Raw genomic sequence first — 127,400 nt, forward strand, 5'->3', positions numbered from 1 at the left:
CAAATAAATAATAAAGTTTCTGTTCATCACATGTCTACCAAAGCATCTTTGGATTTATGCCAACAATTAAACAAAATTATCAGTTACAAAGAAATGAAACCAATTTTGACTTTATCGAAAAAGTAACAAATGTAAAGCTAGTAATTATTATTAGTCCCCCTACCCGGTTTAACCGGGAAAAAGGGACTTTTAGGTTTAACCTCTGTCCGTCCTGTCTGTCTGTCGTCACCGTCTGTCTGTCAGTTCGTCAGTCCACAAAACTGGGATCCCGTGATAACGGTAAAAAGTACTGAAAAAATTTTTATGAAACTTGATAAAATATGGATAGATGGGCACGTATGGAAAATTATGCATGTTTCTTTTTTTTTTTTTCTTTCCTATGTTTGAAAAATCTGGTTGCTCAATGGAAAAAATAGTATTGAAAATATGGCAAATTTAACACAATAAACTGGATGCCAGTTGATAACTCAAAAAGAACTGGAAAATATTTTATGAAACTTGAAATATGGGTAGAAGGAGTCTGGAGATTATGCAAACTTTTTCTTTTCTTCTATGTATGAAAAATTCCTGGTTTGCTATGGCAAAATAGCCTGAATTTTCAAGATTTCTGATTTAAATTTTTCAGCTTTTTTCACTAATAATCTTTCCCTTTATTTTTAAAAGGCTGTTTTACTTCATAAACGTTTAAATAATAAGTTTCTGGTCATCAACCACATCATATTGTGATAAGGGTTTTTTAACTCTAGACAAAAAATATCAGGTATTACCTCCTTGAACTTAGAATTTTTTAGGGGAAAAATGTTGTCTTTTTTAAAATAACTTCTTTATATCCTAATGTATCTATTTCAACTTCATATATATGTTTTCTTATTAATCACTCGACATTTTTTGAAGAAGGGGTTAAATATCATCAGCAAGACTATTTTCCCCGAATTTATGTCCCCCTTGGAAAAACTTAGATTTTTTTTCGAAAACTGGGGTATTTTCACTCCCAACGTTCTTCATTTCCTATAGGATTTACTTTAAATCCCACATGTAATAAATACTGTCAAGGTTGGGTATAAACATAATTTCCTTACTAGGCAGGGAAAACTTAACACATTACTGTGATATGACAAACTGTTTAGAACTCGAAAAGGTTTTTAAGTTTAAATTCATGTCATTCATTCACTGGTAAAAATTGAATGGCAAATGGCCATCAGAATGTTGCTGGGGTTCTAACCGGTAGGGGGACTTATGGATTGCTTGCAATACTAATGATAATTGGCTTGGTTGTTTACATGTTTTAACCTATTTTGATATTTACATTATGTTCTAACCCAAATTCATATTTTTGCATTAAATAAAAAAGAATGTTTTATTTTTGTTCGTTGCTTTCAATTCCAAATAATTTTGAAATTATTTTTTTGTATTTCTTCAATCATGTTAATGTTAGGCGTTTATGAGAACAGTAAGTTGTTAACACAGCGCATGTACAATTGAAGAAGAGGATGTCCCTAATGAATTTGTGACCTTTCATGACAAAGTTTTTTGCCTGGAGCACAGTGTTTTCAAATATAAGATTTATTGCTTCAAATTTGTTTTGCTATTAATGCTAAAAACTGTAAAAACAAAAAAAAAATATTTACATAAATTGGGTTGGTTTAAAATATTTCATCAGGCGACTTATCCGACTCTCAGAGTTTTAGTTGTTTTTAATCAGTGCATGCAGGAAAGAATTGAACACAGGTACAAAAATGTCATTAACCACGCTGCCTTCTGTATAAACAAGAGATTACTAAATTGAACTGTTCCCGTTTAGGGTGTTTCGTTTGAAACCCCAAAACCTCGGGCTTGACCCGTTTTAAAATTCTCAAATGCACTTTATTTTAACCCCTCATAAAAACACCGCGTGCATTTTTTTTTAACCCCTTTGGAAAAATTTCCCAAAAGGATGCGTTTGGGAAAATTTACCTTTTTTGTTTAATCAATTTTGGTCACCGCGTAGACCAGAGGGTTTTTTGCCCCGCCTACAAAGGGACAGTAGGCCCCCGGACGGAAAAATTATCCCCCATTAAAGCGGTTTTAAAACCAATTCCCGACTGAAAACCGGGACGTTTGGGTTTGCGTCCGATAGCGAGAATTTTATATTGAAAGGTTTTTCGCTAATTTTAAATACGCGGCATATCCCCCTTTTGCAAAAATTTTAATTTTTATTAAAATTTTGGGAAACAATAAAAATATTGTTCACGCTTTTTACAATGGGTCGGGGTTTGCTCACACTTTTCGTATGGAAGATTGGACTGCCGGTAATTGTAATTTTTTGCAGCGGTAAGTAGGAATTGAAAATCGTTTTGAAGTAATATTTAGCAGGTGGCTAATTTAGTTTACCGGTATTGTTCATTTTCAACACCTTAGTAAAAATTATTGGGAAACATCCGCCAAATTAAAAAACATAACAATGTTTTTGCTCAAAATTTTAGGCAACTGTATTTATAAAACCTACAATATTCTCAGCACATTTGAATCGATGTACCCTTAGTGTTAACGTCGCCGTGTTCGAACCCTATATTACATTAAATTTTTAGTGTATGTGCTCCTTAATAAGCATTTTTATCATGGCTCAAAAAAAGCCTGTTTGACTTAGGATTTGCTGGTACAAAAACGTACTCGTGAAAGTGATGTTGAGAGTTTTTGAGTGTCACACCAACTAAGCGTGCCAAAAATGACAATAACCCAGAAACACCAAAGTCTAAAACAAAAAGAAAGTTCAGAGAAAATTGGTTAGAAGAATTCAAATGGTTGGAAATGAAAGTTGTAGATGGACAATGTAGATTGTTTTGTACATGGTTGCCGTGATGCAAAAAAAGAACAACCCTTATGCAAATGGTGGTAGCACAAATTTACAACATAGTGCAATTGACAGACATCAAAACAAAAATCCTGATCACTTAGAGTTAGCAAATGGTAGACTGCTAATCAAGTCTAAAAAAAACAACAAAAGATGCTTTGTTGATTCAAGAAGCTAAACAAACAGCACAAAGCTCAGCCTCAAGGTCTGTGTTGAATATGTATTAATTTATAAACAAAACAACAAAATAATATTATGACAGATATTTGCATATTAATTTTTTATAGCACTGATAAATTTTAGCAGCTTGTATTGATGTTGCTACATATTTTTTCATCAATTCCCAACTGATGATACTGACTTCTGTCCAAAAGTAAACTATAATGCCAGTAATTTATATTATGAAATTACCAATTTTATAAATTTAATTTTCCAGGAAGCACAGTTGAGAACAGCATTCTTTGTTGCGAGAAACAATCTACCACTACGCACTCACAACAAGCTGATTGACCTTCAAAGAGAAAATGGTTGTGAAGTCTTACAAGACAAGTCAACAATCTACACCAGTAATGAAGCCCATGATCAGATGATTGACGCCATTAATGAACATATCAGTGACCTTGTCAAAGCTGACATATTATCTAGTGACTTTGTAGGAGTGATAGTAGATGAGACCACTGATATTAGCATTCACAAGAAATTGAACATTTACTTCAAGTGTTTTAAGGCCAATACAACAGAGACGGTGATACATTTTATTGACTGTGTGAGTGTAAGAGATGGAAAAGCAGAGACTCTTGTGAACGCCATTCTTGAACAATGCTCTAAATTAGGACTTGACATGTTGAAACTTGTTTCTATGGCAAGTGATGGTGCCAAAGTTATGACTGGACATAAAGGTGGTGTTGGTGCCTTACTTAGGAAGAGTAACCCTAGACTTGTTCAAGTGCATTGTGTTGCCCATAGACTAGCTCTGTGTGCTGGCCAGGCATGTAAAGAAACAAAACAATTTGCCGAATACCATAAACACTGTGAAGAATGTGTATCGCTACTTCCACAACTCAGCTGTTCGTTACAATACCCTCAGAGAAATGGAGAATGTTTTAAATGATGAGAATGGGGACACACATACAACACTAAAGAACCAGCAAGCTTCAGATGGTTGTCATTAGAGGCAGCAGTGAAGGCAATTTACAAAGTATACCCAGCACTTGTATTAGCTCTTGAAGCAGAGGCAGCAACTGGCAGTGCAGATGCTAAGGGTATCCTGAAAAGTGTAAAAAGTGCCGCTTTCATTCTTAGAACTGGATTTTTAATTGATGTCTTAGAATGTGTGAATAAACTGTGTAAATTGTTCCAAAAAGATGATTTAAATGTTGACACTGTAATGACACAGGTTTCCAGTACCAAAGACACTGTTGAAAGTTTCAAGATTAAAAATGGTGTGGTCCTCAGTAAAGTTTATGATTCTCTCAAAGATGGGAAGTATCTAGATGTTAAATTAAATGACACACCACTTATCCGTATGGGATTTCAGTCAAGTGCAGCTGAATACATAAACAATCTTGTTGACAATCTAAATGCCAGATTTGAAGAAGAATCCATGGACAAACTGTCAGTAGCTAATAAAATCCTAAACCCAAATATGCTTCCTGAGACTACCCACTTCCATCATTATGTATGGGGAAGAAGATATTGAATCTGTGACCAAGTGGCTAGGCCCAATCAATGACCATCCAGGCTTAGTTGACACAGAAAAAGAATGAAACAGGACCATACACAATTTAAGATGACTTTAAAAAAACATGAGGGGAAAAACTTTATCAAATGTGTGTGAAATCATCATTAATGACTTCAGTGACAGTTATCCAGACTATGCAGTTCTGGCCAAGTACATGTTAACCGCCCCACTTACAAGTGTAGCATGTGAAAGGGGTTTCTTTTCCACCAAAAATAGACTAAAGACAAAAGCTAGGTCCCGTACAAGCCATGAGAAAGTTGCTAAAACTGATCAGAATAATTGAAGAAGGTGATATTATCAAAGACTTCCCAGCAGCTGCTATTGTGCAGAGATTCAATGATAAGGTTAAGAGGCGTAAATGAACACATGATTATGAACTAGTAGGAGATAAATGTGGTCTGTGCAACTGGGTCTATGTAATGATCTGTAAATGATTGACTGAAAAAAAAATGTTTTTCTGTTTTAAAGAAATCACATTGTATGCTACATAACATTGTATCCAAAATGTCAGTGCATTGATTAATTTCTATATTAATTGATATTAAAATGAAATTGATACAATTGATAAATGAAGGATATTATGTAATACCTCTGCATGATTTACTGAAATAGTATTACTGTATTAAAATGTTGCTGAAAATACACTACTGTCAATGTTTTTTGATGTACTAGGGCTTTGTAAATTGATAGATACATTTATTTATTTATTTTTATGGATGTGTAAATATGAAGCATATTATGGACTTGATAAACTGATAATGCTACTTCACTCCAATGTCATTATGTTTGCTTACTAGAGTATTGTCTGTTTATTCTTATCATAAGTTATTGTTGACATTAGCATAATTATTCAGAATCTTTGCATTAAAGGCCCATTATGTCTCAGAAATGCTTTTATGTTAATCTCTCAAAAAGCATGTAACATCTTCTAAAACTCATATAATTGTTTCTGAGGCAAAAATGTGCCTTTAAGTTTAGTAATTTATCAATTGCATACTTTTAAGTTTGCTTATGAAATATGTTTTATGCGGTTGCTATAATTTGATAAATAAATTGTTGAATACATGCATTGTTTTTATTTCAACCTGTTGGTTTGATTGGACTGTAATAATGGAAATAAGATTATGATACTCAAATGATACTCAAATTATGCTGACCCTTGAAGATTGGAGTTTGACCCTTAAAATTTTTGAGTGATAAATCCTTGACCCTTGAGTTTCAGAGTCTACCGAACACCCTGGTTCACATATTTCTAAATTGATTGACTTAAATCCTTGTAGACGAGATGAACTGTATACAGAGAACACAGATATATGCAGATATTCATGAAATGTGTTTGGAAATGGTGGAAACATCCTTGTAGAACCCACTTTCACAAGTTTCACAACGCCTAGTTAAAGCCTTTCATACATATATAGTTACAAATGGCAATTGACATTTAAAACGCTCAACACCAGAACGATTTTACCGCGTTTTCGACTTCAACTTTATATATATGCTTGATAGCAATGGAATAATTTGTGAATAACAATGCCATTAAAACTCTTATACGATCAACATTTTTATGAACCTATCTACAATGGGCCCCATGTTTTTTAAATCAAAACATTGATATATTATCCTGGATTCCGTTTATTTTTTTAAAATAGTAGAAATAAGATGTAAATCTGTGTTTAATGAACTGTCATTAAGTAATACATATAATGTTCTACGTTTGAGGAAATTGTTTTCCCTTGTTTATAAGGTAGAAACCACTAGGTGGCAGTTAGTATATAAAGATATTTTGTGCAAGAGATTTCATGTTTAAATTTGGCGAATGAAGGTAGTCAATTTGTAATGGACTTTGAGTGTTACACATTTGTAACTTTTATGAAAATAAAGAAGATTTTTCTCTTTAAATTGTAATATATATATTATGATTTTGCTTTTCAACCAAAGAAAATTATATTTTAAAACATTTTATTTGCTTAAATTATATTGAAGGGAAATTATATTTTCACCTTATTACCTCCTTTTTATATGAATAAAATGAAAATTTTCAATCTTGTATATAAAATCAAATAAGTAAAAACTGTGAAAAGAAGTGTGGTGGATGGTCTCTAAATTGCTTATATTTGAATTAAATGAAGTTTTTTTTAACTTCTACCTAGCTGCAAATCAGTGCCCCCATTACAAAACGCTACCTTAAGTCAGTCAGCTTTGGGGAGTCGTACTGTTTGGTTCGATATATTTTAAGTAAATAGATAGATTATGTAATGATATTACATAAAAAGCCATGTTGAGTGTTATATTAACGCTACAGGTTTAATTGCATCATTATTTGTACAACAATTAAATTGCGCTTTTATGCTCCCCGGAAAATTTCCGAGGAGCATATAGTCGTTGGGTTGTCCATCCGTATGTACGTACATCCCGAATTCGTGTCCGGCCCATAACTTTGTTATTTGAAGTTGGATTTTAAAACTATTTCACAGAAATGATCACCATATTGAGACGATGTGTCGCGCGTAACATTTGACTCGCTACCTTTAAGGTCAAGGTCACAGCATGACCTTGCAGCAAAATAGTGTCCAGCCCATAACTTTGTTATTTGAAGTTGAATTGAAAAATATTTCACAGAAATGATCACCATATTGACTAGATGTGTCGTGTGCAACATTTGGGTTGCTACCTTAAAGGTCAAGGTCATGGCATGACCTTGCAGCAAATTTGTGTCCGGCCCATAACTTTATTTGAAGTCAGATTTTAAAACTTTTTCACAGAAATGATCACCATATTGAGCTGACATCTCGCGCCAACATTTGGGTCATTTCCTTGAAGGTCAAGGTCACAGCATGACCTTGCAGCAAAATCGCGTCCAGCCCATAACTTTGTTATTTGAAGTCGGATTTAAAAATATTTCACAGAAATTATCAACATATTGAGATGATGTATCGGCGCAACATTGGGTCGCTTACTTGAAGGTCACAGTCACAGCATGATCTTGCAGCAGAATCGTGTCCGGCCCATTACTTCGTTATTTGAAGTTGGATTTTAAAAATATTTCACAAAAATGATTTCCATATTGAGACGACGTGTCAAGCGCATTATTTGGGTAGCTTTCTTGAACGTCAAGGTCACGGCATCACCTTGCAGCAAAATCGTGTCTGGCCCATAACTTCGTTATTTGAAATCAGATTTTTAAAATATTTCACAGAAATGATCATCATATTGAGATGACGTGTTGCGAGCAACATTTGGCTCGCTTCCTTGAAGGTCACGGTCATAGCATGACCATGCAGCAAAATCGTGTCCGGTCCATAACTTCGTTATTTGAAGTCAGATTTTAAAACTATTTCACAGAAATGATCACCATATTGAGATGACGTGTCACTTGCCACATTTGGGTTGCTACCTTGAAGGTCAAGGTCACAGCATAATCATGCAGCAAAAATGGTGTCCAGCACATAACTTCATTATTTGAAGTCAAATTTTACAACTATTTCACAGATATGAGCCCATAATGGCAATGTGTGCCGCAATTTTGGGGACTACCTTGAAGGTCAAAGGGATGGCAAATCTTGGCCCAATCGTGTCCAGCCATGACTTGGGTTTTCTTTTAAATCGGATTTAAACTATTTCAAGAGATATACCATATTAAATTGACGTGCATGCGCATTTTGGTTTTCTACCTTTTAAGGCAAGGTCACGATTCCTTGCAAAAAAAAAATCTGTTTCCCCCCATAATTTCGTTTTTTAAGTTGGGTTTTACAAAATATTTAAAAATGATCACCATATTTTGGACAAAGTTTGGGTTTCCCAAACATTTGGGTTTATTTTTACACTTTGAATATTGTCTGTGACATAACTCTGACACTACAAGAGGTATACCTTCCTGTGTCCAAAACCTATTCGGGGAGCATCACCCGGTTTGGGCGGCTCTTGTTTATATAGTATAGTTATGGTATTGTAGATGTATTGGATGTTATAATGTATTGGATGGAATAATGTATTGGATGTTATTATTATTGACTTGTTCCCCCAAGTTCTTTCTTACGGATTACCAAAATAGAAATATTGAATTTATATTTTTGTTTGTTATTCTTAAGGATTTCGTAATAGTTAATAGGGAAATTCTAATATAAACACGTTTCCCATAGTGATGACTTAGTACTTGTGTACAGTGGTTCTCGAAACTATTGTTAAACACTACACTAGTCACCTGAAGGAATAGAAAGTGCTTATTACTCAGATATTTTTTATAAAAACATTGGCAATATATCAAAGGGTGCTCGAGAAGTTTTCAGTAGTATATAATTACCTGTCCTCTTATGGAGGGGTCGGAACTCATATATTTATATATAAACTGGTGTCCTTAAGGATTGGTATGACCTTACATATATATACTGGTCCCCTTAAGGATTGGTCTGAACTTACATATATATACTGGTCGCCTTAAGGATTGGTCTGAACTTACATATATATATATTGGTCTCCTTAAGGATTGGTCTGTACTTACAAAACATTAAGGGGACCAATTTTTAAGTATATTTTTACTGGATGTTTAAATGAAAAAAATAAACGTCATACAGACTTTCATTATTCTGTAAATATTCAAATCATATTTTCTTCTTTGAAAAAAGTTAAATTTACAATATATACAAATTGTCCACTTTATGCCTAGATTAAAGGATGGTCCACCTAATGTGGAAAAAAGTTTTATATATATATATATATATATATATATATATATATTGTTTTAAACGAATAATGCAAGTACTGTCAATATTCCACTCATACAGTAACCTTGTTTTCATTTACATAATCAGTACGATGTCCTCGTGCTTGAACGCATTGTCAGCAGTCACGTGGGAAGATATTTTAAAGCCTATAATTGGTGAAAAAGTTACAGAAAGAGCAAAAACTTGGATTATTAAACTTTTAGGTAATTATATATACATGTATATGATAACTTGACTAGTTTTCTATAATAAACTGTCTGTTGAAATCATTTGTGCAATTGTAATCATACAAGTTATATATCCTTAATCTAAATGTCCTGAAATGTGTATGTGTGTGTGTGCGTTCGTGTAGGCGTGTATGTGGGGGCGTTTTTGGTTGTGAGAACCAACTTAATTGTTTAAAAAATCTTATATTTTAATTGCATTTTTGGCGTATTTATATTGATTGACACGGACCATATTTTGTGTCTACTTACATTTTTATAGGAGGTAATATAAATTCATTGATAACAAGATTATTTTTTAAATTTATTTCAAGTTTTAATAAATATATACAGTCTTAATTTTTCATGTTTCAGCTTTGACATTAGGAAGAAATTAAATAAAAGCCGATAAAAATTCTTGAAAAACGTTGGAAAAAAATCGGAAATGCGTCATATTCATTGATCAATCGTTGAATATTTTTATATTGATTTTGTTTGTTTTTATTATTGTTATAGCTTGTTTATTTCATGCATTAACCACATGTATTGATTAAAGCGGCTTTTAGCCTTTAGAAATAAGATGGGAAATGATTTTGCCGACAATAAAATACATAAACACCACATACTTATATATAAAAACAGTTGCTGTGTATGGTGCGGCCGGAGTCGGGTTTGCATTTATGGCGAAAAATCTCGGTGGTACAGTTTTACAGGTAGATTATATTGATAAGTTCATCCACATTAAATATATATATATATTTACAAATATTTCACATGACCATACGGCATATTAATTGTTTTTAAATTATTCACATCACCTTCTTAATGAACTTTCATTATATGACCTCGCTTGGTTTAAACACTTCTTCTGCATTACGAACTGACACCTCATTTATTTACTAGTGAAATTAAATTACCAGGTTTGTATTATTCGCTTTTTTTGCCCTTTAGCTCTATATATATTCAAATATGACAGGTTTTTTTCAATATTCAATTGGACCAAAATATGTAAAAAAAAATATTTATTTATTTATTTCAGGCTTCATTAAGTTTCACTGGCGCAGCTTCAGGGCCTCTACTTGGAATATTTCTACTAGGGGGCGTGTTTCCCTGGGCGAACGCGGCGGTAAATAACATTTTCTATCCATATTTGTCGATGTATTTAATTTTTTACCTATTTTAAAATTCTTGCAAATTTAGATGAAAGAATTAATGAATGTGGAATAAATATGGTGGCAATCATATCTACATTCAAGAAATAACTAAAGTAGATCTGATTTATTCAGATTGTATATTACGTACGGGTGTATATTTTGGCCATTTAAGTTTAACTTTGTAAACAAAATACTTATACTGTTCATATATATATGGTTTTGTTTCTTATTTTACTAGTGCTATGTGTGATAGCAAGTGTTGTTTTTTTTATTATTATAGGGTTGTGTTATTGGCGGGTTCCTTGGTCTAGTACTACCATTATGGATAAGTATAGGGGCGTACAACCTGCCATCTAGTGGTTACAGTCTCGAATTTCCAACAGATAACTGTACTAGTGATGGTATAGGACAAAACATCACCATGACAACTAATACGTCAGAAGTTGCAGCAGCAGCAGCAGAACTGTAATTATTTTACTCTCTAATCACACATTTAATATGACATAACACGGCAGTAGAAGTGTAAGATTCATTTTTAAAAGATAAAAAGTACGGTTCATTAATTCTTTAACGTATTTGAATTAATGCAATCAAAACCGAATATCAACGAAATAGATTGATATACCAAGAGTCAAACTTGATTCAAATTGTTAACCATTCACAAGAATTAATGGATTCTAACAAAGGGGAATAAAAAAACCACGCTATCTTAAGAGCTTAAGAAATTAAATAAGTATGCCATGAATGCAATATGCAAACTTTCATTATAACTGATTATTTTTATTGACACCAAACTTTTTGAAGTGATGATATGTAATTATGGTCCTTAGGGATCAAAAACAACAACAACAGCTTTGAGTTACTGTACAAAGTGTTTTACTGTAATATCTGATATATTTACAGATGTGGTGTTGAGTTTCTGAACAAAGTGTATTATTATAATATCTTATATATCTTCAGATCTGGCGTTGAGTTACTGTACACGGTGTTTAGTTATTGTACATGTTTTACTATAATATCTGTTATATTTTCAGATCTGGCGTTGAGTTATTGTACACGGTGTTTAGTTATTGTACAAGTTTTACTATAATATCTGTTATATTTTCAGATCTGGCGTTGAGTTACTGTACACGGTGTTTAGTTATTGTACATGTTTTACTATAATATCTGTTATATTTTCAGATCTGGCGTTGAGTTACTGTACACGGTGTTTAGTTATTGTACATGTTTTACTATAATATCTGTTATATTTTCAGATCTGGCGTTGAGTTATTGTACACGGTGTTTAGTTATTGTACAAGTTTTACTATAATATCTGTTATATTTTCAGATCTGGCGTTGAGTTACTGTACACGGTGTTTAGTTATTGTACAAGTTTTACTATAATATCTGTGTTATATTTTCAGATCTGGCGTTGAGTTACTGTACACGGTGTTATAGGTGTTTTACTATAAAATCTGATTTTCAGATCTGGCGTTGATATACTGTACACGGTGTCATATTTGTGGTATCCATCTATAGGTGTGGCCACAGTGGTTATAGTTGGTCTTGTTGTTAGTTTTGCAACTGGTAATTTCTTGATCTTAAAAGTTTCCCATCTTTAAACTTCGTCTGTTTTTTTAAGAAATTGAAACAATGCGTTTATGATACAAAGGTTCAGTATCTAGATATTTATCAAATGAAAATAAAACGACGACCATTTAAAAAGATGAAAAATATGACCTGTTTTCTGAACTGTTTATCAAATTTCAAGTATCAGTTTAAATTATACTAAAAAGAATAACAGTGATATTCTTATAATATGTTGTTTTCTTTTATGTGGTTACAGCGCCGTATTTCCCACAAGAAGAAGTTGACCCCAAATACCTGATCCCATTTTTTGACAGATTGTTTTGTTGCCTACCAGAAAGTTGGAGACAACCATGTAGGTGTGGATACAAATTCCAAAGACCAGAGGTACCTTGTGCTAATATACTGTGTATAAAATAGCTTGGATTTGGGTTACATATAACAGTATTAAGGTCATTTATCCATGAAAGGTCACTAGATATATAGAAAATATCAATGCTATTAGTATGGAATTTAGTATGGAATATGTGCAGAATCTGTTAGTTAAGTAATCGTGTAGTTTTAAGTACCAGTTGAAACGTCAGCGCTGGGTAGCTTTACCAAACAAAACAATCGTCAGCAATAAGAGGACAACTGGACAAAAACCATCCTGACCGATTGTTTTGTCTCTGGCGGGACTCGAACCCACAATGACAATGGGTGTGAATGAGCATGACCCTGAACACAAGGCGAAAAAGTGACTTATTTGTAAACACGTGTTTAATACAGTCGGGGTACGTCTCCGAATACTGGCAGTTTATATTATCCGATATTAACCTTTCATTTTAAATAATATTCGGGACTGTGTCTTTATTTATCAACAGTCCTGATTCAAAAGCGTGTCTATAAGCTTATAGCTTTCTTCACAATCTAACTAATTTAATATAAATTACATCTTAACAGACAACCGAGATTAATTCTGTAATATCCAAGACATGTGTTACATTTCAATTAACGTATTCAACAGATTTTGTAAAGAAGTTAAAAGAATAAACTTTATACTTTTATGTGAACTTGCTTTCTTGAAGGACATTATGCATGAACGTGATCAGGAAATCGTTGTCCAAAATGGCGAGATTGTAGACCGGATGTCCGAGAAGAAACCTTTACCGGAACAGGAAGTGCAAGGAAATGTCTCCTGCCTAGCATACAAAAAATCGGACACTTCACAATTTGTCTATATAAATGACTTATCTCCTACAGGTCATGCATTTGTTCCGTACAATGCATACGACAGGGCACCGGATGTTGGTGAAATCCCTCCAAAATATGACAATATCAATATGTAATGAACAGTCTTAACTTGTAAACATTGCAACTTCATACGCAATTATCCTTGGATTCTGATATATTATTTTTACTAATCCCAGAGACATAAATAGACAGACATATTTAAAGAATGTGTCTTGTTATTTGGTAACTGATTGCCCTCTTTGTACCATTTGATTGACAGGTCTAATCAGCCAACCAAGCGCCTTGTTATAAGTACACTTTTTGCTATGGTGGGCGTGGCCAATAAGCATCAGAAAAATGTCAGTTCTGTGCATTATGCTACTTACTAGCTTAGAGACTTAGATTTACCGCCCCTCCCACTTTCAATGCTATATTGTATATGCGTGTATAAATATATAACACAATTAAATTTTGCATTAAATGTGTGTTTCTTTTTAACTGAATATGTGTCCGTACTATATAAGGACGTATTAAAACAAATTTGATATCAAACGAAACAAAATCAATTTTATTACTCTTATCATAATTCACACATTTCAATACTGTACATATTGAAACATCAATGCTGGGAATACTTTCACATATACATAAAGAGTAATTAGAATCTACTTAAATACCTGTAAGTATGTAACGTCTATTTTCATTGGACACAATTTTAATGTGAAATTTGTATCACTTGCTATATTACAAGAATGCATCAAATATTCTTTATTTTCCAAATTAAATAAGAGGAAACAAATTGAAAGTCTTATAAATTATTGTAAAGATATGTACGAGGGTTGTTAAAAAAGAAATAGGACTGCATCTCTACTGTTCACATTTACGTACATAATTTTACAAGAAACAAATATCGGAACATGTTTTCTATATACAGTGAAAAAATCAATACAAAATGTTTTCAAATAAAAAATTCTGTGAAATTTTCTAATGACAAGGGGTACGAAACCCGGCGCACGGTGATGATACAATGAACGACGTTCATGGCGTCGTTAACTAAATACACAATATAACAATTATCATCCATCCTGAAAGTATTCTCCCTAGTGCTCTAGGTGTCTGAATCATGTGACCATGATCAGGTCTCATATGTGAAGATAAGAGAGAAAGAAAGGATCACAATTTCTTTCATCTCTCAAAAAATTGCCCGATAGCCGGCCATTCTCCACTTTTCTCGAATATTTTGAGTAAACTGGGAACACAACAAGCATGGACTTATAATGCTAATGCAAAAGTGATTTATATTATTATTTTCACATGTATGTCATCGTACATTTTTTAAACATTAAATTATATAAAGTAAAATAACCATATTTATCAATTAATAAGTATCATTTATTAAAACGTAATTGGGGGAAATTACTACTAATCATTACCGTTAATCAGTTTTATATTGATTTAATAAAACCAAGTATATATAATGAGATAAATGAAATTGTGTTTGATAGAAACATCTTATATAAAATCATTTGATGAGAACTAAATAAGTAGACCCGCAGCAGACAAAACAGTGTCGGACAGTCAGCGTACGTTCCAATAGTCCCTGGGTTTGTATGAGCTCATTGCACGTAATTGTTATTTCATGTACAGTCGGTCGGTTTATTGATTAATATTACAAATAAAGAATGATCAATTATCTCTTCGTCTTCGTATTTATTTATCTTAAAAAATAAGATAAAATTGAGTTAATTAATCTAAAAAAATACAAAATATGTTCACTTTGTTAACATAAATCTTAAATAAAGCGTTTGATTTTGTTTTACGGGGAATGTGTGTCAACTTCAAAGCCGTTAAGGAAAACTTGTAAAGATACAACTGATAACACAAAATTGATATTTTCATTTTAGCTTATTGTTTTAACATAACGCTCATTTGGACCAGTTTCTACAATTACTTTAAAAGTTGCTTTTGAAATTGTAAAGACATATAAGTATAATTGTATTTTCCTCTTCGAAACCATACAAAACAATAGTGAGAAAAATGCGATTTTCATTTGTCAACTTTACACCAGACTGTGCATACTTGTTTTCATTTTATAAACATGTTAAAACGTGATAATACGCGTTACGATGGATGCAGAATTCATAAACGTTTTATTTTTGATCCTATAGAAATTATTATAGAAATTATCAAAAATATACATATTTGCATTGGTATTTTGGCATTGTGTTCGTGTTACTTTTTATCTATTATATAAACTTTATAACATATTACTAAATATAATTAGATTAAATGACTTTTGAAAAGTATTGTTAAAATAACCCAAACGTTGATTGTTTTGGTCGCTCAAACATGTTATTTCAATGTGAACTATATGTGACAAGGCCTATATTGTTTTAATGGTATAAACTATAATGAACTTAAAAACTTTGCATTTTATTCTAATGCAACGGTCTTAAAGTTAACGACATATTTTTTTCTAGAAGCGCATATATAACTTTGCAATGCGAAGTGATTTTAAGGATTCAATATTTGACTTCAGTACTACTTTTTGGTGTTCATTTATTGAGTTTATGATCAATGTTAATAAACGCCGCATGTGTCATTCACAATCACTGTCAAATGAACGTTTAAATAAGAAAAGTTGTGTACTAAGATAACACAATGTTTAAAACTTATAAGACGTATGAATACGTTGAGGAATGAAAATCAGTTTATTTGATCATCTACACACATAACATTTATAATTCACCGATACTTCAACAATTTATATAACATGTCTATGGTTTACATAAGCATATGTGTTTTATAGCACAAAAACATTTAGAATATATCTATTTATAATTTAGCGACATTTACTTACTAAAGTGGAAATGAATCCAAATGAAAATAAACGTTGTACATGTGATAAATGTGCGTAAAGGCTTTAAATTGAAAGACGGTTTAGCGACGTTTAAAATCGATTTTGATTAAGATAGGCTATAAAAGCTTGAGGAATATCTGTTTTCTATACGAATCGCTTAGTGTGTGTGAATTTGTTAACCTGTTTTGTTTGTTGTATCTATAGGATCAGGTAAGACTTTTCTACATGAATAAAATAACATATGATAAACAAGATCAACAAGGAAAGGCTGCGTTCAAAGAACGCAACCCCCACACGACCCAGCAACAAGAACCAGTGGCAAGGAGCCCAGACGGACCCCAAACAAAAACAGGACAGGGCACAAGATAGAGCTCGGACAGGTCAATCACTAAATGATAAATAAATTGAAACTGATTAGGAATTCAAAGAAACCAAATAAATGATTGAATAGTAGGCCCACAAGGTCGAAGTGCACAGGGGAAGGGGACAGGAGACCGAGGGAAGGGGATAATCAAATGATTAAAAACTAGGGGTAAGGGGGGGAAGATACTTTCCGTAGACGAGAAAACAGCAAGGGACACAAGCAAAAGTGTCACCGAAACAGTAAGAACAACATAGACATACATCTGAGGAACACAGAGGGCGCCGCCTTGGAACGGTCAGCAGCATAATAATGACTGCTGGGGTGTTTAAACCGGTTAATGGGGCATTAAACCTAGCTCTTATACCCACCATGTTCCTATAAACGAGACAGTGTAAATAACATGAATCCCCGCAAAGTGAAATTCTAACAGTTGTCATGGTTACAAAAGGTTAAATAAGTAAAACACCAAAATGATCATGTAGAAACATATAAAAGTAAACCCAATGACCATAACAAAAGTACTCAATGTCCTAAAGGAAGACAGAGCAACATGAAAATCACCAACAAAGTCCCGACGAAGCCTTGTCTTCAGTTCTTAACATAGCAAAGTAATCGAAAGAATCTATATGATATTGCATTCATGCTGTATTGATTGAAAACTAAAATTAATTATCGTTGTTAACTGTGTTTTTTTTTGTTTATATATATGAGTGATGAACGATGGTTTAAAATAGGTATTTACTATTAACGTGAATATATTGTAGTTAATCAATCAGGAAGTTTAATAGAAGTTATAATAAACTGCAAATATTTTAATCAATACTATACTCTACATTAAAAACTTTATTGATCACATACACCTTCAAAATATAACAACCATTTACTGATAATTAAGCAATATGCAATAATAAGATTTACATTATGTGTAAGTTTATCAGACGTTTTTTCATAACACAAACTAATCAGTTTAGGATAAGAACAGTAGACGAAAGTACACTGCCTTCAAAGTGTTTTTCTCTTTTCAAATAAACTGTGTGTATCGTTTGAAAACGAAAGAAAGTTTAGCCTAGTTTAAAATCTATTTTTATAAACATTCGCTGTAAAAGCTTAAAGTATATCAGTGATATTCACCCAGCGTATAAAGTAGATGTATATTTGTTAACACAGACAACTCGTTGTACAAAACAGGTATTTAAAACTTATAAAGCGACAGGTAAGAACTTTTATATGGATTTAAATTAGTGTTTGCTTTATGTTTTTCATAAGCTCTGTAACGATTTTTCCTGCATAGTAGTCTTTGTTTCAATATGCTATTGTATGTATGTTTATATAGTGAGAAATTGTTGAGGTAAATTTTGTTATTGTTTTACCTGTTAATTTTTTCGATTCGCAGACATATGATCATGTTCATATCTAAGAGAATCAGTTACCAAATTGCTTATGCTATTTTGTTTCTGTTCAATACAGTTTAACATTCTATACTTCTAAGTTCTTACAGTTTTGATTTTAAACGTTTTCATAGATGCACATATATAAAGAGTATAAACGTGACTATATGATAGATTATAAACCCGGAAGTTTTATGAAAAAGGGTTTAAACCACACACCTTTTTAATCAATAAAATAGCTTATAATAATACACCGGGTCGTTTTGTTTTACCACTGGTTCAACACCACTAATATTTAACTACATTATTTAATATATAAGTCCTTGAGACACCTAATTTATTTGAAGAAAAAAAAAAAACTCTAATACTTCGTCGCATATATATTTAAACACATACATTTATCTGTTCAATTAAACACATACATTTATCTGTTCAATTATCAGCATTTATTTTTAACCGTATTTATGCAAACAGCGTGCACGTTTTAAATAATCAAAAGATAACGCAAGTCTAGTTTCATGGCATATTTTTGATATGACACACATACAAAGTATTATAAGTTTCAAGCGTGATAACCGATAAACTTAATAATTGTCTTTATTAAATTTTATAAGGAAATGCATAGTTTATTAACGAAATTGACTTTATTAATAAATAAGACGATATTTAATGCTATATGTTAATAAATAAGTGATTTGATATTGGCCCTGTTATTTGTCCGAGGGCAGTTGTATTGGCCCAAGCCCTGTGGCCGAGGGCCACTACGACTGACCCGAGGACAAATAACAGGGCCAATATCAAATCATTTATTTATTGAAAATTTTATTAAATAACTACATGTACTTTTAATATTTCATATTTAATCCTCGGATATTTCTTCTTATTTTAATTCTAACATATTTTAATTATAACAAAGAACAACTGTAAAAATAACTACATTTTATCAGTTTGTATGGAAAACCTACATTTTGTAACTTATATTGTACATGTTCAACAAAATGTCAGACTGTGAATGTTTAGAAACTGAGAATATTTTGTTTCATTTATGCAACCTGTCGGCGTCTACACATAGACCGAGTTAAAACAAAATGGCTGCCATTTCCCAGTTTCTTGCAGAAATCTATATCATTTTTGGCCCTGCTTTATTAGCCAATCAAATTACTTCAAATGCGGGCTTTATATCTATATCACTTTTCGGCCCGGGGCCGAAAAAGTGATATAGATATTGGCCCTGTTTTAAGGCAGGCCATCGTGTTATTGAACGTGGCAGGTGCTTTTTTATAGGACTTATAACGTATAGTTATTTAATAATGTTTTTTAATCATTGCATTATTATTCTGGCAGTGCATACTTTCATACAAAATATCAACTGTGAATATAACTTATTAAGATATATTCTATTCAGTCATTTTGTCTACACATGTATTAGTTTTTGCTTTTAATAATGAATGGTTAACAGATTTTGTGACAAGTAAGGCAATATATATGTTTAATATATATCCGATTTCGAAACGCAAAGTGAAACGAATCATACGATACTCTTTTTCGCTCAGTTATTATAGATTTTAACGACATTTAAACCACCTAACATATATGGTTTAACAATATATGTCATTCTAGATTACTGTCATTATGTAGACTTCATCATAAGTTAACGTTGAAATACGAAAGTTTTGCATTCAGATCAAACAAATATCACTTTTACAAGACAGAAAAACATATTTAAGAAAGAAGTAAGTCATTTTACGTAGATATCAATAAATAAATAAATACTTCATAAACGTCTATTGATTTTATACCGCATAAAGATAAAATGATGTTTTGAGTGGGAGAAAAATGCATACAAATAATGTTCTGTACATGTATAATATTAATGGTATATATTGTTTATTTTGCAATTAAAGATATTACGGATATCGTGTACGGGAAACTAACTAATTAAGGGTGGTTTCATTCAACTTTACGATGACTGGCCGTTTTAAATGGTTGTGTAGAATATATTTGATAATATTATGATCTAAATATATCTGCAATCTTATTGGTCCAAAACAGTAGTGATCATAACATTTTTTAGTGCTCGCCAATTTTTTAAGCCAATAACCGACGAGGATTTTTAAATTTTCAGGTTTCAAATCTTATTAGAACATATTTTATATAAACTGGACGTTTTATATTATAAAACACAAGCAGGCGGAGCTAAGTTTCAAAGAGCGCTAAAGTGCAAAATACGCATGTGCAGAGATCTTGAAGTTTACTCCTCCTACTAATCAATTTACGCATCACGTTTTTTTCCGTACACGCACATGTATATCGTCACTACGGCATTGAGGTTCATTGAAATGAAAACAGGCAAAATAACAGTAAAAATGTTTGATTACGTTGAAACTGAAACTGAAGATGCAAATCTTACATCATTGGCATGGTCACGTGCTGAATAAAATATAAAGACAACTAAACGAAAGAAACACGAACTTATAAATTTATAAATTTCATGCAAATGGAACAAGTCAAATTCGCGATAAATACATAATCATATTCAATAATCTTCAGGTAATTATGAGGGAACCGCTTTGCAAAATTGATAAAATCTAAATAAAAGCAGAAGACATTTCTAGCAGACGATAAATTTCCCAGCATGCAAAAGGTTTAATTTCAATATTTTAGATTTTGACAAAAATATTTACTGGTCTGAGGCTTAGGTTTCTCGTCTATTACCAACTGCTGGCTAGGAATTTGCATTAGTTGCGTAAATGTCAAAGAATTGTTCTCATATTCGAAATGTTCATTGAAGAATTGAAGCAGTTCTTGGTCGAGGAGATCGAAATCATTGCGCCTCCATAGAATGCGGGAATTAGCTATGCAAAACACGTGACCCGAAAATGTGTACCGCTACCGTTTTTCAAATATGGTTATACACATTTAGCTACTATGTGACGTCACGCAATGTGTTGGGTGGGAACAAAATGGGCGGAGCACTAAGCCGGTTAGAGTGCATACTGGATGTTCTTCGTAAATAAGAAAGCTACAGTCGCTTCGCAAGCTCCGCTCCTTTTTAGCTTTCTTATTTACGAAGAACACCCAATATGCACTCTAACCTATACATAAAATAATATTCACTGGGTGTAATATCATAATCACTAGCAGAATTGGAATTTCCAAAATTTAACCTTAAATTAGAAAGGGACTCGTATGTAATTATCATACAGCGTAAATTGAGCGTGCACATACACTAATAATATTAATGTTTTGTTTTTATGGAACATATCTTGAATAAAATATTATAATTAAAGTAACAAAGCAAAGATGAGTATCAAATCAATTGCGTTGGTTTGCACAGCTTTCGGGAGGTTGTTGTACGTCTCAAGTCATATTATTTACGTGCGTCTTTTTTCCGCGTTCCAATGAAAACATGATAATTCTGTGTTTGGTTTTCTTTAAAACGCTTTACTTTGTTTGTTCTTTTTTTAACTTAGCCTTTTCATATCATAAAACAATGCCGACAAGCGAGCAACGGTCAATATGTCAAATTCCGGTGAATATTGCATCAAAAAAATGCAATGGCACACTAGTCAATAAAGTAGTTAATTAAGATTGCTTCATGTGAGCATTTAATCATAAACTTACAGTATCAGTGGCTTACAAAAGAGATATTCCTTAAGTCTCTTCCATTGATAAAGTATTGACAGCATGGTTATTTATTAATTTTACACTACTTTTATGACAGTATCAAAGAATGTTAACAATAAACATGAAATATAAGTGATGTGTTATCATAAAGGTATGTTTGTATATACAGATAACAATTGATCTACAAAGGATACACTATATGCCAAGATGATTTAAGATGTAAGTTATTTATGAATGCTACTTTATACTTATAAGACTTACAGGTAGAGTGTTGTTACAAAATAATGGAAGTTCCTGGTAAAAGAGTGACGAAAGACACAAATGCCAAACTGTGTAGTTTGTGTGAAGATTATGATATAACAAATTATGCCGATGGATTCTGCGTAGAATGTGAAGTTAACATTTGCAATTCATGTTTTGTGAAGCACAAAGGACGTAAAATTAATAGAAATCATTCCTTAGTAACAGTAGATGAGTCGAATCCAATGAAAGTAACGGTTGGTGATACGTATGAAACATGTCAAGAGCACAATGGAGAAATTGTGAAATATTATTGCCCAAAGCATGACCAAGTTGGCTGCGGAGAATGCATAATTGTATGTCATAATGGATGCAAGTTAGAACTTATTCGTAACAAAGCTGCTGATTATGATAATAGTCAGGAATTTAGAAATCTAAGAGAGGAGATGAATAAATACATGAAAGAGGCCGAAGATAGTTTATCATTGGTAGCGATCAACCGGCAACAGCTTTCCAAGTCCTATGAGCAATTCGTTCGCGACGTGGAGGCATTCACAAACCAGGTAATTGAGCGTATACACATAATGAGGCAGAACGTTCTGAGTCAGGCTAAAAACGTTATGTTGAATGACAAGAGGAAAATAGACGATTTACAGAAAGATACTGATGACTTGATAGCTGATTTGACACGCCAAAACAACCTACTTGAGTCGAAATGCGATACACCCAACAAGCTCTTTGTATCTTGTCTACTAATGAAACCAGAATTAAAAAGAACCCAGCACAATTTGGATTGTTTAAGAAAGAAAAATGTTGTGACTCAGTATATGTTTATGCAAGACAAAATTCTAGCTGAATCTATTACAGAAAACAAGGTGATTGGGATGCTCATTGAACAGTTGTCGGAAAGAAGTATGTATTTTTGATTTTTGTTGTTTTGGTTTTTACCTCACCTGTCACAAAGTGACAGGGTGAGCTTTTGTGATCGCTTTTCGTCCGGCGTCCGTCCGTCCGTCGTCCGTCCGTCCGTAAACTTTTGCTTTAAATGACATCTCCTCATAAACCACTGAGCCAATTTCATCCAAACTTCACAGGAATGTTCCTTTGGTGGTCATCTTTAAAAATTGTTCAAAGAATTTAATTCCATGCAGAACTCTGGTTGCCATGGCAACCGAAAGAAAAATCTTTAAATATCTTCTTTTAAACAACCCTAAGAGCTAGAGCTTAGATATTTGGCATGAAAAATCTTCTAATGAGTGTCTACCAAGTTTGTTCAAATAAAAGCCCTGGGGTCAAAATTGGCCCCGCCCCAGGGGGTCATTGATTTCCCTATATGCATATAGTAAAAACTTAAAAAATCTTCTTTTAAAGAACCGTAAGAGCTAGAGCTAAGATATTTGGCATGAAACATCTTCTAGTGAGTGTCTACCAAGTTTGTTCAAATAATAGCCCTGGGGTCAAAATTGGCCCCGCCCTGGGGGGTCATTGATTTTCCCTATATGCATATAGTAAAAACTTAAAAAATCTTCTTTTAAAGAACCGTAAGAGCTATGGCTAAGATATTTGGCATGAAACATCTTCTAGTTAGTGTCTACCAAGTTTGTTCAAATAAAAGCCCTGGGGTCAAAATTGGCCCCGCCCCGGGGGGTCATTGATTTTCCCTATATGCATATAGTAAAAACTTAAAAAAATTTCTTATAAAGAACTGTCAGAGCTAGAGCTTAGATATTTGGCATGAAACATCTTCTAGGGAATGTCTACCAAGTTTGTTCAAATAAAAGCCCTGGGGTCTAAATTGGCCCCGCCCCAGGGGGTCATTGATTTTCCCTATATGCATATAGTAAAAACTTAAAAAAATTTCTTTTAAAGAACGCAAAGAGCTAGAGCTAAGATATTTAGCATGAGACATGTTCTAATGGGTGTCTACCAAGTATGTTCAAATAAAAGCCCTGGGGTCAAAACTGGCCCCGCCCCGTGGGTCATTGATTTTCCTTATATGTGTATAGCAAAAACTTAAAAATCTTCTTTGAAAAAACCCAAATAGCTAGAGTTTAGATATTAAGCATGACACATCTTTAAGTAAATATCTACAAAGTTTGTTCAAATAAAAGCTTGGGGGGTCAAAACTGGCCCTGCCCGAGGGGTGTCATTGTTTTTAACTATATGTGTATAGTAAAAACTTAAAAAATCTTCTTTTAAAAAACCCAATGAGCTAGAACTTAGATGTTTTGCATGAAACATCTTCTTATGGGTGTCTACCAAGTTTGTTCAAATAAACAAATAAAAGCCCTTGGGTAAAAATTGGCCCGGGGGGTGGGTGGTGGGGCTATATACAGGTGAGCGACCTCAGGGCCATCATGGCCCTCTTGTTTGTACTTTTGTTCACTTAAAATGAAATGTCTTTTTATGATATATGTCATATTATTAAGAATATGAAAAGCGTACAAAAATAATGTGTATCATTTAAACATATTTAAGTAACCGTTTAACGATCATCTGATACATATAACGATTATATTTTATTTGAACATGAACAAATGACATTTTTTTATATTTGATGTTGCTCGATATTCAGCTATCTCTATTTGAGATATATAGTTAACCATCGTATTTGAGTGTAATACTTATGCATTTTAGGTAAACAGCATCAACATGAATTCAAGCAAATTGATTCTGCTGGTGAAGGGCAAGTTCGTAATCCTTCACCTCAGGCAAGTCACTTTTCCTTTTAATATCTCCTTACGATCATTTGACATTTTCAAAGGGGTGGCATATGAAGTGTTTAGAACTACAATCAGAACACAAGAAAGATACGATGAACATAGAATAACAAATTGTGAGCTTATGGAATGTCATTGAAGCAAATATACCTTTAACACGGAAACATATAAAACAGCTTATTGACTTATTGACCTTATTGCAAAATAACAACACACAAAAGATCAAAATATGCATACATAGAAACGTAAAATATGGAAACATGCAGAGTCTTACAAGTGACACTTCGCTTCAGATTTGAATAATTTCATTTCTGTCCGTAGAAAAGGCTGTGTTTTATAGTGTAGAAATTATGGATTAAATCCGAAAGGAATGTTATCACCTGAGTAAAATAGCACTTAAATTATCAGGAGAATTATCTGTAAACAAAATTGTATGTATCGACATATCTGAAATTACACCGATAATACAAATCCCGATGACCTTTAAGTCACTGTGTGTATAGGGTACAGCAATTGGGAACGCACCTTTTAAGGCTAAATTGGCCTGTAATGCACAACCTGACTAGTATGTTAGGGCTATAAACATTGATAAGAAAATAACTAAAAAAATTGCTTTAGTTTTTTAATCATTTATCGATTTATTTATTTGTAATAATTTATTTTTTCTATTTATTTATTCATTCATCTTATATACTTATTAACTTACTTAATTTTTATGTAATATCACAATTATTGTAAATGATGTGATTCATATCAAGGAATGAAATCATTATATTTGATATCACAATAACACGTTCTTTTGTTGTTCTCCAAAATATTTAAAATTGTATTATTTTTTTTAAATACAATCACTTCTAAGAAACAAGATGATGAGTATGGATATGTTTTAATTTACATAACATATTATTCATTCATGCAGCATGTGCATAGTCAGATGAGATACAAGCAGATTGGTAAGTTATATCTCTTAATTAAATTTAATATTTTTAGTAAATACTTATTTTTTGAGATGATTGGTTGGCATTTTACAATTTACCGCATAAACGGAAATTAGGGCAATGTCTTTATCTTTCCTTTATTACTAAGTTTTTTTATTCATGTTAAACACGCATGAGGTATACTATTCAATTTAGTGAAATTTTGTATCGGATTTATTCAATTTAAATTACTTACATTAATGTTTCTGAACTTTTCCCAATGTAAGCTATCAAGATTATACTGTTTACATATGTCTAAAACTAGTTTTATCTTATCTTGAAACGTATATCGTAATAGAAAAAGAAGTGGCGGAGAAATGTACAAGAGAAGATACGATGAAGGCAGAGGCGCTCCAAAAGCTTCAAGTGAGTTAATTATATTTATAAATGTTAAAGTGTCATCTAAAAATAGTTCGTTATGATTGCAGTAAATTTTCATTTCTTTAAAAATCAAATAATTACAGAGTCAACCTTTTTGTGATAAATAAAGGAAATAATTTGCAATGGTTGTTTCTTTATTACATTTTGTCGACGATATTGGCATCAAATACAAAACGTACAGTAAGCCTCCCTACTAACAAGTTACCAATCGTAAAAGCAGTTTGTTTTGCCACATTAAATGATAATAATTGTAGGAATTTCAGATAAAACAATGATCATAGATTGCAAATGTACCATTAAGATAAAGTGACAGTTAAAGTCAGCTCAAATGAAACTTAGGTATATAACGGGAATGTAATTCCAATCCAAAGTGTATATCCGATATACATATTGTATGGCAAATGAACAAAATATTAGCAATCATGTTAAAAAGAAAAGGTATACCGTATCACTTGAGTGGAACATTATATACTTATACCAGATTTCTAAGAATATCTAGACCTAAAAGTTATTGAATGTAAACAACAACCAGACATGTAATTAATATTTATCTGAAATGTGCGAGGGTATTTTAGAATGCCAGTCACTGTCTGTGTTAAAAAAGTCATGTATTGTCGTAGCAACCTGTTAATGATGTATTTCTGCAAACAAGTTTTCATACAAAGAGCGAAGGTTATTTCTGCGTATATAACCGCATCGAATTTGCACGGCTCTAGGGTCCGATAGACACAAAAAGTTGCGGATGAAGGTAACGTGAGTGTTTAATTCAAATCAATGTACGTTTTATTCAAATTGTGCTTGTTTAAGATACGCTAAAATCGAGGGTTCTTATAATTAAATAATGCCACGTAATGTATCCTTTTGCTTGTAAATGTTTCAAATATTGACCACTTCTTCATTAAATTTATCTCAACCAATTGATTGTGTCTTTCATTTACAGCCATTACTTGACAACAAACTAGTTTGCAAAAATCTAATCATAGATGGCGAATGTCTCAAGTACGTATATAAGTTAAATGTTGATTATTACTTTTTCCTAAAAGCAATTCCATATACTTTACAATGTACTATTGTGCAAATAAAAATAACGATTGAATAACGATTAACATAAATAATTTTCAAAATCTGACACATGTTCGATTTATATCTTATACATGGTTGTGCAAAATGTATATATCAATTCTGATTTAAAAGTGATATAAACAGTATATATATATATATAATACGTTTGCTAACTATAAACTCCGAAAATATATTAGGGAATAACCTGTACATTTTACATAGTTATCTTATTTGAAAATGTATATGTATTATATTTGTTATTGCTACAAAAATAGTTTAAAATACCAAAAAAATATGTTTTTATTAATAAAGTTAAATCAACGTAACTTATAACAAGATATCCATCAGTACTTTAAGTTAACTTTTAAAATAGCTAACTTAGAAATTTATAAAAATACTAAAAAGTAACGATATTTGATATACCAGCGAATATGCATCGAATGACACACAATGAAAACAAAAATGCAATCGTGATTTTAAACAGTTTTTCATAATCTTTCTTTATGCATTATGATTTTCAACAAATGTATGCGAGTAATATATGAGCCGCGCCATGACAAAACCAACATAATGGGTTTGCGACCAGCATGGATCCAGACCAGCCTGCGCATCCATGCAGTCTGATCAGGATCAATGCAATTCGCTTACAAACCCTTTAACAAGTAGAGAAACTGATAGCGAACAGCATGGATCCTGCTGCTGCGCGGATGATCAGGCTGCTCTGGATCCATGCTGGTCGCAAACCCATTATGTTGGCTTTGTCGTGACGCGGCTCATATATATTTGTTTGTCACATTTTTTTTACAGTTATACTACGATTGAACAAAATGGTATTGGATTGTATGTGTTCAAGGAGATTGCACGTGGTGGAACATCTATTGAATTTGAGATATTAAGAATGGGTACAAGCGGGTCTTTAGGTATCACTTATTGTATAAATATGCGAACGGTTTATAAAGTCAGTTCGGTACAATAAAAAATAATTTCATAATTGCTTCGTATTAATGCAAATAAACCTGACCACCCATTTTGGCTAAGACACGTTCATTGTTATAGTTGTATGTTATATCATTAGTATACCATTTACATAATTCGTACCATAACGATTTTTCTGTCAACAGTGTGTGTGTATAGTCCTTTTTTCATTTAAATTCAAATAGTGTTAAATGAGTTTATTTGTAATAAATAAGAATGTCACTCACCCATGCTCATCTCAAATGAATTTTAAAAAACGTGCTCAATTTTAAGGTTGATAACTCGATGTGTTGTTATATTTTCCAACACATACTACATAGGTTTAAAGAAAATAAAAATAGAATCGTAGGCGATAGTATATATTTATATTTCTAAGCCTCATTGGCTGTACGTGCCTGAGCGTAACTATCGCTGACAATCTCTCTACCGGGCGTCAGGCCAATATTCCAGGGGATACCATTCAGACGGCAAGTATGTATCGACAACTATTTTGTCTTAATATGTATTATTTTGTTCTGTCTTTAAGTTACTGATGTTTGTATAATTGAAAGAAAATAGTAGTATGACTTTATATACATCATTAAATTTGTAAAAAAGGTTATTAAAAATAAAAATAAAACTCTTTTCTTTTCATTTTTATCATAATATTATAATATACACGTATAAAGATGCAATATATGGATAATATCAACATTATTCAGCAAATTATAATTAAAACCTTAGTTTGAAAGATTGTCATTTGCTTGGTACTTGACCAGATGTTAAAGTATAAGGTGTCAATTTTGTTTAAGCATTAGCTTTTAGTAGACTAAGATTTAAATGTGTCACATGAGATGTATCTTAGTTACATACACTAGTTTCTCTACATGTAAAACAAAACTATTCTTCCCATCATTTGGTAATTTTCCTCAAATGTGAATATGCATTGAGTGCTTGTATTCAATAATTCATTCATTAAATGTATTAGCAGATTCAAAACAGTTATTGATGTATGATTTAGAATGAAACCTTTCTGCTGACAATAATAACAATTTAAATTATATTTTCTATAAATACCATGTCCGGAGTCTCCCGGTTTACGTAACTAACGACGTTTTTGCAAAATGTTAAGTAAACTGAGAGTTTTCGTTTCCAAGAAATTTTACAACCATATTCTTATTAAATGTATGTTAGGAATGTTTAACTTAGTCTCTTTTATTATTTTAATTAATGTTTGAGTATTTACACTATTGGGACAATATTTCTGTAGTATAAGCATTTTTTTCTGTATTATTTTATTCGAATTTTGTTCTACAATTTCAGTTTAGTTAACACATACTTTTAAACAGTAAGGTTTCCATCTGCATCAAATACTTAATCTTGAAATATTTTCTGTAATTTATGACCTTCCGATGCATTCTTTTTCAAATTTAGGAAGTACATGTCCACCCATCTTAAACATGATAAACACAGTTAAGGTTTAAATGAATGTGTAATTAATTGGCATTAGTACCGTAAACAGTTGTCTTTTGTCTTCAAGTCTTGAACCTAACAAATTCATTCTGAAAAAAGTCAAACTAGATCAGCGATTTCATATCGTACGAGAGATGATCAATAATAATGCTGAGCTTTTGCTGTGAGATGATAATATGGGTTCAAAGCATATCGTAAATAAAAATAATATCATCATAAATTGTTATGACGGCGTCAAAGCAAATTCGTGTGAGCGAGAGAGATATTTGAAAAAATAACATGAGAAAGTACATTTTACAATTAAAAGTATTGGGCTCAATGTTGCTAGCCGGAACAACGTTTCGTTCGGCTCATTTCATAACGTATTGTGTGGGTGTAGTGTTGAAGGTGCGTCCGTGTTTGAGATGAAAGGCGAGCGTGAACCAGACTAATATCTGTTCAATGTTTGTGTTTAAATGTTTTTGTCTTACTTTCATTTCAATGAATATTTTGTTGGGAAATTACTGTAAACCATTGCTGGTCATACAATGCGACACCCTTAACTTGACATAAATTCTAAAGGGATCAGAGAGCGTGGCATACTGCATTGATTTTCTGTTTCTTCCCATGGATGTGAACATATTGCAGAAGATAGAAGCGAGAGAGGATACACGAGCGTGAATGAGAATGATAGTGTGTGAGTGCGTAGGCATTGCTTTTATAGATAGTGTGAAAAGTGTGTTCATTTAAAGCGTTTGAAAACAACTTAAAAATTCATTTAAAGAACAATGAATGTTTCCAACACTCTGTACACTAATTATGAAGGTTTGCTATAATAATTAAATATTATGGTATTGGAGACATAAAACAAGATAGAGATATGTCAGTATTATATCAAAATACACGAGGTTTTCATATTGCTTAATGGTATTCGTTCTGTTGCATGGCCGCTTCAACGCTAGTCAGGTTTCTGATTGGCGTCAAATCCAAATGGCAGGGCGTGAGATCGAAAATATTTACCACAACTTTGACGTTCATATTATGCGGTGTGTCTACACGAGCCGTAAGTGCCCTCCGGCTGCCGCTTGTTGATAAAAACCCATCGGTTAGTTTATTTGTTCTCCGGATATTCACATTTGGCTCTATCAATCATCTTTAGCGTGTGTTGTGATATTATATATTTCACAGTTCGAAACACTGGTAACACCGCACTATGAAACTAATTTCTATTAAATCTCATCTGTCATATTTGTAATATTGGTATAATATCATCAGTATATCAAACTTATGTGGCCACAAATTGTGCCTTTTTAATTTTCTTTGGATTGTGAAGTATGTTTCTTAACAAGTTTTGCAAAATCTGTATGTGTCGCATATGTGTTTCTATTGTAATAGAATCGTACGGCGCGCTTGCAATTTGTACTCAATATTTTATATTATATTCTATTTATCATTTTTTACTCATTATTTGAATGCTCTGTTGTTTTTATTTTAATGTTTACACAATTTAGACCGCCCGTGTGTAGTCCAAAAGTTTACGTTATTTTGGATTATCCCTCGTTTACCCTATGGTGAAATGACATTCAATATTTTTAAAATTTTAACTAAAAAAATCATATGTTTATTAAGTTATCAATAGAAATAAAAATAACAATTTGTCTTTTAACTAAATACACATTTTCTAGTTTGATACATTATAAAGAGTTTTAACATACGAACGTACTGGGTCAGGAGAAACAACTGGGCAATACTTCTCTTAAAAGTCAAGCACATTTAAAACAAAATCAGAAAGGATTTAGTCCGGGTTTTAGTTATTTCATGTAAAAAGTAAATCTTATGTCCTTTGGTTAAATAGTAATTCCATGACGTGAATTCTTTATAAACATTATAAATATAGAAGCTTTATTATTATATCTTAAACATTTTATATCGTAAATTGTGAGCTGACATAAAACAGGGTAAGTGTCTAGTATGCTCATATAAAAGAACATTCAACTTTGATTGTAATTTAGTCATTGATACGAGTATTACTTTTTTATAAGTATACTGTCAAATATCAGTACGATATATATAAAAATAATTGATTGCATTATACTTCTAAATAAAAATGCAAAATTAACAGACACATTGAACATGTGTTATGAAACAATTAATTAATAAAATAGCGCATTTCTATCTTAAAAGAAATCTCCACTAATACTACAGTTTCCAAAGTGATAATGTTCCCTGAAGGCAAAATGCTAAGTTTACGTGAAACTGGCATCGGTATTTAAAACATGTTATGTAACATCTAAATTTCAGCTAAGCATGTCTATTTTGTAAAATGAAGTGCTATATTGATAAATGGAACTGCGTATTTAATGGAAATGTTACTTCGTGTCCGTTATTGAATATGAACATGATTTTGATTGTGCATTTTGTTGTTTGATAATAAACCCGAAAGAAGTGCAAAGCTTCTAACTCAAATCGGGCTTAAAATACCTATCAAAACAGGTTTCCAATTTATTTCTGAGAATATTCCTATTTTTTTAATTTTTTTTGCATACCTTTCTATAAGTGTTCAAACTGACCTATGCAAGGAATTAAAATATAAATAATTTTAGGACCTCAATTAAAGTCCTGTATTATGAGTAAAAATAACGATTGCATACACGTACGTATTATGTTACAATCCAAAGATGGTAAAAATATTCACATGTTATATTATATCACACCAGGCGCATGTATTGTGTATGTTTGTTGCACATTCAGTAGGTGTCGAATGATGTTAATTTCTTCAATTAAGGATGTGTTTTTCTTTATATATATATATATATATATATATATATATATATATATATAATATTATATATATATATATATTGTATTTTATGGTCACACCATGACTATGGTGTCAAACTGGTGTATTTATAAAGAAAAAAAACACACAAAAAACCCCAAAAAACATATAATCATGTCACGGCGTCTGTACTTCATCTGACATGCATATAATATTTATCCAATTAATTTTGTATGTAATTGATCAAGAACGAATGACATGTTTGGTTACATTTTTGCTGAGCATCCAATCAAAAGCCAATACAACTGTATACAACTCGAAACTAATGTACAATCAATATCAAAGTATGAACACAATCTGATTGTAGTTTTGTCACAATTCATTCACTGTGAATAAAGTGAATGCGTTTCATTTACTAAAAAATCTTTGTTATTTCGTGTTTTATTTTCTTGGCACACAACATAATGAGCTTAATTGGCTAATAATATTACAGTGAACTAAGCACTAACAACAATTTATTTTAATGCAGTATCAATATAAAAGAGTGTCGACAAAAACTTTCCTCTTATAACAAAACTTGCTTAGAGATAAGAGCCTTTTACTTGACATAGTTGTATTCTCATGTCTACGAAATTGATTCAAAGAACTATGAGCAAATACCATATTCGCTTATTTAAACAGGTTATCTATTATATATTTTAAGGATGTTTACAGGAAGCAAATCCGGTATAAAATCTGGAGAAACGTGGAAAGTCGGCGATCGAATCAAAGCTGAAATGTAAGTTTTATGTATTTTAAGCTTGTCCGTTTGTCATGTTTTGATTGATAAAGATTTACACAGACGATTCATGTTGTAAATATTACATAAAAACAATGCCGTCAAAGGTTTAATATGAAAACTTAGACATTTAAATAATGTATGAAATGTTATTTTTGATGTCATAATTTATCCAGTATACCCTTGTCAAATACGGATAAACCATCAATCAACACCCCTATGGTTAAATCAATTATATATTTAACAATTTATCAATATAACACCTTTTTTAAATGTAAAGGAAATTCAACATTTATAAAAACGTAAGAATGACATTTTATTTTTCCCAGAAGTTAAATACATGTGATATTGAAATGACACATTATTCAATGTTTACCGTACTGTATTGAATGACTTTAAACATGCAACAACATGTTTCAAACTTTGCAAAACCTGTTTTCAGATTACTGAAGTATTTTCATCACATTGAAATAAGTTCTTTATTTGACCGTGTGAGTTCTGTTCGTCCCATTAGGAGCTAAGTAACAGAACTTTGTTGATTTTTTTATTAAAATAAACTTGCTTTTTCTGCTATATTATATTTATCACAGACTATTTGTCTTGGCTGGATTCAGAAGAAAATAGCATGGCAAGACACCGTTGAAAATACGAAACATATGGTTCACTGCAATAAATTTGTATTTGTTTTTATGTTAAAATACGGAAAACAAAAATACGCGCATTTTAGTCCATCAATATTTTAGTTAAAATATTAAATAATTATTCTATCTACTTTCGTAAATATCGGATTCATAGATGTTTTCAAAGTGCAACTTTGCTGGGTGGGTATTTAAAGTCCGATGGTTTTTGCAGTTGTTATGTGACGGGTGAAATTGCTATTCTTGCATACAAATAGAACTCTGGTTCTGAAAATACGCATTTAGCCACTTGTTTTAGTATACAAAAACTAACACACTTTTCACGTGCGAGTACCATGTTAATTGATACTTTCAATGTGATTATGAATCATTATTTTTCCCACATTTGTAATCACTGTGCCTCGTAACGCACCTAAAAAAACAAAGACAAAAACATCAGTGAGTGTTTTAGTAATTAAATGCGAAGATGCATTTCCTTTTCTCCGTTTTTTTTCTATACCTTTCTTAACTGACCGACGTCTCTCACGCTAACTAGCACATATTTAGTTGCCACAACCTTAATAAACAAGTAGTGTCGCTCGTAACATTTTGCCACATTAATAACAAAATAATATATCTAGATGATCAGGGCAACAATGCTAACAGGAATTAAATCTAAGGAAAAAGATCAGTAGAAACGTGCTATAAATTACCTTAATTGGTTTGCTATAATATGATATATTACACTACTGGAACGTTTTCAAGCAAATAAAATACATGCATTATTTATACATGTTATGATGCGCTAAATAAATTACCGCATTGACGGTGGCAGATTGAACATTTATACGTTGTCTAGACAAATTAAATATACTTCCCTTATGCTATGATCGGTGTGTTTCAAGTAAAGCCATCAATGGAGTTCGATGACTATTGATACAATTCTTTATTTTGTCTATTTTCAGTGTCCGGAGGTATGTATAATGTCAAACTTTATTAAAATTAAATAATCGACATGTTATAATTTACTTAAATTAACTACATGCATCAAAATGATGACTATTAAATGACTTGGTGTATAATCACACATTTAAATGAGATAATATACATGACAACTGATCAAGATAATGGTATTGTGTTTTGTTTGGAATAAAGTAATACTATACAGCATAATTGATATATTTTAAAAATGCCCAAGTGTGATGCAATTATAACTACCGAAATGCATCATTAACTTATGTTATATTTAGATAAAATGTATATCAGTCTTCATGTCATTTTATTGGAAGATGAAGGATACGATTCTTAACACTCAACATAAGAGCTAACAATCATTAGCACTTTTAAATGACATAATATACATGACAACTGATCGTGATATTTTAAAGGTATTGTGTTTTGTGTGATAAAAAGTAATACTATACAGCATAATTGATATATTTTAAAAATGCCCAAATGTGATGTCTTTTAAATGCAATTATAATTACCGACATGCACCATTAAGTTATGTTATATTAAGATAAAATGTATATCAGTTTTCATGTCGTTTTATTGGAAGATGAAGGATACGATTCTTAACACTCAACATAAGAGCTAATATTTACAATCAATAGCAGATATATATCGTGATATGAGTTTTTTTTTAATGTATCGTAACTAAGTCACAATCTAAAACGATATTGCACGTTATGTTTAACATTTTAATGATATGCTGGAACATTTACAATTTATACTTGTCTATCAAAAAGTTTCGTTTTATCAATAACACCAACACTTGAAAGAAGGCATATGGATCAAATGATTTCAACTATAATTAACTGCGGATAATCTGATAATTGTGTGCAATTCAAACACATTTAAGTCATCTTTGATTGCGTTACCACATTCTATCTATTGACTTATTGTGTTTGTTACAAAATGTTGTCAGATATAGTGATCAATATATCTGATTATTGCTCGGCTGACACTAAAAAAAAACACACTCTTTATCATTTCTTTATCTTTATCTTAATTATAAATCTTATAAAATCTAACGCCAATTTATTTGGAATTGTGATACTATTAAATGTTACGTTCACTTCAACTATGAAATAATTAACAGTTTGCAAACAAATTAAGGCCGGTGAAATAGGAGATACGATTTCTAAGTTGATAATTGCATATTGTCGTGATACATTCATCAAGAGATTATTTGAGACAATGCTTTATTAGTAATGTGTTTTTCACTGAAATTATAACCATATTTTGTAGTGAGTCTAGTAAACTTATTTGCATTTACGTACATATTGTGGATGGACTTAATGAAAAAAATCGCTGATGATGATCCATTTGTAGACCAGCGTTACATGTTTAAACCACAACGATCGAAAGACTCATAATTTAACTCGGAAAAAAGATTTATTAAAAAAGTAGTCACTATTGACTGTGTTTTCATGTCCCAAATAGAAATATGTCTTTAATTCAACATAAACCGACTCCATGTATTTATCCGAAATACTACTTCTTTTAGAAATGTCATTGTGCATTTGTTTTGGTCTTTAGTACGTAAGTAACCATAGAACAGGTTTTCATTTTATTAAACAAATGGCTGGTGTGATTAATTAAGTTTTAGTTTTCAATAACTAAACAAAATAACGGAAAATTCGTCCGGAAATAACTTGATTGGATTACGAAAGACATGAATAATAGGTCTGATTTCCCCCTAAAAGAATGTTGAAAAAAACTTAAAATCAAATCAGGAGGTTCTTTTTAGATATCGAATGGGAGACATTTATTTTTCACATTCTCATCTCAAAAAGGGGCAATGTTATGAATTATTTCTTTGTCGGACAATTTCTTCTTGAAAGCAGGTTCTTGTTAGATATGAACGAGTAAATTCAATTTTAAAACCATTTGAATAAGTTCCTTAAAAAATTGATTGACTATTTAAAAGAAGTAAAAAGTGCCGTTTAACCCAAACATATATGCAAAACTTGAAAAAGCAGACATGTTCATGAATTTATTCTAAGCATCTAGTCGTCTGGCCTAATTTTACTTTTTTTATTATTTAAATATAAGAGTATTATATTCATCATGTTTTTGAAGATATGTCATTTCCGAGATCGTTGAGTGTTGCTATGCTGACAATAATGTCCGGCAATGTTATGTTTTCCCAGACGTGTGTTTTATAAACAAAAATACTTTTTTAATACTTAAAATAATGATATAATTCCGTAAGAATTGTTTGTACTAACTGCTTTATCATTGAATATAAAAATAGCATTATGCTTGTGATAAACTTTAAAGCTGCGTGCCTCCAGATGAGCATGATATAAGGAAAAAAACGATTACAGATTCAAGTACTATGTGACTTTTCTGCAAATAATGAGTACTATAGTAGTATTTATCACCATATTTCTTCTGCGTCAGGAAAACAGTAACGTGGATTGTAATTATCGTGTGCAACGTGTAAATAACTTTTTTGATCACTTCACAATATTTTACTTTTAAATGTTTTTTTCAAAATGTTCATGAAAATTAGCATGTATTTGTAGGCATGCTGCTTTAAGTAAAAAACTTATTTTCCAACAAAGGTTTTGACTGTCCTACTGATACTATTTATGCCACTGTCGCTATCTTCTTTTTACAAATAACTTTGTCATTAAAGTTGTGATAGAACAAAGGAATAATAAACCCATAAGTTTCAATGTTGCTATGCTGCCATATTAATGTTCAATCAATTTATCAAGTGGCAAATTTGAGAACGTTTCAAGAAAAACAAAAGTTGAATGTTTATGGCAATGTTTGATATTGTACATATTATAAATGAATTGTATTAAAACTTGTATATTGATAAATAATCGTCATAAAACAAGGTGTGTTTTTTTGTCATAAAAAATGAGGCTCTTAATCAAATCCTATGGTTATATTGAAAATAAACCTTTTAAGATAACATACGCAAATTATAGTCAATTGATCTGAAGAATGTCAAAAAAACAGACAGACAATGATTGAAAAAGGTCAATTTTATTATCGCCTTCACTGGCCACTTTAAAGCATTTGATCTCTAAAAAAAATTATTTAAATAATAAAAATGTCATCATTAAAAACGACTACAACAACGTCTTTATAGTGCTCATAAAATAAGAATATCTCAATGTGAGATGTCGACACCGCACTGAAAATAGTATTCCTAGTCTACGGAAAAGGAATGTCCATGTATTCTAGGACGCAATTAACAACTTCCTTTATTATTTAAACGCATCAATGTTAGATCCTTGAAAAATGTCCAAGCTCGGCATACTTCCTTACGCTTGTTGATACTTTTATCTTTTAAATCAAGAACGCCATCAAAGCCTAAAGTGTCACACAAAAAAGAATAAATCCTTGACATTGGATACTACAATGACAGTGTAAGGCAAATGTAAATCACACAATATAACATTTTACTTTATGTTGGAAGCAAATATTTTAATGCAATGTCGAATGAATACTGCAACACCAGCAAATTGTAGTATCATTCATTTAGGCGGTGTTGTCAATTCTAAGGAGAATTAGTTAAACGAGATAAAAGCTTTAACACCAAACATAATATAAAAGCTGAGAAGTGTGCCACTATTTCTAGAAAACAAAATTAAATCGCATTGCAATATATTTAATAGAAATTATGAAGTATTGGTATAACAATATGCAACAATTATGTAAACATTATAACAAATAACACAATAGACATCACATCTTAATAACTTATGTAACAATCAATCAATATATTGTATCAAAGACATTGAAAGTATTTAAGTAAAGATGGTTCTACATTTTATAATAAACAGAAATTGTAATTTTATTTTTCCGAAGTTGTTTTGATGACCTCTGCTATACAAACGTATAAGTAATATACATCACCCGTAAATGTCTATGACATTAGAAAAAACAAAATCAACTCAGGACAAAATGATTTACTTTTACTTATACAAATATCGTTTTATCATTGGGTTTACTTATCAAAAACATATATTGTGATGATTTAACAGGTTGTCATTCGTGTTTCTTTTGAAATAACAATAAGTACTGTTGTTATCATCATTTCTTTAATTATCATTAATAATCACTGTTTATATTTGATGATTATTTTTAATCCCCTGTAGATACCGCACCTTTTTAATTTAACTCATATGAATGTAAACGTACACTTTATGTGATAAATGACGTTCATCTAATTAACTACATCTGACTTCCTGCATTCGCATACTGTCTTTGTATCTTTTTGATAGAACATTAATAGTCTATTATCCTGTTTCATGTTTGATTTTTATCATTTATCACGTGTTGTTAATTACTGCACTACATTTAGAATGATTGAAAATACTTAAACTAGACTGACACAGTATCATACTATAACATGTATAAGATAGTAAAACAACAAGCTACTGAATGAATGTGTATAAAACTCATGATCTCGTGTCAGCCTTTACACCAAAATGACTATTATCTCTGCCTGTTAGTCATCCTGGTGCATTGTTCCACTTTAAATATTTCTAAGTAAATTGAATATGTTTCTGAGCTAATTACTGGTTAAATATTGTTTAACAATCTCCCAAGCATGCATGATTATATATAAAATACAAATATTTATAAGAAAATGACATTAAACACAAAAACACCTAAGTATTTATATAAATGAGCTTTATAACATTCAAACATGCGCTTCAGTATCAGTACGTGCCCATCACCTAATATAATTGGTGTCATAAAAGTTACAAATTGTAAACAACATATTATAATGTATAAAAGCTGCTCGCCTCAGGATGAGCAAAAATATTTCGATAAAATCAAACCTGAGAAAAATGTACTAAGATTATAGGAAAGGTTTTGAAGATTAAACATCTAGTAAACATTTACATGTTATATTCGATTAATAACCGAATTGCTCATTTCTACTGCGTTACAAGCGCAGTAAAGACTATTTTTGCATATTTTGACCTCTTTATAGTAATTTACATAGGTTGTAAGTGCCATTGATAATGTGGCAATTACATTCTTTTGGATGTTTAAAAACAACATAACTATTGAGGTGTGCTGCTTTAAGCCAATCTTTTAAACTTTTTCTTGATATGCCGAAATCGAAAATTTTTAAGAAATAAGTGTTCACAATTGTGATAATAGTGTACTACATGTGCTTATTAAAATAATATTCGTATCATGAATTGTTGATCTTTAGTTGCTGTTTTTCATGTGCAATAAGTACGGAACGGGATATTCTATTAATTTGTAACCTGAAATTGTTTATTATTAGGTCAAACTAATCAAAATGTATCATGCAGAATGAATACACATAGATTTGATATTAGAAATTGTGACGTAAATCCAGTTTCACATGTTGCGATCCATTTCGGATCAAAAGATAATAAGTGTTCATTGTCAGATTTTTTTTATTTTTGCCTAAATAAAATATAGATAACAAAATGGTCCGGTTTTGAAAAGTATCGTTTTGGATCCATAAATTAAATACTATGATTCCAAATGGACTAAATAATAAAGTATTGCTTGATTTTTAATGTGTTACATGAATATTTATATGTTTGTCTATTATCATATTTTCATTTACACTGTCTGATAGACATCTGTATCACTATTGATCCATTTTAATTCATGTACCAGCTTTATTTATTACATTAATATTTGTTTCTACCTTTTTTATATTTTTGCCGCTGAACGCCAGAACGTTTTTTTGCGCGTAAACGCGTGTTCCGCTATGACGTCGCTTCCGGTAATTTTATTCTGTTTTGCACTGATGAAGTCATATAGCCGAAACGTATGCAATAAACATTAATTACTTAATGTTCGTGTTTGTGTGGATTGTCTGTTTATAGTCAAACATAAAAACACGTTCCCTGTTGTCACAATATGAAATCCCGGGAAAAAGTAACCAATGAACGAGCATCTGAATATGATATTTCTGTCGCTTTCCCTTTCTCTTCCGTCACAATATGTAAACCCCTGCAAACATGAGCCAATCAATGGGCATGCTCTGGAGTGCGGGTAACTAATACCTGCACTCCAGTTAACGCGCTGTGCATGTATATCTATACGATTTAAATGTGACACATTTTCAACAGAAAGGTCCCCAAACTATGATACAACTGATTTTATGAACATATTTATACCGAACATTAAAGCCACTGAACTCCAGATGGTAAAATGAAAAAAAATAATGAAATATAATTTCAAGTAAACAGTAAACACTGATCTAGTTAGGTTTATTTCACGGCGTCTCAACGCCGTGATATTGTGATGGGTAGTTTTCGGTAGCATGGGCAAGAGTCACGTGACAAAATGCCTTTCGATTTCTATAGCCGACATTTTATTGTTTTTACGCAATCATTGTACAGCCCATTTCCGTGAAAAGTTACATAGAAACAGTTTTTTTTTCAAAACCATATAGAATCTAAACAGTATTTTTATCAACACACGAAATATCAGCGTTTTATATTAACACATTTCCGAACATCCTTTCGACATGCTTGAGAAATTCGCCTTGAATGGATTATGTATGGTGGCTGATTTACGCCATCCGTATATTTTCGCGTCTTCGTCTCAAAATGCGAAAACACGAAGGGACGACATATTTTGACTAATGTGTTCCCATGTCGGATCTATGTCTCTCTCGGAGTGAATCTTTTCACGTGTAAAATGTCTTTGAACATTACATTCCTAAGTTTCTATATTTGCAATAAAGAACTTAAATTGTCTTTTTTTTTTGTTGAATAATTTCATTTTTCTTGCGCAATTCTCTAAAATGAGACTTGTTTTTTCTATATGCGTTTCACAATAAACATTCACCATACCAGGTTGTAAAATAACTTAATTTGGTCCTTAAATCAGTTTTTACCACAACATCAAACTTCATTCAGAATTCATGTCTCGTTATTGTGAGCAAAATTCTGAGTTTCCTTTAGATATGAGCAAGAAAATGTTTTATTACCCCCCGCCGAAAAGACGGTGGGGGATATAGAATTAGTCTCCATCCGTCCGTCTGTCCTTCCGTCCGTCCCTCTACATTTTTGTCCGGAGCATATATCAAAAAGTATCAATTTGAAACTTCATAGGTGGAGGTATCAACTTGAAACTTCATTGGTGGATAAATCATATTTAGGAAAAGTGCAGTGCACACGAATGATAACCCTACGCTGCATATTTTTTCATTATTACCCTTTGTTATTCTTCAAACTCAATTTTTGTCCACAGCATAACTCAAAAAGCCTTTGAGATATCAACATGAAACTTCATAGGTGGATAGATCTCACTCAGGAGGTGTGCAATGCACAAGAGTGATAACTCTACCATTCCTAAATTTTGAGTTATTTCCCTTTCCTAAATTTTGAGTTATTTCCCTTTGTTATTTTTCATACTTAATTTTTCACCTGAGTGGAGCATAAATTAACTAAAAAAACAAACTTTGAGATGTCAATGTAATCTTCATAGGTAGATAGATCTTTTTGAGGATGAATGTTGTGCGAAAGAATGATATCTCTACCCTTTATAATTTTTGAGTTATTGTCATTTGTTATTTTCATACTTTTTGTCCGGAGAATATCTAAAAAAGTGTTAGAGGTAACAACTTGAAACTTCATAGGTGGATAGCTCTTTTTGATGAGAAGTGCAGCACACTAGAATGATAACTAACCGTGCATTATTTTTCAGTTATTGCCCTTTGTTATTTTTCATACTTAATTTTGTCCAGGGTATAACTACAAAAGCCTTTGAGATATCTACATGAACCTTCAAAGGTGGATAGATCTCACTCAGGAGGTATGCAGTGCAAAAGAGTGATAACTCTACCCTTCATAATTTTTGAGTTATTGCCCTTTGTTATTTTCCATACTAAATTTTTCACCTGAGTGGAGCATATCTCTGAAAAAGTCTTTGAAATGTCAACTTGAAACTTTATAGGTGGATAGATCTTATTGGGGAGGAATGTTGTGCGCAAGAATGATACCCTTTATATTTTGTTAGTTATTGCCATTTGTTATTTTTCATACTTTTTGTCCGGAGCTTATCTCAAAAAGGTGTTAGAGGTATCAACTTGAAACTTATTAGGTGGATAGATCTCATTGAGGAGGAGTGCAGCACACAAGACATTTAACCTACCGTGCATTATTTTTCAGTTATTGCCCTTTGTTATTTTTCATACTTTGTCCAGAGCATAACTACAAAAGCCTTTGAGATATCAACATGAACCTTCGTAGGTGGATAAATCTCACTCAAGAGGTATGCAGTACACAAGAATGATAATTATTCTGCTCTACTACATAAACACGGCTCTTGTAACAAGTTACATTATGATATTTTAAAACCTTCTGAACAAGTTAACATGTCAATTCAACACAATGCTATTTGGAGATACCTTATCAATATATTTAACTGTTTTTTGTTGTTGTTTTTTTTGTGTGGGTTTTTTTTTTTGTTTTTCGCCGTGACAATCATATTGCTGCATTTCCCAGCAATTTTTTACTTGTTGTATAAATCCATCATTACTGACACCTTGATTCATGAAAGAATGTTGACAAAAGCGTTAATATATAAGGTTTTTCTTTTCCATAATCTACTATGTTACTAACGCAGTAGCCAATATAAATAGGAAAAGATAATTCATTTAAAAATCTGGAAACAAAGTGATCCCTCGGAAGCATTAATCACAACAAAATTACAAGTGAATTGCAGACCCGATTTGATTGAGTCTGTACATGAGGGATAATGAATACGTGCAACATCCCTCACGGCCCCTAGCACCGACTTGAGCGGTACTCTATGCTCAACACTTAATAGTGCTTGCATCAATGATCCCGAAGGACCAGAAAAATATAACAACACTGAAGTGAAGTACGGGGCAACTTTTTACAGCTGCCACACAGCACTTGACATCTGCTGTTGTGAAATATAAAAACACGGTCACGTGTCACAACAGGGATTTAACTCAATACTTGATTGGAGCAGTACCTCTAGACGCTTGCAGAAATCATGATCACAAAAAAGACAAATATCGTTTTTTTTTATCGCCGATTTTTACATTTTTCATTGATTACCATACATAAATCTGTGTATAAAGATGAATAAGACCTGTTTATTCCGTTTGGAAAAAAGGCAATATTTAATCATTCAAGCGCATTGTCCGGTATTCACCGGAATACGGTATTTAGTGTGGTGCTCTTATAAATCCTTTTTTAGTCTCATTCCACAGCAGTGGTCCGGAAAATCCCGGTATCCGGTATGCCCGGGATCGTTTATCAATTTTCGTCATTTAGTAGGCCCCTATCACATTTCAAGCTAAAGGTTAAATCGATAAATTGGTCATCATATATATAAAATAATTAATCAATTATAATTTTAGTGCCATGAATTACTACAAATATAAAAACAAAAGCAGTTATTCGTTTACTTATATGTTTGATAAAATCCCGGATTCCGTGCGTTCCGGAGCACATGTAGCGATATTGTCCTTAACGACCACGTGATACTAGAAAAAAAAACCCGGATGAAAAGATTCCTTGGTATGATAAAGGAAGGTATTTCCCGATAGTGGAAAAGCGAACTGTTTGTTTTCAGAGCAATAATGTTAAAATATGTACATTTTAAAGTGTCATTTTGACTTTAAAATGTTTTTAAGGGGGGGGGGGGCTTTTGAAATATTAGCAAGAAGGCAGTTTTTCCGCTATCTTCTGGAGTTCAGCTGCTTTAAATGCTAGCAAAATCACAAAATAAAATCAGTTATATATCATTATTCCTCTGCTATATATCATTCATTAACACATTATGATGAGTCCTATACAACAATGGTTTTAATCTTATCTTAACAGTATAAATTACGTGACATTTCCGTAATTTATTATGTCTAAAGCATATGACATAAACATGCAAGTCTATCATAATAGACAACGCAAAACAAAATACGTTTTTCAGTTATTTGCACAGGGGCGGATACAGAACATGGTTTCCTGGGGGGCTGACATATGGGTGGAAGATTTTGATAAAAATAACACAACAGTCGAAAATTGTGCATGTTTGAAGATTGGGCAAGCATCTTATTCATGTGACAAAAATTGTAATTGATGTGTTTTATAGCTCAACTTATGAGTGGCAATGTACTTTTGCTTTTATATATGTGTATACTAATGCTTTTTAAAAATATTTAGATGATGTGGAATTAAGAAAAATATATGTAAACTAATTGGGTGGGCGTGGGAGGGGTGTCCCCTGCCATAGACTGAGAAAATTTTGAAATATGAGGTTGAAAATGGTCTTATTTCCTTGACTTTCTAGTGCTGTTTATGGTACATTTTAAATGGTTTTACATCAAACTATATTTTGTAGAGGTTAGTGTTTGCAAGGTCTTTCATATAGAATTCCCCTGGTATTAAGTAGTAAGCATTTACAAAATAACAGCACGCTTACCAATGTATGCTCAACCGTTGATAAAAATAGTTTTAAACACTTGGTCAATTTACTCGTCTGAATTATAGACGATTTTCCTAAATAAAGTGTTATTAAAATACTGCCTTTCTATTGTGCAAAAACATAATTTCAAACACTAAAATTCAATATGATTTTTTTTCCATCAATGAATCCAGAGGTCAGTACAATTTAAACATTACTTAAAAAATATAACTGTCATAAAAAGTTATAAAAAGCAAATGACCAATCATTTCATCTTGATAAAAATCTTAGTAAAACTAGTTATTAAAATGTAATTCCTTTAATATTGTCTTCATAAACTTCGCCATCATTTTAATTTACAAATTGATAAATTATAGGGCCTTGGCAAAGAAAATGGAAAAACAAAGATAGTAAAATATGGTGTACAATTAACACATCTATTTGCCACTATCTGTGACTAATAATTTCATTATAATTGGAAAGTAATAAACCAATCAATTATGCAGTTTAAACATTGAAGTCATTCAAGCATGTTAATAGATAAATATCTCTGCCAAGCCCCCAGACAGGAGATTAACAACTGGATGACAGCAATAAATGTTTTGATAAGGGAGTACACTACAGCCAAGAAAGTTTCAAACTGACATATTATTTTTTATCCGCGTGCGTCCAAAGATAAGTAAGATATTGACAGTGCTTTTTTCAATGTTTTAAGAATAGTAATTGGGATATCGTTACCATTTTTCTTTCATATTTTGTATTTTGTCGCTTGTTCTTTTAACTGTCTCATATATGAAGTAAAGGTATGTCAAAATGTTTCGGACTTAATGATTGATGTTCAAAAAATACTTAAACCATTTAGTGACCGTCTGACTCCTTTCATCATAACATTTGCATGCAGGACAATATAATCACTAACAAAGATAGTTATTGGTATAAGCAAATGAAAGAATCGCTTTAAAACTTTAATAGTTTACTTTGTCAGTAATTGGCAAGGTAGCGTATATCTGCTATTTCCTGATTTAAATATGTACTTCAAAATATCTGCTTAGCAATTTTTTTTACCGTATATATCTATTTAATGCATTACATTTGCTGTGCCTAATGTAATGTAACATGTCTGTTTCAAAATAAAAAGAAAGGAAGATCCCTGAAGAGACATGATAAGGCAAGAAACAATTTTACGACGCAGACCGGTTAATTTCGCGATATATTGTACTCTTAAATCACGTACTGTAATGAAGGGCTTTTAAAACTTACAACGAAATAATCGCGCATTATCATCTATCTGCAGAAAATGCGTTTAAATATAGGGAGTTAATATTGCAGTTGTTATAACACAAACAAATGTGCACTAGCATAATTGTAGTATAAAAGGATGCTTCTTATTCTGTTTTATTCCGAACAATTATACTAATATGAAGCTGGTGTTTTGTTTAGACAAACCGAACAATCAAACAGTGTTGCTCATTACGTCAAGTTATAGCGATAACGATACAGTATATCATGATAATCATTTTTTATAATAATATTGCTGATTAATTATTATGATAATTAGTGAATGTGTAACTATGCTGATTTCATCATATTCCAATCTTATAAAAGGCTAATAAACTTACAGTATACATTTTCTATCAAAACGAATGGTTATTATTTTTTTGCCATTCATGACGTGTTTAATTAATTGACTATCTGAAATTAAATAAAATAGTTTCTTTTTCAAATATACGTAAACGCATTTTAAAATGATGAACCAAAGTGTTGCAGTTAACTGCTATAAATGAAATTTTCTGCTTAAAGATATTTAGCGACGAATAGCCTTCATACTGATGGAAATATCAGTCAAGTGTTGGTTAAAATTCTGTCGATGCATTAATAATGTATCTAGTATTACACTGTTATGCATATGTTGATTGTATTACTTGAATTCATAATTTATTATTTCATTACTTATACATTTAAGTTTTTATATTGTTTTATATTATTTATCACCGATTACTTTACAATTCATTTCTAACCCATATATAATAGAAGATAATCATCATGAAGATAAATTCAGTGGTACTTACTTAAACTTCTTATCATTCTTATTTATATGTTTCAGCGTCATGAGGTGAGTGCATTATCTTATTATATATTTATAACATTGTTTAATTAAGTTAAAAAAGATAAATATTCCTTTTTAATTCTATACTCTAAAATATCTACGGGATTTATAAATGTATATGAATAGTTTCCTTCAACATATTTTTTTTTTTATTATTTATTTTGATCGTAAGTTCAACATGAAACAAATGGATGAGGTTTGTTCCAGTATTGTTTGTTATTCAACATTATGTTTTGAGATCGACTTAAACGTTTTAAAATATGTCCCATTGTGATGTCCTTAAAATATGATTAACGATATAGATAGACAGATAGAAATATTTATTTCGGGATAGGAAGCATATTCATAGTTGACAACATAACATAGGATAAAATAATGAGCATTATTAAATACTATATCACATACGAGAAAACTATGATAATTATGCTCACAAACACCACGGAAAACACAAAAATGGCAAAACAACTCTTATTTTCATTGTGGTCCTTTGTATTGTCGGCATGACATAGAGAGGCAGACCTAAATATAATCATGTTTAAAAATACTGATAATTCATAAAAATGTATATCACAGTCAAATCTTGAGTTAATGACACTCCTGTTTACAGCTAGGATTTTCAACACATTACTAAAATTGTAAAAAGATAATTGGCTGACAATTTAAAATCCTTAGCCGAAATATGTAAAAACATAGTAAAAATATTAAATACTGTTCATAATATTACTTTTGATGGCCACCTTAAAACTTTGTAACCTGTTGACCTCCGTTAATTCTACAGGTAAATCATTTTATAATTCAATTCAAGAAAAAGCAAAGGATTTAGAACCCTGACTTTTGACCTTAGGTAGACCATATCCACCCTTTTGACTTAGTCTTGTACTATAATTATGTACGGAATCTTGCGAAATAAAGTGTTCAGACATGTAATCCGGAGACAGGCCATTTTTTTTTTAAAAACATGGCACAACATTATCTGTTCAACTTTTCTGTTGACCGCTAACCAGCTAAGGGACTTAAAGTTGGATGGGTCAATATGGGCTCTGGAATCCAAGTCAAGAACACATCTCATTATTTCATTTTGACAAGTTTGTAACTTTTTTTAAAGACTGAGTCGAGCTATTATATCAAACAGAGCATGCGTAATCATACTGACATTGAATAAGAGACATAACCAGAAGTTTCTTGGTATGCTTAGTAAGAAACTCTTATTGCGGTAAAGAAATTCTAACCGACATATAGCATTTTGTGTTGCTATACAAGTTATCAGATATAATTTCTTATCGTGATATCTTTTTTATTCTACCATTATACTTACAATCATTTATTCTACCATTATATTTACAGTCAAGGGCAGACACCATTCTTAAGCGTGTTGGAACAACACGATCCAACTAAGTAGCTTTCTTTTAATTTTGTTAGTTTATGTACTGTTTCACATAGAAATAATGTGCTTGAAAAGAAAAGCAATGCTACCAACGCGTGAAAGAAATATAACTAACAACGGATTACAACTGTAATCACGTGCTGATATTATGTGTAATATCCATAATTCTGAACTGATTGTATACATGTTACTTTACCTGAATAACTACGTCATGAGCGGTATAAAATTTATAAAACATTGTTTGATTGTATAACCACACCGTATCAATTGACTTTGTGCTATTGTTACAAAATTGTATCAGATACAACGACTAATATACAAATATGGCTATTGGTTGGCTCGTGCTGGAAAGAAACATGATTTACCAGCTTTGTTGTTGTTTAATATTTCAACCAGTTGTGACCGGAAATCAAAAATAAATGTGATTTTATCACAAGGCATGTATATGTGTCTTAAGACGGTGACGTCTGTTTTGAGACTGTTTATCCAAAACTTGATTTCTTGGTATAACATTGAAAGTCTTGTCAAATAAATCGTGTTTTTACGAGAATCATCTAGTTTACATAGTCAATTATTATGTTCATCTATACCTCATTGACAATTTAAGAATTATGTGATAAGCAATTCAACATAAATACTGACATTTCACTTTCTGTTCAAAGTTACCTTATTCGATAAAGGTATAAAAGTGCAACTTTAGCAGATTGGGTATTTCGTCATGAATTTCGAATTAATCATATATATTTTTATTGTTCAAATAAATGACGCAAAAGGTCTAGAGCGAGATACATGAATTATTTATTGTATAACTTTTTGACAATATGCAAATATGATGAAAATGCACATTGGTTGGTCCATGTGCCAAGGATGATTGATAACAGTTCTACTTTCTCCAAGTACGTACATGTATATCAATTATGATTAAATGTATATTCACTATGGTGACATAATTATCATCTAAAAAGCGTGACATATCAGTTGGCCAGAGGGTTTATATAAGCGGGCTTCAGTTAGATTTAAGTAGGTAATTAATTATGTAACAACACAACAAATCACCGTTTATTCTACCACTTTACCACAAATTAACGTTCTCTTTAACATTTAGTTTTAAGGCTGGATATGTCCTTATAATTTAAAATTAAACCTCCAATCGTTTTGTAACGGTTTTGTATGTTTATTTATTTTTATGCATTGCCAGTTATACAAATGGAACTTATGCAAATTTCAATATGGATATACTGAAGAACATTTTTTTTCAATTACATATAGCTTTTACTATAGCAATTTATAATATAACATGACGTCGTTTTATTTGTGAAATGTATTGAAAACATTACCAAGCCTTCCGTGTTGATGTTGTTTTGTAATCATAACACTTTTTCAACTACTTTAAAAGGGTAGTGTGAGATATCGTAGAAAAATATATTTAAAACGCGCTAAGAATATAATAATATTTCATGTATTTGTTTTTATATTCTTCATATATATCATATATACACGTATTTGTTTCAACAATAAACTCACAATGCAAATACTCTTTGTTCAAAGTTTGTTACCTTGAAAGAGGTTATGCTCTATGAAATTTAGAACGAATTTGTTTTACTAAATTTGGTTTTATTCATTTATCAGGAAACAAAAAATGTTATTACGTTTAGCAGGCAGCATAGAATTTCCAGTTTCCAGCAACATGTTTGTCTAAAGGTATAGGCCTAAACACATATGCATTTTAGGTTCGCCCACTTTTAAATGCACGTTTTCCATGTCTGATGACCGTGTCTCAGAGTTTATTGTTTTCCAATTTTCAGTTTATTGTGAATTTGTCACTTGCATATTTTAAGAAAAAACAAATATCAATTTTGTTTTGCTTGTTTTAGAATAATGCAGGAAATGCGTATGAATATAATCTCAAAGCCTGTTAGGCCTAATAATTATAGTGCAAAGAACGATAAAACATAAATAAATTTACTACACTGCACACATAATGAATATCTGTTACCAATCTAACATGCTTATAACAAAGAAAAATGATTAAATATGTTAAACTAAAGAAAAATAAAATAAATTTGAATACGTATGTAATTGATTTTAGAGACTGCGCCCGCATGGTATCACTATTTTATTATAATATTACAAAGTCTGACAATCGAAGATAGTCAGATTTAATGCTGATATACTTAATACCATTCATTAGTAACTTTTTAGACATGTTATGTTAAAGGAGTTACTAATGAATGGTCATCGCAGTGATTACATAATTATATACTTTAAACGCAAAATAAAAATACATATCATTCCTTATTCATCAATAATTGTCATTGCTTATAATTACCTTTTCTTGTCTGGAATAAACAGCAATCATCTGATGGCGTATACAGCAGTCATATTGGCAATAAACAACATAAATATTGTTAGCATATAACACTGTCATATCTTCAAAAACAACAGTTATGTACGAAATAGGCAACTATCCTATAACAACAATCATATCTGCAATAAACAACAATAATATAAAAAAAATCATATAATATTAAAATAACAGTCGTTTTTGCAGTGAAGAACAGTCATATCTGAATTGAATTGCAGTCATATCTGCAATGCACAGCATATGCATATGCCATAAAAACAGACAACTACTATTTGTGTTTAAAAATAAAAATGAACCCAACTGAATTGTATAATTTGACAATTATATTAAACACATCTTGTGCATACCTAAATGTACTTAACTTGTCATGCTAAGTCATTAGATATAGAAATAAAAAAAAATAACAAAAAACAAAATTTACTTTGTATTTTAACGTATCATTATAACAGTAATAATAGAATGAATCTAAATTTCTGTGAAATTTTGATCTGAGATCTCGAATATATTTAGGTGATAAACTATTCAATGTTTTATATTCTTCAATATCGAATTGAAAAAAAGGCATTTCTTCTTTAAAGGCAATAGTGTATAAATCTGCAGATGATCGAAAATACCCTTTACAGAGATAATGTTTATCTAATTTATATCAATTGAATTATCAAATTAGCAGTTGTTTATCATTGCCCTTGATTGAGCGCATATTCTTTACAATATTTGCATCATTTGATTCATTTACTTCTTCAAATTGACATTTGTACATCAGGACCTCCTTTTTCTGTTTTGTAATGAAAAGAAAAAAACAACTGATTGATTTATTTTGATGCCCGCTGACCAATAGTTTTATGACATTTATGTTCTTGTCATTTGTCTCCTTATTCATCTGTACTGAAAAAGATCAACAATCATATTTGAAAAAGAACAACATTCAAATAATAATAAAATAACTGTCGTTTCTGCATTGAACAACAGTCATATCTACAATGAATTGCAGTCATATCTGCAATGCACAACATTTGCATATGCCATAAAAACAGTCATACTAAAACAAAAAAAAAATATTGTTTTGTAAGAATTAAATTGAAGCCAACTGAATTATATAACGTATTTGACAATTATAATAAACATGTGCAATACTTAAATTTACAGAAAAAATATATCTTGCAACTATTTTTATCAGTGACCATTAACTAACCATTCTTAGTCATTAGATATGGAAATAAAAAAAAACAACAAAAAACAAAACAACAAAAAACAAAAACAACAACAACAACAAAAAACACATGGCATATTGTATCTGAAAGTGTCATTATAATAATAATAATAAAAATAATAGAATGACTCTAAATGTCTGCGAAATTTTCATCTGAGAACTTAAATATATTTAGGTGATATACTATTCAATGTTTAATATTCTTCAATATCAAATTGAAAACGGTATTTTTTCTTAAAAGGCAATAGTGTACAAATCTTCAGATGATCGAACATACCGTTTACAGTGCCAATAATGTTTATCTAATCTATATCAATTGAATCATTTGAATTATTATAAGTTTATCATTTCCCTTGATTTAGCGCATATTCTTAACAATGTTTGCATGATTTAATTTACTTTATTCTTCAAATTGACATTTGTTACATCAGGACCTCCTTTTTTCTGTTTTGTAATAAACAAATAAAAATCAACAACTTATTGATTTATGTTGATGCCCGCTGACATAAAATGAGATAGGCAAATTTTGTTATTGTGAACTGTGTGCAAGTTACTTCCCTAGAAACATTACATTCAAAATGGGTATATCTTTCTTAAATGATATTTTATGTTGTTCAAAAATGTTTAACTTCAAGTTTTTGACAACAACTATGTTTTAGCTTCAGGTTGTGTTTATGATTTTACACTACATTTATTTTTTGTTTTACATATGACTTTTGTAATGGTGTTTTAATCGTTTCTTTTTTTCATTTTTGATCGGTAACTGTAATATTTTTAAAATTGCATTCTTATTCGTTACCTGTTGACTGAATTATATGCTTTAAAGTTGTACAACTTTTTCAATTTGAAATCAAAAACATTGTTAATTATTTTGTATCGCGTCAATCTTGTAATCAAAACTAAGATAAAGCCACCAATACTACAACACATACGTGGTCAGCAACACTAGTCACCCACTATTGTAAATTGAAGACATTTCATATAAGTCTTCACTGCTAATTTTGGAAAACTTTCCATGTAAGTTATATAACTCGTCAAACTTTGTATGCATGCTATACTTAGAACAAGGCTGGTGAGAAATGAATGACAACTAGTAATATGTTTGTATATATTGTGTTCAATATTTCAATTGGTTGAAGTACATTATTATTTAATACAAAAATAAAATACTCAAAATGCTACCGGTTTGCGGACTTCACAGCAATGTACTTAAGCAAGCATCTAAAACTATATGTCTTCGTCTTTTGAATCTTTTTGACGGTTTCTGTTAAGGTAATGAGGGCATTCCTATTTACATATCAATATATAAGATATAATAACTCAAAATAATGAATGAATATTAATTGAATATTGAATTCAAAATTAAAACTATTAGTTAAATAATTGTACATTTAATTAATGTGTTCTGTTCAGTGCCTTTATTTCACTTTCTTCATTAAAACCCACATTTTGATTCGCTGCACAAATATCTATCGTCTCTCGTATACGGCTTTTGACACCCTGTTCTTGTCAGTTGTCTGGATCCAGGAACAGGAACAGGATCCATTTGTAAATTTTGTTTACCCTACTTACTTTTTAATATTTTTTTTCTTGTATGCGATTATAGCTGTTGCTTTCAATGAGTGATGTAATAAAAATCATGCATTGTTACGTTGACTATAAACATAACAGCAGTTAGTTCATTTTATAGCATACCTGTAATAGCAGATACTTGTACAAGCAATGTGTTATTTGCAATTATGTATAATGGTTATATATATAAACGCAACGAAGAACAGCATTATTATAATGCTTCCTTGTTATACAAGAGGGAACATAACCATTCGGGAAAGCAAATGCTGATACATTTTATTTTCAAATTATAACAGTAGAATTGTGTCATTTAGTGAGCCAAAGTATTTGCTTCATTACAAATACCATCAACTAATTTACCCACGTCATATTTATTAAACAATATTAATTACTCGGTAGACGTAACTTTTAATCCTATTGTAGATACCAAGAAACATTTATGTTTTAAAGTTATAATTTAAATCAGTTAATACCCTATATAAATTGAAGGTAAAGACTATACGATAGGACATGACAATATAACACTTATGTCATTCATTTTGACATATTAACATTAGTGAAAACTTCATATTTCCAGAGCACCATACAAACATCAAGAGAAAACATGGAAATACATAAAACAAACAAATTACTAATTCAGCACATAATTATTAACATAATGGCCAGTCTAATGTATTGTTTAAACTACAAATCTGTCTCATGACTTTATCATTTCGTATTTGTCCCAATAAGTACACGTATACAGACTAAAACATGTATACTTAAACATAAAATTGAGTAAAAATGAATGTGATAAACTTGCTAAAATTACAAGATGCTGTCTTTCACGAATGTAGGACAAAACCCTTAAAATTTAGTGGTGGGGTTTTCTCCACTCTATAAAATTTATAGGTGGGGTTTTGTCCTCTCTATAAAATTTTGAGGTGTGGGGTTTCAACTGGTGGAGCTTTGTCCGTCTTCCGTTTTTCACATTTATATGGGATTTTTAAGATGGCCTTTATATAGGTTGTTCAGGGTTGCTATAATTTGTCACTGATTTTCATAAATATTTTAAAAAAGATGTTTTTTCCGTGTTTTGTCTTCCCAAATATAAAAACATATTTAAGGTATCTGAAGCGAAATAGCAAATCTGTAAATACTTTAAAAAATAGTATAGTCATTAATGTGAGTTTGACAATACTGCATTATTGTTTCCGTGTATATGTTTTCTATCATTTTTCATTTGATGTTTGAACTTCCCATCATGTAGTTACATTATGCAAATTCAGTTATTATTTACAAATCATATTCAATGTGTGAGCAATGCATAATTTGGTTATGACTGGATTTGAACATTAGGTTACTTATTAAAATATTATAATTATTATTTAAATTAGTTAAAATTGTATTAAATTGGAAAGATATTTCTTACTGCATTGAACAAAACTATTTCATATAATTATATTGTTTTTACATGTATGAATGGTCAATGATATTTTAGTTTTAAAAATAGCAAATTAATATCATAGGCGAATGATTTGTTGAAACTACGAGAATAATGGAGAATTAATAATTAACTTACCCATTTAAGTAGTATTTGATATGCGACGTGTTTATTTACTGTCTTTGATAATCTACTTAGACGTTACATTGATACCATTTAAAGAAACTCTCTGCTACATATGTCATTTTTAACATTTTTTTAATGTGATTTGCCTAAGCTACACGTTTACGATATTTTGTTAAGACTATAATCTGACTAAATTTTACTACTTACCGGGTAAAACTAAATGATGATGAAAACAACAAAGCCACATCTCAACATTACTCAGATATGTTTTTGCATATCGACAAAATTGCTTATTTGTGTACCTAACAATTAATCGGAGACAGTTAACCAATGTAACAAAATACAAGCTGCTTATCAAATACTTTCATGTTTTCGCTTTCTCCATAGTACTTTTTACTTTTTTTGTAATACATTTGCCGTTATACAAATTTCAGTAGGACAGAAATAATTCAGATGTAGTGATAAGAAATCTAATGTTTCAAGTACCACTCTGAATCAATTGTATACTGGACGCCTAATACAATATTAGAAATAACTGTGTATGTATACACGGAGGTAAATACATTCATGATTATATTTGTATGTAAGTACCAGTTAATTGAAGAAAGATACAATATTGACCTATAAATTAAAGTGATTTAAATGTTCTAAATATATACAGTGCAATATTAATTCTGGAACTTCTAAAATCCGTAAACTTCTGAAATCCGAACATTTTTCAGGGTCCTGAAATTTCTCCTTCTGTTTTTTTTTCATGTAATAGATACGTCTGAATTCCTGAACTTCTAAATTCTGAATTCCGAACGGTTTTCCGGTAAAATATAGTTGATATTACAAATATATTTAATATTTGAAAGTACAAAATATCTACTTTTACCTATATATAACCGCCTATTTAACGTAATTCTCGATACAGGGATAATTCCTAATTCTTGGCTGGAGGGTACAATTATCCCGATATTTAAAAATAAAGGTAATCCTAACGAATGTGGAAATTACAGACCTATTACAATTCTATCATGCCTGGGAAAACTATTTACAGCAATATTAAACTATAGATTAACAAGCTATTTAGAAGAATTTAACTTACTTAATGAAAATCAAGCCGGCTTTCGAAGCGGTTATTCTTGCTCTGATCATATCTTCACTTTACATGCACTTATTGAGATTCTTAAAAAACGTAAACAAAAACTTTTTTGTGCTTTTATAGATTTTTCACAGTGTTTTGACAAAATTTGGAGACATGGTTTATGGCACAAATTACTTCAAACCTCTGTAAATGGTAAATTTTTCCAAGTGATTTTCAATATGTACCAAAATATTAAGTCTTGTGTTTTGCATAATGGAGAACAGTCTCCGTTCTTTTTATCTGAGATTGGGGTTCGTCAAGGGGAAAATTTAAGCCCTGTTCTTTTTTCACTTTACCTTAATGATTTACAGACATACCTCGAAACAAATGGTGCCACCGGAGTATTGCTAAATGACCCTATTACTGATGAAACCTGGCTTAAACTGTTGCTTTTGCTATATGCAGACGATACGGTCATCGTCTCGAATAACCAAGTTGAGTTTCAAAGGAATCTAAACTACTTTCATGATTATTGTAATACATGGAAATTAGAGGTAAATAAAAATAAAACTAAAATTATTGTCTTTGGTGCTAGAAATATTTCAAATTATCACTTCACTTTTGGTAATGAACCAATAGAAATAACGGATAATTACCATTACTTGGGAGTAACATTCGCCAGCAATGGACCTTTTTTGAAAGCCAGAAAGCATGTAGCCCAACAGGCTAGTAAAGCCATGCACCTCCTCTTTACTAAATCTCAAAATGCAGACTTACCTGTTGACCTGACAATTAAACTTTATCAACATACTGTTCTCCCTATTTTAACTTATGGATCCGAAATTTTCGGCTATGAAAATTTGAACATACTTGAAAAAATAAACAATGATTTTCTAAGAAGAATAACCAATGCGCGTAAGAGCACTCCACTTTACATGCTTTACGGTGAAACAGGCACACTTCCCGTATCAATAATTGTTAAAACTAATATGATCTCGTTTTGGACTAGATTGTTACTGGGAAAAGAGCACAAAATTTCTCTATTACTTTACAATTACATGTCAAGTTTAAACGAATATAATTTTAAATGGATCTCAAAAATTAAAGAAATTCTAAATTCGGTGGGAAGACCAGATATATGGCTATCCCAGCAACTCGCTGTTAATAAAAGTACCCATAAAGTAATTAAACTGACGTTAATAGATCAATTCAAACAAACCTGGCACGACCAAATGCAGCTTTTAAACAAAGGTATGTTATACAATAGCTTTAAACACAATGTGGAATATGAAAAATACTTTAACGTGCTGACTAGAACAGACTATTTAACTTTTTTTAAATTCCGAACAAGTAACCATCGACTTCCAGTCGAAACAGGCCGTTACGACGGAACACGGTATGAAGATCGCACGTGCCCTCTATGTAATTCAAATTCTGTCGGTAACGAACAACATTATCTGTTGTACTGCGAGTATTTTAGCGACAAAAGAAATACCTATCTAGGAAATTACTATTTTAGATATAATGAGCACTCTTTTATTAACTTTATGCAGACAACAGATGAAGAAAAATTATCGAATCTATGCAAATTTATAAGAGCTATATTTAGTAAATTCCAAATATAAAAAAGCCATGCCGCCTTATTTGCAAATAAGTTAAGTACTATTTCTTACCTTAACATGGTAACATCCATCTGTACACAATTTTTGACCTATAACACATTTTTTCATGCCATCTTTAGCTGTAACTTTGCTGTCTATGTTTAGAATTGAAAACACACTTTCTCCTTTTTTTTCGTGCTGTTTTTTTATAATTGACCGAACTACATAAATCATTAATATTCCGCGAAAGAAATAGATTTGGTAAATCATATGATTTATACCTTTTTATTTTATTTTATTATGTCTTTTTAAATACAAGAATAAGCAGTTTATTTCCTACCAGCATTTCACATTACCAACAACTACGTCTATAATTCAAGATATGATTCGAATTCTTTTTTTCAATATTATAAACATGTACATGAATTTATGTCAATTTCATTTTGACAGGTGATCTGCTCCAATGTCTAAATTTATTTATTTATAAATTTATGACATGTGAAATTGACGCTTTACACTGTTTATTTACTATTTCAGTACATATGTACTTATTGTAATGTAAACATGCGGGTATGAAGTTCTATTATGTATTTATGGAGTGAATTCCCCCATGATATATGATATATGATATATGATACTGAATGCATAAATAATTGTTTTTCTATTTTATTTTTTCCCCCCTTTTTTTTATTGCTGATCTCTACCGGAACCATATATTGCTTAATTTGTGTTATTTGCATACATCCTCATGTTGTATTTGTAATACCTTGAGTGAAAATAAAGTTTTCTGTCTGTCTGTCTGTCTATTAATTCAAATTTACTTCCAAAATCCGGAAATTGAAAAAGGTGTGAGAAATATATAAATTATTTGGCAAAACCTTCAAAATGTTATAATCAGAAGAAACCATTTATTTTGACACCTTTAACAATCACAACTTGTTAAGCATGTCAAACAAAACACTTGGATAAAGTGTGAAAAATAAAAAAAAAATAAAAGTAAATTGTGATAAAAACAAACAAAGAAAAAACACAGTTTATTAATAGCTGGTACAACATGAAATTATACGTTTGTATCAATACATTCAGTAATAGGTGATAATGAAATTTAATATGCATCGTAGGTTTAACTTTTAATAGTCATATAGATTTGTCATTTTATGAATTTAATAAGCTTCCTTTATTTTTTATCATGTACATGTATTTAGCAATTGATGTTCGATGTTTACCTGTTCTTCTGATAATTCTGAACTTCTGAATTCCGGAAACTTCCTAATTCCGAGTTTTTTTGCTAGTCCCACAGGTGTTCGGTTTGTTGAAGTACATACACTGTACATATTTCTACCCAAATACAATTGTTTGCCTGAATTCAAAGCCTCTTGGTGCAAATATGGTCTGTGATTTACGTTAGATATACACATATGAGCCAAAGGTATTGTGAAAACGGAAAAAATAAAAAACATCATGTATTTCACTTAATATATATTATCAAATTATCGGGATGTACCTCGACAGTCCATTTATGGCTACTAAGCTGTTGCATGCAAGTTGTAGGCGGGACGATATGACAGGCAACATACATATATCCTCGTAAAATAAATTAAATCATACTCGCGAGGGCGACCAGAAATTGAAAAACAATGTTCCTTTATACTCTCAATTAAAATAAGCGTGACAACGTAGGCCATAAAATTGAGGAATTGTGGCAAAATGTACATTTACGCCAAGCGCATAATGACATAAACGTTGTGTATATAAAACCTCAATATTTTGCATTTTTTGTCGTAATTTAGGTATACAAAAGGAACATAGAAATATGTCTAGGGCTTAAAGATGATTTTTTAGAAAGTAACTTTAATATGCCATCGCTTTTCATAAATTATTTCGGTTTAAAGCTTCTTTGACGTGATTTAATTTCTCTACATAAATACACACATAAATCCTAGAAGTATTGACATGTTATAACTAAAATTACATTTCTGTTACATTTTCTGCAGTACATTATTTGGCGTTTACACTTATATATACATCGTCCCAACTTACAGTGTTTGTGTGGTAAACATTTGTATCTATAACATTGTTTTAAACCAAACCATGTCGCTTTATTGAATTAGCACTTTGCATTTAAAATAGTACACTATATTTGCCTTCCATTCAAAACACCGTAATTACATCAAATGTTTATAACAAAATACTATAGGAGATCCCTCAAGAGTAATATTCATAATTGTAAATATAAAAGACCCGGTATATTATCAATAAATAAGTACTTATAATCAAAACGTGTACACTAAAAATTTATCATCTACAAAGTGGACATTGTCTTCCATTTGCAGTATCAGCATTATTCAGATACAAATGTACAGATCACATGACCACTAGCAAAAATTGTTTAGAAAAATGACGCATGATAGTCTGTCAATCAATGTTCAAATAGTCGAGCAGTTCTGGAAAAGCTACGAAATAAACAACAGTTAGTTAGCCTGTACCTTAAAACAAACTAACATATCAAACTATCAATTGTATTCTTATTCGTTAAAAGGAACAGACAGAAATAAACTATACCATTAAAATATAATTTACATTGATTTATACATTATTATTTCTACATATTTAAGTAGAAAAAACAGCGGAATATTAAGACAATGTATCTTCAAGAAATTTATTCTTTTAACTTTTGAGAATAATGTAAGTGTAATTGTGTAGAATAAAACAGTACATTTAAGCTACGTGTTTTGATTATGCATATGCTGTGAAATACTTGACAGTCTGTGTTGCTGTATTGTGGTTGCATGCTTTTATAGACAAAATATTAATTTTTAAAAGCCAGAAAACACGAAATCTGATTCAGTATTTTAACATATTTTAAAACATATATATTTTCAGATCTTGACTGAATCCATTATGTGCTTTCAAAGTTGAAACAACAATAAACTGATTAATGCTACAATATAAATAAGTTAAATTATGCCAGTTTAAATGGACCAAAACAAAACGTTTATAAACAACTCAAATTAAATGCCCTTAAATGCTTGGGTCTAGTGTATCCCAGACAATATCAATACAATTTACTATTATAATCAATAGAGTCATATTGAGATTTACACTGGCAGAATAGTTTTCAAAAATCGATAACCCTATTTTAAACACAATGTTTTGAGATTTTACATATATTTCATTATTTTTCTTATGTCATCATTCACATATAGGATGTTACATGTACTATATCATCATTCGCACAATGGTTATAGTATTGATTTTATGTCGTTCGGGCTTTTTTAACCTTATTATAATTATCTGTTTACTTGCTGGTTACTGTGTAATACTAGTAGTACTTCAAGGTATCATGACTGGTGAAATAATAATACAACTTTATATTGGTACAATGAGCATACAGGTTTTATTTGTCAATTGAAATAAAGGGTAGTAAGTATTTTACTATTTGCATACGAATAGAAACAGAAAAGAAATAAAACCAGAAATAACATTCAAATAATCTACACCTACGTCTCATATTTATACTAGAACTTTGTTACTTACTTTTGTTTTATTTTATCTTTCAGATGGGTCTCATTTGAACACAACGGGAAAGAGGTAAGCACTAGTAATAATCAAAAACATTGTTAAACTGAAATAGGTTCTCCATGTTTCACTTCAAGTAATAACAATTATAACCATATACGTATTTTTTCGCATAACGAAGGACTTTTAAACGTGTTAATCACCCTTTTTCCATAATAAATAATACAAATATAATGTATGATTATACAATATAAAAATTGACATTTTGCAGAAACATGTTTACTTAATGTAACTTGAATACAACATGTTTGTTCCTTTGAAAATCAAATCTTAATTTTGATGACAGTGAACTGTCAAAATAATAATCTGAAAATCAATCTTGATATTTGAGAGATATAAAGGTATGTTAAATAAATATCAATGCTTAACATGTTTTTCAATCCAATTGTACTGATTTGCCTACATCATAAGTTAGATATATGATATTTTAAGTACATGTAATATATATTCAAGATGATCTATCTGAATTGTATGTTATTGCTCAAGCTTTCGGAATAAGGAAAATAAATGCTTTAATTAATATGAACATAATCACGCGACGTACTCAGTTAGTGTAATAAAGTTTTACAGACCATGACAATACGAGTTATATCAATTAAATAACGTAATATTATTTCAATAATGATATCCTAAAGTATGACGTCACTCGCACTTGCAGCTCTTCTATTTATAATAAAACATATGCGAATACCAGCTAATACGGAACAGAACATCTAGTCTGAGATGATGATTGTACGACTCATTTCTTAAAAATACCACACATTTATTTCTTGAAAGAACATACATGCATTTATCGTAATTAAGCTTTACGCACATCGACTTATCTGTGGCAATCACTCAATAGTAGTGATACGATCAATTTTAAGCAATTATATTCAAGATATTAAGCAGATACATATTAACATACTCAAATAAGTAGCACAAAATATATGTTGACAGTCAACACATTTATTCTTATTAAATTATGTATAAGTATTTATAAGTAATTGATTGGTATCCTTTGTTACGTGAATGGATAAGATTGTTTTAAATATGAAATAAAGCTAAGACTTAGTATAAAGATAACATTATAATGTAATGACACCGTAAAAGAAGGTGGTGCTGTTGTTAATAAAAAATGACACATTAAGTGTCAGTAGAATATTAAAATAAGTGTTCATTCTTGTCGAAACAATTATGAAAATATTATAATTAAGTTTTAAGAAATGAATAAAAATAAATGCAGTTTGTTTACAATGCAAAGTTAAGAAGCATGTTTGTAATATTTTTGAAAAGTATTCACTTCTCGTGTCAAACAAATATTTGATAGGGTCATAAATTTCGTGCTTAATTATTTGCTTTGATGAGGCATCAACGGTCGCATGGCGAGTTATCATATTAACTGGTGTACGAAGTCCTTAGGTGCTCCACTGTAAATTTCTACGGCACGTATTTAGAACCACCGGCCTAAGTAAACTTGCAGAATAGCTTCATCACAATAACAAATCTAAAGTCCCTGACAGGATTGGAACCTACAACAGTAAGGTGCAAGAGGATTGAAGACTCGACAGACGGGCCCTGTTGTGACAGATAATTTAAAAAATATATAAATAGATAAGTTACATACATTTTATTTAAATATCTACAACAGAAAACTCAGTCATAATTTTTCACCTCAAAGCTTATGTCGGAAGATATCAACAAAAACATGCATACAATCTGATATGTTTAAATAATGTTTTCTTCTTTCATTTACTTGTGGAAGCTTGGAAGATGGTTGGAAAAGCATCAGTCTTTAATATTCTTCTGAAACTTTCCTCACAACCAATTGATCTAAAATGTTTTTGAACTGTGTGTAACACAGACGGCTATTTTAATTTGGAGAACACACCTTGAATTTATTGACACAGCTATCACGGCCGATTACATTGCTACGAACTTTTCGGAGTTGTTTTGTCTTTTTGTAAGCGAAAACAGTATAGTTCACTGGGGAGTGAATTAAAGTCAAATGTGTCACACAAAACCATAGTTAATTTGTATCTACATAATTATCAAAAGAACAATATATATATACATTGTAGTTAAAGTAGGCTTCATTGAGATGAATCTGCATACATTGACACTAATAGAAAAAAGTCATACAATTGGAAATAGCTAATTGAACTTACTGAACAGATTAATCACACTTAGTCTAATATAAAATTGTACATGCTCAAACTCAAAATTAAGTGTCCACATTGTCTTTTGTGTGAATTTGAACTGACAATACAAAATAAAAAAAGCAACTTTTACACATCAGACATGAACATGTGATGTTAAATTAATATTAATAATTTGATTCTATAAATTTAATTTTATCGATTATTACATATAATCATAAGTTGAAGTTAATCAATTATTAAATCTAAACTGACAGAATAGTTTGGTGTTGTTCAAATTCATATTTGCTTGTAATTTGACATAAAAAGCTGTTATAAAATTTGCGCATAAGTGATATATTCAGAAACGTTAATGATAAAAAGCATGAATCATTTTGATCTTATCACAGGTCATAATAATAACATGAGTTGATTATTTTCACAACAATAATAATATTTAAAAGAATGTGCAATTTAACATGGCTCTCTTGAAACAGTAGTAAACGATTGTTGTTCAACAAGGCCATTCTTAGTATGCAAATGAGAGCTACATAAATAAATAAAGAGAGAAACATTTCTGTTCACTGTGAACAAATATATTTATTTACATCATATCTAGTTCTGTTTTATGAGCACACACAGATATGGAGACAACACTATCATTTTTATCATTCTAATTTAACATTATTTATTGTAACACTTGTCTTTGTAAAAAAAGAACATATTTGAAAATGTTAAGGTATAGGGAATTATGAAGAAATCAAGTTTACTTGAAAGCAAAACGTACCACTTTATACCATGCGAACAAATTATTTTTTATCTTCTATATTTTCACTAAAAAGGCAATAATGATTGTCTTATATTGAGCTTAAATCTCAAGTTTATTTATTGTTTTGTTGTCTTTATGCTTTTTTCAGGTTGATGGTAGTATTTTAAATCTAACTACGAAGTATCATTTTGCTGTAGGAATGACGTCTCCTAGTGATCGAATTAAGGTTGTTGCAATTCCTGCAAAGTAGACAAACACACATCTTTGACTTACTGTAATCAGACAATAGAAGTTTATTGTCTTTCAAACTATGCTTTTATAAAGTGTATGTGTAAATATATATAATCACTCAATTATACTTTAAGATTTTAATATCTGTTATATTGTTGTTTTCATAGACTTGTGTTGAAGTCGTATATCGTTAATGATCCACGACCACCCCCACCCCCAAAAAATGTAACTTGTATAGACATCAATGTATAGCTAAGGCTGAGTTATTAACTCAAATGTTGAAACCTTCTACATGCAACAGCGATGATCTTTTATGTAATTTAAATTGATTTACTAGTAAGAAAGATAAAACTGCCTGCCAGTATTTATATAGACATTTTCATTTAAGACCGGGTTCAAGTTGTCATTGGGGGACGGTGGACATTGCCGATACGATTAAATACATATAGGAATATAAATATCTTAATCCTTACTCTTGTTAGATTGGCATGTTAAAATTGCCAATATATTGTGTAATTGAGTAAGATATCACATAAAAAATGATAGTCAAATGATTAAAATATTTACCATAATAAGTAAGGTTAACAATTTGTTTCAATACTTGATCATGGCTGGGTATCTGACCACGGTTACCATTTTCGTTTGAATCTAAATGATGAAAATAGTCTCAACGCGTTTTACAAAGCAGTTAAATCGTACCTACTTGCTAATATACATAATCCTACAGCTTTTTTTTTTAGTTTCAAAAATGTAAGTTTTCTGTAGTTTAAACAAAAAAAGCTGCGTAATAATTTATTGCAAGACACTGGTTGATTAAATATTACTTTCAGATAAGCAAACTGAAATAATACAATAAGATAAATCTACAATAAGATAAATCGATCATGTTATTTCCAAAAATAAAAGGTATTAAAGCATAAAAGTAACAATACTTTTGAAGGTACATGCATATTATTTGTGTCGGCAAAAACAACACTCTTAAAATCGAACATAATGGAAATTAAAAACACTACATATTTTATGAAAGCTGGAAATTTTTAAACTTGGTATTTTTTGTCATTGATATTTTGTCTATCAAATATCTAAATAAGAGAAAATATGGAAACAAAGTGATCCCCTGGAAGCATTAAACACAACTTTTACAACTGACACGCAGCACTTCACACCTGTTGTTGTGAAGTACACAAATCTTGAAACAAAGTGATCCCTCGGAAGCATAAATCACAACAAAATTACGTGAAAATTGCAGACTCGGTTTGATTGAGTCTGTACATGAGATATATTGAATAAGTGCAACATCCCTCACGACCCCCTAGCATCGGCTTGAACGGTACTCAATTCTCAACACTAAATAGTGCTGGCATCAATGATCCCGAAGGACCACAGCATTCAATAAAACAACACTGAAGTGAAGTACGGGTCAACAAAGATCACGAAATAAAAAACAATTGGTGAAAAACGTACTCATAAATTCGTTATTTACTGAAATGGACAAGTTGATCAAAACCAACACAAATTTAGATATCAATACATGTTTTGCTTTGATGTCATGCTGACCATTTATGAAGCGGTACTCAATTCTCACACTTAATAGTGCTGAATAATAACAAACTTAATCATTAACTGAATTGTTTTACATAATTGACTACATATACTGAATTAATACCAGTTGGTAGTCATTTTAGAGTTAGAAATCAGTAAGGCATGGTATGACAAATAAAGTCCTAGGATGTTCCGATAATAAATATTTTGACAACTAACAAAAGTGCCATAATCTGATGTATTGTTATAACGTTAAAAAATGCACCCTGGTATTTCTTTTATTACAACCAAGTGCCGCTTGTACACTGCTTATTTATACCCAGAGGCGCATATACGAATACAGGTACAATTTTTTTTGTTTATGAAATAAGTTAATGGGAAAAGCTCTTTTAATTACATAATTATAAGAATAGATTTGTAGTAACTATCAAATTATCTTATTATCGTCTGTTGCGAATCTTAGATTATAGAAGTCACTGCCAAATGTTTTTAGTTCTTTCAGGAATGTTTATAAAATTATATTCTTCACTGGTTCTGAACTTTTTTTTATAAGACATAATGAAAAAGAATCAATAAGTCTGGACGGAATGCTTTCTGCTACTGTTATACAGCTTGAAAAAAAATCAATAAAGAAAAAAACAACATTGGCATTTTTATTTTCATGTCTGTAACAAAAACGTCGAGATTTTATAATGAAGGGAAAAGCACACAAATAGTCGAAATTTACCATATAATCTATATAAAGTAATTTCAGTGTGTATGGGTGTTTACAAAGTATGAAAATTTGATTTAGTTACTAGCTTTTTAATATGACATTAATTAGAGAAATTTTAATATAGATTAACTTTAAACTTCCGCTAGTTTCCCCGTAGCAAGAATAAATCTTATTTTATTTCTGTTTTTGTATTTATTTTTATATTGTCTTCGTATGGAATTTATGTATGCATAAGTCAAATTGTTCATGTTATAATCATAATTTAACGATCAGTATTTACGCATTTAACTTTCAATAAGCGGTCTGTATACTATAATGCCCCATCTACGTCACATCCGGTATGGGAAGTAACTCTTCACCGACACTTATCGCTGAAATGAAAGTAGCTATAATCTATCATTTTGATCATACAAATATAACTTATATTTTAAAATATACTTTTGTTGTTTACACGTTATCAGATGTCAAACACTATCCTCTTTATTTATTGTTGTATTCCAAAAATGTGATGGTCTTATATGCAAAATCCGATGCTTAATGAAAATTATTTGATATCATCAGTAATAAAAAAGCATGACTTAAGATTTGACCGAATGTTCACGTAGATGAAGGGAGATAATTAGAAATTAATGTCTGATAATGTTTTTTTGTAAAGATTCAATATGTGTATGTATTATAATAAAACATTTTGAAATGTTTAAAAAAAAACCCACATTGTATAAATGTAACCAGTTACTGGATGTTTGAAAATCATGTCGAAAGGAATCTGATATACAGGTCAGTAATTTCAGTACAACAGTGCTACGTGCACTGTATTAACCTTTTACCCCATGAGCATATTGCGAAAAATGGCCGTTTTCATTGAAAAGCCTCCTGTAACAAGTTCAAACTGCTATGAAACTATGAAAACTGCTTCAATACTGATGAAATTTGGCACAAATGTTGACTTGACCATAGCTTCTGTAACAGCATGCTCAATCGTAAATTTCCTGTTACTATGGCAACGGGGTGACGTCTCAAAATTGCCAAACATCACTATTTTGCATGTTTTTTTCCCATCAAAACTGATTTCAAAGTGCTGCAACTTCTCAATGAATTGAGATAGAGTATAAGGCTTTTCAGCATCGGTTACCAGTTACCCTAAGATCGACCTGAGGCTATTTTTAGCCTCTCACATGTCCAAAATTTTCTTACATAAGGGAAAAGGTTTAACAACATCAATTTCAACAGACATGACTTTTATTGTTTGAGTAAAAATCTAACAAAAAAGCAATAATTGTATTATTATGTTTTATGGCATTTTAAATCTGATCTCATCATCTTACCAATATATCGTTTTAAGTTTTAGTGTGATCATATTTATAGTGCATACACGTGTGAACAGACAATCCAAATTTAGTACATAGTTTATTGCAGATATGTTAAGAATAAATAAATTATTGCATAAAACACAATACTCATAAAAACACGTTTTTAATGTTCAATATGAAATGATTGTCAGAAATTTATAACCAAGTTAAATCCTTAATTAAACTTGCTCATGAATTGACATCCTAAACAATACCCCGAATGACAGGCACTTTTATCCCACCGCCTCTGAATTTGTACCGATTGGAAACTTATGGAAGGCACTTTTCTTAAAAAAATCTCCAGGACAAGCATTTTCAAACACCTCCTGCACAAGTACCCTTTTGACAACGTATGGAAGTCTCTTTCCCTGAATATACCTCTAGGACAAGCATTTGCAGCCCCCTTACCCCGTACATGTACCCCTTTGGTATTCTTCCTCAATATGCATGCCTCTTTACAAGCAAGTCTAAACTACACATGAAAACATTGACTATATCTAAAATAAAGGACTCTTAAGAGTGGTGACATTGATCAAAATCTGGAGCAAAGTGATCAATCGGAAGCATTAATCACTACACAATTACATAATAATTGCAGACTCGGATTGATTAAGTCTATACATGAGGGATAATGAATAAGTGCAACATCTATCAAGCCTCCTAGCATTGGCTTGATGGGTACTCAATCATCAACACTTAATAGTGCTGGCATCAATGTTCCCGAAGAACCAGAAAAATATAGCAACACTGAAGTGATACAGAACTTCAGCGGAACCGATATAGTAACCTGAAAATTTCTATAATTATGAATACTTAGTGTAAAGTTTTATTTGACTTCATTATTATTCACTTTCGATGCTCTATGAAAAAATAGAAAGCGACTATAAACGGACTTTGATAAAGTATTGCATTTTGTTCTTTTATGAAAATTAACAAACATAAGTTTTAAGAATTACAGCGTTTTAATTGGATGACAAATAAAGCTTGACAATAAATAATATAAATTTACATCCACATTTATCTAACCTGCAGATTATCGTATAAATCACACACATTTGACATTGCAAAAATATTCAATATTCTTTTAACCCTTTCCCTCATGAGCATATTGTGAAAAATGGCCGTTTTCACCGAATAGCCTCCTGTTACAAGTTCAAACTGCTATGAAACTATGAAAAATACTTCAATACTAATCAAACTTGGCACAAATGTTGACTGGACCATTGCCTTTGTAACGACATGCTCAGTCTTAAAATTCCTGTTACTATGGCAACGAGGGGACATCTCAAAATTGCCAAAAAATCACTATTTTGCCTCGATTTTTTCCATCAAAATTTATTTCAAAGTGCTGCCACTTCTCAAGGGATTGAGATAGAGTCAAAGGCTTTTCAGCGTTGGTAACACGATACCTTATGATCGACCTCATTTTTAGCCTCTCACAAGTCCAAAATTTTCTTGGCGATGAGAGGGACTCCGCCCCCCTTCAAATCCCCCAAACAGAAGGGGGGCACAAACAGTTGTGTAAAATCATACAGAATCTAATTATTTTATTCATAAATTTTATATGATAGTTCACGAATATAGATTTAATATATGAGGATTGTTTTTATATGAAAACATGTGATAATCATGTGTTTAACACATGCGCTTCTAAATATGTTTTTCATATAGTCCTATTTTAACAGAAGTTGTATTACATATGACAAAAGTTCTTAAAACTCGACAATGAAATAACAATACATGGACAACAGTTATATCCCCTTTATTGAATATTCAATATGTGTTTTCTTTATATCGTAAAAAGTAAGCATATATTTATCAAGACCAAACTAAAAGTAATTTTCTTTTGAATCCGCTCCTGTACTAGGTCAACCTTTGTTAAACAACACCCTTAAAGTTCTATTCTAGAAGGTAGATGCTAAACGTATCTGATATTGTGAAGATATTATTGATAAGTTGATCATGTGTCGATACAAATTATAAAATCTGCATGTAGAAGAATTCTAGGGACCTTGATAATTTAAGAACAAATATTTCAATCACAACCTCATTTATCAAGTTTTAGGTTTGTTTATACAAGTAACTAAATTACCACATGTATATCATGTACATCCGTATTTATAGAACAATAAAAAAATGTATAGACAACACGAATAATGTGAACATGACAAATTTGTGTAGAGTTAACAGTTGACCAATTTCCAATCACATTGTGGTAACTAATTTTAGATGAAAATCGTTCAATTAACAAATAGTGAGACGATCTAGAAATTATGCCACAACTGTCGAACTGTTTTCATAAAAAAAATCACAGGTCTCTGACCCGCATAAAGTCTAAATGAGCTTTCTGTGAAGAACTTGAAATCATTTGATTTAAATTTTAGTACAATTAAAATAAACCTTTAAATTGCCTTAAGTAGCTTGCTTACTTTATAATGCTTCAATTCAATTTAAGAGTATCTCATAATATAGTATGTATTATTCATGATTTATAAAAATCAAAATTTTATACACATTGTCATTTTGTTAGTAATGTAAATGGGCATTTCTGCTCGTAATCAAGAAAACTGCAACATAGCTTTTGTTAATGTATACCTACTCTTATACATTTTGTCAAGGTGGTTAATATAGCTATTGCTCATCAAACAAGATCTATGTCTATATCGTATATACTTAGCATGTCAGCTCAGTATGATCTGTAATCATATGCAATCTTGAAGGCAGTTTTTATGAGTAAAACCATCAAACTATAGATATTAAAATTAATATTCAATGGATATATTCATTCAAGAAATATGAAAGACTTTCAAGAATTGTTTAAGAAAAAAGAAACAATTTATGAAAGATATATTACGATTAGTTTTAAACGTACATTTGGAGCGAATATTCATACCCATAGTTATAAACACCTTCTCTTGTACATATATTGTATATGGTATATAGGCTGGGTTAAACTGAATTAAATTGTGAATTCATTGTGTAAATATGTTATGTTTTTTTTACTGTTTTTCCCATCCTATTATATTTGCCAATTTTGTTGAATCGTCATTTATGAATTTAATAAATGACATAAACACCAAACAATTGTTGTTGTTTCTTTCCTTAATGGTGTTTGTATTATTATACAAAATGGCATCATTTCAGGTGTGTCAATGGTTGTGTGTATAAATATCGTACACGTCGTGACATTCTATTGTCTGTATTTTATATATTAAGCAACGTGCGTAAATATACACCAATATAATAGAGATCCAAAATAGATAAATGAAGTCTATACTGTGAAAAACGAGTTATGTAATGTATTATATTTATGTTCAGCTGCACTTTAACAGAATGAAACTTAGGTGTTGTTGACTTTTCGGCGTCCGCCTTTTGGCAACATATTGTACAATAGTCGCATAGTTCTTGTATTATCTTAAAGCACGTATCAAGATATCTACACAGTTTGTGGCCGGATTATAAGCGCAAATATAAAAAATAAGCACATGCAAGATTCACAATATTAGTTATAAGCGACCATATTTTAATCATCTTTTAAATCATAATGTAAAATATTACATAAGTTAAAAGGTTTATGTCGTACATTTATATGTAAACTATGTTGCAACATATTTAAAAAGTAAATCAAACTTCTAGTAAGACAGTGTCGAAAGGAAGACAAAGAAAAAATAAATAAAAATAATATAAATAAATAAAGTTAAACTGACGATTATGCCACAACTGTAGGACGATTTGTAGAATGCATTAATTTGTTACCTTGTAAAATACTTGTTTCGTATTTCATTAAATGCAATATGTACATAGTGTCAATAACCTGACTAACACGCTAATATAAGACGTTTAAGTTAAGAAATTGATAACAACGGGTATTTCCTATTTTATGTAACATTTGCTCAAGCTTCTTAACTTCTTTACATTTTTTTGAAGAATAAAAAAACAGTCAAGATTCAAACAAATGATATAAGTGCAATACGAGTACATACACTACTGGTTGTAGCAGTTTGAACTTTATTGTTTAATTATTACCTAATAATTCATAATTAACTTTTATATAAAGCAGGTCATATAATTTAAAACAATTTACACTTAGTCGTACTATTTATTATGCAGTTTAATTAAGAACAGACCATTGGAACCGTTTGTGTGCAAAAATATCCAAGAATTATAGTTATTGCAATGAAAAGCTTAATATTTTATGTTTACACAAATTTAAAGTAGATATCTAAAATCATTGTACTTTTTGAAAAACTCAAGATTGCCGCTTGTACATTTATGGCCGAACAATACTTGAAAAATAGCACAGACGCATTTAATCTAATAAAATAAGATCTTATTTGTCTTTTTTTGTTAGTTTAGTTGATGGAAGAACTTCAAATCTGTTTGAACAGTATAAAAACGAGGCATTTTCTAATAGATAATATTTACTTTCAATAAAAGTATATTATCTATGAGTCAATGCATGGAAAATGTTACAATACATTACAGTGGTCTGAACAACACCCATACTTTTTATGTGTAAGAACATACTATTCATATTTAAAGCGAATAGGGTAAACGAAAGTTGCGTCTCATTTATTAGTGACTTGATATGGTACGGTTATTGAGACGAAGCATAACCAAAATGTAGTACGTAGTAAAATTTACTTTTATTCATAATTAACTTTAGAACGTAGATTTTCATTCTTTAAACATATTTTAATAGTGTCCTTGCAATGGAAACTTAGTGGTAAAACAAAAGCACGTAAAATGACCGGAATGTAAGGCGCTTTCAATTTTAACGATTTCAAGCATCTTTAAAATCAAATGTTTATGCATTACATAATTCAAAGCTATTTACATTTACACGCAAAATGCTTTAATAAAAAAAGACATTTTTGCATATCATGCTATCAGCAAAATATGAAAAAAATGCAAATTATAATAACGAAATATACTCATTGTTTAATAATAAATCAATTTTGTTTAGCCCGGGTTGAGTAAACGGCATTGCAACTGTCCTCATTTATTGCACAATTTGTACATTAGAATAACTGTCATATGAAAATGAAGTGACACTTCCTGATCTATATCATATGTACATATATTTAAAGTTCATTCATGTGAAAACAACTCAGTGAAGTCTCTTTAATATAATTCTGAACAATCAAGTATTAAACATGTAAACATTATATTGTATTGTTGTATAATTCAGTGTGTGTTTATCTTGAAGTGTTCTACTTACAAAATGTATTATGTTGATGAAGTGCAGATGAAGCAATGTGAAAATACCAGCATTTGTTGCAAAAATATATACCCATTTTATGACGACGACTCTTCTTTGTGAACAAGAGTAGAACTGCCCCTATATTTTAAATGTTTATATAAGAACATTAAACCAAAACGTTCAGCTCAATGTGTATATCTTAACCTATTAAATGTATATGCAATGTGAAATTCAGTGTTTTATGGTTATCATATTATTGTTTATATTGATTGCACTCATTTTCTTTTTAAGGACATAAATGTATTCATCTATATTAATAAAACTTATTGTCTATCTGTCTTAACTATCTATAAGCACAAATAAAAAGCAACATTTTTTGTGGATAGATAACAAGCGCAGTGACAAAATAAGCGCATAAATCATTCTCGATATCAAATATAAGCGCTTCAATTGCATTCAGAATGATTTTAAGAAGCGTATATCATCAAGAAAAAGACAGGTAATGTTATCTTAAATAAATGTTTTAGATCAAGATCTTATGTCAAACATTGATGACATGTAAACTATATTACTTACATGCGTTTTCTATCAGAAAAGTTTAACGTTTGAACGTTTTAACAGACATTATCTTAAACAAAAATAAATCCGACAAATATAGGTTTAATTTTAATTGTTATATGATAAGTAAAATATGTTAGAAACTAACTGAAACTTCTGATGTAAAAGCGTCGAAAACACAAATCAAGCTTTTGAACTGAGGATTATGCCACAACTGTAGGACATTTTATAGAATTCATTAGCAGTGCTTGTTTCGTATTGCGTCAATTATGTTCACATTGTCCTAATAACCTACCTACTATAAGGATCACAAGTTTATAACAATTTAACACGATCGCTTAAATAAATCAAAAGGACTAAATAGTTATATAATATTTTCATTAAAGTAGATAATGACATCGACCTAAGATTTAAAGTTTTATGAAGGTATTTGATAAATTATGATATATTGATACTGGTCGATGTACACAGTCACATTATCAGTTAATGATTGTTTAAACATATCCGAAACAGCAACCGCCAGAATAGGTTTATACAGGTAAGACAATTGAAAATAAATATACTTACTTAGCATTTATGTTATTTATTTTAGTTAATTTAATTATGTTTCGCATTTATTGGATCATAAGTGTTCATAAATCAAACGCTGCATGATTGCTTGTTACCAAAACGCTATTTCCATAGAACGCAATAACATTTCTGATGTATACTTTCAAATGCGTAAAGGGGACAGAGTAAATAGAAACATATCTATTTATATCTCGTCGATATTGTTTTTAGTCCTAAAAACGAGACTTCTCAACACTCACTATAGAATTATCCTGATCGATGTGTTGTTTTAATTTTGGCAGAGGATATTTGAAAAACGTGGGTTAAACGGGTATCAATGTAGTTAACACATTCATCGTAGGGCATTACATGTGATTTTGTAAAACATGTAGTTTCAACATCTTTTTTTTCATTATATCATCTTAAAAAGCCAGTTTTGTTTACATTTTGCGACAAAACCGAAAGTGCAGTACTGTAACTGACGACTTTTGGCCATCTTCCACATATTATTACAATTAATATCAACCTGTGTCAGATGCCGAATGATTCCGATCATTGTCTCGTGGGTTTAAATCCCTTACAGTATTTGAATTATGTTTTGTGAGGAAGCAATCCAGCTAGCATACTGGACATCAATTGTTCTATTCAGCCTACAAAATGAACTGAGGTTTCATCTACCACTTAATCTGGTAAATCACAAAATGACCTTGGTGCTTTGTAAAACGTGACAAAAAATACAACACATTTGTGTATTTATTATATTTACGGTATTTGTGTACTAACTAAGGTAGGTAATATAACTATACACGTATTAAAATAAGTTTATTGTAATTACTTTCTATATAATTAGAAAAGTCAGGGGTAAAATATTTCATGTTTCCTTTATATTTCATTTTAAAGAAAAAAGTGTATTTGATTCACTAAAACTATTGATTTTAATATTATCTTTAACACTGAATCATATAGCTGTGATAAATGTCAAAATACAAATCTAATCATAACAGAAATAATATTCTTTTAGGTAGCAAGTTATTCTCATTTGCTCATGTTCATAAAACAAATGCGTAACTTTAAGGTCTCGTAGCAATAGTTAAATCTTATGTATCTGTCATTTTTCATGGTTTAATCTTATGTCAATTATTTTATTTATTTTTGTTTCTTCCATGAACACAAAAAAGTATAACATGTACTATATTACGATTTTGCTTTATGACAAAGGAATCAAAGAAATAACTGTGTACCACTACCATCTTACATCCTAAATATTGTTTTACAATAATATAACTTAAATTTAAGCTTTCTATTCGGTATCCGAGCTTAATGACACATAATACTTTACTTTGTCTTATAAATGTGTCAAATTATTTTCATATTTAACATTTATACCATGTCATGTATATAATTGTTTGTTTTTAATTGTAATTTATAGTTTTAAACGGGATAACTCAGTTTTATTATACTTAACCAGGACATTTTTAATTTAAAAAGGTTACCACTAGCTTTGATATTTTAACTGTGTAAAAATCTTTTCTGCTTGATTTTAAAAAACGCTTAAAAAAAAAAAAAAAAATAGTAGTTTTTTGTAGGTTTATAAAAGAAAAGTTCCTAAGTACAGAATAAATATTAAAGGGGAAAAAAAAAAATACAATAGGATAAAAATATTTGACTCTAAAATAGCATAATGCGAGTGAGAACAACTATATTAACATCAACTATATGACAACTTAATAGTAAGATAATGTTTGCTGCATATATTGTGAAATAAGATATATAATCTTACTTCAAAACACCGTTTTCCATGTATATAATTTGAGGCTTCGACTTTCGTAATATTTAAAGATTAGAGCAAGCTATCTGATTATACATACATATACATGTATTAAAATGCATCAACTATATATTATTCAGCGTTTTATAAGATCTTTTATATTGATTGAACTGTTTGTTTTGAATTTCATGAATTTTGGAGGTATATTGCTTTACATAAGGTCACTTTTGGGTGAATCGCTTCAGTAAGCAATATTAATAATTGCACTGACTATCACAATTTGAAGATGCTGGAAATAATAAAATCGTAATCTCTCTAAACGTGTACGTAATCACGTTATCATTTTTAATGATACAAAATTAACCAAACAAGTAAACAATTGCGCATGCATTAATGCCAGAAATCGTTTACGTTGTTTTTTATCAGCTTTACTTCTTAAAAATATTCTTAACACTTGTCAAAATATTTTTTATAGAAGCCGAATTGTGTGTGCATGTTGGTAATGTAAGAATACATAGTGTCAATAACACACGCTGTGCTTAATTCGAGATTCAAAATATTTAGTCATGTCCAATTCCTCTAAATATAAAACATTGTAAGTTACACTTAAATTCCTAAATTTCTTTCACCTGTTGCTGTGCAAAACCGACTTATAATCGACATATCTTACATCAGATATATTATTTTCTAGAATACGCTGATACTCTCTTCATTTAACTCAATACAAGATACCTTAACTTGCTCAAATCCGACAGGAAACCTTTAAAAATGGCATTGGATTTAATAAATCTGAACCGTTGCATTAACTCTATCCAGGAAACATCCTTTGCAAATACTTAGACTGCAGGGAATATTAAGAATGTAAATGAATGAATCGCAATCTTACACTTTTACTAAAAGAATAATGAACTATTTGGTATATCTCCCCCACCTTCTGCAGTTGAAACATCACGGAATAATCTTCGGAATTCTAACGATATAAACGGCACAAGCACAGGAACAAATCCCTATTATGATGCTTGTCTACCTTCATGTCTAAGAAACTGGAACGACCTTACCGCAGAACTGCATCTTCTTTATTTGCCTTCAAATGTGTTCTGAATAGTACCAAGTGAATACAGACATTAGAAAGGGCATGTATTATATGCACGTCTACGACTGAGTGCTGGGTTTAACGTGGTCACCGATTTAGACAAAACATAACAAACACACCACTATGTCACTGCGGACTTCCATAAACAAACCACCATTTGTTCTATTAAAAAATGCTATCCAATATAGTCTCTTTCACATTCTATTAGCTAACTGAAATGTAACGATACTTAATCTACTCAAGGATGAAACAAATTAAAAGGCACATCATGTCTTCGACATCAATTTATATCTTGTTTTCCTTCTTGAGAAACGTCAAACATTTGTTTAATAATGTTGATAAAATGCATTTAGAGCATACTATATGTTAATCAAATGAAAAAAAAAATCTACTTAACGGCATGTGTCTTTAAGGTAGCAGAATGTTAACAAATTAGTTAGACAGTTGATATCCATGCAAAGTACTTAATCATTATAAATATACCAATAACAAACGAGATATGAAGAACAAAAGATAGTTTATTTATCTAGTTTGCCAATTAGAAATTTGTTGGTTACTGTAACATACATACCAAAATAAAAAAAGATAAGTACAGTAGGGTGAACGTGTCAGTTTACACGCAAAACGCACGTTATGGAAAAACGCACGCACGTTACACGCTATACGAACGCACGGTATACGCATGCAAAACGAAACGAAATACGCAGACGCACGCAAAACGATATACGCTAAACGAAATACTCTAAACAATATACGCACGCTTAAACGCACGCAAAATGAAAACGTTTCTAAACCTTTATTAAAATATTGTTATCATATTAAGTTTTTAACAACTTTAGCTACATGGAGATCGTTTAGCGATAAATTTTGATTATATATAGTAGCTAGAAATGTTATAATAATTTTAAATAGAGGATATTGAATGAGTGTAAGTTCAATACTGAATTTATTGCACGAGTTGAATAAAATAATATTATGCGAGCCTCTGGCGAGCATAATATTATTTTATTCAACGAGTGCAATAAATTCAGTAATGAACTTACACGAATTTAGTATTCAATTGATCACATACCCAAAATATAGACCATTTAAAGTGAAATAAGAGTCATTTTTCATTGACGCGCCTATAGTATAACGCTAACATTTAGCGCGTCTTCTCACTATGTTTGTATAACGCTAATGACGTCACGTCAAAATATATGCACGGCCGTGCAATACCTTATTTAAGGAGTCGCAAAATCGGCACGGGTGTGTGATAAACGAGTTTATATAAGAACTGAAATGCACTCAACCTAGCACCGAAATTAATTTTTGTCACAGCCTCAACAAATATTTTTTAGAAATAATTATAAGCTATCATGCGCTAATATCGAAAGTAAAATAGTAAGGGTAACGTGTTCCTTTTTTATGCGCAATCGGATAAAAAACTATCCCTTGCATTCACTACGAAATCTCTACGTAATAGTCCAACATGGCCGACATTGAAAAATACATTGCAAATTTTCATAAATATACAGTGCTAACAATTAAATTCAGATGGATTTATGAGGCAAATCTATATATTAAGTGAGGCTGCATCATGAACAATTGAACTATGTAATCTTGAGTGTAAAATAAAGGAATAAACTATTTTGACAGAAGTCACGAAAACAGATTAAAAACACAGGATTCTACCACGTATAACATTAAGGAAAATGGATAACATTAAGGGAAAAGCTTCCAGAATCAGGAATAATTAAATTGCTGGCACAATACGTAGATTTAAGTTGATGTCCTGTATGTTTCATAGGACACCGCATGATTTACTGTGTTGTCGCCAGTAAAAGCTTCTCAAAACGAAAGTGAAAATAGAAATAAACAATACAGTACTGAAATCCATTGAAATCACAAAAAGGTAACATTTCTAGGGCTTTTTGATATATGAGTATATATTAATAGTAAATATTAAGAACGCAATTTTATTTTAGGTCTGAAACTGTAGTCGAGAGGAAAAAAATGAGGAAAATAAGGAAACTGGTTGTGATGTAAAGTAATTGGATTTACAAAGACGTACAGCGCAACAGAAAATGTTTTTTATATTACTTAAAATTGAAATTTATTGACATGCACTTAATATGTATTAAATAGAGAATATTGAATGAGTGCAAGTTCAATATTGAATTTATTGCACGAGTTGAATAAAATTATATTATGCGTGCCTCTGGTGAGCATAATATTACTTCATTCAACGAGTGCAAAATTTCAGTAATGAACTTACACGAATTTAATATTCAATTTATCACATACCAAAAATATATAAGAAATAATATACCTAAACTGTGATTTTATTGCTCACTAACATCACTGTTTGGAGTTCGGATGCGGGGGAAATAGATCACGGGGGCGTACCCCCAAAATAAATAAAATTTTGCCCCAACCCGGGAAACAAAAAACAGTGAATGTTTAAAAAGCAAAAAAAATAAACCCGGATTTGGATATATTTTTTCCCAAAATTCTAACACAAACATGAACAAATAAATGGGGCCGTACTGAAAATTCCCGTATTTTAATTGTAAAAAGGGGTAAACATTTTTAGGGGTTTTAACGTCACGTGAAATAATGATTCCCTTTCCATTTTAAATATAAAAACGTAAAATAGTGTTTTTTATAGCATAATAACACACCACTTTTGGGGTTCTTCAAATGTTAAAATAGGGAAAAATGCGGGTCGTTTTAAAAAATAGCCCTTTTAAAAGGGGAAATGAAAAGTAATTTTTTTTTTGGGGCGCGCCTATATTTTTACCCCTTAATTTGGGCACGTCTTTACACTATGTTTGTATAACGGTAATGACGTCACGTCAAAATATATGCACGGCCGTGCAATACCATATTTACGGAGTCGCGAAATCGGCACGGGTGTGTGATAATATGCTTTATCACACACCGGTGCCGATTTTGCCACTCCATAAATATTGTATTGCACATCTGTGCATATAATTGACATGACGTCATTAGTGTTATACAAACATTGTGTAAAGACGCGCTTTAAATATGCAGCCTGAATGGGACTTGAGCCAGGGACCCCTTGAATACAGTTTCGAAGCTGACTACCGGCTAAGCTATCAGTCCGCTTGCACATCTCATCCCCTCAATAGTGAACAGTTCTGAGCTGTAGAAATGAAAAAAATCAGTTTGAATACAGTATCTTTTTTGTGATTCCATATACCATGCCAGTAATGGTCCCCTGACGGGGAAGGGAACACTTCCTTACTGATAGTGGATCTGAACACCTCTGTCTGCATTATAAGACATTTGCCATACCTTTTATTTTACTTTTCAATGAAATTTGGTGGATTTTCTTCCATATCAATCAAACAGATGTAATTGTTACTCAATATTATAGTAATATGTTGCCTTACTAACTTGGTTTCATTTCCTAGGAGGTTATAATAAGGTAAAATTACCACAATTTTTAAAGATGTAATGTTTTTGCTTGAACAAATAGGCATCATAGAAAATTTACCCTATCTTCTTCATTGTCAATATAATACAATGGGGTTTTCTTATTTTAGTCAATTAGATGTAGTTGTACTTGATAGTAAAACATTATTTGGCTTTACGTACTTTGTTTCAGTGACCAGAAGGTTATAACTATGTACACTTTCCCAAATTTACAATGATTTAGTGTGGTAAAGTTATTAATAAGGCATTATAAAAAAATTCGCCATTATTTCTAATTTTCAATGAAATTTGCTGGGATTTTTTTTATCAGTCAATTTGGTGTAGGTATTACTTAATATAATAATACTATGTTGCTTAACTAACACTGATTCATTTACCATGAGGTTATAATCAGGTAATATTACTCCCATTTTTAATGAATTAGTGTGTAAGCTTGTATAGTTATACATCATAGGAAATAAGCCATAATTTTCTGAATATTCAATGTAATTTATTGAGATATTCTTATTTTAATCAATAAGATACGCTTGTTAATTAATATAATAGAATTATGATGCACTAATAATTCTGTTTCATTTCCTAGCCTGTTATAATAAGGTAAAAATCCCCATTTTGTAGTGTATAAGTGTTCTATCTTAAGACAGTAAGGTATCTCAGGAAGTTTGCAATAACTCTTACATTTTGTAATGAAATTTTGTGGGACTTCCTTACTTTAGTCAATTAGATACGTTTGTTAATTAATATATTAGATTAATGTTCATCTTATAGCTTTGTTTAAATTCCAAGGCTCTTATAAATAGGTAAAATTTTCATATTTTGTAGTGATTTAGTGCATTATCTTGGACATTTAGGTATCTTAGGAGATTTGCCATAATTATCATATTTTGTAATGAAATTTGTTAGGACTACCTTATTTTAGTCAATTAAATATGTTTGTTTATTAATATTATAGATTTATGTTATATAAAAAAATCTGTATCATTTCCTAAGAGGTTAAATTAAGGTAAACTTACCTGGTGTATCAACATTTTATATGGCACTGCTTTCTTTAATAGTTGGGGTCCACATGGAATTTACTATAACATTTACATTTTCATGGACAATTATTGAAATTTTCTTTTTTAAGTCATCTAATTAAAGCTTTTAATTAATAAAGTTTATTTGGATTGAGTTATCAATTACATTACTTTTCATAAGGATCTTGTATTAAGCTCTTTTAAATGAACTGACCTACCTTTGAAGCATAAAATTGATATTGTAGGAAAATTGAAATTATAATCAATTGAAATTGTACAGGTCCCAAAAGATATAAGTATGCAAAATGGGTTTTGTAAATTTATATAAATACATAGGTGATATTTAAGTATATTACAGTTAGAATTTTATCAGTTATGAGGTTATAACTTACTTGAGGAAAGTTAAACAAGTGACTTGGGACTACAGCATACCTAGCTGAGAAAAATCTCCAAAAAAATATATGGTTATATATGGATAGGTTATACTTTTAAGTTAGCAAAGGGCGACATAGGCTCATCTCGGTTATCTCAAAGGGGTATTATGTTAAGTAATGATTACGGATTAATAAACCTTAAAAGTGATTTTAGATAATATACAGAATAAAAATCAAGAAAGCTATATATGTTTATCAAAATGGGTTATAATATGGACCTCATATAAGATTTAGATATATTTGAGCCGTGTCACGATAAAACCAACATAATGGGTTTTCGACCAGCATGGATCCAGACTAGCCTGCGCATCTGTTCGCTAACAGTGTCTCTACTTGTTATAAGGTTAGTAAGTGAACAGCATGGATCCTGATCAGACTGCGCGGATATGCAGGCTGGTCTGGATCCATGCTGGTCGCCATACCACTATGTTGGTTTTGTCGTGACGCGGCTCATTTAACTTTTAACATGTAAACACAGAACTGGATCGGGAAAAAAGGATTGACAATTTTATTAAGATTGCTAAAATAAAAATTGTAATGTTTTTTATTGTACATAATAGGAATATTGCTAAATCATTGTATTCTCTTTGTTTGATTGGACTGGTTGAAATTCATAGAAATCCAGCAGGGGTGAACATAATATAAAATAAGAATAATATGTGTTAACGCATGGAAAAAATATGCTGGATTTATATTAATATTTTGACCGAACTGCATACCAAAAAGGCAGGCAGTATTAATAGAACAATAAAAATGACAATCTCAATACTGTGGATTATTACACATTTAATAGAAACACAGAATTGTATAGGGAATACCTAATCAATGTTTATCAAATAATACAAGTAATAACACAACATCAATATGACTATCAGACAGATCTTGAAACAAAATAAAGGTCTTTCAAAGCCCAGGCCACATACAAAAATAGAAGTCTATGCCTTGATTATGAGCTGACAGATAGGGGAATTTTGTAAAGGGTGGCTTAGCCTGTCTGTTGTGATTACATGTCTAAAAAGTACATCATGGTATATTTTAGCCACCATAGAATTTTCTTATCTAGAAAAAAATCTAGCTATTTTTATTTGTACAAAAATATAGAAATAGTACAATGTATAATTAGTAAAATGTTCACTATACATGTACAAATAATGAAACTATTAACAAATGTCGGTATAGCCGCGGTACGGTATTAAGAGGGGCACGGGTACGAGTCCATGTCAGGATACACTTTTTTCTCACCCTGTGACTGACATACATTTGTATGGCCCAGCTAGAAATTAAATCACAATGCTTAGTAACCCTGGGAAATTCGAAGAAATATTTGCATACACAGTAGTTTTATAACTATTCAGTATTTTAACAAGTAAAACGTGTAAGCGGCCGAATAGCTCAGAGGAACTCAAGAGCCGCGGAATGGTATTCCGAGTGTCAGGGGTTCGAGTCCCTGCAAGCCTGTTACATATCAATATAAATCTGTCAAGAAAAATAGGAAGGAACTGTCTAAAATAATTATCACCCTAAATAGGATTCGGATAGGGTTCGGACAGTCTTTAATGAAAAGTCAGAAGATTAACTTGTGAAGGGGGTGGGGGTGCTAGTCTGATTACCATCATTTGATGTCTGACGAACCTCATATCTAATATATATTGGTACGCATATAAACACCTGTTTGCTGAAATGAATATCAAAAATGTTGCAATTAATTAGTAATTAAATCTTATGAGTATGTAAACTAGGATTAAAACTAATTCATCTTCGGCGTAAAGCATGTAGAAATCTGACCAGTATTCACCGCGAGGTCAAAAACTTTAAAACTTTAATGTAAATATCACAATAATACTTCTTTATATAATATTTTTCTTTGACAGGGACACAGAACATCTCTTACATGTTTAAGAAACAAGAACTTTACATAATATATCTATCTAAGATATTCTTTTACTTCTCAATAGTAACAGACGCAAAACACGGTACTTAAGCGCTTAGACGAACGCAGACGCACGCTAAATAAGAAACGCACGCTTTCAGACGTACGATAAACGAAAAACGATACACGGAAAACGATAAACGTTAAACGCTTGTAAACGATGCACGCTTGAGAGAGAGCGTTTCAGCAAACGCACGTTGCACGCTATACGCACGCACGTTACACAAAAAACGGACGCACGAAAAACTCTATTTTTGACAACTGAAACGTTCACCCTACTGTAATTATATGATAGTATTTTGTAGGATCAGTTGGCCATTAAGTGATTATATTAGCACCATTATGTTCCAGGCGGTTCGAATATGCTTCAATTTGAAGAGTTATTAGTGCATTTTCGTAACGAAAAGTTCCTTAATAACCTTATAATTGTATGTATAATATCTAGTTGAATATATCTATTATTATATTTGATTATATTAATTCTACAAAAATAGCTTCAAGGTTTTGAAATAAGTACATTAAGCTGGTTTAATTTATAAAAAATGCAACTGAAAGCTTTGGTTTCAGATAATGACGGTTTCTTAGTCGTCTGCATTCATTTTCTAAACAAATATATCGCCTTGTGTTTAAAAAGAGGTTTGAAGATTATGTGTCAGGAAACCAATATTTAATGTTGCAATTATACCAGATAACTATACACACTTGTACATTTGTTAAGCCTATTTAGCCCCCGAAATATTTTTTTTTCTCAAAGACCTTATGTATGGTATGTTGTAACAGTTTCCAGAAACCTTACTTAATGGCCATCTTTGATAAACTATCGTTTTGTATAATAATCTTCTTTTGGTTTAGTATTGTTTATGGAATCCAAATACAACGTTGTTAAGAGCTACGGTTGTTCAAGATTAACATGCTGTAAATATATTATTAAACATAATTTAACAAGTACAATTTTAAAAAGAATCAAAAGATGGTAACTTATATTTGGTAACTTTTTTTTTATCTGCTATTTCTGTTTGAACGATAAACTCACACAAATAAACATTTGAAATGTAAATATATAATTTATTGTGTTTTATCAGTCCAAAAGTGTTGTGAAAATATTCCAAATATCATAAAATGTATACTCATCAAACGCATAAGAAAATAAATAGAATACATGTATAAACAAATAATATAAATCAGATCTGTTAAATGTTGTTGTTTTTTAAATAAGTACATTATGTTACATACATTCAAGCAATAACAAGATAATTTGATTATAAACTTGATTATAAAGATTTCTCGTCTGTCATTTGCAACAGAAATGTATCCGTTTGTGTTTGAATAAGGAAAAATAACAGGAAAGGTAATATTTATATTGGAGATATATCAGCTAGCTAAATGCAACAGTAAATCTAACAATTCTTACCATAGTGTATTTGTCGTCATTTACTTGATATTTAAATATCTCTTCTACAATCAATACTATGCTCCAACGATATGTGTCGTTGCAAATTATTGTTATTATGTAGACGTCCTTCATAGCTTAATGAAGAAATACAAATACGAGGAGCTGTGTTATCAAATTATGTAGACGTCCTTCGTAGCTTAATGTAGAGATACAAATACGAGAAGCTGTCGACTCAATAGGGAGCGCGTGAAACGGAATTACAGGTATTTTTATATTGGGGATTCACTCACTGTTACACCTATCGTGAATGAAGAACGCGACAAAAACAAATCTAAATGACACTTAAATGATCGCAAAATCAACAGATTTTATTATATTTTTCAGGACAGCTTAAATGTCAGCATTCTTCATTTAGCGAATTTCTGTTAACATGTAACTAGCTTTGTCGCGACGCAGTATGCTATATGCGACAGTATGCTATATGCGGCAGTATGATATATGCGACAGTATGCTATGTTTTTTCCAGTATGGCTTAGTGCTAATGGATGTATGCGTCAATATATTTTTTTCGCTTAAAATACTGCCGCTGTCCATCGATACGTATCGACGGAATGCGGCAGTTTGTAAAAACCTCTTATTTCACTTTAACTGTCTCTTGTTTCGAAATCAAACAGTGGTCAATACTTATTAGACGGGCAAATATTTTGAAGCAGTCAAAAACGTTTGAGAAAATAATAGTCATTTTGTACCTTAACATCAATAAATGTATTTAAGACATTTTACACGAAGTCAATGATGTTACGGGTAGGAAAGTCAATGTATAAGAACAGAGAAAAAACATTTAAATTGTGTATATTCATGATAAATATTGTGTATTTAGCGGAATATCGTATACATATTACTGGTTTCATTCATCTTAACAATGAGTGATCACATTGAATATATTGAATACTAATATATGTTTGAATTGTTGATATTCTTGTAATTCAGTACAAAGTGCAATACGAATGTACGAATAACGCCTATTTTCTAATTCAGTTACAATTTGGTATATGTTTTCGTTTCAACATAAATACCAATAGAAATCAATATCAAAGTGTTCTTGACGCAGAATACCAGCTTTAAGGTGTTGACACATATAAGATAAACCACTTTAAATATGTACTTCTTTTAATGGAGACGATCATTTGAAATAATTCATTTTCAAATATTTAAGAAACATTGCCTCTGATGCATTACATAAATTTCAGCGCATGCATCCGAAAACATTACACTGAAATTTGTCAATCCATTTTAATTGATTAATGACATTCATAGTCATGTTTGATATTTTTCAAAATTGATGTAGACTATTTGATTGACGAAGTCAATTACAAAATAAAACTTTATCCTGTCACTATACACATGAGATGCTTTTTGTGTAAACTCTCAATTATTTCATTGTGTCAGCATTTTTTTCTCCACCAGTATAGCTAGGAAATCGTCATATCTAATTGTAATTCAAATTTTAATGCTTCGTTTAACAATGATCATGAAAGTATTTTCTGAAAGCTAGCAAATGCATTGTCTTCATTATTTCTCGAATATGGAAAGACATTCGGACTTTCTCTCTCACACGTATACCGTTATGCATTAAAGCAATAACTGCAATAGCAGTTTCATAAAATAAAGATGTGAGGTGTACCTACTGTTATCAATACAAAACACTTAATATATATGATTTCAGTTACAGGTAAATTAATGTACAATATTGGGTATATCTGAATTCAAAATCGGTTAAAGCTAGCGTTTTTGCAAGGTTTGCTTTTCGTTGCTTTTGTACATAGCATTTATAATCCAGTGTTATTCTCAAAGTGTTCTACTTACCTAATGTTTTATGTTGATAAAGTGCAGATGAAGCAATGCATAATTACAAGTCATTTCAAAAAATATATAAAATATGTTCTCAATGTCAAAAGCAAAAAGAAAAAAAGCAAATGTGTACAGCTATGAAAATAAATAAAATTAGAGAAAAAAAACAACAAAATCCTGACATTCCAAAGATTTGAATAACACGTTGACTGTATACCCATGTTATACCGACGACTCTTTACTTGGTGAAAGAGAGTAAGAATCCTGCTTTATATTAAGTGTTAATATAAGAATATAAAACCTTAAAGGTCACAATAAGCTATAAAGTTTAACCTTTTTAACCTTTTAAATGTATATGCAATGCATATTTCAGAGTTTATGGTTATCATTATTTTATATTGATAGTACTAATTTTCTATCTATCCCAATTTACTTTTCACACACATAAAAAACAACGTAATTTGCGGCCCATAAACTATTCGTGATATCAGATATAAGCAAATCAATTGCATTAAAAAGATTTTAAGAAACGCAGATTATCTAGAAAAAAATCATATCGTTTATACAATTTAAGGTCAAGAGTTTTTTCAAACATTGTAAACTATATTATCAATATGTGTTTTTATCATAATGTTTAACGTTTGAACAGACAGCAGCAAAAAAAAAACAAAGTAGATCAGATCAGACAAATAAATGATTATTTCTTAATTGTAATATTATAAGTAACATCTTTTGGAAACTAACTTAAACTTCCGGCATAAAAGTGCCGAAAGCACAAAAAAAACTTTTGAACCTAAGATTATGCCACAACTTTTGTACTGTTTATAATATACATGGGTAGAGCTAGTTTCGTACTGCGTCATATGCGCTTCAATAAGGGTCTCAAATTTATAACAATTTAACTTGATCGCTTTAAAATGCTAATGGACTTAATACTTTAATAATATTGTCATTGAACTAGATATTAAAATCGACATATAATGAAAAGTTTAATGAGAGTACATTATAAATTATTATCTATAGATACTGTTCGATGTACACAGTCACATTATCAGTTAATCTTTGTTAAAACCTACCCGAACAGCTACATAAAGGATACGAATAAACAGGTAAGACAAATTAAATTACACTAAGCATTTATGTTAATTACGTTTAGTTATTTTAATTAAGTTTTAACATTATTTCCTCTATGATACCATCTTCAAATGATATCAACATTTTGCTACAAAACCAGGATGTAGACATTGACGACTTTTGTTTACCTTCCTCATATAATAACAATTAGTATCATATGCTTTTATCAAGGGACGTCACCAGCCGTCAAAAGCAGAATTATTCCGATCTTTGTATTTCAACCACCAGTCCCTGATTACTATCAGTTCAAAACTCCTTGGGGTCTTTGAATTGTTTATTGTGATTAAGCAATACAGCTAGCATATCGGACATCGGGATTTGACTTGACAAAAAATCATAATGTCATACATGTTTTCACTTAGGTACACTAAACTAAGATACTAAAACTCTTAAATTATCAGATATCAGAAGTTTATGTAAACATAAAGAGTCAGGGTTATACTTGTTCACGTTTCCTTTATAAAAATGGAGAAACAAATAGCTCACTAGGTGTAATGATTTGAATATTCTCTGTAACCAGATAGCTGTGACATATGTCAAAATACAAATTAAAGCACAACAAAGATATGATAATTCAACTTTAAGGACAACCTTCTTTTAGGTCGCAAATTATTTTCATTTTCTCGTGTTAATAAAACAAGTGCGTAACTTTAATTTCTCGTTGCAATAGTTTAATCTCTGCGTATCTGTCAATTTCATGGTCTCATCTTATGCCAATAATTTTATCTATTTTTGTTTCTCTCTTGAATACAAAACAATACTACAAATGCTATACTACCCTTTTTCTTAAAGACAATGGAATTGCTTTGATTTTCGTTAACAAAGAAATAACTTTGAATCACTATAATCTTATATCTGAATAGTTGTTATACAGACACGCTTATATTACTTATAAATAAATTTAATATTTCTATTCGGTATCCTAGATTAATTGCAGGAGCTTAATTGTCTTATATATGTGTCAAATTAGTTTGAAATTTAACATTTATACCATGTCATGTATATATTTGTTTGTTTTAAAGATGTCAATTTATTGTTCAAACTGATAACTCAGATATAGTTAACTAGGACAGTTAGATAACGAAGTAACTATTAGTTTGATACTATAAAATGTGTACAATCTGTCTAGCATATAGACCGCAAATAAAAAAAAAAGAATTATTAAAACTTCAATTTTGTAGTTAAAGTTGGTTGTCCAGTTTGATCAAAACGAAAGTCGATCTAACTTTACAGTAAATATATGTAATTATGTAATTGATGGAAATATATCAGTTAAGTAGAATGATATACAAATATATACATTTGTTATCGTTTACCGACCGCTTTGTAAAATGGCCTTATTAGATTACGTCACTTGAACATAACTTTTTTCCATTTATCAATCTTCTTAAACAGCATAATGCGAGTTAGTATAACTCTATATAATATATGACAAATACATAGCACTATTGAGTTCGCTGCGTATATTGGAAAATAAAATATATAGTCATACTTCAAAGCACCGTTCTACATCTATATAAGTGCTCTACTTTCGCAATATAATAAGTTTAAAGATTAGAACAAGGTACCCCATTATACATACATGTATTGAATACATAAACTATATATTGTTCAGCGTTTTAATACGATATTTTATATTGATTGAACTTTCGTTTTGAATTTTGATTGACATAAGGTTACTTTTGGGTATATCGCTTAAAATAGCAATGTAAATAATTGTAATGTTGAAGATGCTTTAATCGTTTACACTCTACACAAGTTTATGTACGAAGTCACGTTGACTTTCATCTTTTTTTTGACCATTCAAAACTATCTAAATTAACTACTAATCGCGCATGCATCAACATGCAAGAAACCTTTAACACTGGTTTTTATCAGAATTGGTTGTTAAAACATTCTTAGCAATTGTCGAAATTAAATTTCCTAAGTAGCCGGATTATGTGTGATGGCAAGTAAAATCACTATGAAAAACAAATAGTGTCACTCATACAAGCGGTCGTTAATAAGTGTCTTGATTACGAGAAGCAAACGTCTTGTCATGTCCAATATAAAACAATACCAGTTATACGTACAATTATAGACCTTTTTTCCACTTGTTTTGCAAACCTAACTTTTTCTCGATATGTCTTACATCAGACTTTTATCATTCTAGAATACGCCGATGCTGTTTTATTAGTAGTCAATACAAGGCAAATAAACTTGTTAATATCCGAGAGAGACCAAGCCTTTATAAATGGCTTTGGTTGTAGTAAATTGTACAGTTGCATTAACGGTATGTTATCAAGGGGCAATCCTTTGCGAATATTTAGACTGCACATTTTGACTCAGGCATCAATACATATCTTGTTATTTCTTCTTTAGAAACGTCAAACATTTTGTTTTATATTGTTCATATAATGAATTTAAGGCATATTATATACCATACAGATGATAAAAGTTATATTTTAATTTAACTCTGTGTGCCTAAAAGGTAGCAGCATGTCAATAATTAAGAAATTGACTTTCATTCACAATACATAATCATTATTATGAAACCATTAGACAAAGGAAATATAAAACGCACAATATATTTAATTTATCTAGTTGGCAAATGAGTAACGTTTTAATGATATATCTGTATAGAAAATGAATGACGACGATTCCTTGTCTTAAATCATTGTAATCTGAAACTAAACATTTAATAGATTAAAGCATCATAATGTATTAGTGTCATTTCAAAACCTTCAAGCTATTTTTCTTGATTATATGATTAAACATTACTAATAGATATATCAAAATGCATATAATACAGCTATAAAGTTATTAGGAACTTATAATAATTTACAAGACGTAATCGGTAAGTTATTGTAGTGAATATAAGTTGACTTTAGAAATTGAAGCATAATCGAACCGCATGGAACAAAAGGGTACTAATATAATCACTTAAAGGTCATTGAGCCTACACAATATTATCATTTTAATTACTAAATATTTGTTGTTTTATATATTATTTGTTAATTTTGGTATTATGTTATCTTTCTATAAATTATATTATCTATAAATAGCTTTTATATGGGATATCAATCTTCCATTGGATCCGGTGGAAATCGACATTTTCAGCTTGTATACTTTTTCCATTTTTTTGCTCTGATATTTTAATGAGCGCATTTGCATGCTAAGTTCGAAATATTCTCATGAAATGTAATTATACCGGTAACTAAAATAGACTAATTTTCCATAAAATCTATTTTAAAGATGGAAACGGTGAATATTAAGATTTATCAATTTTGTAAGTTCAAAAAAGCATTATTAATAAAGATATTATCAAATTTAGCATTTCATGTAAATAAAGGGAGGTAATAAAAATATTTTCTATTAAGTCTAAGTCAAATATTTCAATAAGAAATGAATGCATATATTCAATTGATTACATATAATATATACAAATATTTGCAGTACTAATTTTACATATTTTTCGATGTTTGAAAATTGTTTTATAAGCATAATTATATGTATACATGTATATAATTTCACTTAAGTGTGGTATAAAACCTCACCATAAAGGATCTTTAAAACTCTTTATTTTTTTTATTTTTTTAATATCAGCCTTTTCATATACTAAAACAATTTTTGACTAATGAGCCACGGTCAATATGTTAAATTACGGTGAATATCGCATAAAATGAATTCAATGGAGCATTAGTTAATACCACAAACTGTAGTATGAAAAACGGCTTATTATACATCCAATTACAAATTGATACATGTGTTCATATGTGTTTAACAATGAATATCAAATATAAATATCAAAGTGTTCTTTAAGTCTGGTACCAACTTTTTTGGTTTTCGCCATACATTGGACATAGGTCCTTCAATACGAGACTTCAAATTTCAAGATAGCTCAAAACTGTTCATTTCATCCCCTTTGAAGTGTTCCTCGTGGCTAGAAATTTAAAGTTTCAGTCGATGTTCCCACTTCTTGAAGGCTTCACGGTACGCTGATTTTGGTACAGTAATAAGGTACTGATGAATGGCAGATCCAAGTGCATGTCGGTACTTCTATTTCCGCCCAGCAAGGAAGGATTTCAATTTCGGAAACAAAAAAAAATTACATGGGGCAAGGTCTGGAGAATACAGGGGGTAGGCAAAACAGCTACTTTTTCTTTTTTCAAAAACGCCTAAACTATTGCGGAAGTATGAGCGGGGGCATTGTCATATAGAAGACGGATATGCTTAAAACCAGTGACAGGGCGTCGTTTCTTATAATACGTTTTCAGTTTCTTAAGTACTACGTCTTTGTAGTACTTCCCAGTGATACTTTTGCCCTTTTTAAACGGCAGTTTTATTGCGACTCCTTCACCAGATTAGAAAATTGCATACAAAACCTTCTTTGCACTCAAAGACCGCTTGGCATTTATTGGGCGTTTGTTGTGTTTAGTGGCCCAGATTTTGTTGCTAACTTTTCTGACGGGCTCAAAATAATGGACCAAAGTTTCATCACCTGTGACGACATTGGCAAACTATCTGATAATGATATGCCTACCTTTCGCGCAATATCACGAACTGTAAATCTGGCATCTCCTTTTAAATGGCAAATTGTATGTCTTACACTTAGTCTAACATGTACATTTATAGATCGTTGTGTAGGTATTGAAGTACCCTATACAGGTATGTATTGGTTTTTATCGTGTCCGACGTAGATCACGAGACAGAGGACAGTTAGCAATTCTTTTAGAACAATCCTCGTATGTAATTCCTTTTTATTAGGATTTAATTCCAGTATTTTCAGTAGAATTTGTGAATCGTTGAGTCAAAAAGATTTCAGCACAGAGATCAGAACATACGCTTTTTTAATAAGTGTGAGTCTTATCCACTATTATTCTTTAATTATCATCCATATACTTGTATAACATTTTACAATTGGTGTGGATATTAAGATTGATGAAGTCAATTACATAATATAAAATAGTCATTTGACTTCACAAATGAACACTATGTGTCGAAATGTTATATGCAGAACGTCGTTTGTTCTCCTCAAGTGCCCTCTGTGCCTGCAATAATGCACAAGGGTGTTTCAGGTACTCCGTTAACAGTAAAGCTTGAACATATACTGAGTTTTTGCGACGTACCCCTCCCCCCTAAGCAATGTTCAGTTTTATATAAAATGCTTATGCAGTAGGTACAATTTTTGATATATGTTGATCATAGAAGTATTATAAATTAAACTATCATATACATTGTTTCCACTATTTTATTACCAATGGACAGACACTCGGTTCCTCCCTTACATTAATTCATTTACGTGTTGAACGTAGAAAGCAGTTTCATGAGATAAAGACTTGAAGTATTTGTTTTAACCAGTACAAGCCATTCAATATATCAAAATAACTTTATTTCTTTTATTTTATGTGTTTTAGAATGAATGTGTCATTTTTTGAATTAATGTTTTTCGTGTATGGAATATATTAGATTTCAGAATTAGTACAAATGAATAACTTCGCACTTTTGTTATACTTTTATTTTGCATTTGACAGAAACAAAATACAGAATGAATATTTCAAGGAATACCTTTACCTTTACTAGCTTTACTAGCATATAACAGTGTTCCATATGATGGCAATACTGTATATTCAAATACACGACTACTTACATTTTCCACATATCTATTGTGTTTTACTTAATATAAACCCCCCAAAAAGCTTTATACCATATGTATACTGGTGTGTCCAAGCTATATAATCAAAACATGTTTTAATATATATTTATGATGTTTTTTTCTTTCTCAGATATCATAACACATAGATATAATTTGAATATATGCACAGTTAATAAAATATCAAAGAATTGTATAGTGCTAAGTAAGTTTCTTCTTAACGTCATAATAACCGGTTTAAGGTAACCTATTCGTCAAAATATCTGGTGTTGAGTATTTTCACAAAGTATAACTGAGTTTAAAATCGATTTTTATAAACATACGGTCTAAAGGCTTCAGGAATATCAGTGTATTTGGCGGATGTATACTTAACGCACACAAATTGTTATAAACAATATCTTTTCAAAACTGATTAAGCGACAGGTATATAATTTCATTTTGATTATATTTGTTTTTTCTTTATGTTTAAAATTTATTTAAGCTCTACGTCAATATTACCGGCGTAAATATCTTAATTTGAATATGTTTTACGTATGTTTATATACTGATGGTTATATTTTCAACTGACAGACATATTATTCTGTTTTTATTGATCAAATTGTGTTTATATCCACTAAACTGTTTACATTTACTTCCAAGTTATAAAATGTGTCTTTCAAAAATAACATGATATATGCACAGTTATAAACAATATAAACGTTAATATAAAATGGGTTATCAACCCGAAAACATAGTATCAACAATCATTGCAATACTTTAAACAATAGCCACCGCCAGGCGGGGGCAACGCTCGACTTTTTACTTTCTCTAAAAGCAAACAAAGAAATGTTTGAACAAAATCTTAACGTTTCCTTTCCATAAAATTAATCGGTCTGTCTTGTCACATTAGTTTTGTCTATATATTTTGTATATATAAATATACTAAATTATATATATAAATAGAAACTCGCAATTCTATAAATGGAAAATTCTATAAATAGAAACATACAATTTTATAAACAGAAACACGCAATTCTATAAATACAAAATTCAATAAAAAGATACACGTGGTAGAGTCACGTGGTGGACTGACGTGGTGGTGACACGTGGTAGAGTCACGAAGTGGTGTCACGTGGTAGAGTCACGTGATGGAGTCACGTAGTGGAGTCACGTAGTGAAGTCACGTGATGGAATCACATGGTGAAGGCACATGGTAAAGTCAGGTGGTAAAGTCACGTGGTAAAGTCATGTGGTGAAGTCACGTGGTTGAGTCACGTGGTGGAATCACGTGGTGTAGTCACGTGGTGAAGTCATGTGGTGGAGTCACGTGGTGGAATCATGTGGTGGTGTCACGTGGTGATGTCATGTGAAGTCACGTGGTAAAGTCACGTAGTGAAGTCACAACAAGGTCTTGTCCTTAAGTATGTTATGTTATAATATAAAGTTGATCCCTTCAATAATAGCAAAGTTACAGCCAGTTACAGCCAAAACAATGAAAATTTAAATAATTTGAACTTTAAAGTCAAGGTCATTAATGAGTGAAAGTCAAGGTCTGTCTGGTTATTTTTAAGGGTTATCCTTGAAGATTATTATGTTCAAGTTTGAAGACAATCCATTTAAAAATAACAAAGTTACAGCCAATAATAGCCAAAAAATAAAAATTTCAATAATTTGACCTTCAAAGTCAAGGTCATTTATGAGTGAAGGTCAAGGTCTGTCTGGTAATTTTAAGGGATATCCTTGAAGATTATTATGTTTAATTTTGAAGACAATCCATTCAAAACTAACAAAGTTACAGCCAAAAACAGCATGAACAAGCAAAATTTGGACTTTCAACCTTCAAGGTCAATGTCATTTATGGATGAAGGTCAAGGTAAGTGTAGTCTACTGAAAGGTCTTGTCCCAAGGGTTGTTGTGGCCAAGTATGAAGACAATACACCAAGAAATAAAAAAAAGTTATGATCCAGGTAAAAGTTTGCGGACGGCAACGGCAACGCCGGCGCGACTATAACAATACCTCTACTTTTTTTTTCAAAAAAAAAAAGTCAAGCTAATAACACACAAGATTATTTTATCATTTATACTTTAACAACATCGTTTAAATAAATTTGATATTTCATTGTAGAATAAAGTTATTTATAAACTGTTCAATTACCAATATCATGATTTAACCGTGATTATGTTTATATCGGTCATTTATATGAACGCAAATTGTCGTATGACAATTAAGTTACCCGCAATTTGTTTTTGTTACGAAACAATAATACTTTAATGTTCAAGCGTTGGAAAATCAAGGATATGCATATTTATCTTATCAGTTTTGCACTAAGAAAAGTATGTTGCTTTATTTTATCAAAATTGACAACTTATATGATTGTTTTCAGGTAAAGATTGTTTCGGGGGAACAGAAGTACCGTCAGTTATTTTTAAACGAATAAATCACCTTGTGTTTGAACGAGGTTTGAGGGATATGTGGCAGGAAACTTAAATTCAATTTTGCAGTTATATCAGATATCTATACACATTTGTATCTTTGTTAATTAAATATAACTTTAAATTTTGTTTACTCGCAATTAGATAGTTAAGTGTTAAGATGACAAAAGAGATACACATTTATACACACTCTGAACGATATATATAATTGTTTATCAACCCGGAAGTTTAATGCGAAATAGTTTAAACCTCAAAAAATAACTTCACATTGAAAGCGAAGCGAAAAAAATCAACACATTTTACTAAATTCATAAATCAGAAGATATTATCATTACATGGTTATTCTGCATACATTTAATAAATATATATAATAACTGTAAAGATAACTTTTTTTATTGAGAAATATTCTCGTCAGTCAATTTGTATCGGTTTTGTTTGAATAATGAATTGTTTCCGGATTCCGGATTCCATGGCAGGTAAGGCAATATATATATTTTACATATACTCGTATCATATCTTGAATTGCAACAGTATAACGAATCATGCAATACTGTTTATACGCTCATTTTCTTGAGATTTAAACCACACTAAAACCATCAAAAGGTATGGTTTAACACTACAAATGTACTTGTCATTAACAATACTGTCCTTATGTAGACTTCATAACTAAACGTTGAAATACTTGGCGTTGTGTATTCAAATATCAATATTTATATTACCGACATATACTTGGAAGAAAAAAAAACAACATGTGTTAGAAAGAAGTGAGTCATTTTACATAGATATCAATAAACGAATATCTCATTAACGTATATTGATTTTATACCAAATACAGATACAATGATGTTTCGAGTATGAAAATCAATTAATAAGAATAAAGAAAAATAAAAGATAATAATATGTATTATTATAATCATCGGTGTTGTTTATTTTGCAATTAAAAGAAAAGATTACGGATATCGAGTATTTTATATTTGCTTGCACATACAAATAATGTTTATGTAATGTTTTATGGCATATATCTCGAAGAAAATATCATAGTTAAAAGTAACACCGCTATGACTAATATAAAATTAATTGCCTTGGTTTGCACAGTTTTCGGGAGGTTGTTGTATGTCTGACACTATTTTGTTTAAGTGAGTCTTTTTCACGGGCTACAATAAAAACAATTGTGTTTTGTTTTGCCTTAAAATGCTTTACTTTTGTGGTTTTTTTTAAACTTAGCATTTTCATATAATAAAACAATGTTTGACAATGAGCCACGTTCCATATGTGAAATTCAGGTGAATATTGCATCATAAAAATTCAATAGCTGGTAGCCTATGCAGGCAAGACAAACAAATTATGAAATGCAATGTCCTCTTTATTTCATTAGTTATTTTAGAAGTCTGCCTTTGAGCATATAATCATTAACTTACAGAGAGATATTCATCAACTTCCTTCCATAAAATTAATTCAGTTACAGCATGGCTGTAGATCAATTTAGCACGTATTTTATGACAGTATCAAAGATTGCTAAAAATAAACATACACAATTGGTGATATGTTAATAAATATCATAAAAGGTATATTTGTATATACAGATAACAAATGATATACAAAGGATACAGTTTTTGTCAAGTAGATTTAAGATGAACTATTTATGAATGCTACTTTAAAATTTATGACTTACAGGTACGGTGTTGTTAAAACATTATGGAAGTTCCTGGTCAAAAAGTGTCGAAGGAAAAAGATGCCAAACTGTGTTGTTTATGTGAAGATTTTGACATAACAACATATGCGGATGGGTTTTGCGTAGAATGTGAAGTTTACTTTTGCAACTCATGTTTCGTGAAACACAAAGGACGTAAGATTAGTAGAAATCATTCCTTAGTAATAGTAGATGAGTCGCATTCAGTGAAAGTAACGGTTGGTGATACGTATGAAACGTGTCAAGAGCACAGTGGAGAAATTGTGAAATATTATTGCCAAAAGCATGACCAAGTTGGCTGTGGAGAATGCATAATTGTATGTCATAATGGATGCAAGTTAGAACTCATTCGTAACAAAGCTGCTGATTATGATAATAGTCAGGAATTTAGAAATCTAAGAGAGGAGATGAATAAATACATAAAAGAGGCTGAAGATAGTTTATCATTGGTAGCGATCAACCGGCAACAGCTTGCCAAGTCCTATGAGCAATTCGTTCGCGACGTGGAGGCATTCACAAACCAGGTAATTGAGCGTATAAACATAATGAGGCAGAAGGTTCTGAGTCAGGCTAAAAACGTTATGTTGAATGACAAGAGGAAAATAGACGATTTACAGAAAGATACTGATGACTTAATAGCTGATTTGACACGCCAAAACAATCTAATTGAGTCGAAATGCGATACACCGAACAAGCTCTTTGTATCTTGTCTACAAGTGAAACCAGAATTAAAAAGAACCCAGCATAATTTGGTTTGCTTAAGAAAGAAGTATAAGTTTATGCAAGACAAAACTCTAGCTGAATCTATTACAGAAAACAAGGTGATCGGAACGCTCATTGAACAGTCGTCGGAAAAAAGTATGCAATTTTTACTTTTGTAGTTGTTTTTGTTTGTCTGGGCTTTTTTTCCATTTACAATGAAATGTCTTTTTATGAAACATATCATATTATTAAGAATATGAAAAACGTACAAAAATAATGTGTATCATTTAAACATATTTTAGTAACCGTTTAACAATCATCTGATAAATATAACGATTATATTTTATTTGAACATGAACACATGACATGTTTTTTAATTTGATGTTGCTCTGTGTTCAGCTGTCTCCATTTGAGATATTTTAGTTAACCATCGTATTTGAGTGTAATATTTATGCATTTTAGGTAAACAACATCAACATGAATTCAAGCAAATTGATTCGGCTGATGAAGAACAAGTTCGTAATCCTTCTCCTCAGGCAAGTCAATATAAGAATTTCCATTTAAAATCTTATTACCATCATAATTATAATATTTATATATGAAACGATTTACAAGAAACACAAGAAAGAAAAGGTGAACATACAACAACAAATTGTAACGTTCAGGACTGTCATTGACGCAAAAATACCTTGAATATGCAAACATATAAAACATCATATTGACTTATTGACCTAATGTCAAAATAACAACACCCGACAGATCAAAATAGGCATACATGGACACGTGACATTTATGGATACATGCAGAGTCATAAAAGTGACACTTCGCTTCAGATTTAAATATTTTAATTTCTGTCAAAGCAAATTATGGATTAAATCCGAAAAGGAATGTTATCACCTGAGATAAATAATAATAATTCGTAATAAGGTGCATATACTGTAGATAAGAGGGTATTTACCCATATATCTGAAATAACTCCGAAAATACAAACAGGGTACTGAAAAGGGGAAAAACCCTTGTAAGGCTAAATGGGTCTGTCATGCACAACCTGACTTGTATGTAAGCGCTGTTAACATTGATATGAAAATCAATGTTTATTTATTTATTTAATTATTTATTTATTTATTAGTTATGTATTTATCTTTTTATTTATTTTGTATTATTTATTTATTTCACTTTTTATTTGTTGTAATTTATTTTTTCTATTTATTAATTTTCTTATTTATTATGATATATCACTATTATTTTAAATAATGTGATTTATATCCAAAGATGAAATCATTATCTTTGGTATCGCAATAACACATTCCTTTTGTTGTTCTCCGAGTATATAATAATGTGTCAAATACAATTTATTCTAAGAAACAAGATTAGCATATGGACATGTTTTAATTTAGATAACATCTTTATCTATTTGTGCAGCATGCACAAAGTGAAATGAGAAACAAGCAGATTGGTAAGTTATATTTCTCAACTAAATTTTATGTAAACACTTATTTTTCAACTTTATTGTTTGGCATTTATCAATTTACCGCGCAAACAGAAATTAAGACAATGTTTTTATCTTTGCCTCATTACTTAATTTTATATCATTTCTGTCAAACATGCACGGGGTATACCTATAATGAAATTTTATAACACATTTATCTAATTTGAATTACTTACATCAATGTTTCTGAAATATTCTAAATGTTAGCTATCAACATTATAATGTTTAAATATGTCTAGTATTATGTAATCCTTTAACGTTTATTGTATTAAAAAATGAAGTGGCAGAGACATGTACAAGAGAAGATACGATGAATGTTATAGCGCCCCAAAAGCTTCAAGTGAGTTATTTATATCGTAAATGTTTAAGTGAAAACACATTAATATACTTCATCGTGATGGCAGTAAATTTCACTTTTTCTTTCTGGCAAATATTATCGGTATTTCGGCATATATTGCGGATTTTATGTCAAAGCTTCCTTTCAGGGGCATAAGTAAATTTTCAGTTGCAGCTCTTGTTTGTTTATTAATATAGTATACCTCATCATTCAGTTGTAAGAATTTCAGTTAAAACAATGTTAATAGATTGCAATTTTAGAATCAAGTTAAAATTTAAGTTAACGGCAACTCACATTCAACCTAGGTATATAAAAAAGTTAATGATTTGTGGGTGTAATTTCATTCAAAAGTGTATATTCTTTATACAAAATGTATGATTAATGAACATTATATTAGCAATCACGTTAAGGAGGAAAAATGGTTTATATAAAATACCGTGTCACTTGAGTTTTGCTTACATATAAAATGGACGTTAACATATACTCATTTTTGTTGTACAAATACGAAGACTGATTCAGTAAAATGCCTGAGTTATTTATAAGTCAGTTAAATTTACAATAAAAAAAAGTGTGTAGATATATTAATGTACTTGTAAAGTTAAACATATATGTTCTTTAAGACTTGGCATAATTTAACTGCATCAAATCAACTGCAAAGCTGAAGTACTTTCTGACTTCAGAGCAAACGGTTTTATGTGATCAATCTATAAAATTATCTAAAAAGAAATATAATTAATAATGCGTATGGATTTTTTAACCATTTTACCCAGGTTCTACTAATATCAATTATTTTAAGTTGTAAAACATGAGCCAACAATCCCCCATGTTTAAAATAATTGCCAGATAATTGGTGATATCTTTTAATAGCTGCCATTTTTTGCTTTTTTTGCTTTTGCTTTTAAAAAAGTCATGCATTTTCGTAACAACCTGTGAATTATAAACAATCTTCCTTACAAATTGTGAAGTATAGAACGTAGCTTCTCTCTGTATTTACCATAACGAAATTAAATGTGCATGAGCCTGATAGAAGCAAAAAAGGTTCAAAAGAGATAGACGAGGGTTAGGTGAAGGTTCAATTTAAATTAAATTTGATTTATTCAAGTTTCGATTTATTTACATAACTGCACAATTAGGGTTGTTTAATCAAAGAATGCCATGTGTATATTTTTATTTGAAGATTTTTAAAATATAGTTTTCTATTTTTCCGTTACTCACTTAAATGTGTGTTTTTTTTCAGCCATTACTTAACAGAAAACTAGTTTGCAAAAATCTAAAAATGGACGGCGAATGTCTCAGGTCAATATTTTATTTTATTTTGTTTTCAAATCAAACCCGTATCTGTTACGATGTACTATAAGATGATGCAAGTAAAAATAAAGTTATTTTTAAAGCTTTATGTAATAGTAAGCATAATGAAAGATTGACATATCTATAGTTATATATTTCGATTAAGAACAAAGAAAGAACGAAAATGATATCAATTGCATAAAATATACGTTTCCAAGTTATTTATACCGTAAATGTGATAAACTGTTACCGTATTTTATTGTATATATCTAATTTTTGTTTTCATGAAAGTGTTATTATGCCCATTAGAGGGTACATAGTGACTGAAAAGGTAAAAGTCAAAATTTCAAAAAAGTCAAACGTTTTTATTTAGACATGTCATTCCTTTCAGTCTTATAATTTGCTATATATGAAAGCTAAAATCAACTCAAGTGCCGCAAGGAAATATAAATATCCAACGGGATTTATTGGTAACGTTCATTTTTTAAGAACAAGTGGTGTAGTCTCTATATATATTTTAAACATATTTATATTGTAATGATCACATTTGCAAAGGTAAATTGTTGATTAATCAACATTTAATCAGTCAATCTCTTGAAAAAATACAGTTAAATCAGATCATCTTGACAGTGACAAAATGTTAACAATGTCACTTTAAACATAAATATTGATAACATAGACATTAGGTCCTGCTACAATTTCTTCTTTCAATGTTTTCATTACATATAAAGTATAATTGACATGAATAACACAAGATAATCATCAGCACCTTAAACAAACTTATTAAATAACTAACTTAGAATTTTCGTCAAATTAAGTTAACACTAAAAAGTAACGGTAATTGATATATCAGCAAATAGGCATGGGTTGACACACAATGAAAACAAAAATGCAATCGGGATTATAAACAGTTCTTCATACTCTTTCTTTATAAATCATGATTTGCAACAATATAAATCATGATTTGCAACAAATGATTACGAGTAATATATATTTGTTTTTTACATTTGTTGCAGTTATACTGCGGTTGAACATAATGGTATTGGATTGTATGTGTTCAAGGAGATTGCACGTAATGAAACATCTATTGAAATTGAGATATTAAGAATGGGTACAAGCGGGTCTTTAGGTACCATTTAATATATACTTATTGTATAAATATGCGAACGGCTTATAAAGTCAGTTCGTACAATAATAAAAAATAATTCATAATTGCTCGTATTAATCAATAACTACACCATTTTGGCTAACACGTCATTGTTATAGTTGGTGTTTATTCATTAGTAACATTTTATATTTTACATAACGATTTTTCTGTAACGTTGTGTGTAGCCTTTTTCATTTAAATTCAAATAGTGTTAATGATTTATTTGTAATAAATAGAAATGTATCACCATATCAAATGAAATGTTAGATTAGTTTTTATTAACACTTTCAATTTAAGTTGAAAACGTTTGTTGTTATATTTCCGTCACGTACACATAGGTTAAAGAAAATAAAAATAGAACGTGTAGTATATATTTATATTCTAGCTATTGGTGTAGTGCCAGATAACTATCCTGACAATCTTCTACCGGGCGTAGGCAATATTCCTGTGGATACCATTCAGACGGCAAGTATGTATCGACAACTTTATTGTCTAAATATTTATTATTTTGTTCTGTCTTTAAGTTACTGATGTGTGTATGATTGAAAGAAAACAGTAGTATGAATGCATACATCATTAAAACTTAAAACAGGTTAATAAAAATAACTTTTCTTTCCTTTTTTATCATTTCGTAAACCTTTTAGAAATGTACTCGTATTAAAATGCAATATATGGACAAAAATAACAAAATTTAGCAAACTATAGTTAAAACCTTAGCTTGAAATATTGTCATTTGCTTGGTACTTGACCAGATGTTAAAGTATAAGGTGTCAATTTTGTTTAAGCATAAGCTTTTAGTAGACTAAGGTTTAAATGTGTCACATGAAATGTATCCTAGTTACATTCACTAGCTTCTGTACATGTAAAACAAAACTATTCTTTCCATCACTCGGTAATTTTCCTTAAATATGAATATGCAATGAGTGCTTTTATTCAATAATTATTCATTATATGTATTAGCAGATTCAAAACAGTTATTATGTATGACTTAGAATGAAACTTTCTGCTGACAATAAATAACAATTACATTTCTATAAATACCATGTTCCGGAGTCTCCAGTTTACGTAACTAACGAACGTTTTCCAAATGTTAAGTAAACGGAGAGTTTTCGTTTCCAAGAAATTTTACAACCATATTCTTATTAAATGTATGTTAGGAATGTTTAACTTAGTCTCTGTTATTATCTTAATTTATGTTTGAGTATTTTACACTATTGGGACAGTATTTCTGTAGTATAAGCATTTTTTTCTGTATTATTCTATTCGAATTGTGTTCTACAATTGCAGTTGATTTAACACATACATGTACTTAATTTTGAAATAGTTTCTGTGATTTAAGACCTTCCGAAACATTTTCTTTTCGAATTTAGGAAATACATGTCCACCCATCTTAAACAAGATAAACACAGTTAGGGTTTAAATGAATGTGTAATTAATTGTCATCAGAACCGTAAACCTAACAGGTGTCTTTTGTCTTCAAGTCTTGAATCTAATTAGTTCATTCTGAAAAAAATGTCAAACTCGATCAGCGATTTCATATCATACGAGAGATGATCAATAATAATGTAGACTTTTGATGTGACTGATAAATGGTTCAACACATCGTATATAAAATAATGTCATCATTAATGTAATTACGTCAAGCAAATTCTTACAAAATATTTGAAAATAACAAGTCATTGAAAAAGTACATACAAAACAAAATGGTCAATGTGGTCTACCTGGTAAACGTCGTAGATCATTTCATAACGTCTTTTGCGTAGTTACTTTAGGCGCCGTTTATAAAAAAAGTAAATTGTGAACCATACAACTATTTGTTCAAATTTTTATTCACATTAATTTTACTTTTTACTGCAATGAATATATTGTTGGAAAATATCTGTAATTCACTGATGTTAATAAATGCGACACCCTTACTAGTAGCCTAAATTTTAAGGTATCAGAACCGCATTTCCTATGGAGTTTCTTTTTTGTTCATGGGTGAATATATGCCACCGTAATACACCGTAGCCATATCAGGCGAACACACACTAATTGATAAATAGATAGTGTGGACAATTGGTTTATCTAACGCGTTTAAAAGCGTGCACAACTTTAAATTAAATTTAAAGTAAAATCCACAATGAATGTATTCAACACACTGTACACTCTTTATGTAGGTTTGCTATAATAATTAAATATTATGTTATTGGAGACATATATATTTAGTGATATATCATAATTACATCCAATTAAATGAGATTTTCAAATTGCTTAATGGTATCCGTTCTTTGATGACTAAACACTCAGTTCTCAGATCGTCAATCGTCATGTGCATCGAATCGAAACTTTACGTCACTTTTGTCACGTCGTATTCTGTATTTTATACACGATCCGATGCTCTTCTGTACTTCCCTTGTCGTCAGAAAACCAGTATTTTTTTAAACAATTAATTTAATAAATAGAATAAATATTACAATTGATGATCGTTAGACAATATTACAATAGTATTTAATAAGATGTTATCTTTATTTTTGACAATTGGTAACATTTAGAAAGCGAAAACAATTGAATGTTACAATGTACATGCTACATGCCTTTTTTCAAAACCAAAAACAAAGAACAAGACAAACGTATATTCATTTAACGGTAAAAAAACTAACGGGCTAAAGACCTCTCTTAAAATCAAGAATATTTTAAACAAAATCAGAAAAGATTTAGTCCTGGTCTATAGTTATTTCATGTAGAAAGCAAATCTTAAGTTCTTTGATTGAACAAAAATGCCATAACATGAAAACTTGATATACATTATAACGTATAGATGCTTCATTTGATATGTTCAACATTTTATATCGTAAATGATGAGCTGAAATAAAACAGAGTTATTGTCTGATATGCTCATATAAATGAACAATTCAGCCACGAATGTATTTTAGTAATTTATACGAGTATTACCTTTTTCTTAAATACTAGAGTATACGTTAGATAAACAACATATTTTATTTATAAGATTTTTGATTGTGCATTTCGTTTTAAGATAATGAACCGGTTTAAAAAAAGAATGTCGTATTTTATTTGAATATCTCAGCAAAACGTGTTTAATATACCATATTTATGTTAAACGTTACCATGTTTATTATGAATTCATAACTTTGTATAAATAAATAAGGACTTACATTGCTTTAGCAATATGAAAGAAACTATGTGTTTGCAATTTTATAAACGGAAGCCTTAAAATGGTAAGTAATATTAACGCAATTTCACTTTGACATGGTTAGATTGGAAATATTGTTCGAAAATAATGTTTTTATTTGATATATGTTAAGACCAATATATTGAGTGCAATGTAATTCGTAATATTAAAATCGTCCAAAACCGAAAAGCGTTGTAACGTTTCTAACTCAAATCGGGTTTAAAATACCTAACAAATACGATTTCCAATATATTTCTGAGAATATTCCTAAATATGTGTGCAAACCTTTCTGTATTTAGTGTTCAAATTAATCTATGTTAGAAATTTAGATAATATTATCATGATTTTAGGATTTTTGACCTCAGTTGAATTCCTGCAAACACAACATCTGAAATGAATAGAATATTTATCCACGATCAAATGTGTATGTAATTGAACAAGAACAAATATCAAAGTTATTTCAAAATTGTTGAGAATCCACTCACATACATACAACTATTACTTAAAATTACATGATCAAAGTATGAACATAATCTGATTGTAGTTTTGTCACAGTTAATTTACTGTGAATAGCGTTATTTGTTTCATTTACTAGAAAATACTCGTGTTTTTTTTTCTTCACACACACAATAATGAGCTAAAATGACAAGTAATATTACAATGAACTAACTACTAACAGCAATGTATTTTAAATCAGTATGAATGTAAAATATTATTGAATAAAGAACGTTCCTCTTATAAAAGCACTGCCTAGAGTTAAGAGTTTTATATTTGACATATCTGTATTCTCATTTCTACAAATTGACTCAAAGGACTATGACCTTTTTTAATAAATACCATATTCGTTTGTTTAAACATGTCATCTATAATTTATTTAAGGGTATTTAGCGGAAGCAAATCCGGTGAAAAATTTGGAGATGCATGGAAAGTCGGCGATCGAATCAAGTGCACAGTTTATGAGTAAGTATTTTAGCGTTGTTCGTTTCTACTGAGTTGCTTTATTAGATTTAAACAGAAGATTTTTGTATTTTTTTTAATAAAAAAGCCGTCAAACGTTCAAAGTAGACATTATCAATACGGTATGATATGCTATTTCTGATATATCAGAGCAGTGTGACATTAAACATTTCTCAATGTTAACCGTATCATATTGAAATACCGTTTCTTAAATCGATGACTTAAAACATGCGATAAATGTTTCAAACTTTGCAAAACCAGTTTTCAAATTACTTAAGTATTAAGATCAAATTGAAATAAGTTCTTTATTTTACAGTCTGTATTCCGTTCGTATACGTTAGTCCCATAAGTAGATTAGTAGCAGATTTTTAGAAAAAATAAACTTGTTTTTTCTGTTATATTATATTTATCACATACTTGTTTGTTATTGCGATCCAAAAGACTTACCATTGAAGTATGTGTATTGGCTGGATCTAGAAGAAAATAGCACTGCAAGACACCAATGAAATTACGAAACATATGATTCACTGCAACATCCTTTTTTCATTGTTAATAAAAAACAAAATTACGCACATTATTTCATCAATATTTAAGTAATAATAAGTATTAAACAACTATCCTATCTTCTTTCGTGAATATCGGATACATGGATGCTTTCAAAGCGCCAGCGGGTTTTTAAAGTACGATGGTTTCTGCAATTGTTTTATTACAAATGAAAGCGCTATTCTTGCATACACATATAACTCTGGTCGGAAAATAGTCAACTAGGTTATCTTTTTTCGTATTCAAAAACTGACCTACTTTTTCCATGCGAGTGTCATGTCATTTGGTACTTTCATTGATAATTATTCATCATTATAGCCACATATATAAACATGTTGCCCCGTGACTCATCTATTAAAAACATAAAATATCAGTGAGTGCTCGCGTGTTGGTATGCGGTTATGCATTTCTTTTTCTCCGTTTATCTATACCTCTTATAACTGAACAACTTCTCCCACGGTAACCAGCAATAACTTCAGTTGTACCAACATTATTCAACCGCTTCTTTTAAAAGTATCATAATTTCAAGTAGTGTCCCTAATAACGTATAGTAACAAAACAATATACATGTATCAAGATGATCGAGGCATTATTAATTTAATAGAAACGTGCTATATATTACCTACAAAAGTTTGCATTAAACTAGCGGAATGTCTGAAAGCATAGGCAACATTTGTAAAAATAGTTCAGAACTATTCATGATTAAGGCATAGTTTTGTACTGTTCTGCTGTAAACATGGTTTACACAGTTAAGCCGTCAAACTGAGTAAAATATCATAGAGAAGAATTATGTCGATGCATTTCACTAGTGTCGTGTCTAACAGTATTAACCGTATGTAAACTATAGTACATGCCTGATTTTTATTATAAATAAAGGGTTTCTCAACATGGTGTTCAATTACATATGCAATAGTTATACATGTTATGATGCGCTAAATGAATTACTTTTACTTTTTTTACCACATTGACGGTACCAGATTGAATATTAAAACGTTGTTTATACATAGTACTTCATTAACGCTATGATCGATGTGTTTGATCGATAATTATTCTTTTCATTGTTTATTTTGATTATTTGCATTAATTGTTGTTATGTATAATGTCAAAATTTATTATGCTTATATAAACCAGCTATTAAAATGATGGCTTTAATATGGTTCTGTGTTAAATTACATATTTAATTGACATATTTTCCTAGACAAATGATCAAAATTGTTATGGTATTGTGTTTTGATTAACACTATGTATAATGATTGAATGAAACTTTTTTTACCATTGTGCTGTCTTAAGAATACATATATAATTACTGACATAAAGCATTAAGTTATGAACTACTCCAATAAAAAGTTTAAAATTGTTCTATTTGAAGATAAAATATACGCTTCTTGTAAAAAATACACTCAACATAAGTGTTCAAATTATCAATCAATCACATATATCGATCGTGCTATGAGCGTTTTGGAATTATATATTTTAACTAAGTCGCAATCTAAAACTATATTGTTAGTTTTGTTAAATATTTATTACAAGGATATGTTAGATCACATGAACGTTTAAACTGTATTTAAATGATTTTAGTCACATTTTCCGTTATTTAAGTATACGACATCATTATCTAAACTTGTTTGTACATAATACTAAATTATGCTATTATACCTAAGTGAATATGACATGTTTTTATCCTAAGTTCACATTGCTGTAAATTTAATTTGGCATTATATTTACTTGATTATATAGTTTGTATGTCAAGAAATTAAACAAAAACTTCTAGTAATGACTTAAAGGCCATTGGTCAACGTATCCACGTGCAAATTTTAATATTTGAACATTTAGAACAAACATTAGTTTGTTTATGTTTCATAATGTACGCGTAACTGTAGACTTACCCTTACAAAGTCCAGAATAACACAAACACATAAATGAGTTGCTACCTTTTATGCAAATGCGACCTAAAACCGCAAGAGACGTACATATATCCATACTTAACATACATATTATTATTATAACACTATTTTGCAGTGATTCTTGTAACATAATTTGCATGTACGTACATATTGTGGATTAACATGATAATAAAAAAAGTCGCTGATGGTGATCCATTTGTAGACCAGCGTTACATGTTTAAACCACAACCATCGATAGACTCGTAATTTAACCCGGAAAAGGACGACGATCTCGACGTCCGTAGCTCAATAACAAGAAGTAAAGAGTTATTTACTGTGTAAAAGAGATTTGTTTCTTGAATATCAACGACCATTTAAAAAGAGAATGTCGTAAAGAAATATAATTAAGAAAATATAATTATATTATGTGTTTGATTGGATGTTTACCTACATTTTATTAGATGTCACCTAATCATCATGCATAAAGTTAGAACACACAAACAAACAAAACACGAAACAACAGAAATGTTAATGAATACATATTTTTTTTTAATTCAACGCATCTTGTCATCTGGCAATGTTTTGCATATCTTACTAATTATTATTATATAAAATATTGTTGCTCAATAAGAGTATTATATCAATAAAAATATCTTATTTTCAAGATCGTTTAGTGTTGTTTTGCTGACAATAATGTCCCGCAATAATATGTTTTCCAAGGCGTGTCATTTATAAATACAATACCTAGTGAATAAGTGAAACAGGATATTATTCCGTAAATATTGTTGATACTAACTGCTTCATAATTGGAAGACTTACAACAAATATTACCGATTTTATAATTTAAAATTAAATAGCTTTATGCATTTGATAGACTTCAGAGCTGCATCCATCCAGATGAGCAAAATATTTTAAGAAAAATAAAACAATAAAAGAGTTGAGTACTAGGTGTCATATTTGCAAAAAATGAGTAGTTTAGATGTAGTTATCACAATATTTCTTCTGCGTTATTATCACCTTAACGTGGATTGTAATTATCGTTTGCAACGTGTAAAATAACTTTTTTATCACTTCACAATAGTTTACTTTTAAATGCTTTTTCAAAAATTTCATGATGATAATTATGAATTTGTTGGCATGCTGTTTTAAGTAAATAACTTATTTTCCAGCATAGGTTTTAGTTGTCCTCTTGATACTATACTACTGTAGCTGTCTTCTTTTTTACAAATAACTTCGTCATTTAAGTTGTGATATGATTAACGAATAATAAATTTATACGTTCTAATGTCGCTATGCTGGCCTAATAATGTTCAATGATTTAAACAAGAGGTAAATTTGACTAGAACATTTTTAGAAAAGCAATAGTTAAATGTTTATGGCAATCTTTAATCTTAAAACTTTATATTAAATAAATTGTATTAAAATTTGTATATTGATATATAATTGTCATAAAACACAGTATATTTTTAAAGCAGACTCATAATCAAAGAAATAGTTGTTCATCCTAAATCAAAAGATCCAAACATCAAAACACAGAAATGCAATTGATATAAAGAATGTCAATTTAATGTATTCGCACTGTCACTGGTCACTTTATATCTACAGAAGAATATATAATATAATTAAGTACCACAATTTAGGACGATGAGTTACGCACGATCTATATAGTGCTAAAAATAAGAGTATCTAAATGTGAGATATCGACTCCGCACTGAAAATAATATTCCTATTATACGGAAATGGTAGTGTCAATGTATTCTAGGACGCAATTAACACCTTTTTTATTATTTAAACGCTTTAATGTTAGATCCTTGCAAAATATACAAGCTCGTAATACTTCTTTTAGTTTGTGGATACTTTTATCGTTTAAATAAAGGACGCCAACAAAGCATAAGTTGTAAAAAAAATCATTGACATTAGATACTAAAATGACAATGTAAGGAAAATGTAAACCACACAATATTATAACATTTTACTTTATATTGGAAGAAAGTAATTGAGCCGTGTCACGACAAAACCAACATAACGGGTTAGCGACCAGCATGGATCCAGACCATCCTGCACATCCGCGCAGTCTGATCAGGATCCATGCTGTTCGCTTACCAACCCTATTACAAGTAGAAAAAACTGATAGCTGGTCGCAAACGCACTATGTTTGTTTTATCGTGACACGGCTCAATTGAATTAAATGACGAATAAATATTGCAACACTAACAAATTTTAGTATAATTCATTTAGGCGGTGTTGTCATTTCAAAACAAAAAAATAGTTAAACGAGATAAAAGCCTTATAGCCAAACATGATATAAAAGTTATAAAGTAAATGTTGCTCTACACTTTAAGAGAAACGGAACTTGTTCTTCTATTCTGTCCATTCTATGCACATGTACGAGTAACTGAATAAGTAATTCAAATCCCCCGTATATGTCTATGGAAATAAAGGAAATCAACTCGGGAGAAAATGATTTACTCTAATACAAATATCGTTTCTTTTTTTAACAATGAGGTCACTTATAAAGAACCGATTATGTGATGATTGAATAAGTTGTCATTTGTGCTTATTTTGTAATAACAATATGCACTTATACTGTTGTTATCATTATTCTTTTAATTATAAAAATAATCAATGTTTTTGCTTCATAATTATTTTGTATCCTTTTGGCATGTTCGACACTTTTTTACATTTAATTCATATAAATGTTAATATAACTTTATGTGATTAATGGCGTTCATCTAATTAACTACATATTTGCATATTGTCTTTTGCTACCTCTTTTGATGGAACATTAATAATCTGTTTAACTGCTTCATGTATGTTTTATTTTTTTTATCATTTAACGTTTTTTGTTATTTACTCGCGAACAATACAGTTAAATGATTTAATATGCGTGGATGTACTTTGACAAACCAAAGGCATAAATAAGTGGTATCATTTATATAATTTATGATAACGAAGGTATCTTGTACATTTTTTATATAATTATTTACTTAGTTATAGAGACTGAACGCTGACCGTTAATACTTTTACTGATTGTATGAAAATATTTATACTGAACATTATATGTTATGAATTATCACAAAATATTATTATTCCTCTGATATATATCACCCAATAACACAATATAATACGTCCAAATCAAAAATGGTATTAATAACATGTTGACAGTGCAAATCATGTGATATTTCGTTATTCATTATGTCTAAAGCAACAGATACAAACATATAATTATATTGTTACAGTAATAGACAACACAAACAGTATGTTTTTAACATGTTAAATAAAATTACATTTGTTAACCTGTGCATCCCAATGTTAGTATGATAATGACAGTGTAATTTTCTCAATATTGATTTTCTTGAACTATTTTGGCTTATCTGGGGGCGTGCAGCTTTAAAAGTTATTTTTGATTGTGTTACCAGATTGAATCTATTGTTTTTTGCCCTTCAATATTTTGTCCGATATATATTGATCAACATATCTGATTATCGCTCGGCTGACGCTAAAAAGATCAACTGTTTTCATCATCTCTTTATCTTTATCTTAATTTTAAATCTAACGCTTGTTCAATGTAGAAGTCTGATTTTTTTATGTTATGTGCAATACAATTATAAAATTATTAATAATTTGCAAACTCATTTTGGCTGCCAAAATAGGAGGTTTTGTTTAAATATTGATTCAGAAACATGATACATTCATCAAGAGATACATTAAAACTAACTTTCATTAGTCACTGTACGTAAGTAATCAAAGATCCTGTTTTCTCATAAAAAGTAGGCCTTTAATTGTATCAAACTGAATTCAATGCGTATAGAAATAACATTCTGAATCAGGTATCAACGCAGCATTTCTCAATAACAAGAAGTAACGACTAATTGTATGTGTTAAAGGGACTTGTTTCTTGAATATCCACGATCATGTAGAAAAGAGGATGTGTGAATATTAACGAATAAACTTTGAAAATATGATTGTATTATGTGTTTGATTGGATGTTTACCTAAATTTTATTGAACGTCACAGAATCATCATGTTTTAAGTTTGAACACACAAACAAACAAAAAATCAAAACAACAGAAATGTTAATGACTATTTTTTTTTTAATTCAACGCATCTTTTCATCTGGCCTTCTTTTGCATTTTTACTTATTACAATTATATAAATTATTGTTGCTCAATAGGAGTATTATATAAATAAAGACATATCATTTCCGAGATCATTGAGTTTTGCTATGATGATAATAATGTTATGTTTTCCAAGGTGTGTCAATTAAAAATATAATACTTAGTGAATACTTAAAACAATGATACTATTCCGTAAAGATTGTTTCTACTATCTGCTTCATAACTGGAAGACTTACAATAAGTATTACCGATTTTATAATTTAAAAATAACTTTATGCATCTGATAGACGTAATAGCTGCATGCCTCCAGGTGAGCATAAGATTTTAAGAAAAATAAAAGAATTAAAGATTCAAGTACTAAGTGACTGTTTTTTTGCAATTACTGAATAATTTAGCTGTATTTATCACAATATTTCTTCTGCGTTATTAACACCGTCACGAGGATTGTAATTATCGTTTGCAACGTGTAAATATTTTTTTTTATCAATTCACAATACTTTTAAATGCTTTTTCAAAATTTTCATGAAAATTAGCATGTATTTGTTGGCATGCTGTTTTAAGTATATAACTTATTTTATGTTTTGGTTGTCCTCTTGATTCTACACTACTATGGCTCTGTTCTTTTTAAAAATACTTTTGTCATTAAAGTTATGACACGACTTAGGAATAATAAATCCGTACGTTTTAATGTCGCTATGCTGGCTAAATAATGTTCAACGATTTTAACAAGAAGCATATTTGACAAGAACATTTCTTGAAAAGCAATAGTTAAATGTTTACGGCCATGTTCGATCTTGAAATAGTTTATATGAATGGTATTGGAACTTGTAAATTGATATATAATCTTAATGAAACACAGTGTTTTATGTAAATCAAGCTCTAAATTAAAGAAATTGTTATTTAAAATCAAAAGATCCAAACATCAAAACACATATGTACAATTGATCTAAACAATGTCAGTTTCAGTTATTCGCACTGTCACTTGATCTATTTGATCTATTTGGGCACTATATATCTCGAGAACAATATATTATGTAATGAAGTGCCATCATTTAGGACGACGAGCAACGTACAATCTATATAGTGCTCAAAAAATAAGAATATCTAAATGTCAGATGTCGACACCGCACTGAAAATAATATACCTATTCTACGGAAAAGGTAGTGTCGGTGTATTCTATTCCATTTTTTTCAATTAACACTATTTGTTTTATATAAACACTTTACTGTTAGATCCTTGCAAAATGTACAAGCTCGTCATAGTTCTTTAAGTTTGTGGGTACATGTATCTTTTAGATAAAGGGCGCCATCAAAGCCTTAGTTGTCAAAAATAAAGAGCAAAACATTGACATTGGATACTAAATCATTGAGATTAGATACTACAAAGACATTGCAAGGAGAATGTAAATCACACAAAATTACATTTTACTTAATGTACGATAAAACTAAATTAATTAAAGGACGAATAAATATTGCAACACTAGCAAATTGTAGCATTATTCAATGAGCCGGTGTTTGTATTTCTTAAGAGAATTTGTTAAACGAGGTAAAAGCGTTTTAACCAAACATAATATAAAAGTTATGAGTGTGACACTATTTCTAGAAAACAAATCACGTTATCCCTCACATTACAACAAACCTCCTTTCACACATGTGATATTAGTCTAGATTGCTGCAAAGTTAAAATATCAATAAAGTGTACAGACAGAAATAATGTGCATATTATTTCAAGTTAATTAAATAATGAGTTAATGAATATTACCCAATGTCGCCATTCTAATTTTACAAAACTCCACATAAGTCAATATCATAATTTACAATAAATTATTGAAACAAATAATTTATCAAAATGGCAAATACAGAGTAATTAATGCACAGTTCAACTAAGCAAATATAAAAAATAGAATAAAACCAAAAGTTACAAACTATCATAGAGTTCAATGGAGATCCACAATACGAAGAAACAACCAGCTATACCATGTAAATGATGTTCACCCTCAGAACAACCGTGACCAAACTGAGGTATCTCAGAACTCCCGCTCAACAGTAAAAAACAATCATGTACAACAATATACAAACTATTTTCGACCAATGAAAGCAAAGCTTCTGGGATAAACAACTGAACACAGTGAAACGTAATGAACAAACAAGAAACAATCCAAATAATGATTATTCTCAACTTCCTGTATAGAACTTCCGGTATAGCTAAAATCCGTCCAAAGTCGATATGGTTACATTAACATGATAGAAAATATGAAGTATTGGTATAACAATATGCAACAATTATGTTAACATGATAACGAATAACAGATAAACATCACCTTTTGGTAGCAGTCAATCAATGTATTGTATAAAATACATTGAAAGAATTAAAATTAACGATGTTCGACTCTTTAAGAGAAACTGAAATTGTAATCTTATTTTTTTCCAAATGCTTTTTGATATCCTATGCACAAGTATAAGTAATTCAAATCACCCATAAATGTCTATGAGAATAGAAACAAATCAACAAAGGAGAAAATGATTTACTTTCACGTATACGAAAATCGGTTTTTTAAAATCATCTTTTGACAGTACAAATCAGGTGATAGTTCCGTAATTCATCTGCTGATGTTTCCAAATTCAAAATTTCACTATTTCATGTTTAAATGTTGAATTCTGCTTAAGCCGGTGCTAGGGGGCGTAGACGGTAACTTGCACTTTCCAGTACCGTCCATGAACAGGTTCAATCAAACCGAGCCTGCAACATTTTCAATTTTGCCGTGTTGGGCTTTCTTTAGGGATTCTGTATATGTCTATTTCATTATGCCTAAAGCAGCAGACACAACCATATAATTATATTGTTACAGTAATAGACAACACAAAAAAATAAGTTTTTAACATATTAAATAAAATTATATTTGTTAACCTGTGCGTCCCAAGGTTAGTATGATAATGACAGTGATTTTCTCGATATTTTAAGAATGGTAATTAGGGTATCGTTACCATTGTTCATATTTTTCATATTCTGTTTTTTTTTGTCGCTTGTTCTTGCTACAATAAATGTCTCATCTATGAAGTAATGATATGCCAAAATGTTTCGGACATAGTGACTGATGTTCAAAAAGTACTTAAACCATCTACTGTCCGTCTGACTCCTTTCATCATTACATTTGCATGCATATAATCACTAACAAAGATAATTGTTGGTGTAAGCAAATGAAAGAATCGCTATAAAACTTTAATAGTTTACTTTGTCAGAACTTGGGACGGTAGCGTATATCCATCATTTCCTGCTTTAAATATGTACTTCAAAATATCTGTTTAGCTAATTTTCTTTTCGATTTAATGCATTACATTTGCTGTGCCTAATGCAATGTAACATATCTGTTTCCAAGTAAAAAGAAAGGAAGATCCTTGAAGAGACATGATAAGGCAAGAAACAATTTTACAACTCAGGTCGATTAATTTTAGCTATATATTTTACTCTTAAATCACGTACAGTAATGAAGGGCTTTTAAAACTTACAACGAAATAATCGCGCATTATCATCTATCTGCAGAAAATGCGTTTAAATATAGGGGGTTAATATTGCAGTCGTTATATCACGAACAAATATGCACTAGCACAATTGTAGTATAAAATGATGCTTCTTATTCGGTTTAATTCCGAACAATTATACTCATATGAAGCTGCTGTTTTGTTTAGACAAACTGACAATCAAACAGTGTTGCCCATTACGTCTAGTTAGTTATAGCGATCACGATACAGCATATCATGATAATTATTTATTATTATAATATTGGTGATTATTTATTATGCTAATAGTGCATGTGTAACTATGCTGATTTCATCATATACCAGTCTTATAGAATGCTAATAAACTTATAGTATACATTTTGAAACGAGTGGTTAATTATTTTTTTTAATTTTTTTTTACCATTTATGACGTGTAATTAATTGACTATATGAAATTATATTAAATACTTTCTTTTTCAAATATACGTATACGCATTTTAAAATAAATAACCAAAGTGTTGCAGTTAACTGCTATAAATGAAATGCTCTGCTTAAAGATATTTAACGATGAATAGCCTTCACACTGATGGAAATATATCAGTCAAGTGTTGATTTAAATTCTGTCGATGCATTAATTATGTATCTAGTCTTACACTGTTATGCATATGTTGATTGTATTACTTGATGTCATGTTTGATTATATCCTTACTTACATTTAAGTTTTTTATATTTTTTTAAATATTTTTTATCACCGATTACTTGACAATTCATTTCTAGCCAATATATAATAGAAGATAATCATCATAAAGATAAATTTAGTGTTACTTACTTACACTTTTTATCATTCTTATTTATATGTTTCAGCTACTTGGGGTGAGTGGATTATCTTATTATGTATTTCTAACATTGTTTTATTAAGTTAAAAAAAGATAAATATTCCTTTTAAATTGTATACTCTAAAATAGCTATGTGATTTATAAATGTATATGAACGTCGTAATTTAACAATTTTATCAATAATTAGTGTCCTTAAACAGTTTTTTATTGGATTATTTACTTTGATCGTAAGTTCAACATGAAACAAATGGATGAGGTTTGTTCCAGTATTGTTTGTTATTCAACAGATAGATAGATAGATAGATAGATAGATAGATAGATAGATAGATAGATAGATAGATAGATAGATAGATAGATAGATAGATAGATAGATAGATAGATAGATAGATAGATAGATAGATAGATAGATAGATAGATAGATAGATAGATAGATAGATAGATAGATAGATAGATAGATAGATAGATAGATAGATAGATAGATAGATAGATAGATAGATAGATAGATAGATAGATAGATAGATAGATAGATAGATAGATAGATAGATAGATAGATAGATAGATAGATAGATAGATAGATAGATAGATAGATAGATAGATAGATAGATAGATAGATAGATAGATAGATAGATAGATAGATAGATAGATAGATAGATAGATAGATAGATAGATAGATAGATAGATAGATAGATAGATAGATAGATAGATAGATAGATAGATAGATAGATAGATAGATAGATAGATAGATAGATAGATAGATAGATATAGAATAGATAGATAGATAGATAGATAGATAGATAGATAGATAGATAGATAGATAGATAGATAGATAGATAGATAGATAGATAGATAGATAGATAGATAGATAGATAGATAGATAGATAGATAGATAGATAGATAGATAGATAGATAGATAGATAGATAGATAGATAGATAGATAGATAGATAGATAGATAGATAGATAGATAGATAGATAGATAGATAGATAGATAGATAGATAGATAGATAGATAGATAGATAGATAGATAGATAGATAGATAGATAGATAGATAGATAGATAGATAGATAGATAGATAGATAGATAGATAGATAGATAGATAGATAGATAGATAGATAGATAGATAGATAGATAGATAGATAGATAGATAGATAGATAGATAGATAGATAGATAGATAGATAGATAGATAGATAGATAGATAGATAGATAAAACAACTCTTATTTCCATTGTGGTCCTTTGTATTGTGGGCATGACATAGAGAGGCAGACCTAAATATAATCATGTTTAAAATTACTGATAAATCATAAATATGTATATCACAGTCAAATCTTGATTTAATGACACCCCTGTTTACAGCTAGGATTTTCAACACATTACTAGAATTGTAAAAAAATAATTAGCAGACAATGTAAAACCATAGTAAAAATATTAAATACTGTTCATAATATGACTTTTGATGGCAACCTTAAAACTTTGTAACCTGTTGATCTCCGTTAACTCTACAGGTAAATCATTCCATAATTTTATTCCAGAGAAAGCAAAGGATTTAGAACCCTGACCTTTGACCTTATGTAGACCATATCCACCCTTTTGACTTAGTCTAATACTATAATTATGTAAGGAATCTTGCGAAATAAAGTGTTCAGACATGTAATCCGGAGACAGTCCATTTTATATCTTAAAATCATGACACAACATTATCTGTTCAACTTTTTTGTGGTCTACTAACCAGCTAAGGGACTTAAAGTTGGATGGGTCAATATGGGCTCTGAAATCCAAGTCAAGTACAAATCTCATTATTTTATTTTGACAAGTTTGTAACAAGTTTGTAACTTATTTTTTAAGGACTGTGTCGAGCTATTATATCAAACAGAGCATGCGTAATCATAGTGACATTGAATAAGAAACATAACCAGAAGTTTCTTGGTATGCTGAGTAAGAATTTTTTGCGGTAAAGAATTTTAACCGACATATAGCATTTTCTGTTGCTATAAAAGTTATCAGATGTAATTTCTTATCGTGATATCTTTTTTTATTCTACCATTATACTTACTGTCATTTATTCTACCATTATATTTACAATCAGGGGCATACACCATTCTTAAGCGTGTTGGAACAACACAATCCAACTAAGTAGCTTTCTTTTAATTTTGTTAGTTTATGTACTCTTAGAAATAATGTGCTGGGAAAGGTAGACAATGCTACTAACGCGTGAAGGAAATGTAACAAACAACGGATTAAAACTGTAATCACGTGCTGATATTGTGTGTAATATCCACAATATGAACTGATTTTATGCATGTTACTTTACTTGAAAACTACGTCATGAGCGGTATAAACTTCATAAAACATTGTTTGATTGTATAACCAAACCGTATTAATTGACTTTGTGTTATTGTTACAAAATTGTATCAGATACAACGATTAATATACAAATATCATTATTGGTCGGTTCGGACTCGAAAAATGATTTACCAGGTTGTTTGTTGTTTAATATTTCAACCAGTTGTGACCGGAAATAAATAAAAATGTAATTTTATCACCAGGCATGTATCTGTGTCTTAAGACGGTGATTTTTTGGTATAACATTGAAAGTCTTGTAAAAAAGATCGTGTTTTTACCAGAATCATCTAGTTTGCATTGTCAATAATTAATGTTCATCTATACCACATTGGCAATTTAAGAATTATGTGATAAGCAATTCAGCATATACACTGACATTTCACTTTCTGTTCAAAGTTATCTTATTCTATAAAGGTATAAAAGAGCAACTTTAGCAGATTGGGTATTTCGTCATGAATGTACGTAAATGTTTATCAACTATGATGAAATGTATATTCACTATGGTGACATACTTATCATCTAAAAAGCTTGACATATTAGTTGGCCAGAGGGTTAAGCTAAGCGGGCTTCAATTATATTTTAGTTGGTAAAAATTATGTAACAACACAACAAATCTCCAATTGTTCTACCATTTTACCGCATACTAACGTTCTCTTTAACATTTAGTTTTACGGCTGGATCAGTCTTAATAATTTAATCGAAAATTAAACCTCCAAAGCTTACAAAGCGATTCTTTAAACGGTTTTGTATGTATATTTATTTTTATGCATTGCCAGTCATATAAATGGAGGAACTTTTGCAAAATATCAATGTAGATATACTGAAGAACAAATTTATCCAATTACATATAGCTTTTTGCTATCGCAATTTATAATATTATATTACATGACGTTTTATTTGTGAAATGTATTTAAAACATAACCTAGCTTTCCGTGTTGATGTTGTTCTGTAAAAATAATACATTACACTTTGTCAACTACTTTAAAAGGGTATTGTGATATATCGTAGAAAAGATATTTAAAACGCATACAGAATATAATAATATTTCATGTATTTGTTTTTTTATTCTTCATATGTATTACATATTTTTGTTTCTAAAAGATCTTCCACAGTTTTCATTACAAAGTTTCAACGAATTTGTTTTACTATATTTGGTTTTAACCTTTAATCAGGAAACAAAAAAAAAATGAAGAAATGTTATTACGTTTAACAGAGAGCATAGAATTATCAGTTTCCAGCAACATGTTTGTTCTAAAGGTATAGGCTTAAACACAAATGCATTTTAGGTTTGCCCACTTTTTAATGCACGTTTTCCATGTCTGATGACCGTATCTCAGAGTTTATTGTTTTCCAAATTTCATTTTTTGTGAATTTGTCACTTGCATATTTTAAGACAAACAAATATCAATTTTGTTACTTGTTTTAGAATAATGAATAATGCTGGAATCGAGTTAAAATGCGTATGAATATAATCTCAAAGCCCGTTAGGCCTAATAAATATAGTGCATAGAACGATAAAACATAAATAAATTTACTAAAATGCACACATAATAAATATCTGTTTTCAATCTAACATGCTTATAACAAAGAAAAATGATTAAATATGTTAAACTAAAGAAAAAGAAAATAAATTTGAATACTTATGTAATTGATTTTCGAGACTGAACGCGCATGGTATCACCATTTTATTATAATTATTATAAAGTCTGAAATCAAAGATAGTCAGATTTAATGCTGATATACTTAATACCATTCAATAGTAACTCCTTTGATATCTAATGTTCAAGGAGTTACTAATGAATGGTCATCACAGTGATTACATATATACTTTAGACGCAAAATAAACATACACACCATTCATTTTATCAATAGTTTTCATTAAATATGGTTACCTTTTCTTGTCTGAAATAAACAGCAATCATCTGATGGAGTATACAACAGTCATATTGGCAATAAACAACATTAATATATGTATTATATAACACTGTCATATCTGCAAAAACAACAGTTATATACGAAATAGGCAACTATCCTATAACAACAATCATATATGCAATCAACAACAATCATATTTGAAAAACAAACAACATTCAAATAATAATAAAATGACTCGTATTTGCAGTGAACAACAGTCATATCTAAATTGAATTGCAGTCATATCTGCAACATTTGCATATGCCATAAAAACAGTCATACTAAAACAGACAACCAATATTGTTTTGTAAGGATAAAATTGAACCCAACTGAATTGTATAACGTATTTGACAATTATAATAAACATGTGCAATACCTAAATGTACAGACAAAATATATCTTGAAACTATTTATATCAGTAACCATTAACTAACCATTCTAAGTCATTAGATCATGTAGATATGGAAAAAAAACAACAACAGCAAACGAACAACAACAAAAAACATGGTATTGTATTTCAATGTGGCATAATAATAATAATGATGATGATGATAATAATGTTGAATATATTTAGGTTACATACTATTCAATGTTTTATATTCTTCAATATCGAATTGAAAAAAGGCATTTCTTTAAAAGGCGATTGTGTATAAATCTTCAGATGATCAAAAATACCATTTACAGTGCCAATAATGTTTAATAATATCTTATTTATATCAATTGAATCATCTGAATTAGTATTTTCACTGCCCTTGATTTAGCACATATTCTTAACATTGTTAGCATGATTTAATTGTTTATCTCTTCAAATTGACATTTGTTACATCAGGACCTTATTTTCTGTTGTTGATTTTTTAAAATAAAAAACAACAACTAATTGATTTATTTTGATGCCCGCAGACCAATAGTTTTATAAAGAACAATAAAGCAAGATAAGGCAAATTTTGTTATTGTGAACTTTGTGTAAGTTACTTACCTAGATACATTATATTCAAAATGGGTATGAATCTATGTTAAATTATATTTTATGTTGCTCAAAAAATTGTTTAACTTAAAGTTTTTGACAACAACTATGGTTTAGCTTCAGGTTGTGTTTATGATTTTACACTAAATTTATTGTTTGTTTGACAAATGACTTTTGTAATTGTGTTTTAATCGTTTCTTTTTTCATTTATGACCGGTAACTATTATATTTTAATAGTTGCATTCTTATTTGTTACCTGTTAACTGACATTATACGTTTTAAAGTTGTACAACTTATTCAATGTGAATTCGAAAACATTGTTAATTATTTTATGTAGCGTCAATCTTATTATCATGAATTCAAAAATAATACTACAACACATACATGGTCAGCAAGAATACTCACAAATTGTTGTACATTGAAGACATTTCGTTACATTCTATACAATGTATTTTCCATAATGTTTTAGTTAAGGTCAATGACACTTTAAATGCTTTTCAGACAACTTTACTTGTAAGTAATATAATTTGTTACAATTCGTTTGCACATTAAAGTTGAGACTGCATAAGATTATACAAAGAGCAAAACTTTTGAAAAATGAATAACTCATGTTTATTAGAACCTAGCGCTATATTTTGTGTTCAATACATCAGTTGATTGAAGTACATATATAATATGAAATGCTTCAAATGCTACCGATTTATGAACTTACCATCAATGTACTTTAGCGAGCATCTAAATCAAGATGTGTTTGTCCCTTGCATCTATTGATGTTTTTTTTTTGATGAGGATTTTTATTTTTAAAATATCAATTTGTAAGACATAATATCTCAATATTATCAATAAGTATTGTTCGAATATCGAATAACAAAACACAATTAATACATTTAATAGGGAAAAAGAAACAAAGGCCTGAGATTTTATTGATGCCCGATCCTAATTATGTTTAAATGATTCACATAACTGATGATTTTTTGCTGTGTTTGCATACCTTTGATTTGTATCTTGCATTTCGAATGTGTTTAAGTGCCATAATCTAAATGTCATTCTCAAAGAACATGCGTTTGTGATGTCTATCTCTCTGTCTTGTTATAAATAAGTGATGTGATATCATTCTGTGATATGTTAACTTTAAACAAAAAGCAGGTTGTTCTAAGTCCATTATGATTACAAATATGTGATAGCAGATATTTACATAAGTTACTGTTAAGCAATAATGATAAACTGGTTATATAAATACTTTGAAACGCAGCAAAGAACTGCCTTCCCATTATACTTTTTATACAAGTGAAAACAGTTTGTTTTTTTGTAATGATTCGTCAAATAATAAAATTACAGTAACATTATTATTCGGAAGTAAATGTTGATACATTTTATAATTAAATCATTCAAATAAGAAATGTGTCTTTTTATATATTCTTAAGTATTTGCTTCATCAAAATAACAAAACAATATATAATCCACACATTATTTCTAAAAAAAAAAGTAATTACTCGGAAGAAGTTACTTAATTGCACTTTGATTTGTATATACTCGCATAAATTACAAAATGCGAAGTTTGTCAATAATTTTAAGAATTCTAAAAATGACCTTTAGATAGTGTTTAAAGGGTTACTTCAATTTGTCTTTGTTTTTCATGAATAATTTCAAAATATTTCGTGTCTTTGTTTGTCTTCTCAAAGTTTAAAAAACAAACAACTTTAGGTATTTGAAACGAAATAGCAAAGTTATCAATATACTTATAAATCAATACTTATAAATCAATACTCTAAGCATTATGATTTATTGTTAAAAAACAAGAGAAAAGTATTTCAAGCTAATGATAATGGTAATGTTAAACTTGAACATATGTTGTTCTTTATTGTAATCTATGATTGACCTTTAAGCAATTATAATGTTTCCAAAATAATGGAAATCATATCAAAATACATTTTTTAATATGAAAAAAGTGAGCAAACAGCTTCAAGGATATTTAGACCGATCAAAATGAAAGTAATTGCATTTATTTATTCTTATAATATTCAATCATAACTCAAGTGTTTATTTATTGATTCATGTATTTTTATTATATTTATCTAATCAGTAAATGACAAATGCATTATTTGATAACAATAGTAAATGTAGTAGATACAGTTTCCGTGTTATTTTCATCTGAAAAAAAAATACACGATATACATACACGATTGCAATTTATACAATATATAGTATAATATATAAATAACATGTTCGTAATGATCAATATAAGAGACACAAAAACAATGAATTTAGCTTTCAAATTGATAACATTATTGCTAACATCTTTTAAACTATTATATACGGATGTTGCCCGGATCATTTATGAGATTCACAAGTTGACATTATACCTAGTATAAGCACAAGGCTAAGTATATTTAATTGTGACTTAAGAATTGAACGTAACGGGTATGATAGAAAGCCCACATCTGTATAAAAGTCTAGACGTCCTAAACGTTATTAAATATAAACACACGGATGCTAAGAATAAATGTCTTAAAAATGCTGGGGTCTATTAGATTACAAGCACATTTTTTGTTTATAGTAAAGATGCATCGTCAGAACATAGTGCCAATGGTTTTACTTCTTAGAATCACATTTACAAACATTAATGCACGGCTTTAACCACATACATTATTTGACAAAATAAAATTTGTATGATCCTAGTGTCAGATTGTTCGAATGAGACACAATAAGATATGGTCTGGCGGTACACCTTTAAAAAGAATATCTTATACGTGATTTTAATCAAAAGAATTTGAATTTTTACATGCATTTCATTCTTTTCTTTTCTAATAATCATTCATGCACATTCGAATTTCACGTCACTGCATTAGTTATGCCATACAATGTTAATTCCCATTAATTCGCTTTTTATCATGGTGACAGTACTTTAATGTTAAGACTGGTGAAATAATTATTATGTTATACAGCTGTATACTGATTAATGGTCAGTGACTTTAATTTAAGGAAACAAGTTGTATAAAACACATAGTAAAAAAGGAACAGAACAGGCATTGTACTCAGGAAATAACATTGTTACACACTATACTAGCTTTTGATATTTGTACTAGAATTTTGTAATATATTTTCTTTTATCTTTCAGATGGTGTGTAATAATAACACACAACGGGAAAGAGGTAATAACCTTTAAAAAATTAAACCCAATGTTACATTGAATCGAACTACCTGTATTGAACTTCAGATATTAATAACAACTATAAACACATTTATATTGTTAATGTATAACCAAATTCTATACAACATGGACATCACCCTTTTTCATAATTAATGACTTAAGATGTTAATTAATAATACATTGTTGATTATACAAATTAATTTAAATATACAAACAGTGAAAGTTTGCAGTAAACCTGTAAGTGCATAAAACTTGCAATTAATACCAAACGGTAATGTTCAGTGTTTTTCATCTGGAAAGTTAGAGTAATCGCAATGCATAATAATTAATTAATTAAATGTTATAGACACAATACCAAATGATGAACGAAGGTTTACGAAGGCAAACAAATTTACCCATTATGCTGTACGCTATTGGTATATCTTATTGTAGATAAGTATGTGACTGTAAATGATCAAAGTAACTTTAAAAATCTATATTATACAATATCATGTAAAAAACGGTGATGTAAAGTATCATTTATCATGTTATTAACGTCATTTCCTGTCGAATCTATAGTTCTCATGACTTTGCCTTCCTGATTGTACTTGTTATATCGTTATATTCGTGCCTTTGAAATTGAAATGTTGTTTCTGTTTTTCACTTCCTTGTTGTAGTCTGATTATATACAATATATCGTTACCTTCGTTCCTATGAACTTGAAATTCTAAGTTTCGGTGACAGAGAGCTGCCATTTTTAAAATATCAAATGTAATCGTTAAA

The 127,400-nt window shown here is 30.2% G+C and overlaps 3 protein-coding genes across 3 annotated transcripts; all 3 read left to right on the forward strand.

Moving 5' to 3' along the window:
• Positions 1-3,265: 3,265 nt before the first annotated feature.
• LOC132731543 (zinc finger protein 862-like) lies at positions 3,266-5,215 on the forward strand (the record flags this gene model as incomplete). Its single annotated transcript, XM_060717735.1, is given in 1 exon segment — positions 3,266-5,215. A coding segment is annotated over 1 exon segment (676 nt), but the record flags the coding sequence as incomplete, so codon positions are not given.
• Positions 5,216-9,340: 4,125 nt separating this feature from the next.
• On the forward strand, positions 9,341-13,909 carry LOC132731544 (sodium-dependent multivitamin transporter-like). The gene is made up of 7 exons (XM_060717736.1): positions 9,341-9,495; positions 10,138-10,208; positions 10,535-10,621; positions 10,930-11,114; positions 12,118-12,218; positions 12,478-12,605; positions 13,286-13,909. The coding sequence occupies exons 1-7, from the start codon at positions 9,384-9,386 to the stop codon at positions 13,544-13,546; spliced, it is 945 nt and encodes a 314-aa protein (XP_060573719.1). The 5' UTR covers positions 9,341-9,383; the 3' UTR covers positions 13,547-13,909.
• A 3,470-nt stretch (positions 13,910-17,379) lies between these two features.
• LOC132731545 (uncharacterized) lies at positions 17,380-107,442 on the forward strand. The gene is made up of 9 exons (XM_060717737.1): positions 17,380-17,867; positions 21,933-22,821; positions 24,547-24,620; positions 25,549-25,582; positions 25,905-25,972; positions 26,928-26,986; positions 27,857-27,969; positions 103,649-103,732; positions 107,315-107,442. Exons 2-9 carry the CDS (start codon positions 21,954-21,956, stop codon positions 107,425-107,427), a joined length of 1,413 nt encoding a protein of 470 aa, XP_060573720.1. The 5' UTR covers positions 17,380-17,867; positions 21,933-21,953; the 3' UTR covers positions 107,428-107,442.
• Positions 107,443-127,400: the final 19,958 nt, after the last annotated feature.

Source organism: Ruditapes philippinarum, unplaced genomic scaffold, assembly GCF_026571515.1.
Source record: "Ruditapes philippinarum isolate M1 unplaced genomic scaffold, ASM2657151v2 ctg4302_1_1_1_1, whole genome shotgun sequence".
Classification (NCBI taxonomy): Eukaryota; Metazoa; Mollusca; class Bivalvia; order Venerida; family Veneridae; genus Ruditapes; species Ruditapes philippinarum.

What these genes read in the sequence shown, in the direction of transcription:
- LOC132731544 (XM_060717736.1), top strand. Translation starts at nt 9,384, where the DNA reads ATGTCCTCGTGCTTGAACGCATTGTCAGCAGTCACGTGGGAAGATATT. An exon ending in TTGGATTATTAAACTTTTAG is followed by an intron (nt 9,496 to 10,137) that starts GTAATTATATAT and finishes ATATAAAAACAG; the next exon opens with TTGCTGTGTATGGTGCGGCC. An exon ending in ACAAATTCCAAAGACCAGAG is followed by an intron (nt 12,606 to 13,285) that starts GTACCTTGTGCT and finishes GCTTTCTTGAAG; the next exon opens with GACATTATGCATGAACGTGA.
- LOC132731545 (XM_060717737.1), top strand. Translation starts at nt 21,954, where the DNA reads ATGGAAGTTCCTGGTAAAAGAGTGACGAAAGACACAAATGCCAAACTG. An exon ending in AGGCGCTCCAAAAGCTTCAA is followed by an intron (nt 25,973 to 26,927) that starts GTGAGTTAATTA and finishes TTTCATTTACAG; the next exon opens with CCATTACTTGACAACAAACT. An exon ending in ATAGATGGCGAATGTCTCAA is followed by an intron (nt 26,987 to 27,856) that starts GTACGTATATAA and finishes TTTTTTTTACAG; the next exon opens with TTATACTACGATTGAACAAA.